General features: G+C 41.4%; 1 protein-coding gene and 1 long non-coding RNA gene across 3 annotated transcripts; one reads left to right on the forward strand and one right to left on the reverse strand.

Moving 5' to 3' along the window:
• Positions 1-12,768: 12,768 nt before the first annotated feature.
• Positions 12,769-90,288, reverse strand: LOC122666187 (separase-like). Of its 2 annotated transcripts, XM_043862328.1 has the most exons (28): positions 89,585-90,288; positions 89,171-89,348; positions 88,969-89,076; positions 77,528-77,695; positions 76,996-77,474; positions 74,967-75,081; positions 74,705-74,830; positions 70,304-70,597; positions 70,110-70,229; positions 69,758-69,979; positions 69,528-69,638; positions 69,275-69,421; positions 68,784-69,149; positions 68,587-68,676; positions 53,296-53,541; positions 53,075-53,198; positions 52,127-52,942; positions 51,709-51,946; positions 50,232-50,236; positions 44,880-44,986; positions 44,143-44,343; positions 31,350-31,399; positions 30,990-31,219; positions 28,303-28,543; positions 27,574-27,973; positions 14,480-14,719; positions 13,798-13,885; positions 12,769-13,619 (listed from the first exon to the last, which is right to left on the reverse strand). In XM_043862328.1, exons 1-28 carry the CDS (start codon positions 90,286-90,288, stop codon positions 13,105-13,107), a joined length of 6,729 nt encoding a protein of 2,242 aa, XP_043718263.1. In that variant the 3' UTR covers positions 12,769-13,104. The 2 variants fall into 2 exon arrangements, with proteins under 2 accessions (XP_043718263.1, XP_043718262.1); XM_043862327.1 differs by lacking the exons at positions 12,769-13,619; positions 13,798-13,885; positions 14,480-14,719 and having other exon boundaries at positions 27,375-27,973; positions 76,996-77,471; positions 77,561-77,695.
• LOC122666188 lies at positions 77,840-89,338 on the forward strand. Its single transcript, XR_006333506.1, has 3 exons — positions 77,840-77,884; positions 81,167-81,168; positions 89,229-89,338. It is a non-coding gene; the product is annotated as an uncharacterized LOC122666188 (long non-coding RNA).
• Positions 90,289-144,179: the final 53,891 nt, after the last annotated feature.

A 144,179-nucleotide genomic window follows, 5' to 3' on the forward strand; every position in this document is an offset into this window, starting at 1 on the left:
GATGTCAACACAGTTTGCAACCATGGTGCATTAACGTGCTAAACCACCACCACCACCCAATTGACCAGTGCTATTTCCACCACTTGTGCCTCAGCATTTAGCAAAAAAATCCTCCGCCAAGGTTATGGAGAGATTCAAGAAACTCCAACCACCTGCATTTTCAAAAATAACCTTTGAAGCAATGCTGCCGGAACGATGGATCAGTGCCCTAGAAAAGGCATTTGAAGTACTTGAATGCATGGACACACAAAAGATTATATGTGTAGGCTACCAGTTGCAAAATGAAGCTGAAGCTTGGTGGAAGGCAAATAGGCCAAGTTTGGAAGCTGCTCACCCAAATCCCACGTGGGCACAATTTAAAGAAATATTCTTTAAGAACTACTTCCCTGAGAGTTTTAAGGACAAGAAAGAAGCAAAATTTATTGCACTAGTGTAAGGAACCAAATCAGTGTTGGACTATCAACAATGATTTGAAGACCTGTTCCATTTTGCTCCAGAGCACCTAAGAGGGGAAGTAAGTAAGGCGAAGAAGTTTGAGAAAGGATTGAAGACCGAGATTGGATCAGTGCTATCAATTATGGACATTCGGGATTATGCTCAAATGGTCGATAAGGCTAAGACAATGGAAGATAGATTTAGGGAAAAGGAGAAAGAGAAAGCTGCAATGTTGTCTGTTGGCAAGCGGCCAAATAACTTTCAAACCTACGAGTGGCCAAATAAAGCTTACCGTGGAGCCAATTCATACTCCAACACAACTCAGTATCGTAGGCCGAATGTGGGTCAGAACCCTTTCCGCCCCACCTCCAGTCGACCTACTCAACCTGGTACGAGTCAGACAACAACAGCAGTCACAACAGCCCTACCAGCTACAAGTACAGCAAGCCAAGCCTCTGCACCTGCCGCTCCACCCTTCAAGTGCTACTTGTGTAATAAGGAGGGGCATATGGCCAGGGAATGCAAATCGCGTGGGTACAACAACAATTTACCCAGCCAGCCCTACGCTAGGCCATTCCAGCCACGTGACTATCGAATGCAAGCAAAAGTGTTCCCAATGACGAATGAAGAAGCTGAGGCAAACCCCGATGTATTGACAGGTAAGACTACTAAACACTACTAAATTGTAGGGAATAACTGGCTTACGTGAAGTAACCAAAATTGCATGCAAACCCTAGGTACCCTGACTGTCTCAACCATACCCGCAGGAGTATTATTTGACTCAGGCGCATCCCACTCCTTCGTTTCCACTAATTTTGCGAGTAGGATGAAAGACAAGTTAAGAGACATCGAGCACGAATTAGTAGTCAGCACGCCGACAGGTAACGACGTGAGCTTGAAAGAAGTATACGACCCCTGTCGCATAGAGATTTGTGGGAAAAATCTAGCTGCACGATTGATAAAGATCGACATAAAAGATTTTGACGTGATATTAGGCATGGATTGGCTATCCGCCTATGGTGCACATGTCTTATGTGCGGAGAAAAAGATAAAGCTTAAACTGAAAGATGGGTCAGACTTCACCTATCAAAGTGAACCAAGGAGGAAATCCAGAAGGATAACATTAACCGCACTCCAGGCGCGGAAGTTACTAGAAGAAGGATGCCAAGGCTTTTTGACCACTGTGATAGGCACGGAGGCGAAGATAAAACCCTGGGAGGAACTCCACGTCGTCAGAGAATTTCCTGATGTATTTTCAGAAGATCTGACTCAGCTGCCGCCGGACCGCGATATATAATTCGTGATTGATCTAATTCCTGGAGCAGCATCAGTAACCAAGGCACCATATTGAATGGCACCTATCGAATTGAAAGAGTTGCAGGCACAACTTCAAGACCTGCTGAAGAAGGGACTCATTCGACCCAGTGTATCACCCTGGGGAGCACCTATGTTATTCGTAAAGAAGAAGGATGGTAGCATGTGGCTATGTATCGACTACCGTGAGCTAAACAAGCTGACCAATAAAAATTGATACCCGTTGCCATGCATTGATGACCTATTCGATCAGCTACAAGGGGAGAGAGTTTTCTCTAAGATTGATCTTAGGTCGGGATACCATCAACTGAAGATCAAAAGTGGCGACATTCATAAAACGGCGTTCTGAACCCGATACGGACATTATGAATTCTTAGTTCTATCGTTCGGGCTAACTAATGCCCTGGCAGCATTCATGGACATGATGAATAGAGTGTTCCATGATGTATTGGTTAAGTTCATCATCGTATTCATTGATGTCATTCTAATGTATTCCAAAGATGAGGAAGAGCACGCTCAACACCTTACTTTCGTGTTGTAGCAGTTTCAGGAAAACCAACTCTATGCCAAGTTTAGCAAGTGTGAATTCTAGTTTCACCAAATTGGGTTCCTGGGGCACATCATCACCAAAGATGGCATCAAAGTAGACCTAGGCAAGGTGAAAGCGGTTCTCAAGTGGGAGACTCTGAAGAGTGCCACTGAGATCGGAAGTTTCTTAGGATTGGCCGGATATTACTGATGGTTTATCGAGAATTTCTCATGTATTTTGGTACCCATGACAAAGCTTACGAAGAAGGGCACCAAGTTTGTATGGAATGAAGCATGCGAGAAAAGCTTTCAAGAATTAAGAAACCGGTTGGTAACAGCTCTAGTTCTGACCATTCTAGATGGAACTGGAGGAATGGTAGTATAAACTGACGCATCCAGGACAGGATTGGGTGGCGTTCTGATGCTGCTCCAGGAATATTTTGGCTACATTACCTATTTTGGCTACATTACCACATCCATTTGGAGTTGGCAGTGGTAGTCTTCGCGTTGAAAATTTGGTTACATTACCTATATGGTGAAAAGAGTGAAGTCTTCAGCGATCACAAAAGTCTGAAGTATTTCTTCACCCAAAAGGAGCTAAACATGAGACAGAGACGGTGGTTGGAATTGGTGAAAGACTATGACTGTGAAATCTAGTACCACCTCGGCAAGGCCAACGTTGTTACAGATGCGTTAAGAAAAAAAGCTCGAGCTGCATCCCTTGCTTCTTTAGTGGTAAGCGAACAATTATATGAAGAAGCTCAAAAATTTGATTTAGAACTCGTGATCGAAGGAACGGCTATACAATTAGCAGCTATGGATCTACAGCCGTCGATATGGGAGGAAATAATTGCAAAACAACCATTGGATCCTGAGCTGGCCAAGATTATTTGGGAAGTACAGCAAGGAGTCCATAGAGACCTAGATTTTTCATTAGCCCAAGATGGTGCATTGAGGTTTTGAGATAGATTGTGCATGCCTAATGATTTTGATTTTCAAGACCGAATTCTTAAAGAGGCGCACAGCTCACCATATTCAATTCATTCAGGAAGTACGAAGATGTACAAGGGCTTAAAAAGGTATTACTGGTCGATGGGAATGAAGGAAACCATAGCAATATATGTGTCCAAGTGCCTCACCTGTCAACAGATAAAGGCGGAGAGACACCGACCGTATGGATTGTTACAACCACTCCCTATACCTGAATGGAAGTGGGAAAGAATAACTATGGATTTCATGATAAATTTAGCCAACACCAGGAAAGGGATGAATGCCATATGGGTAATCATAGACGGACTGACAAAAGCAGCTTACTTCATACCAATCAAGATAAGTTATTCTATGGAGAAGCTTGCCCAAGTGTACATTGAGAATATAGTACGCTTACACGGTGTGCCTGTCAGTATAGTGTCTGATAGAGACCCTCGATTTACTTCAAGATTTTGGAGAAGTTTGCAAAAGGCACTGGCTACTCAGCTGAATCTCAGTATAGCTTTCCATCTGTAGATGGATGGACAATCGGAAAGGACTATCCAGACTCTGGAAGACATGCTCAGAGCCTGTGTCCTAGAAATGAGTGACAGTTGGGATGCCCGCATACCTCTGGTGGAATTTGCATACAATAATAGCTACCAATCCACCATTGGCATGGCACCGTTCGAAGCACTTTATGGCCGGAAGTGCCGAACCCCGCTATTTTGGGATGAAGTTGGCGAACGAAGATATCTTAGACCGGAGATGATATAAGCAACCTGTGACAAAGTGGATGTCATAAGAGAAAAGATCAAAGCAGCCCAGTCGAGACAGCAAAGTTATGCAGATAATCGAAGAAAGAACATCGAGTTTGAGGTCGGGGAAAAAGTATTCCTTCGAGTGTCTCCAACAAAAGGACTACTACGTTTTAATAAGAAAGGCAAGCTGAGCCCAAGATTTATCGATCCTTATGAGATTTTGAATAAAGTGGGATCCATAGCATACCGACTAGCATTACCACCATCCTTGTCGGGCATCCACGATGTTTTTCATGTGTCAATGCTGAGGAAGTACATAAACAATCCGACACATGTATTATCAACTGAACCTGAATAGTTGGATGTGGATATAACCTACGAAGAATGACCTACGGAGATATTGGACAGAAAGGAGCATAACCTCCAAAACTGCACGGTCGCCTTTGTGAAGGTTTGATGGGGAAATAATCCAGTGGAAGAAGCTTCTTGGGAACGTCAGGAAGAAATGAAGGACAATTACCCTGAGCTCTTCGAATTTCAAGGTAAGCAAATTTTGAGGACAAAATTTTTGTAAGGTGGGGAGATATGTCAAACCCTGCTCCTGATCAGCTGGAATTTTGATTGAAGGACAGGAACCCCTGGCCAGGCAACCAAGAACACTGTGGAGTATCACTCCAGTGATTTGGATTGATGAGGAAACCCTATGTGGATCATCCTATATGCCTGCCATAAGATGGATAGTGGACCCCTGCAGTTGCACAACTCACAGTCTGATGTATGATTTGAACCCCAGGTAATCTCTCTCCTCCCCATTACTGTGGGACCCACCTATGTAAAAATGTGCCAAAAACCCCTAATGGGCATGTGGGGATAATACCCTGGCTTAGGGTCAAACCCTGTGCAAGCCCCATTGAATTTCAGCTTGCTGGAATTCTCTAGGAGATGGCACTGGGCGATGCAGCAAGGCCCAATGACATAGCCCAATGACTGATTCTACATATTTTTTATTATTTTAATTATGGGGACCACCCAACATGGACTTGGGAACCCTCCACTAATAGAGGGAAGTCTGAGGGACCACCTCATGACCTCAATTCACTGTGGACCCCACTAGAGAGCCCAGAATCAGTCAGAATCAGGTTAAAAACTTATTTTTACAAAAAGGGCTTAATGGGCAAACAGGCCTTAGTTGGCCTTAGTCTATAAATAGGGGGTGATAGAGCTCATTAGAGCTTTTCTACCTATTGGAGAATCCGAAAAAGAGAAGAGAGGAAAGAAGAGAGAGAAAGGGAGAAGAAGGAGGTGTTGCCACCCCCATCCCTGCTACATCCGAGCCCTCTCTCTGGGTATTTCAGGTATAAAAATACCTATTCTCACCTGCTGTCCCCATTCCCTCTCTATGTTTACTATGTCTTTGCTCCTTGGATAGCCCAGAATAGCTAGGGTTTGCCCAGTACTGGTCTAGATCTGCCATGCAGACCTTGTGCATGGAAGATCTGGAATATTTATGCATTTTAAACATTTAGTTATGTTGTTCCTATGGCCGAAATCTGTGTGTGCCCACCTGCACTGCCAGATGGCTCTAGTGATCTGTGATTTGGAGCCCTGGGTATGAGCCAAGGCTGCAAAAACCAAACCCTAGGTGGTTGCAACCTTGAACCCTTGGTATTCATGCATTTCCAGCCTTGCATGTGGCTGAAACCATCTCCCAAGCCTGGCCAAAACCCTATGATACTATTCATCTGGACTGCTTGGGCAGCCCTTATCAGTCTGATGGTGGATCTGATGAAGGATCCAATTGGACCAATGGGTAGGCCACCTCAAGGGCTACCAGACCCCCCTGACATGCAGAGGATCGGTGCTGATCCCAGCCTTGAGGACCCCACCTTGGAAACTCAGCCTGCATCAAATGTATAGCCACTGGGCGATGCAGCAAGGCCTAGAGTCATCGCCCAGTGAAGTAAAATGAGCTGTTTTGGTGGGCAAACCTGGGGGATCTCACCCAATGACCCCCTGGACACTGTGGGAAGGATGGAAAATTACCAAAATGCCCTTCCCCACATCTGTCCCTTATTGGAAAATATTTTGGAACCCTAGTAGGCCCCGCAGGTAGAAGAAACCCTGCTGTGCATGGACTTACAGCACAGACAAGCTGTGGACAGCACTGTGATCATGTTCTGACTTTGGGTCAGGTGCAGATATGATAAATGACCATTTTGCCCCTATGCCATAACTCTGTACAATGCACCGGAACATGGACCCAAGGCCCAGTGATTCCAAGTGAGAACCAACTAAACACCGGGTCAACCCAGTAAGCCTAGGTTAACCCTAGAACTACTGAAAATCAAATGGAAACTTAATTAAACATTTCTAATTTATATTTAGGTTTTGATCCCGCGCTCGAGGACCATTACCAAACTACTGTGAGAACTGATTGTGCGAATGAATACCTAGAGCCAGACTCAGGTGAGTGAATAATACTATCATATGTCTATATGTAATTATGATTGTGCAAGCAATTAAGAATTGAATCATGAATGCTGTATTACTTATATATCAAGTTACTCAAATCACTGCACACTGATTGTTGTTGATCAACACTGTGAATTCTATATGATGAATGTGATTGTTAGACTAGATGTCGTACTCGGCTTGGAAATGAGGCCTGCGGTAGCCCGTAGTATGGGATATGGTTGACACTGCTTGACTCGTACGATGCCATATAGACATGGGGTTAGAGTTTCATCACCCGTGCTACGCACCCTTATCAGCAGGGGTTAAGGTGCTGGATGCCTGTGGGGGCAACCATCAGAAAAGAGAAAAAGAAATTAAAGAAACACCGGAATGGTGCATATGGGCTATAAGCCAGAAAAAGAAAAAAAAAAAGAGAAAAGAAATGGATTCTCCTACGGGTTAATCACAGAGGGCTGGTCGGGCCGACCTTGGTAAACGAATGCAGGGGCAGACTGGTCCTCTCCGACAACTCAATAGGTGTATCGCAGGAAGAGGTAACCAAGCCTACACCAGGGATACATGTATTGGGGATTGTAGAAGCACTAACCTGACTTAGTTGTATTGTTAGGTGGCTAATAATAAACTGGACTTACATATCATGTAGGATCAATTGGACTGAGATTTGTGATTGCATGTGCATGCATGATGGATGTTATTTTCTCACGAGCTCAGTGGGTCTCACACTCTGTTATACAATGTTTTCTTAGATGATCTTACAGGTCGATGTCGGTGTGGCATGGCGGGCTATCTCGAGGAGGAGAGTCCTGGTTGTTACGATGATGTTGGTGTGGACCCCAACGAAGGTCATACCGATCCTGCGTACTTTCTCGGTGGTCGTGGATGAAGACCATTGAGGAGTGCATCTGATGTTTTATTGTGGGAACTCCTTTTTGTAACCCTAGGAGTTTTCCCCGTTTTGACTGTGGTTCAGTTGTAGTTCTTTTACTTTCTTTTCTTTTGGGGTTAGATATCCTAGCCCTGTACATATTTATGTATGCAGTACTGTACTTATCAGCTTTTGTCTTTAGGTGTGGGTTGTGGGTTGTGTATGTGCTGGGGAGATGTATAGGACAACTTTTGTATGTATATATTATCACCATTTCCCGTATCGCTATGCTTCTGCTTACTATTGAAAATTGTAGATATTCTGCGACACTCTAATCTTGCTTAAAGTGAAGTGATGGTTGTGACTCTATAATTGTAAGCGCTGCTTCTTGATCCGTGGGATTTGGCAGATTGTCGTTATACAATTCGAGTCACCTACCCAATCCTCCTAGGGGGTGGTTTGGGGTGTGACACGACCGAACCAAGTAAAGAGGTATCTAAAACAACCGTTTTGTAGGGAAAATAGCACTTGACCATAAGCAAGAGTACCAAAACCAAGTGGGGAGTACACACTCAACCCAAATATGGAACCCAACACAAGAACCGAATTCCAGCAGGGGAGAAAATAAGTACAACCTCGACAACACTTCACCCTAACACTCTACAAAGAGTAACATCAACTTAAACAAGCTCAAAGACTTCACACAAGCTGTTCATAATCATTTCTCAACCAAGAAAGCAACATATTGCATTCTAAATGCAAGAAAAAAAGAAACTAGGCATTCTCGGTTTTACCTAGACAGGAAATGAGATCCCACGAAAAAGGGTTATGCTCAAACAGGTCCATTAATCAGCAAGAAGGGACATATGAGGCATAATAGGCACCCTTGGGAGATTCTAGTGGCCCATTCCAAGACTTAAACACATGTCGAGAGAGAGAGACAGAGACAGAGACAGAGACAGAGACAGGGCCTGTAACTTGAAGGTGGCGGTAATCCTAACAGCAGCTTGGTGAGTTTCAAATCTTCAAGGGAGCTTCAACACAGCTCAAGTAGCATCTTCAAACCTCTAAATAGGCTATATAGAATATATTTCACACTTCTTCAACAAGTTTTTACATAGGAATCTCCTCCTTGAAATCCTTTGTACCCTAGGATTCCAAAGAGAAGAAAAGAATAAGAGCAAGAGGCTGAATACGACTCTCAAACGTAAAGCTCTGATTCCAAGTTAGATTTTAGGTTAAGAATGCAAGTAAGAGAAGGAGAAGAGGTTGAAGGAGGAAGAGGAAGGAGACAAGCGAGAAGAAGAGCGGATATTTCAGTGGTAATATCTTGTGTGAGAGATTTCTCAACACACTTATATTACTTCATTGATATTAAGAGAAATATTACATCCACCTCCCTAGCAAGGTTAAAAAGGATAAAAAATAGGAAATACATAATAAGGCAACTAGATAAAAAACTAGTTCCTAAACTACCCTTATTACATAACTTCTTACAACTCGAACACAAACACCCGATTAAATCAATCCAATTTAATTTATTATTAAACTATATATCTTGGCAAATGTGCACATACTACTTTATCAAGAATCTCCTCCAGTTGCATTCTTCATTGAAAAGCTAAATATGACTCATAAACAACGGTCAACTTATGATTGAGCTTTATGCCATCATTCAACTCATCCTCTACTATGATCATCAAGCATTGAAGTACATCAACAATTTAGCTCACACCAATCGAACGATGACACTATGAATTGACTTTTCTTGTTGATTCACATTCATCTTGAAGCAGAAGCTTGGCATACAAAACAAAGTAGCAGTTGCTCTTAGTTAATGTGTGATGAGCACATTTATGTGTGAAATTATCCCATTTAATTATGCATTTTATCTACTTAGAATGGAGTTACCTTGCGTATTTTTTGTCTTTTTCAGGGTACAGGGGTATTTTTGGTATATGGGAAGAATTGCAGAAAAAGTGCATTTTCAGAGACTAAATTGAGGAAATTAGGTTGGACGAGTTCAATGCTACATAGACACCAGTCTACCCATGGATCGACTCACATGTGATCAAGGGCGAGATGGGAAGAAGTTTCACTGAAGACCCAAGGGCATAATCATAATTTCATAAAATTGAAAAATTTTCAAAAGATATCTGATATTGGGCTCATACCGTCCAAAATATTAATTGGAGCAACTTTAATTCTCGGGTTAGGACCACCTGAAGACAGGAATGAGAGATTCTCAAAAAGTGAATTTTAATCAAATTGATAATTTACATTGTTCTCCCTCTCCTCCCTAATACCTCTCTCTGATCTACTACGGTTGTATCTTTCTCTCCAACTTCAATTCGCTCTTCGTCTCCCTCCCAAATCCCTCTCGGGTCCCACCTTTTGTAGTTCTATTCAACTTCTCTCTCTCTCTTATATCTCTTCTACTCAAAATCACCCACGGACTCTCTAATCCTACCTCTTTCCTATCTTTACCTCTTTTTTAATTATTAAATCATTTTTTTAAAAAAAAAACTAATAATATAAAAATCCACGGACAGATTTGAGTTGAGATTCCATTCTGATAGTAGCAGCCGTGCCCTCTTGTCTTCTTATTCTCTCTAGTTTTCCACCTTCTTTTGTTATTTTCTTTTTGAATCTTGGGTTCGCCAAGGGGAGGAGGATCACCATTCCAGCAGTTTCATCACCATGGATCAACGTCGTCATTGTTACCCTTTGTCTCTTGGCACCATGATTGGTTAAGTTCACTCTATCTTTAAGTGTAGATGAACTAATGGTGTTTGTTATTTAAAATTCTGGTTGTATTCTTGATTGCTTGATGTTGAGACCCCATCCTTATTTGGATGATTTTAATAGATGTATTTAGTTGAAAATTTCTGTTTCTGTGATTCATTATTTTTCATTCAAGCAATGGTATTTTGTTCTTATGTGGTTGTACTGATGATGGATTATAGCTAAACGAACTAAGCGTGCCAAGCCCTATAAGCGAAGAACGATTGTACTCGTCAAGATAGTCTATACCTAGGAGGAACCCTACATTCTGTGGTATTATTAGGCATGTGGCTATAATAAACCGAAGCATGCAACTGAATTGAATAGCAATCCATTGGGATTCGAACCCTAAAGATAGTCTTCTCCCATATTTGTCCAGCGTTGTTAGTTTAGATTTGTTTCTTTCGTTCGTAGTTTAAAATTAGATTTATTGCATTTGAATTTTCATCACTTTCAGCTAATCATTTTAGTAATTTAACATTTCAGTTCCTCGTAGATCGACTCCTTACTTGCTACTTGCTAGATTAATTTAGGATTTTATTTTTGACCAGTTAACGGCACGATCAATGTCTCTTTGCTGGTCACCCTTCACAATTAAACAATTGGCTTTGAGTCTCGCAAGGAACTTTATGCAACAGATGGATATTTTCAAACAGATTGGGACCAAATCTAATATGGACACATAGCCGTTATATGCTTCATGATGGATATCTATCTATCCATTGGTACGAGGCTGTGTGTTCCCCCAGTGCGTTGCTAGAAATATCGAATACTAGAGACATACACATACACTGATGGATTAACTGACCATTTGGGGCATGAAAAGACCATAGTTTTGGTGGGGAAATACTACTGTTGGCCTCAGCTTCGTCAAGATGACAGGAAAATCATGCAAAAGTGTTATATTTTCCAAGCTTCCAAGGGCCAATCTCAAAATATGGTTTTGTACATGTTGGTTAATGTTCATAGGGTTCCTTGGGAGGACATCACTACGGATTTTGTGTTGGAGTAGTCATGTATTGTATCCCAGGTGGACTTATTGCATGTCATCGTGAATTGGTTTTCAAAAATGCTCATTTCATAGTATGTTGTATGACCTCAGATTCTTATCGAGTGACCAATTTGTTCTTTTGGAAGATTTTTCATCTTTTGTGGAATCCCAAAAACTATTATGTTTGAAGAGACCAAATTTTTGAGTCACTTTTGGAAGATGGTATGGAGGAAATTGATTCTGAGTTGCAGTATATTAGTACAACACATCCAAAGACTTATGGCCGAATGGAAGTGTGACAATGCCTACCTACATGAATCAGGCCAAACAAAGCAAGATATGCACTAGACTAGGAATAGGGGTTCTGCCACCAGTGATTTGCAATCCATAGCTATCACAATTGTCTCTTGGTCTCAGTTCCTACAGCATTTCTCCTAGGAGAGTAGGAGAAGAGCACACGATATCGATTTAATTGGAGGAGCATAACTAGGTGTTTTACTTTTACTAGGAGACTACCACAACCCTCTCTTTTTGATATATATATAAATTTTAAGTGGAACTCTCTTTATTATGTCTCATTTAACCTTAGAATGATATTTTAGTAGTAGTTTATGCCATTGGCTGGTAGGGTTTTTAACATTTGCAACCATTATTCTTCTAGTTTTCTGGTTATTTACCAGATTCTCTTAACCATTTCTTCTCTACATTATAAATTTTGGTCTATCCTATCTAACTGTCCAATGGGATTTTAACTACAGCTACACGAGAGTGGGGAGCGGGGAGAAAAAGGAAGGGAGCACCTTTATGTCTATATTCTACTAACAAGGCACCAACCAACTGAACAAGTAGTTGTCTTCATAAAATCAATGATGGAGGATTCATTGATAACATCAATTCAGTTTTTTACCACCCTTGCTGGGAATCCAAACTATATCACTATGGCATTAGGGTGGTCCATCAAATATGGTATCAACCCACAAGGTCTTTTCTTATTATCTCAAATCAATAGCAGTGGACATTGATCTTCCCCCTGCCAAAGTAGCTAACATGGCAGAATTTATCGATGCATCATTAGGCTTGAAATAAAAGAAGAAATTCAGTGCACTTCACCTTTTTGTTGGAGGGACAACAAATAAATTTTCATTAAGCTATGAAGGAAATATGTACATTGGAAATGGTGTACAAGAGGGTTCACCAGAGAAGAAACGTGTACAAAATGAAGAAAAAATAAAGCACCAAAAGAAATGTAAGATTTTTCTCCAAAATCAGATCTTAAAGCAAAAGCCTGAACTCCTTTAGACATGACAATATTGCTCAATTGTAATACAGTTGTCGCAATTTGTTCTTTTCCCATCAGAAACTCTGGTTTCACTCCAATCAGATCTTCACAGAAGAACCTGGGGAACCATCTTCCAAAGGGTACTTCCTAAATAAATTTTGCACCCCAAAAGAAGAGCATCACTGTATGTCCAGGGAAAAGAGCATGTTCAGATAACCGAAGCAATGTCACAAGAGATTAAGTGACTTCTACCTTATACTCTTGTATCAGTCACAAATCAATTTAACATCGCTTACCACATTTCTAGAGCTAACATATGACCTCAAAACGTCCCAGCTAGAATGAGTCCATCTTTACCAACAAAATGTCCAGGAATGCATCTTGCATCAGGCAATACATACATGTTACCAGGACTGACTAGATTTGCAGGAAAGATGGGATTGTAGAGTTCAGGAAGATTTCTCATGCATGAATGAACAGTTTTAGGGAGTTTCTGTAACATTAAGAAAATACCATAATGTGGAAGGTATATTGTTCCCACTCGTATATAATTGAGGATGTTGCACTGTTGGAGACTTGCAGCTTGCAGGATCCCATTCATTCACGATGCCTGTCTTACTTTGAACTATAAGGGGCAAAGATGCATGACATTTCTGAGTGACTACTGAAAGAGGAGAGTGCAATACAAAGTACTTTTATATTGCTACAAATCCTTCTTTTTCCCTATAACTGTTGGGACACCATAACATACTGGAGATGCCCCAATCAAGAAAGGCAGTGTGCAAGCCTCTCGAGCCTGGCTCATGAAAGATCCAATCTTTGGTCTAGGACCAGAACAGTTTTTGCATGTTTTACTACTGGAGGCCTCCTCTAAATTCTTCCTTCTTGAAACCTTCTTTGCTTTACTCCTACTTTTGCTTATGTCCATGGATCCAAATTCTTTCACCAGTAGATTGCAGTGGGAACAACCAATGGAAGTAGACCTTTCCTGCAACCAAGCATCAAGCATCGCCTTCCCAAATCTGTCAATATCCTTGTCTGTGACTTCCCACAGATTGGCAACTATAACAGGAGAACCAGCTAACAAATACCAGATAGGAGCACCTTCTGGAGCATAACATCCCATGAGAGATATAGATCCACTACTGCACCCCATTAGAAGAGTAGCTGCACAGTTATCCAGTTTCTGAATTTCATTGCCAGGTATATACTGTGTCCCTGCACCACAACATGCACTCCTCCATTAACTAATTCTAGATCAAGGAACTAAAGAAATTGTAGGTTGTGCCATAAACAGTGCAAGGGTCAATAACATTGAAGGGCAAAAGCAGCAGAAACAGTGAATAAAATAGTCGTGACACTGATAAGAACAGATAAATAGTTGAGTCAAGTATACCGCTTCCATGTCCAAAGTATATAAAAAGGTCATGGCATTTTAAAGCCGTGGCCAACTCTTCAGTTGTGGGAGGCATTCCAACTTTTCCCTGCATCGTAAATCATTGAAATATTTTTAAGACCAAATGAAGTGTAAACAGGGGAAATCTTAATTGCATATGATACCTCATAAACATCAGATTGTCTGAATTCTGCCTAAAGGTTGGGTGACCTAACTGTAAGGTTCTTAGATTGGTTGTCCAAATCCATTTCTAGCAACTCTGGGTTGTCTATATGTTATTCTCCTCTTCTTCATACTCACTCCCACTGTGCAATGCATGCCTAGAAGAGTGCTTCTCCCTTGCACGGGGGATGCAGGAGTTATTGGGTTGAACAGAAAGAAAAGCTATGTGATCCCTCTTGGGCCAACATATGGGAAGCCATTTTGAATACTCCCAGCCAATCTGATAATATAAATCTCATCGCTGGCCAGTTCACCTAGCAAACCAGTCAAGCACACACGCACACACACACACACAGGAGATGTTCCAGCACTCCAACCTTGATCAGGTATTTTTTATTACATGCGCACATACATGCTTGCAGTGCTCTACAGACACTTGTCTTACTAATCAAGTTTTTTATTGTCTACCTGATCCACTTCTTTACATTTCCTGATTTTCTGGGAAGCAAGCAAGAATTACCTCAAAATTCTGATTTCTAAACCAGCCCTCAAAATCAGCCTGTGTGTGGATGAGATCACCACTTGGGTTCAGCAAATAGAATGCATCCAGAGGATCTATCAATGGAAAAGGACTTGCAACCTTCTGAACTTGCTCTTCACGGTGGTCACTTGTTTTGAGTATTGCATAGATGCCAGCCACAGAAGGCATGCGATAAACCTCTTGTTGTCTTAATATTGGCATACTCTCCCATGGAAGCATCTGTTTTCAGTCATCAGTCAATGAGCTGTCTTGGAAGAAACTAAACTAGGAAAAAGAAACATATGACACATGCATAGGCACACCAAAAAAAAAAATATCGCTCTTTCCTCAGTAAGCTATATTTGGTTGTAGTGCAAGATTATGTTAACCAGTAGCGCAGCTATTATCTGTTTGGCTTGGTGGGGTTTAGCATTGGCTCAGTACATCCCACTTTGGTCATCATTAGAACTCTCTAGTTTTGTCTTTGCCAGATAAATGCGAAAAAAATTGTATGCTTTCCATACGGGTTAATAACTTACCAGGCAATCAAATGAAAAATCAATGAAATTTACATCCAAAAACTTTCAGAAGATAGAGATATCCTCCAACAACAAGAATTATTAGAATTGACACCTTTAGGGGCCAGTGCTTGGTGCAATGGTAAAAATCTTGAGCAGCCATGTGAAACACAGGATTGAGTCTGAGCCCTGAGGATGGCCCCTTTGGGCAAAAATTACAAAGCTTAAGACCATTTTCAGTCTACTCTTCCCAGGACCCTGTGAAAGCAGGACTTGCATCAGGTTGCACTCTCCTCATCCATCCCAAAAAAAGAAGTTTTTTTTTTGAAAAAAATTCTTTTAATTAGAACCAAGTAGCTGTCAGCAACTTCAGCGATAATTTCACAACAGCAGAAAAAACATATTCTGATAAATTAAGGCACATTCTGCCGCAAAGTCTACTTTTTATTTTTTTTAAATCTTTGGGTGTAGGTACGGTAACATGAAGTGGTAATTCCAGCATTTAGGTCCATCAAATATCAAAGATGATCTTGTCATGAAAAATAGCTCCAGGTTCAAGTTCATGGATGGATAATAGATTAAAGATTCCTAAGCCTTCTATTAAGTTAATGGATACCAATCCTTATGGGATGCAGTCAATGATCAAAATTATACAGTGGATATCCTTTGCATTTGTTGCGAGTGGAAATCTCCGATGCTTGGTTCGCCCACGGATGAGCCTGCAAAGACCAAGTGATGAGCACAAGAGAGCCGGTGTGGCTCCGGCCTAGGACTCTCCGATGGCAAAGTTAGATCACCAGTGCAACAGCGTAACTGCGTAGTGAAAAGCAAGATGAGGAATGGTGCTCCATACCTGGGTATTTATAGAGTGAGGATGAGATGAGGCGGTTGGGAGAGTCCTAGTATGGAAGGAGTCCCTCTTTCGGAAGGTTCTCTCGCGTAGAGCTGAGTGGAGAGCTATTTTCGGGGCCGGGCTCTTATTAAGGTAAGAATCCATGTAGAGTGATTCCGTGTTGCGCTGGGATCGTGGCTCGATCCTTATCCTGTGATTCTCGGGATGCGCTGACGTGGCCCGGAGATCCCCGGTGGGGCGCTATGGCAGCTTCAGTGGAGGAGGGCTCGGCCTCGGAGGTCGGCTTAGAAGGGCGGCATGGTAGGTCGGCCTTGGCCGTCACCTCGGCCTGGAAGGTCGCCCGAGAGGTTGGTCTAGGCAGTAAGCTCGGCCAGGAGTTTATGGCTGACCTGTATGAGCTCGGCCTCAGACATCGGATAGCTTGCGCGAGTCTGGCTCTATCAGGTGACTTATCGGAGACGGGGTCAGCCCGGTTTCCTGCTCGGCTCAATTCGGTTCTCGGACTGAGGTCAGGTCAGCCATGTGGCAGCCTTTGATAGGTGGGGTGTTTTATGCCTCATCACAGGCCCCCCCACTCATCAGGGGTCGGCTCGGCACTGATGAGTGAAATTTCCAGGTCTGCTTGTCTGGAAGATTTTTGCGGTCGAGCCGAGCTTATTTTTTGCGGTGGATTTGACGTTGCACGGCCTGACGGTTGGGCGTCAGTGCCACGTCAGCAGAGTCATTATGGCAGGCTCGGGAATTCAAAACGCCCTTTGATCTGGGCCGCTGAATTATGCTGAGCTCTGCAAGGCCGTTGGATCAGCTCAACCCAAGAGTTATAAATAGGCGACTCCTAACTATTCAATCTTCACTGCTCCAAGTTATTGACTTCTCGGCAAGCTCGGATTCTTCAGCTCTGTAGCGCTCGGTGCTTTCTGGTTCGTGATCAGCTCGGCCTTCGCTTCGTTCGCACTCAGCTCATCCTTAGCTCTTCTTCAACCAGTAAGTCTTCTCCGCCCAGTATGTCAGTTGGTAGTAGTCCCATGGGCGAGCTGTTCGCCGGGGCGGCAAAGGGCGCGAGTCCAAGCCGAGAGCTCCCCACTCATTCTCCCACCATAGACCTGTTGGGCTCGACTTCGGAAGAGCCCGATGTAGTGGAGCCTCGTCAGACCGAGGTGGCCGAGCCTCCGTTGCTCCTGGAGTTCGACCACCCGGCCCAACCAATCGCCGCAGACCGAGCCGAGAACTCTGGGTCGTCCTCATCCGATGAGGAGTCAAGTGAGGGAGATTGGTCCGAAGTGGGGGTTGGCTCGGTCAGCTCATCTGCTGACGCCCCTGAGCTCGAAAAAGGGAGTGTCGGCACCGTTCCGAGCACGATCACGGATGCCGACCTTGACTATCTGAGGACGATCTATGCCATCCCCGAGGACATTCAGTTCCGAGCTCCTAACCCCGGGGAGATGGCCTACTTCATCAGGCCCGGTGAGGTGGCTTTATACGAGACGCCTTTCAAGTACGCGTTCAGGCTCCCCGTCCTCGGCTTGGTGGACCAGATCTTGGACCACTTCCACTTGTCCCCTGGTCAGCTGGTGCCGAACTCTTGGCTGGCCGTGTACGGCTTCTGCGCCCTATTTTGCGAGATGGGCCGAGGTACAAGCGTGGCGCTTTTCTCTCGGCTCTTTTTCTTGAAGAAGTCTCCAGAGAAAGGGTGGTACAATTTCAGCCGCCGATCTGGGAAGAGTGCGGCCCTGGGCAGCCACAAATTTTTGGTCAGCACGCCGACCTTCAATAAGTATTGGAAGCCTCGTTTTTTCTTTACTTCCATTCCAAACAGCCCTCTCCGAACCGAGTGGAAGGAGATGAACTTGAACTATGTCAATAGGGTACTGCCCCTAACCGAGAACGAGCTGACCTCGCTTGATCTAATCCCCCAGCGTCCGCCCTTTGACGTCCTTCGGCTTCAGGATGAGGGGTTTCTTCAAAGGTAGCACATGACCCCTGGTAGGAGCCCGAGCCGAGCCCGTCTCTGTTGTCCGAGCTGACCCCTTTACTTAGTCTTCTTTTCTTTTTCGATTTATTTTTTATGTTTGGTTTCTCTTGCAGTGGTCGGCCACATTCCCCCTATGGATACAACTCGGCTAAGGGCCGAGACCCTTGCGGACCGAAAGAAGAAAAACGCTGAGAAGAAGTCGGGGGGGGGAGTCCTCCAAGGCCCCCAAGGGCAAGGCAGTGATACCGGGCCCGTCAGACGCTGTGGTCGGCCTTGAGGCCGAGAAGAGTACAGGCCCAGCGGGGTCTCCGAGGAAAGGGAAGGGCCGAAAAGGCGAGAGGAGCCCGCCGAAAGATACCAAGCTTCAGAAGCTCTCGGTCAATCTGACAAGTGGTGGCCTTCCGCCCGTGGCTTCACCCCCCAATATCTCCCGATATGTCTTAGGGAGGGCCTCGACCAGCAACGTTCCTGTGAGGCCGACCTGGCGCCTCTTCCCAGGGGACTCGGCATTGACGTTGGCCGCACATGCCAAGGAATGGCTGGACGTAGGTCGGCTGCCGGCTGATAGGGAGAAGCTTGAGGCGTTGTCTGACCCTGAGCTCCTCTCCATACTGTTTCAGGATTTCAACATGGTGAGTTTCCTGGTCGGCTCTTGTGATTAGGTCCGACCTGTGTAGTCTGTCCTGACTTTTATTCTCATGCCTTTTTGCAGGGCTTCGCCAAGGCAGTGGAGACCATGCTTCGCTTTGAGCGGCTCTTGACCGAGAACCACTCCTTGGGCGTCCAGTGCAAGAAGGCCTACCAGGATGCCATTCAGAGGCGTCAGGAGACCCAAGAGAAGCTTACTGCCGCCGAGGCCGAAGTGGAGAGCTCTTAGGCCGAGGTGATCAGGCAGAAAGAGAAGGTCCGGGCTCTGCAGGCTCAGCTTACCGAGGCGAGGGAGAAGGCCAAGGAGGACCTAGCCATAGCTCGGGACGAGGAGATCAACGACTATCTCCAATCGAAGGAGTACGCTGATGTGTGCCATGAGATCAGGAAGCCTCCCTACGCCGAAGGTTTTGAGGCAGGCCGGGCTGATCTCTTGGCCGAGATCAAGGCGGTCTAACCCTATCTCAATCTTTCACGTTTTGACGATGACGCGACTACCTTTGCCAGGGAGTTGGGAGATGAGGAGGGAGCCGAGGTCACCCAGGCTCTGCCCCTCGAGGAACCTACGCAGACCGACCTCTTAGCCCTTGACGCTGAACCCCAAGACCCCCTTACCGAGCCGGATGTCGCCGAGGTCGCCTCCTAGTCAATCGCCGAGGAGATTGAGATGTAAAAATGTTTTTTTTTTTTTTTTTTGGGTCGGACGGCCCTCATTGTAACCACGCCGAGCGGTCGGCCTGTACTGAATAAAAGATCTATTTTTGCCAAAATTTGTCCAAGTGTTTTAGCTCGATTTTCTTAGCCTTCTTTTCCTTGTGTATATTGTTCCATTTGAGGCTGTGGTCGAACTGCCGACTCGTTCCGCCAGCCGAGCTTAGGGACTTGTCTATTTTTTACCAATGCTTCACGTGGTCGGCGGCTCGACCATGCCATACCCGAGGTCAAGGTGATTTTCGCTTTGGTTAGTTAATTCGCCATTCTCATCGGTCCGATTGGACAGGCTATCATATAAGCGGACACGTGGCCGAGTAGCCTTTCTGGCCGAGCGTAATGCCGTAGCTTAGTTTCAAACTTTGTTAGGCTCGGCCAAGGGGGGAGTTTGCTCTTGAGAGGTCGGCCAGGTCTATGAGGACCGGTCTTACGACTTGGTTGCCTACCTATGAGGGCTGGTCTTTGAGGTCGGCCAGGTCTATGAGGACCGGTCTTACGACTTGGTTGCCGACCAATAAGGGCCGGTCTTTGAGGTCGGCCAGGTCTATGAGGACCGGTCTTACGACTTGGTTGCCGACCTATGACGGTCGGTCTTCGAGATCGGCCAGGTCTATGAGGACCGGTCTTACGACTCTGCTGCCAACCTATGAGGGCCAGTCTTTGAGGTTGGCCAGGTCTATGAGGACCGATCTTACGACTTGGTTGCCGACCTATGAGGGTCGGTCTACGAGGTCGGCCAGGTCTATGAGGACCGGTCTTACGACTTTGATTTAGCAGCTTGCAAATACATTAAGTGGTGGAGAAAGACTTCATTTAATTGAATCAAACGTCGGGGCTGAAGCCGAATACAAGCATGCTCAGTTATTGAAAAAATTTCTTCAAATTTTCAGAGTTCCAAGGTCTCGGTACCTTCTTGCCCCCCGGAGTCTGCAAGCGATATGTCCGGGGCAAATTTGCTTGAAGACTATGTACGGGCCTTTCCAGTTTGGTGCTAACTTTCCTTCTTGCCTTGGCCGGGATGCGCTAAGCTTTCGAGGACAAGGTCCCCGCGGAAGTGCCGCTCTTTTACTCTTGAGTCATAGTACTTTGCCGTCCTCTGTTGGGATGCCGTGTTCCGGAGTAGGGCATTTTTTCGAACTTCGTCGAGGAAGTTAAGGTTGGCTCTCAGTCCATCTTCATAGGTCTTCTCATCGAAGTTGAGCACTCAGTACGACGATGCCATAATTTCGACCGGGGCGAGGGCTTCGGTCCCATAAGCGAGGCGAAAAGGACTCTCCCCGGTTGGTGTTCTTACTGTCGTCCTATATGCCCATAGGACACTTGGGAGCTCTTCCACCCATCTTCCTTTGGCCTCATCTAACCTTCTCTTAATGCCGGCGAGTAATGTTCGGTTGGACACTTCTACTTGTCCATTTGCTTGTGGATGAGCTACTGAGACGGGTCGGAAGTCAATGTAGAAGTGTTCGCAGAACTCTCAGAAGGCCGGGTTGTTGAATTGCGTGCCATTATCTGTGATGAGCACTTTCGATAGCCCGAACCGGTAGATGACCTTATCTCGGAAGAATTTCTCCATGTTCTTCTCGGTGATGGTTGCAAGGGGCTCGGCCTCGACCCACTTGGTGAAGTAATCGATCGCCACTACCACGTACTTCCTGTTTCCCGATGCCGGGGTGAAATCCCAGAGAATATCCATTCCCCACATAGCGAAAGGGATTGGGCTCGATGTGAGGTCGGCTTTGTTCTTTGGTCGGCTCGGGATTGGTGCAAGCATGACACTTCTCGCACGTCTTCACATACCTCATGGCCTCTTCTTGCATTCTTGCGATAGAATCCTTATCGAAATATCTTGATGCAAGAGCTCGGCCACCCATGTGACTCCGCGATATTCCCTCACGCACCTCGGCTAAGGCATACTCGGCTCCCTTCGGTCCGAGGCATCGGAGAAGAGGGGCCGAGATTGCTCTTTTGTAGAGCACTCCGTCGATCATGGTGTACTTGGCAGCTCGGATCTTGACCTTTCTTGCTTCGTCTCGGTTCTTCGGGAGCAAGTCATTCTCCAAGTAGTTGACAATGGGGTCCAACCAGGTCGGCCCGTCCTCTTCAATGTGCTATACGCTTTCTTCTTGTAAGGAGGGCTTCTCCAAGATTTCAATGTACACTGATCGGCTCAGAAATTGGAGGTCGGCCTCGGCCAACTTTGACAAGGAGTCAACCGCGGCATTCTCTTTTCTCGGTATTCGAGTCATCTCAAAGTGCTCGAGTTCGGAAATCAGATCTCGTGCTCGGCTCAAGTAAGCTATCATCCTTTCGTCTTTCGCCTCATAGTCTCCATTGACCTGGTTGACCACGAGTTGGGAGTCTCCTCGCACCTTCAACTGCTTTACGCCCATTGCCTTGCTGACTTGAAGTCCGGCTAGGAGGGCTTCATACTCGGCCTCGTTGTTCGAGGTGGGAAACTTGAACCTCAGGGCATATTGGATCAGAAACCCTTCGGGGCTCACCAGGATCAGGCCGGCCCCGCTTCCTCTGGAGTTGCTTGAGCCGTCGACATTCACGGGTCCAAGTTGGGTCAGCCGTAGCCCCGACCTCTTCTACTGTCTTTTCTTCCCCGACTTCAAGGTCGGGCCCTGTGCACTCGGCGATGAAGTCGGCAAGGGCTTGTCCTTTTATCGCCGTCCTCGGACGATAGCTTATATCGTATTCACTCAGCTCAACAGCCCAGGTGATCAGCCGTCCCGAAACGTCGGGTTTGTGCAATATCTTCTTGAGTGGCTGGTCGGTCAATACCGCGATCAGATGAGCTTGGAAGTACGGCCTTAGTTTCCTTGCGGCCGTAACAAGAGCGAATGCTACTTTCTCGAACCCGGAGTATCTTGTCTCGGCATCGACAGGAACGTGGCTGATGTAGTATATGGGTCTTTGAGTTCGACTTTCTTCCCTAATCAACACCGCGCTGACCGCTACAGGGGTAGCGGCTAAGTAAACTTGAAGCTCCTCTTTTGGCTCGGGTCGACTGAGAAGAGGCGGGTTCTCCAAATATTTCTTCAGCTCTTCAAAAGCTTCCTGGCATTCGTCTGACCAGATAAAGTCCTTCGGGTTTCGGATATTCTTGAGGGCCTTAAAGAACGGTAGGCACTTGTCGCCCGATCTCGACATGAATCGTGCCAACGCCGCCACTAGTCCGTTTAGCCTCTGTACTTCTCGGATCGTTCTTGGAGGGCTCATCTCTTGGATGGCCCTGATTTTTGCCGGATTGGCTTCGATGCCTCTAACAGAGACCATGAAGCCGAGGAACTTTCCCGAGGTTACGCCGAATGCACACTTGGCGGGGTTCAGCTTCATGTGGTTCTTCCTCAATACGCCAGAGGCTTCTTCCAGGTCGGCCAAGTGGTGTTCGGCCTTCAAACTCTTTACTAACATGTCGTCCAAGTAGACTTCCATGTTTCTTCCGATCTGCTCGCGGAATATATAGTTCACGAGCCGCTGGTATGTTGCTCCGGCGTTTTTCAATCCGAACGGTATGACCTTGTAGCAAAAATTTTCTTGGTCAATTCGGAATGCCGTGTATGACTCGTCCTCCTCATGCATCATGATTTAGTTGTAGCCGGAATACGCGTCCATGAAACTCAGCATCTCGTGACCTGCCGTGGCGTCGATCAAGAGGTCGATTCGAGGTAGCGGGTACTCATCTTTTGGATCGACCTTGTTGAGGTTGGTGTAGTCGACACACATTCTCCACTTCCCGTTCGATTTGGGGACCATGACGACGTTAGCCAACCAGGTCGGGAATTTTTCTTCTCGGATGAACCCTGATCGGCGAAGCTTCTCCACCTCTTCTTTGATCGCGGTTTTGTCGATCAAGTGCGTAGTTCCTTCTCTTCTACCGAATTGGTTTTCGACCAGAATCTACGTGGAGCCGGTGTTCAGCTATATGCCTGGGTATGCCCGTCATGTCGGCAGCCGACCAGGCAAAGACATCGGCCTTCGCCCTTAAGAAAGCTCCGAGCTGATTCCTTTGATCTTCATTCAATAATGATCCGAGCTGGACCACCTTTGCTGGGTCATCTTCGCTATGATGAAATGGGGTCAGATCTTCCACGAGTCGTCCTCTCCTCTCGATAAGCTCATCCCGCTGATCCTCGGGGAGGTGTTCGACGCACATTGCCATTCCTCGGACATTGCCTTTGTTTTGCTTGACAAAAGTAGCATAGCACTCCCGCGCCTTCTTCTGGTCGCCTTGGACCTTGCCGACACCGTTCTCGGTGGGGAACTTCATCTTCAAGTGCGTCGGGGAGATGATGGCTTGGAGAGCGGTCAGTGAAGGATGGCCGAGTATGGCGTTGAAAGCCACTACCGACCGTACTACCATGAATTTGACTTGGATCGTCGCCTGGCATGGAGCTTGCCCAATCGTGACCAACAGGTCGATTGAGCCCTTGATGGTCGCGGCAGCTCCCGAGAACCCGTGAAGTGAGGTGCCTTCCGGCTTGAGCGCTTCGTCGCCGAAGCCAAATTGTCGGTACGCGTCTAGTGACATACGGTCCACGGATGCGCCGGTATCGACCAATACACGGTGGACGGGTCTCTTCGCAATTTCTACCTGCACCACTAAAGCATCATCATGAGGTAAACTTATACCTTCGAGGTCGGCCTCGGTGAAGGAGATCGTTGCTGCTGGCTTGAGCTTCTTGGTGGGCATCTCGGCAACTCCGATGAACCGTGCGTTTGCCTTAGCCTTTCGAGTAGTCTCTTACTCGGGCCCTCCGAGGATAGTGTATATGGGAGCTCCCTTGTCACTGCTCGGCTCGGACCCGCCCTCTTTCTTCTCAGCTCGGACTTTATCTTCATCTCCGTTCGACTCGCCTATTTTCGGGCCTCGGCTCGGCTCTTCTTTGATCCCGCTCTTCAGGCCGCCGACCCCCACGCTCTTCACGGCCTCCTTTAACATATCGCTTCAAATGGCCCGCTTTTATCAGCTCTTCGATTTCTCTTTTCAACTGATAACAATCCTTGGTGTCGTGACCGGTGTCCTTGTTGAACTGACAATATTTGTTGGGATTCCGAGATGACCCCGCTTGCATCGTTCGGGGTCGGCGGATGTACCCACCGTCCTATATTTGCATCAAAATCTCCTTGCGCGAAGTATTCAGTGGGGTGTAATCGGGGCTCTGAGCTCGATCCGACCTGTCGGCTCTGCGATCCGTCCTGGGCCGTTTGTCTTCCCTACGGTCGTCTGTTGTCGGCCTTTTCTTATCGGGTCGGCTTTCGTTTCCCTTCCGGGCCTGGAGGACCTCGGCCATATTTGCAAATTCATTGCATCTCTCCAAGAGCTCGGCCGGGTTTCTGGTCGGCTTCCGGGCCAAGTCCTTGATGAGGTCCATGTCGGCAAGCCCGTTGCTCATAGCCGTATGGGCCGTGGCCTCATCCAAATCCTTGATGTCTAATGATTCCTTGTTGAAGCGGGAGACGAAAGCTCAGATCGACTCGTCGGGCCTTTGCTTCACGCTTAGGAGGTTGACCGTTGTCTTCTTGTGTTTCATACTACTCTGGAAGCGCGTGACGAAGGCTCGACAGAGTTGAGCGAAGCTTGTTATGGAGTTCGGCGGCAACCAGGAGAACCATGAGGTCGCCGCGCCCTTGAGGGATGCAGGGAAGGCTCGACAAGAAACGATCTCGGTTCCTCTGTACATGGTCATCATCGCATTAAAGTAGTTGATGTGATCCGTCGGGTCGGTCGTCCCGTCATATCGGTCGAACGGGGGAGGTTTAAACCCGGTCGGTAGCGGCGCGGTCATGATCTCAGGAGGATATGGGTGACGCCCGACCAACGAATAGATGTCCGGGGTCGCTTGTTTCTCCAACCCCTCCACTTGCTCCGCCAAGTCTCGTAGCCGCCTCTCCAGCTCGGTTTCAGGTGCTCGGCCAACCGGCTCCTCAGCCCGAGGTCGGTAGGCTCGGTCGTCCTGTTGTGGTCGGCCATTCTGGTCAGCTCGGTCCGCACGATCCTTCCTTGTTCTTCTTTCCTCCTGGAAGTTGGACCCACGGGGGCTCCCCTGTTCTTCTCGGGGAGGCGAGCTTTGACGCCGGGGGGTACGACGAGATCCTTCTCCTTGTCTCGCAGCGCGCCTTTCATTCGGCTCGTTCCCTTGTTCTCGGACTCTCCTCGGCTGTCCGTCCTGTCCGAGCCGTCCAGAAAATACCAACCTCCTCGCTACCGAGCCTGCTGGTTCGATTTCCTGCCCTGTTCCCAGGCTTCGGCGATGCTCTTGCTCATCCCGCCGAGCGCCTCTACTAGGGCGCGAAGGTGGAGTCTTCTGACGAGACGGGTGTGAGGACGCGGCTCGGCCCTACGCCGGCCACCATTTTGCTGTAAGTTTCTCTCTGCGCGGACCGGGGCTGGAGGGGGCGCGACCAGTGGTTGGCCCATCAGCCCGCCTCGGGCCATCTGGTTCATGAAAGTACGCAGTATCTCGTTGGTGTGGAGCATTTGCAACTGCAAGTCCATAACTTGTCGATTATTTGTCGGGGCTTCGGGGTCCAAACTCTCCGGTAAGGGCGGCGGCGCAGGTAGGCCTAGCCCGCCCAAGTTTGGCTCGGCCTGTACCCGGTCAGTCGCAGCTGTGGCTAGCACACCTCCCCCATTCCCACCCTCTGGTAGGGGAATGGGACTGATCATGGTGCCTGTGATGGGCTGCGCACCCCCTGTCCGAGGGGGTCTTCTGTTTATCCTCTGCCGCCAGGCTTCGGGGGGCGGTGATCGCCTCGTCTACCCAACGGGCTGTGGCTCGTCTGTACGGGAAGTCGAGCCATGCTGCCCTGATCTCGTGTGCACCATTATTGTTGCTCTTGAAGTTGGTAGAAACGACGATGGCTCTGATGTCGTTCCCACGACGGCGCCAAATCATTGCGTGTGGAAATCTCCGATGCTTGGTTCGCCCACGGATGAGCCTCGCAAAGACCAAGTGATGAGCACAAGAGAGCCAGTGTGGCTCCGGCCTAGGACTCTCTGATGGCAAAGTTAGATCACCAGTGCAACAACGTAACTGCGTAGTGAAAAGCAAGATGAGGAATGGTGCTCCATACCTGAGTATTTATAGAGTGAGGATGAGATGAGGCAGTTGGGAGAGTCCTAGTATGGAAGAAGTCCTTCTTTCGGAAGGTTCTCTCGCGTAGAGCGGAATGGAGAGCTATTTTCGGGGTCGGGCTCTTATTAAGGTAAGAGTCCATGTAGAGTGTGATTCCGTGTTGCGCTAGGATTGTGGCTCGATCCTTATCCCGTGATTGTCGGGATGCGCTAACGTGGCCCGGAGATCCCCGGTGGGGCGCTATGGCAGCTTCAGTGGAGTAGGGCTCGGCCTCGGAGGTCGGCTTAGGAGGGCAGCATGGTAGGTCGGCCTGGGCCGTCACCTCGGCCTGGGAGGTCGGCCCGAGAGGTTGGTCTCGACAGTAAGCTCGGCCAGGAGTTTATGGCTGACCTGTATGAGCTCGGCCTCAGACACCGGATACCTTGGGCGAGTCTGGCTCTGTCAGGTGACTTATCGGAGACGGGGTCGGCCTGGTTTCTTGCTCGGCTCAATTCGGTTCTCGGACTGAGGTCAGGTCCGCCATGTGGCAGCCTTTGATAGGTGGGGTGTTTTATGCCTCATCAGCATTAATATAAGAGTTTATTATGTAAACCTCTAAAATTTTGTAAGTTCATCACTAGAGCTACTAGACTACAGTATAAATTACAATCCAGAAGAAACCTAATAGAGAAGATTTAGCAAGAAATCCTAGACAACTCAATATACCAAAAATCATTGCAAATTCTTTCCTAGGATTAAGAAAAATCATTTAGACTAAGATTCCAATATTTGCAACTCATTTCCTAAAATAAATGTAACTCGTCTTTTGTCCGTCTTTCTTGCAAAAATTTCTTTTAGGCTCCCTATTCTTGTAAATGCATACCAACAACAACAAACACAGCCTTATCCCAACTTAATGGGGTCGGCTACACTAATGAATACATAATATTATTTTATTTGGTATAAGAGAGCATACATGACATTTTAACAGTTTACATTGCCATTTGATTTCTAGGAGTCCATATAAAGTATAGAAGTTCAATATTTCACACCTGTACCAGGGTTTGGCCCTGCCTCTTTCTATTACAAAGAGGGTTGCCAAGTATTCAAATAAAAACATATAAGCACCAACTACTAAAAACTTGCAGTCAATAACATGTTTTAACTTGGAATCAGAAGCATTCCTAAGTGAGTACTCACCACTCCTATTCTGCACTGAAAATATTTCAACATCCAGCACAGTAATCGTTCCAAAAAAGCAATAATATTGGAATTAAAGGTGAGGGTGAATCAATAAAATATAAGAGGATGGAAAATCAAAGACCCACCTGCACCTCAGAATCTAGCACTAAAATTATTGGTTCTCTACCGCTACATTCTTCCTCAACCTCGATTGCTGCCTCAAGTATTAGCTGGCGAGTTAACCCAGGCATATTTTTAAATTCAGCAGTGGTAACAGACAAGGAACCAGGTATTTCCTCTCCACAACATCCACCCCTACCAAAGTAGCCATTGTATAGGAGTAACTGAGAAACACATGCTTCTGTTCCAGAGACACACCCAGCACCCCCAAGAATAACTCTTAGAAGATTCTCATATAAATCAAATTCAAATTTATGTTTCAGATCATCCATCAGCTTATTAAGCACTGAATCCAACTGTTTGCTGTCTACGCGTTCCCCCAAAAGCAAGCATTTCCAGGGGCCTAGCCACATATCTTCTATATCCCTGAATGTATTAATCCCATGACATTTAATCAGAAGCAAAATAACTCAAATCTACCAAAAAGGTCTAATCAAATTCAGGCCCCATAACTGGTAGTATTGCCTGATGTGAATATGTGGATCATTTAAATAAACAGTAATTAAACAATCAAAGAGCTATTGCAGGTTAATTACCACTGCTGAAGTACGTATACAGACTAAGAGATATATCTATTAATATATCATGGACTTGCCATGATAACTTGAAGATTCATCCATGTGTGCTTTGCCAAATGACAAGGCACGCGCACGCACATGCACACGCACAAAGGGAGAGCGAAAAGAAGAATTTACCTCAAGAATTGACCAAGGTAAGAATCAAGCTTCCTTCTACGTGTCCACCAGAGCAACCTGTTTTCTTGCGTATCTTTGGGAGGAGAAATGGTTGACAGGTAATTCTCCTCCAGTATCACTTTGAACGCAGGGGCTACATCATCCAACACAGTGTAGTCCCACGGACAGTGCCACGTTTTACTTGAGTTATTGCACTCAGGCATGGACCGAATGTTAGAAAGTGCATCATCATCCAGAGTTGCTGATGGAATTAGAAAGATATATTAGAACACCTCATATGCGTTTACTTACAAACACGTATATAGAAATGCAGGACTGTGTGTGTGTGTGTGTGTGTGTATGTGAAAACACGAGTGACAAAGAGGCAACAACTAAAAGTTGGTTATGCCTTGCAAAAGGAAATTACTTTCAATGCATGGGAGTAGACTCTTTTTTACAACGCTGCTAGATGTAATTTTATCCTACCATCCTAGCAACTAAAGAAATGAAGTTTCACTATTTTCTAGAAGGTTACTTGATGTAATTCTATGATGGCAGTCTGTTAACTAAAGAAATGTTTTCTAGCAACTACTCAAATACAGCAATCAGATATCACAAGGAGTAGATTGTATCATAGGTTATACTGAAATTTTAGAAATATTGCATAATAGTAAAATTCCTTTGTATTAGTTCAAACTGAGATTTCCTATAGGGAAGAAGAGAAACACGGAAAAATGTATGAGAAGAAAAGGTGAATACGAAGTGAGAAGAGAAATAGGAATGTCCATCATAGACTCCCTATCCTCTATATGCTATTGTTAAGAGATGTATACCACAAGGGTATTCTTGAAATATCTTTGCTTATTAGGTATAATGTGTACTACATTAGTTATAGGGCAGTATTATAGTTATAGTTCTGTAGTTTACTTTCATTATAATGTAAGGCATAGCTACCAATTAGGGTTTATCGACAATCTCTCCAATCAATAGTTATAAAGAGGTCTACCAGTGGTTACTGTACGTTTATTGGTGGTAACATACAGTAACTGATTAGGTTGATTGACATTCTCTCCAATCAATATCACCGTGATGCTGTGATGACAAAGTTGACCTCCACTCCGTTTGTTAGCTCTGGTCAACAGCTTGGTGAACTATTTACTAAAGCCTTATTTAAAAATCTGATTCTTTAGGAGTGTTCCAAGCTAGGCATAATGTAGAAGTCAGTTCAACTAAGGACCATTCTACAGTAGGATCGATGATAGGCCAACAGTAGGTTCCAGCAACAACGATCTCTAGTTGAATGATGAACAAATCAATAGTATTTTCCAGTTTATAGATCTTCTAACTAGCAACAATAATGAAGCTTCGATTGTGTCTTAGATGAAGATTACTTCACAGCACAGTATAATAGAAAGTTAGAACAAAACAGAAAAATAGCGAAGGGTAAGAAGAAGAGACAAGGATAGAAGGAGTGGGTTTGGGATAGATGGCTATCTCAGCCTTGGGCCTCTCTCCCACAGCTATCTCAGCTGTTGAAACAATGCTCCCTCTCTCAGATCTCAAGCAAGCACACTGCAACTTCATTGATTTAGACTGTAGAATAATACAACTGATGGCCCCATTATATAGATTGGCCAGGCTTCTCAAAAATAAAAAGTTGAAAATTAGAAACTTACAACCAAAAAGGAAAGAACACAGAATTAGAAAGTGTTCCAAATAGGAAACTACTTGCCTAACAAGGACTTACTAAAACAAAGACTTGCTAAAACTAACTTGGTTGCTTACTGAGCAATCAACATAGGAAAAGCAAATCAGTCTTCTAGAAGTTTCCCACACAAGGCAGTATGGCTGTGACACTGTTCACGTGAACAGAACCATGTGGACAGTAACTCTTGAATAGTACCTTTTACTGGTTTCTATTTTGGTTCCTCTCTTCTTCATGCTTTGATCTACATCAAGGCATGGGTGATATTTATGCCCCAGATTGAAAGGGAGTGTTAAGAGATGTGTACCGAGGGGTATTCTTCTAATACCCTCGCTTATTAGTTATAATGTGTAGTACATTAGTTATAAGGTTTGTATTGTAATAAAGGTCGGTTGGGCCAAGCGGAGGGCACAAGGGCCTGGCGGAGGTCAGCCGGGTCCGGCAAAGGTCAGCAAGGGTAAACATAGTGCAACAAGCCTTGAAGGCATGTTTAGTCGACCATGGTTGGCCGAGCGAGGGAGGCCGAAGTCTCGGTTGCATGTGGGGTCGTCTAACCTTCTGGCAGTGAATTTGAAAAAAAATACCCAAAAGTATTGGGTGCTGATACCAAGTTGAGAAGCGAAGATTAGAGAATGATTTTGGCTTGTCTATGTATGACAGAGGCCTTTCTTGTTTATAGAAAGGATTAGGATAACAACGGTATAAATATGGAATGTAGTACAACTCCATACCAAGGCTAGGTTGTAAATAGATCAATTAGATTAACCCCTTAAAAAATTAAACAGTTCGATTTGCTGGAAATTCCTACTCAAAATTCTCCAAAGGGTTATTTAGTCATTTAAACTTTTTGTTGTTGCTTCCTTCTCAAGGCAGTTACAAACTCATACTAACACTTTTGAATCCATTTATCCCAATTACACACAAAAACTTTAGGGCTCTATCAAATAAATATGTTTATATTGTAGGATAGTCATGCTTACATTAAGGACGTAAAGTATAGTACCTTCAGAAACCAAATTCACAGGTAGAAGCATGACAATAGGCTGACAATTTGAATTTAAGCGTGACAGTTGCATCCATGCTGGAAAAGTGGAAGGAAAATGCAGCATTTCCCTCAGCAGACTAGCGTAACCACCTCCAAGCAAGCTTATACAGATGATTGTAGTGCTAGGAAGGCATTGGAAGAAGTCCGTCACATATTCTTCGAGATACTCAACTTTTTCTGGTGCATGCCTCCTGAAGCAACAGCAGCAGCAAGAAGAAAACAGAACATAAAGTAAATGAAATATATAATAGTCAAACCTGTAAATTTGGAGCACTGTATCTCTCAATGTGTAAGTTCAAGGATGTAACAATTAAATACCTGAAGTAGTTTTCGGGAAATGTGGAATCTGAAGCAGAAGCATGTGGACTCTGAGAGATGCAACAATAAACATTAAATGATGAATTAATGCAGGCAATTTTATACACCTTTCACCAAATGCAATTTAGCAGAACAGGACCAAGATGCATATTAGCAAACAATGGCTTAATCAGTTATTATTTACATGTTAAAAATTGTGAAACTACCTAAACTATCAACCGAATGTTCTTGGATATCTAAAACGAAGGATTACGAAAAGTATGTATGAGAGCAGAAAAAAATAATAGTCTTAAGCTGCAACAACAATTATGCAAACTCTTTATAAAAATGTAAACTTTAAAGACACTACCATATACCATTGATTCATTCATAGAAAAACCACAAGTATGGATTGGGATTTCCTTCATGGTACATTAAGAGAAGCTTATCTTCATGGTCCTTCTGAGCACCATTGATTGGTACCTAAAATATCATGGGCTGCCCAGAATTTTAGCAACCAAAACCAACAACAGGTTGTTGACTACAGATAAAATAGGGAGCAGGTGGAGAAGACAAATATAGAAGCTCCAATCTTCGGTGACAGGTTGCAACAAATGATTCCCAGAACCATCCAACTAAGCCAGGTAGTTAGTTATTTCTTAGATGATTACAGCTGAGTTTGGACTCCCCTCACAATTAAAACTTCCTATGGTAAGTGTTGGGCAATTGGAGCATTTTGGAGTTGTGTTGTCATTGTTGGCAACGTTTCTAGACATTTTGATGATGCGGCAATGGTTTTTGGTGAGTTGGAAGAGTTGAAATGGTCAAACAGGCTTCTACACAGTGTCAAGGGAAATTTGGTCATTTGGCAAGGTTATAGTGGCATTCAAGCATGGAGGATGTATATTGGCAGTATTTTGGGTCCCGCAAAAGTGTTTGGAAAAGGCTCGAAGCAGTAGGCAAAGGTTTCGTACATCAAAAGCTGCGATTTCATAGGATCGCGCAGTGGGGTCCACTTTGAAGCTATTTTTGGAAGCCTTAATGGCTGAACTGGGCGAAGAAGTCGCCACAAGAATTTCAGTCGTCGAGTCTTGGGTCCAACGCAATTTGTTTCACTTATTTTTTATGTTAGATGAAGAAGTTATGGAGTTTTCGTGTCGTTGTGCGAAAACGGAGCGAATCTGGAGAAAGACGTTTTCTCCATACTTAGCCAAATTTTTTGGCTTAAATTTAACGATCATTCTGTAGACAGTCATTTCCCTTTAATTTGATAAAGCTACAAAATCTCCACGAGCGTCGGATCAACATCTAGTGCAAGATTCCTCTTGGACATCGCTGATTGATGCAAGATTCTTTTAAAAAAAGAAGCGAGAAAGGAAATAAGGGATTTGGTAGTGGAGTATGACATCAGCATGATATCACCTTCTCTTTCTAACGAAGATGGCTTTGTGAATTTCTCTGACATGTGTCCTCGTTACACATGGTTTTGTCACGAAGAATCTAGTTATTTACGATTCTTCCACTGGTTACCAGTTCTGGAGCATCCAACTTTGGAAGGCCATATCTTGGCCATCCTAAGTCTAAATGGGACGAAATTTTTTTTTGAAATTGTGTAATTTGTCAAGAGGAAGCCATTGGAAGGAGTTGCAGCATCGTTTGAGCACAGAAAGTAGACAATATCACTGTTTATGCTCGATGACTCCGTATTGAAAATGGTTTGAGTAGTGGGGCGTACACAGACACAATTTCTATGCGTCAGAGACTTCATGATTGTTGGATTACTCTACAAGAGGTAATCCTTGATTGTAAATCCCCATTGTGAGTTTCTTGGTTGCATGTGTAGTTGAAAAAAACCTAGTTTGATTGTAAGCCAATATTGGCCATTGTATTGGGTGATTTGGTTATGTTATTTGCAATTAATTATTGTAACTCTGTCAAGTGGGAGCTTGTACAGAGATTAGGGTAGTTGCCCTCGTTTGTGTGGTTGTACAAACTGAAGCAGGGATTGGGAGTTCCTGGGTGGTTGGAGCCATCAAAATTTGAGTAATGTATTGAGGGAATACAAAACCCTATATGGGTATTCCTCCATGGACGTAGGCACTCTGGCCGAACCACGTATATTTGGTGTTCTGTCTCGCACTTATTTTCAACATATATTTGAAGTGTGTGTTGTGCAGAGTGGAGGGACACTGTCTAGTAGACCCAGCCACGTTGTGGTGTGTGGTGGACGTGTCTGTGTGTAATTGGTAATTACGGGACTGCCCCGGCCAATCTTGAATTGTAATTGAGAAAACATCACCAGTGCGGCATCTGTTAGAGATTCGAAGAAAGTTTTTGGTGACCCTGATTCACCCTCCCTCTCAGTGTCAACCTGAGTTTATCAGTAAGGTTTTGTTCTTAGGCATGGATGAAAAGGAACACCAAGACAATCATACAATGACATACACTTACAGTGTTACACTGTTACCCACAGTGATGTCACCACCAAATCACCCAGCCTATCCATCAAACAATAAAAAAGAAAAGGAACTAGCAGTTGTATGCTCTTGAAATTTGTTGATAATCCACTCTACTATTCACTCTGAGATCAATAATATTTCTTTTTATAAGAATGATGTGTTTTGCACCATATATTGTTGTTCTCCCAGTCTGCAAATTGAGAAGCTCAACTCAGCCAAGAGGGATGACGGGGGCTACACTCACTCTAATGGATCAAACAATTCAAAATTTCCTTTTTTATTTTTTGGTATTCAAAGTTCAAACAATTTAGACATGGATTTAAAAAAAGGCCAGCAATGGACAGAAAACTGTCCATTCTGGTCCGTGTAAACAAATTTTCTCCCAAAGTACACTAAAATTGATCTCATCCATATTTAAGACAAATATTGGAACATCAAAATATTATGTTCATGATCTGCCTATGTATCAAGAGACTTGTAAAATTGCAAAAGAAACTAAATACTAACAAGAGTTAACATAACTGAATTTGAATCGGCTTGCCAAAAAATTAAAAAATCCCGCGAATTGTAGGAATAAGCAGGACTACGGATATGATGCATCAAAAGCATTGAGATAAAACTCAAAAACATTAGGCACAGAAATGATCACTGAATCTGACTGATAATTGCAATCCAAGTAAAGACAATTTTTAGGACATTATGATTAACAACATAGTTCAAAAAATGTAAGGTGCAATTGGGCTGGACTGGGCCCTGGTCCAGGCCCACACCCAATCCAGGGGTATCTTAGCCTAGGTCTGGGATGAGGCCTGGCCCAGCCCAGCCCAGCCCACCAGGTATTAGACTGAGCAAGGCTAGGCCCAAGCTTTGAGCTAATGCTAGAATTTGTATATAACTAAAAAATTTCATGCTTGAAATTGAGGCGTTTAGTTACCTTGATGGTTTGTCGTTTACCAATCATTATAGATGCCATGGTTTCAAGTCTTCAATCTTCCCATTGTCAATGTCAACCATAGTTGTTAACGTGACTAGGGAACCCGAGGCATTGGAGAGACACCAGGCGACAAGGTGCCCACCTAGACGTGCAGTTTGTATAATATAGCAATGATAATTTTATATAATTATGCTTATATGCAACATGGAAGCCATATCAATGCAATATGATATAATTATGCTAGTAATAACCTAAATGAGAAAACCAAAATATGATAAACAAAACATAGGAAATTAATATATGCATATTCATCAAAAAACAAAGCAATAAACATAAATCAATGTGTTAAAATAATGTGTCTCTACCTGATAGGGGTATTTTTGTCTTTTTCTTTCCTTTTCCCTCCCTTAGACGATTCCTAGTTAGGATTCCTAGTTAGATTCAGCAAGGGGAGCTTTCCTATTTCAAGTCTGAATATGTGTAACTCTTTTGATTATAAATAAAAGGCTTAGTGATCCCTATTGATCACTCAAGCATTCAATTCCAAGGGTTGTTAACATGGTATCAGAGCCAACTCTGATCTAAATAGCAGCCTCAGTTTTTTCTGTTTGTTTTTACTTTCCCCCCTCCACGATTTCTGTTTTTGTTCTTCTCCACCACTCTCAACTCCAGCCAGTTCTTCCACCACTTCAGGTTCAAATTTTGCCCATACAGGTATTTCATTTGCTGGTCATTGTGCATTGGTAGTCTCTCTCCCTGGAGCATAGACTCCGGGTGCCACTGATCACATGACTGGATCCTCCAACTTATTTCATCATTATTTTCCTACTGGGAAAAACAAAGTTCGAGTGGCTAATGATTCTCTCTCTTCTATCTGTGGGAAAGGATCTAGCAATTGCTCTCCTTCTCTAACTTTATCCTCTGTCTTACATATACCTAATTTTACCACTAATCTTCTACCAATTAGTAGTCTAACCCATGACTTAAATTGCGAAGTAACTTTTTTTCCTTCACATTGTGTTTTTCAGGATCTGGCAATGGGAGCGACGATTGGATGTAGTATGATGCATGGTAGATTGTATGAGCTTGATGATGAGAGTCATTCCTCACCACAACTTCCCTCTTCCATTCCTCAAAATTCACAGTGGCATAACCGATTAGGTCATCCCCCTTTAGGAACTTTATCAATTTTTTTTTCCAGCATTAGTTAAACAATGTAATAAGGACGAATTCTTTTGTGAGGCCTATGTTTTGGCTAAACAACATTTTTCAACTTATTCTATTTCTAATAAAAGAAGTTCTTCTCCTTTTAATCTTCTTCATACTGATGTATAGGGACCTAGTCGAAAGCCTTTGCTTTCTGGCCATCGTTTGTTTATTTCCTTCACTGACTGTCAATCTAGGGGTATATGGGTATATTTAATGCATAACAAAAGTGATGTTTTTTCTTGTTTTCCAAATTTTCACAAAATGATTCAGACCCAATACACTACCACCCTCAAAATATTGAGGAGCGACAATGGCAAAGAGTAAATGGATGGTCAGTTCCAAAACTACCTTGCTGCCCATGGGATACTCCATCAGACAAGTTGTGTCGATACCCCAGCCCAAAATGGTGTGGCTGAAAGGCAAAACCGCCACCTCCTAGAGGTGGCTCGGGGCTCTTATGTTTTCCCATTCTGTTCCTCCCCAATATTGGGGAGATGTTATCCTTACTGCAGCCTGTCTTATTAATAGGATGCCTACCCGAGTCTTTGACTGTCAAACCCCTGCTACCCTTTTACAGGGCTCTTCATCCTTTGTGGTTCCCCTTAAAATTACTGGGCATTTTTGTTAAGAGTGCATATAGTGAGGGTATGATTGAAAATAAGCATGTATTAAAACATTTTAGGTATTTAAATGTCAGTGTAGGGGTATTTATGTTATATTGCATTTAATTACTTCAAATCAGTTATTTATGAAATATGTGTTTAACTATTTCAAATCAGTAAATACAAGGGAGAGGAATCAATCTCTCCCCCAACCTTCTCCCTGTTTTCTCTCCTATTCTCCTTTCTTCTCTTCTTCCTTTCTTGCTTTCTTTCAATTCTTCAAAATACTTCAAATTAGAACTACCCACAACCCTTCCTTTTTACTTTATATATATGTGAAGAATTTTAGTACCCTACACCTTCATATTAGTATAGGTACTACATTAAATATGCTAAATCAATGGTGCACTTCACATGTAATAGCTTTGGGTTGTGTCGGGCTTAAAACCGAGGTCTCAACCCAAAGCCCAGCCCAGCGCAGCTGGGCCAGACCTTGGGCTGGGATTCTTGGCCCAAGCCCGGAATTTTTCTGGCAGGCTCAGGTTGTTTGGGCCCAAGTTGCAGCCCAAAACTGGTTGTTAACCTACCAAAGCCAAAGGGGAATCCAGAAAATGTTCTAGCTGAGAACCATGTATGCACCCTCTATTTCCTCTTCTCCCTTTGATAAGCTCACTGATCCTAGTCCATTCACTTTAAAACCTTAGTGTGAAAGTTCAAAAGACCGAACAAAGGTCAATGTCTTCATGATCTATCCAAAGGTTTACTAACATTTTGGCAGTCTTTGTTTCGGATGAAGCAAGTCGGGTGTATTTCCCATAGTTCTAAAACTCGTCTGGACTTGGCGAGATCTCGACTCTCGTCTCAGTTTACATAAAAGTGCAATATCTCGCCGGATCTCGGTGAGATCTCGGATCTCGGGTTGACCCATGGAAATGACCCTTCTACTATGTATTTACTTACCTAACTCAACATATCTCGGTGAGATCTCGGGTTGACCCATGGAAATAACCCATCTACTATGTATGTACTTACCTAACTCGACAGAACTCTTATATGCTTGCTATGGAGCACTATATGCAATATTACAGCAACACTATGTCATGGAAAGACTATGTGACACGAGCGGGGACTGAATACTTGATTCAAAGTCATTTTATGTGATGATAGTTGTAACACTGTTTGATGCAGATTTATCACCAAATTGGGCTTCTTTTATTAGGAATAAGTCTAGGGTAGGGTTACATACATGTTGGGCCTTTGATAGCATGGGTTTTCTATGTGATAGGCCACTTTTATGGGCTTAAAATATGGGTAATTAGGTTGCATACGGGATTATATGTTTTAATCCTATACTTAGTTTTATTTTCATGTTTTTAATGTTTTAAATTAAACCGGTCCAAAGCTGGTTTGAACCAGTGGTTCAATTTCAGTGATTTTATTAGTTTTTGTTTTAGTTGATAGTTGGGCTGGATTAGGACTCTATTTTGAGTCTATTTCAGTTTCCTAGTCAGTTTAAGTTAGCTAATAAGTTAGGGATTGGGATAGGCCTTTCCTTTTTAGTTTAGGACTCTAATTTTGAGTCTTTTATATAAGGTTGTAAGGGGGCCAAGTATGGTACACGAATTGGATTAATAAAAATTAGCTTTATGCTTGCTACCGTTGCTCTCAGAGTATTCGTCCATGTGGATCTCAAGGTGGATAGGGTGGGTGGACTCCTACAACTCCTTGCATCATGAAGATCGGGAGGTTTTCTCACAATTGCTCAAGTTGCTATTGTTGGGGATCTCTTCAAACCAGTAAGCTATTTTAATTTCAGTTATTCCCTTCTACTTCTCTAACCTACCTTCCCCATCGATCCAAGTCAGATCATCAAACCAGCATCCTCATTCCCTCCATCAATCATCATTAAACTTTATCCAACGCCTTCATACTTTACTTGACAACAACCCTAATTTCAATTCTCCATTGCAGCCTTATAATCCCTTAAAACCCTAATTAAGCCCTACAGCCCTAACTTCAACCTAGACCTAACCACCCATTAAAATCTGATTTTTTTATTTTCATCTCACTCCCCATACTGCCATTAACACCCGACCAGCTCACTTTCCCCAGATTCCATCTCTAAACCCTAGATTCTAAAAACACCCAATTTTTACAAAGCCGAAACCCTATATTTCTAACTTCATCCAAATCAAACCAAACTTACATTAATAGACTCCTAAAAACCTGCACATCATTACCAAATAAAACCCTAGCTCAAAACCCTAACCCTAACCCTAACCCTAATTCTGCCCTAGTTATCTATTCTGTCCCATTCGGCCAACATAGTTAAAAACTCTGATTTACCTGGCTCCTAATGGGTCTCCTACCTATCTAGGACTACATTAAGTGGTACTAGAGCCATGGATGAACATGGCACCCCAGTGCTGCCACCCCAACCCGATCCCATGGCCGTCATAATGGAGATACTCCTAAAGTTATCTGCTCGTCAGAAGGCTATGTAGGCTGGCCAAAATCTTATTACTGATAAAGTGTTACGATTTGAAGAACAGAGGAATACCCCTCTTAGGGACAGCAACAGTCCCTTAGAAGAGGACAGGTATCAAGTAAATTTGGTGGTGTAAAGAGGCCTGGACAGTGATGGGAATCATAGAGACAGATCCAGGGATTACAGAGATCATAGGGAAAGGCGCAGGTATGACAGAGAATATAGAGACTACAAAGAACGACCTAGACCTCCAAAGGCGTTCGAATTGAGGGACTATGACGGCAGACCGGATCCACAGGTATTTTGTGATTGGTTAGCTGTTTTAGATTATTATTTTAATTGGTATGATCTGCCTGAGCATAGGAAAATGAGACTAGCACATACCAAGCTAGTGGGACCAGCACGTAAATGGTGGAGAACCCAGATGGATTACCCTAACTACCGTGGTAGAGAACTTGTTACATGGACAGAGATGAAAGAAGATCTGAGTAAGAAATATTTCCTATGGACGTTTAGAGCTCTACAACAAGGTAACTTAAATTCCCATCGACTACATCACCGCCAAAAGGCCTTCAAATCTGAAGACAACTTGAAGCCTCCATCAATGAGATTCAGTTTGCAAGTTGAAGAGTGTTGGAAATCTAACATCACCAGTGTTAAATCAGCGGCTGAATACAAATTTACATTGCCAAAGGAAATTGAGAGAGGACAAGTTGAAGATAAAGCTGAAGTGCTCACAGTGAGTTGTGATGATAAGGAAGAGATAGTGCTTGAAGATTCAAAGATGGAAGGTCAACATGTGGAAAATTCTACTAAAGAGGTCTACGTTGAAGAAATCAAAGTAGACAAAGCTAAAACAGAAGAAGTTGAAGAGGTGGAGCTTGTGTCTCACGTATTAGATGAGAAGGTTGCTAACACTGAAGATTATGAATAGGGCATTCACAGTTTGTGTTGATTTAGAGATAGAGCACATAGAGTTTGTTATGCCACCATGGTTCTTCATAGAGAAAGCTCTACGCCTTGAAGACTATATTCCTAATATTCCTGCCCCACTAGAGTTTTGTTTGGGAATGGTCAAAACTGCTACTCACATGTTTTTTTTTGGTGAATAAAAATTTCATTACTAAAGAGAAAGAAAAAGAACAGCCCTCAAATTGGAGGGAGAAAAACCAAAGACCAACAGCGGAAGCTCAAAGAAGGGAGCCCGCAGCTAAAAGAGAGATAGAGGAAAGACCCCAGGAGACAACAATGAGCCTGTTCCTTGGGGTGTCATTATAAGAAGAGGGAGCAACCGAATTAAGTTTGGTTTTAATTTCAAAAGAGAGATGGAATCCCAAATATGATTGATAGATCTAGATTTGGAGGTCCATTTCCGAAGATTACGCTCCATCCAAATATAATTGATGATAGCAGAGAAGGCCAACTTGCCAACCACATCACAAAGAGTAGAGCCTCCAAAACTCATATCAACCCAAATCCATTCTCTGTCAAAAGGAAGAATCCTCCGATTTCTTGGCCAGCATTTAGCAAGGAAGCCTTTCCAGATAGAGCAGGAGAAAGGGCAATCAAAGAATAGATGATTGGAACCCTCAATACCATTCCAACAAAGACCATATTAGGGGAAACAAAGAAGTGTCGATGCCGAAGAAAAGCTTGTGTTGGGAGGCTATTAGAGAAGACTCTCCAGACCGTAAAGCAATGCCTGGGGATATGATGTTTGAACCAAACAAGTTTCCTCCAAGGAACAAGAGGGTGGCGAGACCGAACAAGATCCCAAGCAGATTTGGAGCTGAAAATACCCAAAGAATTTGGCAGCCAAGTGACACAGTCATCCTTAAGGGGTCTGCTAGGAATAGAGGGCAATAAGTTCCAGATAGATGTAAGCATAGGGTTTGAGGTACTTGGGGGATCCCATCCATTAGCATTTAAAATATCAGCCACCAGAGCAATTCTAGGCAGCACTGAGCCATAGATAGTTCTAGGACTGACTTGATGAAGGAGAATTCCCATAGGGTGCCAATGATCCAACCACAGGGAGGTGGAATTCCCATTACCAATGTGGGATTGGATAGATCCAAGAACCAAGGAGCGAGAATCAAGAATTTTGCGCCAAACCTAAGAAGCATTCGAAGTTATGTGAACTGTCCGAATAGAATCCGAACGAAGAAGACCAGAATAGATCCAGTCCACCCAGATACTTTTCTTCCTAGACACAATCTTCCAAATCAACTTGATGATGCCAGCCAAAATCACATCCTTGATCCTTCTGATACCCGAACCTCCTTCCACTAAAGGAAGGAAAACTGAATCTCAACTAGTAGGCCGAAGAAACCATGAGGCATCAGTCCCTTTCCATAGGAAAGAAGACATAAGGGATTCCAAAGATTTGATAGTGGACTAAGGCAACCCATAAATTCCAGACCCGTAGATGTAGGAAGCTTACTAGTCGCCTGCTACTCACATGTTGTTTCCCCCTTATCACTACAAAATTTGAGGACGAATATTTTCAAGCTGGGGAGAGTTTATGCAGATTTATCACCAAATTAGGCTTCCTTTATTAGGAATAAGTCCAGGGTTGGGTTATATACATGTTGGGCCTTTGATCCCATAGGTTTTCTATGTAACAAGCCACCTTTACGGGCCTAAAATATGGGTAATTAGATTGCATACGGGATTAGATGTTTTAGTCCTATACTTAATTTTATTTTCATGTTTTAATGTTTTAAATTGAACCGGTCCAAAGCTGGTTTGAACCAGTGGTTCAATTTAAGTAATTTTATTAGTTTTTGTTTTAGTTGATAGTTGGGCTGGATTAGGACTATATTTTGAGTCTATTTCAGTTTCCTAGTAAGTTTAAGTTAACTAATACGTTAGGGATTGGGTTGGGCCTTTCCTTTTTAGATTAGGAGTCTAATTTTGAGTCTTTTATATAAGGTTGTAAGGGGGCCAAGTATGGTACACGAATTTGATTAATAAAAATTAGCTTTATGCTTGTTGCCATTACTCTCAAAGTATTACATCCTTGTGGATCTCAAGGTGGATAGGGTGGGTGGACTCCTGCGACTCCTTGCATCGTGAAGATCGAGAGGTTTTCTCACAATTGCTCAAGCTGTTGTTGTTGAGGATCTCTTCAAACCAGTAAGTTATTTTAATTTCAGTTATTCGCTTCTACTTCTCATCCTCTAACCTAAACCTACCTTCCCCATCGATCCAAGTCAGATCATCAAACCAACATCCTTATTCCCTCCAAATCTCACGAGACCGAGATTTCGAATATTTCGAAAATCTCGACCAGGGCGAAACGAAATGGTACCTCGAATCAAAAAAATACCAAATCTTGATCGAGATTTCGATTATCTCGTGATATCTCGAGATATTGGTACATCTCGCGAGATATCGAGATTCTCTTTTCAAAACACCTAGTTCAAAAGGCAGAAACTCGTTAGTCTCGATCGAAATTTCGACCGAGACTAACAAGGCTGCTCTTTTGTGGTTTGTTTCTTCTGTTTTCTTCATTCTTCAAACTCTCTTTGCTGATTTGTGTACCGACCTTCGAATCTACGCCGGAATCACTTGGAGAACACAAGATTCAAACTTCTTAAGTTGTTAACTTGTTATTGACTTAATGTACTTAATATTATGACTTAAGTTATGACTTATGAGTCATTCACTTTATGTTTCCAACTTTTAAGTCAATTTACTTGTTTAAATTGCTTATTAATCATTAATTTATTATGTCCTCTAGAACTTAAAGTCTTAAACAATGTGTATGTGTAATTAACTAAGTTATACATTAGGGTTTGACCATACATTGCCAATCAATGGTCCAAAACACCACTTTGGGTGACTATTTTTGCAATTTGAACATTTAAATGCGTTTATATAGCCTAAAATAGGGTTTCCATGAAGTTTAAGGCCTTAACTTGGCCTAAAACCCACCAAAATGACCTACCGAAACATACCAGAAAAAATGCAAAATTTCGACCGAAATATCCGAAATTTCAGATATTTCGGTCAGCCCGAAACACCGAAACGAAACGAGTTTTCGAACTATGCATTAAACTTCATCCACAGCCTTCACACTTCACTCGACAACAACCCTAATTTGAATTCTCCATTGCAGCCTTATAATCCCTTAAAACCCTAATTAAGCCCTACAGCCCTAACTTCAACCTAGACCTAACCACCCATCAAAATCTGATCTTTTTATTTTCATCTTACTCCCCATACTGCCATTAACATTCGACCAGCTCACTTTCCCCAGATTCCATCTCTAAACCCTAGATTCTAAAAACACCAATTTTTACAAGGCCGAAACCCTAGATTTCCAACTTCATCCAAATCAAACCAAACTTACATTAATAGACTCCTAAAAACCTGCACATCATTACCAAATAAAACCTTAGCTCAAAACCCTAACCCAAACCCTAATTCTGCCCTAGTTTATCTATTCTGTCCCATTCGGCCAGCATAGTTAAAAACTCTGCTTTACCTGGCTCCTAGTACGTCTCCTACCTATCTAGGACTACATTACTGTTAAACAGTTTGATGTATCACTTTAACATTTCTAATTCTTATTTAAGTTGGTTAATTATTAATTGAATGTTTTGCTTGCTTTCTATTACTAAATTATGTGTAGAGTAGGGTATTTTAGTATGTCATCGCCTACCAACCTATGGTCCGAATTGAAATTCAGATTTGGACTTTGTTTTTGCAAAATCTGATAGTGCCATTATGTTTAAATGGCCTGAAATAGGCTAAACACCAAATTTCAGACCCAAACTAAGTCTAAAACCCACTGAGTCGAGGCTTCGAGTCGACAAAAAAAATGCACCAACTCGGCGAGATCTCGACTCGACTCGGTTTTTCCAAGGGCCGAGTTGGTACCGAGACCCGATTTTTAGTACCTTGGTATTTCCCACATGCACAGGATTGATAGCATAGGCAATTCAACAAGGAATAATAGCCACTTGAAATACCTTATATAATAACATATTGGCCTCATAATAAACATAGAATGTAACCATCATGTTGCTAAATGCAACCAATAAAAGAACTAGTTCCAGCAGTAAGCAGTTCCCTGGAAAAGAACAAACGCATCTGAAGAGTACAGATAACATACCTCAAAATGTGTGGAGTCTTGAGCTTTGGATTTTCCACTCTTAGTTGAAAAGAACTGATGGTTGAGATGTGTACCAAGAGAAGCTTGATGAAAATATGCAGCCCAATGACTCACAGAGAGGGTGTCGCCAATACAAACAGGCAAAGAACAGAACCCAGAAGAGGTGGAAAGCAAAAATATGGCAGCAAGTAATCTAGAAACCTGTTGTACAATCAGTAGATGTTGAAACTGAATCAATTATTTATTTGTCAATCTTGTTTAGAAAAGAAAGTCTTCAAAAGAAGAGGAAAGAGCAACAATAGGCAAAAGGATGATTACAAAAGAAGTAGAAAGCAAGAGGACGATATAGACAGTAGAATGAGCAAAGAGAAATACTAGACTGGCATCTCGAATATAACACTTGACACGCTAGCTATGAAATCTGCCTTTTCAATGGAACACCTCAGTACAGAAAATTATCCCATCAACATCCAGAAGCAATCCCCCATAGAAGAACTTACAACATGAACACAATATGAAGAAAAGCATGATTCGGACTCTCCATTTGGCTCAATTGCTTCACTCAATGTGAAATTATGTAGGCCAAGTGCAATATCCAAGAAAATAAGGCTCTTCCCTAGCAGATATCTCTTAGTATTACCATATTTGATATTATGAGGTATGTTTGAGCGATGATGTAATAAAGTTATTTAATAATCATGACAATGATTAAACACAAATCAAGACTTAAGTGTGACCTTCTGAAAAAGTGACGGGAGCTCACGGCAGAGTATAAATGCCTGCAACAACCAGGAGACCACTCTAGAAACTGGAATACGAGACAAATCACAACAGCCAGCCCTGTTAATCAGAATAAACCAAGAAGAAAGTGCGAAAGATATTAGTCGAACAAAAACATATGAAATGTGTTTGAGATTAGAGACTTGGGAAATCTGATACATGCATCAACCCAACAGATATCTCCTTGATAAAACAAAAGAATAGCTTAGTATTACTCCTAGAAACACATCAACTTAAACTCAAGATCCCCATTCTTTACAAATAAAAGTGTAAAGTATCAGACATCGGTCAGCATATAGGGAAGGAGAATTGAAGAGACGTTTCCTATCGTATAGGAGAGACGTAAGTTACACTAAAGATGGAAATGTTTAGGATGCATACAAATACAGTTTCAAATCATAAAACACCTTATTATGCAATATGACAAGATAGAACACGTATAAAAAAGAGAACAAAGTACTGAGTCAAATGCATTGCATGATTATGTATAAAGGAGGAGGTTTCTTACAAACTCTAATACTTTAGGGAGTACAAATTTACACCATGGTTCGAGAACTTGATTTCGGTCAGGCTAAAAACTGAGGTGGACCGAGATCTCAAGATTTCGGTGAGTTGGTGCACTTATTTTGAACTTGTTTGATGGTTTCAGTGGGTTTTTTACCTAGTTTGGTCATGAAACTTGATACACAGCCTATTTTGGACTATTTAAACACAATGGCACTATCAGATTTTCCAAAATCAAAGTAAATGTTTTTATATTTGTTATTTCATTACTTAGGATATTATTCATAAATAAGGAAATACACCCCATATTTGAATCCACTAAAATTGGTTAGAAAATCAAATTCCATAAGGATAAAAAGTCAACCCCCAGTTCAAGAACAAAAACTGGATTTTCGGCAGTAGATGCAATTTTCAACTTTTAAATACTAAGGGTTTTCTCAAATCTAAGAATTCCATAAAACTTAATATGATAAAACATTGCTATAAACCAAAAGTGCAGTAAAATATTCATTTGTTTCGATGTCCAAAAAACTATTTTCATTCAGAGCGATTTTGACAGCATTCACACACCCCACATTAAGTTTGACCGAAACATAACTCCTTCCAGAGTTGTCATGGCGTCGCCATGGCGTCCTGGAGCTGGGGGAAAGGGCATATCGAGGTCCACCATGATATATGTATAAATATTGAGCGATATGGCTTCCATGGCGTCGCCATGGACGCCATACCACGATATATGGGTATGTCGACCGATATTTGAACATTTAATGTATAAAAGTCAGGCTTATATTTTTTTTTTTTAAAAAACCATTTAATAACTTAGATGCTTTTTCGTTAATGTGTATTGGAGGTGTAACTAAAAGTTACACCTGCAATACACATTATCATAAAAATTAAAAATATTAAACATAAAAACATTAGTCATATACCTTAATGGGGGGAAATAGAAATCGCAAAAGGGAAAATCGAGAGGAGTTCGTGAGACACTGAGACAGGAATAGTTCGTGAGAGTTGAGAGGGATCGTGACTCCGGCAACGGTAACTTGTGTTCCTCGCTTCCTGCAACTCTCGGCAGCCTTCGAAGTTCGAACTTCTTCGGCAACCTCCAGGACTCCAAGTAAGTAAATTTTTATTTTTTTTTTAATTTGGTTCTTCTTCCTCCTCCCAGTCCTCTGGCAACTCGATTTTTCAGTTCAGTACTTTAGTTCTCCTCTCAAGCAGACCTCTTCTTCTTCTTAACTTCTTCTTCTTCAGTTCTTCTCCTCCCAGCCTCCGGTAGTGATTACAGCCAGTAGTATTGTTTTTTTTTTCTCTTACCTTCCACAACCACAGTTACACACAGAGACAGGGAGAGAGTCGAGAGACAGAGGGGGGGGATTTATTTCAGTAAGTAGTCCTCGACTCCTCTCGGTTTTTTTTTTTTTCTTTTTTCTTTTTTCTTCTTTGCTTGTACAGTCACAGAGACAGGGACATAGTCGAGAGAGAGGGGGAGGGATTTATTCCAGTCAGCAGTTATAGCCATAGTCCTCTCGGTTTTTTTTTGTTTTTTGTTTTTTCTTCTTGCCTTGCAACTAGCTTGCTTACAGTCGCAAACCTTGGAACTTCTTGCCTTGCAGTTGCAGGCTTCCACATAGACAGAGAATTAATTTTTTTTTCTTCTTCTTGCCCTGCACAGTGCACACATACACATAGTGTCACACACAGAGACAGGGAGAGAGTCAAGAGACAGAAGGGGGGAGGTTAGCCACTTAGCCTATCATTTGATTTTTACTATTGCTTTCAATTATTTGATAGGCTAATCTATATTTTCATACTTTCATATACACTAATGGATATTACACTTTCATGCATTAAACCATAGTATATTAGTAGTACACTTTCATGTTGATTTTTTATGTTATAGGACATATATTATAGCATACTAAATGACATTAAAAATAGAGAAAATAAAAAATAAAACATGGTCGACATGCTCGCCATGGCGGGCGACATGTCGATATATCAACGTGACACCCCTCCACCGACTTGGATCGCTGTGACAACTATGACTCCTTCAATATAAATCAAATTTCAGCAATCTTGGATTTAGGCATAAATAACTGCCCATCCTGACTTCTGGCATAAATAACTATTTGTATACCAAGGTTGGCATAAATAAGTCTCTGTATACCAAGGTTTCCCACCAAGATGACTGAGACCACCAAGATCTCAGCGAGACAATGCATTCCCCTCTTATTTCGCCTCTAATCTCATCTCGCCTTTCCAAAAAAGCAAGATATTACCGAGATCTAGAAGAGATCTCAGCAAGTTCTTGTTCAATGATTTACACTCATTTGTAGTATATTTTACAATATTTTTTATTTTTTATTTACCATAAATAAACAAATTTATAAAATTCAGAAAACAACTACAATCAAAGATGATCGTAAACTTCGTCCTCTATAGAAAATTTTCCAACAAATTAACACCCACTAGCATCTTCTATTCAATAATTATTTCTTTTATATTTCTTATTTACCCAAAAATAGAAAAATTACAGAAATTAAGTAGGATGATAGATCTCATCTTCTCCATCATATACAATTTTACCAAATTATTAACATTCATTTTTTAGAAGAAAATTAACAAATTTCCCGAAAGAGATGGCATTTTCGGTTTTGGGGGAAATTTAGTGTTTATATGCGTTACAAAATAAATAGTTTAGTCCATCCATTATGGTCATTTTACAAGTAATCTTGAGATCCATTGCAAGAAAAAAAAGACATTACAAAGAAGATAGTTGCAAAAAATGAACTTAAAAAGGAGGTACTAATTTTTAAGTAATCTTGGGAAATGTAGGGTTTATACGCACAAATCGTTGCAAAAAACTGGTTGAAATGGTGAAGATTAGGGTCGATTTTATGCTAGATGAGTTCCCTCGACTCAGATCAAAGAGAAAAATAAGTGTCTAGGTTTCTCTCTGTTTCGTATCTCTCACAGTTTTTGTATTGCAAGTTTAAAGGAGGCATATGAAGGTGGATCGAACCTATATCGACCGATACAGTTCGATGTAGGTAGGACACAATATTTTTTTATGGGAGAGGGATAGGTGCACCACCCGTGGGCAGTAAGCTAGCGGGCGGCACCAATGGAGGCACGGGATGGAACATCATACAGGAGGGATAGGGGGGAAGAGAGAGATAAACATAGAGGGTACTAGTTTATGGTACACTGCCGGAGTGCCCAGCCTTTTCTCATTTTTAATTTTACATACCGTATATGGTCAGTTTCGTATCAATGCCTTCTAATACCGATATGTATAGGCCGATACGGACCGATATAATACTTGATTCCTTGTTTACTATAGTCCTGAACCCTAATGATCCATCATTATTTATAGTATTGAGATCCCATGGTACATTTCAGCTGCACGTTTCATTTGATCATTGAAGTATTGAGATCCCATGGTACATTTCAGCTGCACGTTTCATTTGATCATTTCAATGATCAAATGGCTATATTTTTGCCTGAAACTTTAAGGAAACCCTGATCAAGCATTTCTAAACATGCTAGAACCGAATCTTAAGAAGCTTCAGCTCTGGAAAGGCAAGCTTCTCTCTTATGCGGGTTGCTTGGTTCTGATCAGTTCTGTCCTCCTGTCATCATACATCTATTGATCTGGCAATTTTGGCTTGCCTATCAAGGAGCTGGAGGCCTTCCTTTGGAAAGGAGCAAAACCCTCTCAATTCCTGCACCCTACCTTTGTCTTCTCAGGGATGAAGGAGGTCTTGGCTTGCGTAGAAGCAAAGAAGTTAATTCAAACGGTATTCTCATGCTAATCTGAAAGATTGCGGCCAAGAAGAAAAGCATTTGGGTTGATTGTCTTCTCAAGTCTTCTTCACAATGATACTATCTAGACTGCTCCTTCCATCTCTGATGCTTCTTGGGTTTGGTGTAAGATTCTGAAGCATGCATATTGCTCTTGGGGCCATTTCCAACCACATTGACGATGGTGCCTCTACCTTCCCCTACCTTGACCATTGGCACCTGTTCTCCTCCACTTTGTCAATACCAGAGCCATCCACAATTCGGACCTTCCTAGGCTGGTCACCGTTGCAAACATCATTAGTCAAGATGATTCCCACCCCCCCCGCGGCTACCCATTGTCTAGTATGCCTTGTCTTCCATTTCCAGAAGGCCTAAAGGTAGGGGTGATAATGTTATCTAGACTACATCTTCTTCCGATATTTTCAGCTCTAAAGCGGCTTGGGACTTCATCTGTTCTCAAGGCCCCTTATCCCCTTGGCATAAGCTAAAGTGGGGAGTCATATCCCTCGTCATAACTTCACTGTTTGGAGGGCCCTCTCCAACTGCCTCCCAATGCAGTCTTTCCTCATTCATCATCATATTTCAGTATCTTTCTCAAGTTGCGTATGATGGAATGCTTCATAAGATGTGGACCACCTCTTTTTTTGCTTGCCCCTTTTCCTGTTCAATTTGGAAAGGAATCCTAAGAAAATGCTGGCCAGGGAGTCAGACAAAGGATTCTTCCATTCAAAAGGGAACGGATTTGGGTGGTATGATTTTTGTTAGTAAATCAACCTGTAATGTAGTGGATAAGCTTGCTTTTGGCGCTGCCATTAACCGCATTTGGATGGAGCGTAATCTCAAGAAATGGTCTCCTAGTTCTAGATCCTTCCAGCAGATCTTAGATTCCATCTCCTGTTGACATCAAAAGCAAGTTGTTTTTGGTCTCCTCTAGTTGTAATGACTCCCTAAGGAATAGGCATATTGTTGTATCTTGGGGATTGTCTCTCTCCATTTTGCAGCCCTCCTCCTCTTCCTGGGAATTGGGCTTTTGTTTTGTTGTTTCCTATTGTTTTGTTTCTCCTTCCCCCATTTTAGGGGTTCCCTGTTCTTTTCCCTCCTTTGATAATGAATTATTTATTCATCCAAAAAAACATGCTAGAACCTTTAGATTGTAAAAGAAAACCCCAAAATGGAAGTTTGGTTTCGAACCCTAGGTTGCTAGTATACGCGTACCCTATTGTATATTTTCTCTTATATAGCCTATTATACACATTATTTAGTACTAGAACACACAAGATTCAATTAAAACAACAACAATATACATTAGTAATGAAGAAAATCATTTAAGAGAACATTTACAAGTAGTCAAGTATAATTGTTGATACAACAACTCAGCCTTATCCCAACTAAATGGGGTCGACTACATGGTTCCTTGCCCTCCAGTCAACTCTATTTAAGGTCATACTTGATAGAAGACCTAAGCTATGCATGTCTTTCCTCACCACTTCTCCTAAGGGTCATTTTAGGTCTGCCCCTAGGTCTTTTAGTTCCTTCAATCTAAATCAAATTACTCCTTTGTACTGGGGCATCGAAAGGCCTCCGTTGCACACGGCCATGCCACCTCAAACAACTTTCTTGTAGCTTATCATGTTTCGGAACTACTCCCAAATCAGCTCTAATATGATAATTCCTTACTTTATCCTTCCTAGTTTATCCACTCATCCATCTCAACATCCTCATCATTCGTTACTTTGACAATACATGAGCCATTTCAGGCTGCCAACTAAGTACCCACATGGAAACTTGTGACCCAAATTGTCATGCATCCTCATCATTCCTTACTTTGGCAATACAGGAGCCACTTCAGGCTGCCAACTAAGCACCCATATGGAAACTTGTGACCCAAATTGTCATGGCACCAAGGCACTGGCCCGGTGCTTTGGAGACTAGGTGAGGCTTTATTGGTAAAAGTATGCATGAAACAGCATTTAGTCCAGGGCCTTCAGTTATGCTAAAGCTTACCATTTACTAATATAATGGGCAAGTTATTTTAATATTTAGTTTATTTAGTAGTAATATTAAGCGTAAACTAAATAAGAAAAATGAACCATCCGCCAATCAATAAATGATCATTCTTCAGCATTCATCAAAACAAGCAATAAACAATAATGTTTTAACCCACTAGTATTTTTCCAACTTTAACCCCCCCTAAAGATATGATAAATTGCAACAAGTTCCACCACACTAGAGTTCAAAAAAATAAATAAATAAAACCCAAAATGAAGCCCAGCAAGAATAAAAGCTGGCCAAGGCAAGGGCAATGTTGTAAAAGACTAGACGAGTGCAGGCCTTGCCTTGCCCATTCTGAAGCACCTTGGCACCTAGGCGAGACCTTGAAAACAACGTTTGTGACACCTGGATGTACTTGCATAGACATAAGATTTGTACACAACATTTTTGTGTGATTCTTTGTGTTCGAGAGGTTGAGAATACCTAGTATGCTCTGAATTGTAGTTCTTCACAGAAATCCAACAGATGTTGTACAATACAGCTGCACGTTCAATGGCAAAGCAATCGCCTGGAATTTCCTTCCCAATAAAGCCAAGCAACAGGGAGTGTGAAGTACCAGAATAAGTTTGACAAAAAGGCTTTCTAGCGAATAGAAAAGAAATGCTTTTCCAAAATACTTTATGTGCATCATGAATTTCACCATCAGCTTCTATGCATTTTCCTAACAATGAAAAATGCCAAGTCAAAAGTATTATAAGGATAAAGAAAGGCAAGTGAAAGAAAAGATTTTTTTCTATGAAATAAAAATTTCATAAAAGAATAAAAAGCATAAAAAATGTATGAATCTTAATCCAAATTTCTCAAAATAGTACAATGTCTCCTCTATGCAGTACCAACATACCTATTCCGGTAAGTAGCCTTACTGAAAGACGCCTGTGGTGAAACTCCCATTTAATAATAATGAGATCCTTTACTGATCCAGCTGCCGCAACCTCTACAAGAAAAGAACTCCAACAATTGGTTCTCTTGCAAAAGCATGTATGTTCACATCCAATTTCCGCCTTGAGTGATCCTTTCTGTCTAAGAGCCTCAGAAGAAGCAAACCCATGATTGCCACTTGAATGTTTAGTAATTCTGGATTCTGCCGCACCCTGAACTTGACTACTCTTGTTACAATTAGATTGGTCTCTGGAGCGCGTGACCCTCATATTATGGTCAGTTTTCAAAGTTTGATCCTGATGTAAATTTTTTGATGCATTCCTAGGCTTTCTACCCTTTTTAGCTTTCATTCCTAGCGACTCCTCATCTTCAACCATCAGAGAACAAGATTTCCTGGTATCTGACAGATTTGTTACACAGCACGCATTTATACCGGTAACATCATAGTCAGCATCAACAAGAGTATTTCTGTTTCTTGTACTCTCAATGTTTGGTCCTCTAGAAATACTAAAAGAATTTTCCTGTTTCAAAAAATCCAGTTTTTTCAGTGCTGATTTGTACACGTCTAGAGCAATGGATAAGCTATTAATTGGACCCCCTTTAGTGCTAATAAATCGGCTTCTATTTAAATCTCCAATCTGCTGATCAATTGTAGCTTCCATGATCAGCTTACATCTCTTGCATGATATAGTTGTCCAGCCATCTGCCAAAGTTTGCCTAGCAACATTAAGTTCATTTTCTGCCAAATCCCAAAGTTTCCTTTTACGATATATTTGCCCTAGAGAGATCAGAACAAAATCATAAAGGGCCCAGTCACTAGATGTCTTCTGGTCAAGCAGGAAAAAATATATAGATTGTCACCAAGAAGGAAAGAGAGAGGGGAAAGAAAAGGACACATTAATTTCCATACCCAAGATAGATGCAAAAGCAACCATAAAAAGCTCCAAGCCTTCGGTAGAAGAGATTTGCTTCCCCCCAAGTAAAACAGCTTCAGCCTCAGTTCCATTCCCAATTGCTTCATGGATAATCCCAACCTAAATATAACATGAGCAAATACAGCACATTATGTTAACAAAAAGAAGTCCATGTTCACTCCCTCAACTACAGCTCGGGGGATAGAGATAACGAAACCTGTAATGTGCTTTCGAGATAGCACTGAAGAACACTCCATGGACTAAGAGGACCACCTTCCAAGTCCCATGAGTTCACAGCATATGGCCATACTTCAGTAGCCACTGATCCATATATCTTGAGATTCCTTTGAGTGGTGTCAACATTTTCACTAAAGTTCCTGGGATGATGTTCAATGGAGAAATAGAACTTCTCCCGCAAGAGCTTCAAACGTAAGCGACGGGCCTCTTTTGCATATCTAAGAGCCTAATGAGTACAAGAAACTCATGAGGAATGAATAAAAGTAACAGGTAGAAAAGTACAAGTAGTGGCAGAGGTCAGATATGGAATGCCTTTAACACTAAAGTAAACTCAAAGTATGGTACAGAATCTTAAATCACTAAAAACAGAAAATAACTTTTACGAGTTCAATAATTTATAAATATGTTGTGGTTTATGTCAATTAAAGTACTTGTAACTGTAGAAATGTGTTCTATTCATAAACTTTCCAAATTATTTCATGAAGTGTATAATCATCTAACCTTGCTCACAAAAGAAAGATACAAAGCTGCTAAGAATAAGGTGAAAAGTGACCTAGGGTCAGGATATTGACTAATGATGCTAAGAATAGTAGTGGTTTCAGTTATCACAAACTTTTTTGAAACAATATAAAGAGATACTAAACTTAGAATATTCTGTCATACAAGAAGCACTGATTCATGCTTCGGAAACCATGATTTTCCAAATCTCATTCTTCTCAAGGCTTAGTCAAAACAAGAATTTTCATCTTTTATGCTCCATAAAAGAGGGAGTACCTAGTGCACAAGGCTCCCACAACTGCATGGTCTCGGGAGGGGCATATGTACGCAGCCTTACCCCAACTTTTTAAGGAGAGGCTGTTTCTCTGAATGAAAATATTTTTTGGACATCAAAACAAATGAATATCTTACCGCAATTTTGGGGTTTAACAATGTTTTACCATATTAAGATTTAATGAATTTTTAGATATGAGAAAAAAACCCAGCATTAGAATGTTCAAAATTGCACCTACTGCCGAAAATCCAGTTTTTGTTCTTAAACTAGGGGGTTGACTTTTTTTTCCTTTTGGAATTTGATTCTTTAACTATTTTTATGGGATTCAAATAGGGGGTATTTGCTTATTTATGAATAACTAGTAAAGTTGCACGTGCAAATGCATGTGTTTGCTTTTTTTCATGTATAAATCACCGAAATGAACACCCAACATTTTAGATGTTTTACTTAAATAATAAAATTGTTTATATAAACAAACATTATCTCTTATTTCTAATTTCTAATTAATAATTAATAATAATTATCTCTTATTGAATTTATCTGAAAAAACATGAGAAAACTAAATAGGGAAACGATTGGTCCCTTAATTTTTATGAAAGAATAATTAATGTAACATTGCGGGGGGTTTATTAATGGAGGAAGAATTTAATTTAGCTGAAAATTATAACAATTAATAATTAATAAGTAATTAATGAAGGGTATTTTTTTGGGCTTATTGATATTGTTGAAGGGTATTTTTGGTACGAAAAGATTTGCCATGACTTTTGAGTTTCTACATTTAATTAATATAGTATGATATCTTAAGTCAATGAAAAATTTACTTAACTGATATTAAGCATAAATAAGTATATGTCATGTGTCTGTCCTAGTTTTTGGCATAAGTGTCTGTCTTGGTTTCCCACTTAGTGAAACTCCTATTTGGACTTTGTTTTTGCAAAATCTGATAGTGTCATTGTGTTTAAATGGCCTAATGTAGGCTGAATACCAAGTTTCAGACCCAAACTAGGTCTAAAACCCACCAAAACCAGCCTTCGAGTTGAAAAAAAAAATTACACCAACTCGACCGAGATCTCGAGTCAACTCGGTTTTTTCCAAGGTCGAAACCAGGTCGAGTTCCAAGTTTTAGTTCCTTGGTTTTGATGGTACCCTACTGTTTTCTGTGCCATGATTTTTCACATGGATGTTGGTTCTAGATCACATTCTGTTGGGCAAATGCGTCCAAAGACATCGCTTTCAGCTTCGCTGCTCCTTCAAATCTCTGTTCAGTCTCTTCTCATTTTCTAACATCCGAAATATAGGGTTCTGTTTCTCACCAATGAATTTCCACAGCTACCAGTTTAACCCCTCAAGGGTTTCCAAGGTCTCCACCATTGCAGTCCAAGGTCACTTTGTCATCATAGTAGTATAGTACAGCTTTCAGAATTTGCTTCTATCAAGTTTCTGATTTTATAGGAATTCTGTCTATGGGTTGAGTGTGCATCTCGATTTCGACGACCTACTGCACTTGTGCCTCATTGGAGGTTCGCATGCTGATCGCTAATGAGATTTCCTTCTCCTAACTTTTACTTTTCTTCATGCTGTTAAGTGTCAGTTGGATTCAGAATTCATAGCTGTTGCAGATTCCTTCCCATTGTCCTGTGTTTCGAAGGTTGAAGACAACTATCGCGGTTGTCTCTTTGACCGCTTCTTGTTGTCACATCCCATACTCTAGGCAGCGATTGGTCTTGGAGTTCTCTCCTTTGGCTCCATCGTTCCACACCGTCACCTTGGTTACCCCACCCCCCAAACACCTTGCTGATGTTTGTGCAGGATGAAGACAACCCTCATACGGGTTGCCTATTAAAGTCCCTTACTTCTCAAGTTAATTACCTTTTGCCCTTATTTCTTTATCATACCAACTTTACCCCTCCTTTGTAATGCAAAAGTCGAACTCGAACCAGGGAAGCCAGGATCAACACAATAAGAATGAAGAAATTGAATAACTGAAACTTTTATTTTTCATGTTTACATATGAAAGAAGAACATAGAAGCATAAGAAGAAGGGGGGTAGGGGATGGCTTTCTCAGCCTGGGTCTCTCACCCGCAGCTATTCCAGCTGTTGAAACAGGGATATTCTCCCATAAACGTTGGCAACATGGCCTGAAAATTCTATTCTCCAAAATCTGTTTCTATTACAAGAGGGGCAGCCTAGTTAATGGAATATGTCAGCTTACAAAATTAGAAACTTAAGAAATAGTAACTTTAAAAATAGAAACTAGGTTTTATAGTTCAGCTAACATGCAAGGAACAAAATTAGAAACTAGTAACCACAGTACCTACTAGAAAGAAAGAAACAAAATTAGAAACTACTAGATACCTAGACTTAATAACTAAGAATCTAAGTTAATAGCAGCTTCTAATAGAATATTCCACCAACATCCAGCAGCTAATCTTCACACCAGCTGTCCATAGCAGCCCCCAAATCACACTGTTCCCGTGAACAGTAACTTCTTTTTTCAAAAAAAAATTCTGCATTGGTCTCTTATCTTTTTTTGGGTGAATAAAGAATTATATTACCAAAGAGAAAGAAACAACAGAGGCCCCAAAAGGAGGGGGCGGGGGGGGAGAGAAACAAAAGACAAGCTAACACATCCTCAAACAGAGGAGGAGGTCAGCTGGAGGGAAGAGAGGGGCCATCTGCCAGGAGACAACAATATGCTTGTTCCTTGGGGAATCAATACAAAGGGAAGTTACATTTGCAAGCTTTCCTTTGATGCCGAAGGAGATGGAGTCCCAAACCTAGCCAACGTCCTGGAGTTGGAAGTTCATTTCCTAATGTTACGCTCCATCCAAATCTGGTTGATGGTAGCACAAAAAGCAAATTTACCAACAATGTCAAATAACGAAGAGCCCAAGAAAGTCATATCAATCCACAACCATTCCCTACAAAAGGAGATATTCTTCGACTGCGAGGCCAGCATTTGCCTAGGATTCCATCCAAATAACCGAGGAAAGTGGGCAATCAAAGAAGAGGTGGGCTGCATCTTCCGTTGCGTTCTAGCAAAGACTACACGACGGGGAAACTGGGATCTGACGGTGGCAAAGGAAGGACTGCATTGGGAGTCAGTTGGTGAAGACACGCCAAACAATGAAGCTATGCCGAGGAATGTGGCCCTTGAACCAGACAAGCTTTCTCCATGGAGCTAGATCACTTCTAATCTGAACCAGGTTCCAAGCATCTTTTGATTTAAACACACCCGAGGGAGGAGTCCAAGAAACACAATCACACCTCCCTGTAGGCCTTTTAGGGATAGAGGGCAAAACATCCCAGGCTTCAAGAAGACCCGAGGGAGGAGTCCAAGAAACACAATCACACCTCCCTGTGATCTCTTATCTTCTTCATGCTTCTCTCTAAGCTGTGGCTGTCTTAGGTGACAAGGTTCAAAAACTCGTCTCAAACAGCCGTCTCGACCAGGTCAAGTTTTTCGAAATCTCGAGTTCTCAGCAAGACAGTGCATTTTTTTTTTTCAAAACTATGTTTCAATGGGCAAATGGCCATAGTTGGTTCCGAAACTTTAAGGGAAGCTTGTTTTAGGCTTACTAAATATATTTAAAGCTTCAAATTGGGTAGGGGTGGGACACCCAATTAGGTGTTTTGGATTTGTACCCTTGGTTGGCAATAAAGGCCGAGCCCTTAATGTAATATTGCCTATTCTACACATTGTTTGAAAGTAAAACAAGTAAATTATGCAACAATGGATGAAGACACATAATCTTGAAAAGAAATAGTTAAAGACTTAAAGTTTCTATTACAAACTACATTACTTACTATAGTGAACAATAAGTCAATAATACATAACATAAGTCATACACTCATACTGTCATAGACACCTTACTACCAAGTACCAACTACAAACTACCATGTACCAAGTTTACTGAACAATAATACATAAGCCTCCCAAGTCCCAATAAGTGACTGCCTAATGATCCCAGTAGCAAGGAGTGATGATGTGGCCAAAAAGTGAAGAAACCAAGTTTTTTCCCTTCTCCAAACCAAAACAGCACCATCTCTAGCAAGAAAGTTCGAAATCTCGAAATAAGAATCGAGTTAGTGCACTTTTATAAAGTGCTTTGTTGCAGTTTGCCGATATTTAGGCGAGATATTCGAAAGTACCGAAATCTCGGTCGAGATTTTCGAAATTGTGCATTTTTTTATTTCATATGGTTGTCTAGACTAGCTCAAGTTTGTCGAGTTTTTCGAGATCTCGCTGAGATCTTAGAGAGATTTTGAAATATGTTAGGTGATGCTCTATCGAACCAATAGAAACTTGCCACATCATCAGACCAGGCTGCCTCTCACAACAGTCGGATCCCACAATCTTGCTGGGACTTGTCCCTGCGGTTACATATGGACTTGTGATCTGCAACACTTTGACTTTGGCTTATATTGAATTTTAAATAAATTGCGGTACTACCACCTTATTGGATCCCACAATCTTGCTGGGACTTGTTCCTGGGGGTACATATGGACTTGTGATCTACAACACTTTGACTTTGGCTTATATTGAATTTCCAATAAATTGTTGTACTACCACCTTATTGTGAATTGCAGTTTAGTAACAATTTTGTCATTATTCTCATGAACTTCCACCATAGTTCAAAAACTCGGTGAGATCTCGGCGAGATCTCAAATATCTCGAGAATCTCGAGCTTCTCGAGACGAGATGACATACGAGACACAAAATATGCACAATTTCGAATAACTTGACCGAAATTTTAAATATTTTCGAGAATCTCGAAGAAATCTCAAATATTTTGAGAATCTCGACCTCCTTAGTACTCAAAGTAGTGTATTGTTGGGACTTGGGAGTTGAGATGTGGAAGACTACGGTAGTAAGGTGTCTATGACTTATGTATTATTCATTGTACTTGGGTTGGATGTCAATGTAATATGCACTGTGAACACTTCATTGCATCTTGTGGTTTGTAGTAGAAACTATAAGTCTTCTAACTATTTCTTGAATAATTATTCAATATTATGTGTTTTCATATATTATTGCATAATTTACTTGTTTACTTGCCAATTATGTCTCATAACATTCAAACAATGTGTAGAATAGGCAATATTACATTAAGGGTTCGGCCTTTACTGCCAACCAAGGGTGCAAATCAAAATACCAAATTAGGTGTTTTTTTTTTTCATTTGAAGATTTAAATATGTTTATTAAGCCTAAAACAAGCTTCCCTTAAAGTTTTGGAGCCAACTATGCCCACCGAAACATCATTCCAAACACGCACAAAAAAATGCATTATCTCACCGAGATCTTGAGAATCTCGACCTGGTCAAGACGAGTTTTCAAACCATGACGTCCTCATATTTACTATTTGCATCTAAGCACTTGATTCGAGTCTTTTCTTGCTTGGGTGAGCCCATTAGTGTGGCCAGAATTTACAGAATTGCCATTGCTCTAGTATATTTGCACTTTCTTGTTTTAGTGGGCCTCAGATCACATCAGTTTGGGATTACAATTTTTTGAAGATTGGTACTTGCATGGAGTGATGTTTCTACTCTTAAGTGGATTTTGCACATTGTTTATTTTACATTAGATGTCGGTTCTTTCGTTGCGAAACCACCATTTTGCTGTTGTTATTATTGGAGATTATTTGCTCAAATTTGTTTGAATTCGGACTATCCGGGATTTTATTTGCTATCTTTCGTGATGCTGGTAATTGCTGCCATGTTACACTTTGGTATTCTCCCCTACATTATTTGTCCACGTGCAGTTATGCAGTCTGAAAATCCAGATTTGGATCTCAGATGCAAGCAAGTCCAATAATCAAATCTGTGATCAGATCTGAGACAAATGAAGCAACTACATTATTAAGGGAAGAAAGATGAGATCGATTTTCTTGGGAGGAAGGAGAGAAGAAGAGAACAGAAGAGAAGGAAAGAAATCAGGTTTGGGATACCGATCCTGTATGCACTGCCCAACAGGACCAAAACTCTTATAAAAAAAACTCAAATTCTTTACTCAAATCATTTCTAATTGATGGGGGATGTATTACATATATATAAACCTTCTAAAATTTCTAATTTGACTCATAAAAGGACTCCTAATCACTCTAATACACTCAATAAAGTAAATAAACTCAAAACAAAACTTTATCTAGGGATTAAGTATCCTAATCTAACTCAAACACTAAACTTAACTACTAATCCTGTGTACTAACATCATCTCCACTTCATGGGCTTATACAATAGGCTCATTACATCAATAAAGCCAAAAATAAAAAACCCAACGTCCATAGAACTCAACAATGGGCGAAAATAAAGTCTTGTGAACCCCGATTGACCCAATTGGGCAATCTTAACCACATCAGTAGTGCTACACATAAGGGGATATTGGAGTTATCATCTGATATTTAAAAACAATTATGTACTTGTGTCATCAGGCACAGTATCAGCTGTGCTCATCTGTTCATTGGAGTTATCATCTGGTATTTGAAAAGATTATTATAGTTATTGTTATCAACTAAAGGTTATTATTGTTTGCTTGTTTGTGTCATCTACTCCATATTTTCTTATGAAGATGGTTACTTGTTTGTAGCAACCTTATACTGTTACTTGTGGTTCCCAGCAACCTTATGCTGTGTTATGTGGTTCTCAACAACCTTATGTTGTTATCAATGATTTTCAACAACCTTATGTTGTTATCAGTGGTCCACAGTAACCTATATTATACTTTTATCAGTGGTTCACAATGGCCTATGCTGCACATTTATCAATGATCCGTAGTAACCTATAATGCACTTTTATCCATGGATCAAGAACTCAATCGAAACCTGTCAAAACCACCGAGATATCTCAGTTTCGCAGGTTTCCGAGACAAGTTGGAGGTGGATTTTTAAAAGTGCATGGTTTTGACCATGTTCGGTGGTTTCGACCAGTTTCGACCATGTTTCGACCGTTGAACCACCTTGAACCAGGCCTATATAATACCTCATCTCGACCGAGAAAGGCATATCTCGACTTGGTTTCGACAAAAACCCCGCAAACCAAGGTTTCCCCATGTATGGGAGAAAGTACCAGGTTTCGACCTGGTTTCGGTTGGTTTCGACCAAAACTCGATTTCAGCCAGGTCGAAACCTGAGTTCTTGATCCTTGGTTTTATCAATGGTTCACAGTAACCTAAATTGCATTTTTACCAGCAGCTCACAGCGACCTATGCTGCATTTTATGTCTTCCTTGTGAGGATTACTACTTGCCTTGTTAGAGAAGGGCCTATGATTAGGGCTGTAAACGGATCGGCTTCGGCTTGGATAGTGCTATATCCGCATCCGCATCCGATTAGCTTTCAGACGGATTCGGATAGTGCTAAACAGATATGAACACAGATACGGAATGGATATTTTATCCGTTTACATGTAAATATAGCTTTGCGGATAGCTATAGCCTATCCGTATTCGCATCCGTTTAGTTTTCAGACAGATTCGGCTAGTGCTAAACAGATACGAATACGGATACGGAAACAGATTTCGGCTATTCATTTACACCCCTACCTATGATGTTGATGTTGATGTTGCTGTTATAATATTTTGGATGCGGTTGGTATTCTTTTCCACTTATTTTGTTCATTGCTGTCTAGATTTATTAGACACGAAGAGTTTTCTCAACCATGCTAATGATTGGTGTGCTTGAGTTGGTATTGCTATCAGAATGAAGTTCTCTCTATGCTCACTGGCGTCTACAAATGCTATATATGTTCAAGACTGGTTCTAATGTTAATATCTATTCTTGTTCCAAGCTGGACCCTTTTGATATATATACTCCAGCTTGAAGGAGAGGGTTGAATATTGTACCTTAAGGAGGAGAGCTAGTGTTAAGTCAAGAGTGGGACTGTGGGAGAAGTCTAAGTTAAGTCTAAGTTAAGTCTAAGTTGAGTCATAGTCTAAGTTAGTCATTGATATTTACTTTATTTAGTCTTTGGTTGTCATTAGACTCTTAGTAGGTTTCCTACTATGAGTTGATTGCTTCATTAATATAAGGGAGAGGCTGTCCACAATAGAGGTTGTCCATTCTATTCCTATCGTGTTCACCCTCTCTGTTAGATATGGGCCAGAATACCGTGGGGGGTATTCTGGACTTTTTTCCTCTGTATTTATTTAGTTGTTTGTATGTGGTTTAGTCCCACATTGCTCATGTACATATGTTTATTCTTTTATTACTCTTATAAATAAAGAGGTGCTTGGGGTGACTCAAATCATCCAAGCCTTTCTCTAATTTTAAATCTCTCTACATGGTATCAAAGCTGATTTCGAATTAGGGACCAACCCCATCGATTTTTTTTCTCCTTCTCTCCTCCATTGTTTTTCCCTTCTTCTCCCTCCTTGTTTCTCCTTTGTTCTCCCTTTTTTTCTTAAGGGCAGCACTACAAGAGGTGGTCGTATGACTTAGGTGCTGCCCCTCCCAACCTCTTTTTTATGTTTTCTCCATGATCAATTCCTGCTCGATAGCTGCTGGACTATACCTGCGATTTTGAAGTCTTCAAGTTTTTTTAGAAGATCAGTCCCTACCATTATTGCAGGCTGTTCTTCCCTTATTGGAGCTTCTTCAGCACCCTTTCCAGCATCTATTCAGCATATATATCCTCCTTCAATGAAGACCTCCACTCCCAATCGATCTCCATCTTCAGGGTTTTTTCCAAAACCCTGACAATTGTCGACTTTGGGTGTGGGGCTGCTTATTGCTGCTACACTTTGGCTCTACTTCTGCAGGGTTGCTTCTACACTAACAAAGACACACTCGATTGCAATTTGGGCCTTCACAGTTCAGTTTTGAAGACCTCTCTAAGATCGATATACCATCACAGGTGTTTTTTCAAAACCCTGACATCCATCGATCTTGGGGGCTGCTGCTGCCTATTGGACCTATATTTCTGCAGGTTATTTTCTCCATTATACAAGGTCAATCGACTTCAGTTGCTGCTATTTACCTGCAGTTTTATCCCTCTCTTGTCCCTTCATCGATTTCCATAATTCAGGGTTTTTTTCCAGAACCTTGCAAATATCGATATAGGGTTCTTCTTGTGCTGCTGGTTCTGATTTTTTGGAGAGGTGATTCAGCCTTTAATTTGAGGATAGTTTTGGATTAATTTGCTTCTAGTATGAGTGATTCGATCACTTCTTCAGCCACTTCAGACCAATCACTTCATGATGGTCACAGCAAGATAGAGTACCACAGCTTCCCACCAAATCCTATTAAACTGGATGGCTCGAATTATCTTCTATGGTCTAGATTTGCCTCTTTTGCTATTGCAGGCTGTGGTCTCACCAGTCATATTAATGGCACTTGTGTTATGCCTATTGAACAAGGGCCTGCTCAGGAAAAGTGGCTTGCCAATACTGGTGTTCTGATGTCTTATCTGATAGGCTCTATGACTTCAGATTTACAACATAACTTTCTTCTTCTGGACACTGCCTCTCAAATTTGGGCTGCATGCAAGGAAACATATGGGCAGCTTGGCAATGATGCCCAAGTATATGAAATCCGGAAGAAGGTCCTTCACACCACTCAGGGAGAACTTTCAGTGTTAAAATACTATGCTACTCTCCGCAGTCTGTGGCAACAGTTGGACCATTTCTCAGGCTTTCACCCTACTACAGTGGCTGATATTGCTTCCTATAAGAAGCACGTGGATAAGATCAGAGTCTATGACTTTTTGACTAGTTTGAATGTGGAGTATGATCAGATCCGTGTTCAGGTGTTGGGCCGTAAGCCTTTTCCCACACTTGAACAATCATATGCATTGGTGTCTTCTGAGGAGAACCGGAGGGCTGCTATGTTGCACCCTCCTATTACAGACTGATCAGCTCTCAAGGCTGCTGCCCCTGCCACTCCTGCTCCTTGTGGCACTGCTCTCTTGGTGATTCTGCTACAGGGAATGTTGTTTGTGAGCACTGTCACAAACCCTATCACACCAAAGAGAAGTGCTGGAAACTTCATGGGAAACAAGCTGATTTTGAAGCAAAACAGGCTGCCAAGACCAAGAATAAGACAAAGACCAAGGCCCATCAGACTGAGAGTATTACTGCAGCCCCTGCTACTAACCCTGGTCTATCCCAAGAGGATCTACAGGCACTCCTACGTATGCTAAAGTCTTCCGCTGCCGCTGCCTCTACTACATCAGCTACTGCCAATTCTTCTGCTCCTTTAGGTTCACACTTTACCCGGTCAAGTATTCCATTTGGAGGTCATTGTGCCTCTGTAGCTTCCCATCCTTGGATCATAGATTCTGGAGCTACAGATCATATGACTGGTTCCTCTAGCTTGTTTCATAAATACTCTCCCACTTCTGGGAAAGATAAGGTCAAAGTGGCTGATGGTTCTCTTTCTTCCATATCGGGAAAGGGAATCATCAACTGCACTTCCTCTCTTCCCTTGACTTCTGTTTTGCACATTCCTAATTTTACTACTAACCTTCTTTCCATTAGTAGTATTACTCGTGATCTTAACTGCAAAGTCACTTTTTTTCCTTCTCATTGTGTGTTTCAGGATCTGGAGTCTGGGAAGACGATTGGAGTGGGTAAAGTGCACGGTGGGCTGTATCTGCTTGATGACGGTCGCTTCTCTCCACCACCATTACATTCTCCACTACACCAAAACTCCATGGTCTCTTCTGAACTCTACCAATGGCACTCTAGGTTAGGTCACCCCCCTTTAGGAATCTTAGCTCATTTATTTCCTAGTCTGGTCACCCTTCGTACTAAGGATGACTTTTTTTGTGAGGCTTGTGTTCTGGCCAAACAAACACGTTCAAATTATCCAGTTTCTAATAAAAGGAATTCTTTTTGTTTTAATTTGGCGCATTCTGATGTTTGGGGCCCTAGTCGTAAACCTTCTATTTCTGGCCACCGATGGTTTGTTTCTTTAATTGATTGTCATTCTAGGCATACATGGGTATATCTTTTGCATACCAAAAATCAAGTTTTTTCTTGTTTTCAGCATTTTCATAAGATGATTCAAACTCAGTTCCAGGCTACTCTCAAAGTATTGAGAAGTGATAATGGAACAGAGTATACTGAGTCACAATTTCAAAAATATTTGGCTGACCATGGCATCCTTCATCAAACTAGTTGTGTTGATACCCCTGCCCAGAATGGTGTGGCAAAAAGGAAAAATCGCCACTTGCTAGAGATGGCCAGGGCTTTGATGTTTGCGAGGAATGTCCCATCTCAATATTGGGGGGATGCGGTACTCACTGCCGCCTATCTCATCAATAGGCTGCCCTCTAGGGTTATTAACTCTCGTAGCCCCTCTAATGTTTTAATGGGAAATTCCTCCTTTATTGTGCCACCCAAGGTCTTTGGTTGTGTATGTTATGCTAGGGATACTAGATCTCCTGGCAAACTGGAACCTCGGGGACTTCGTTGTATTTTCTTGGGTTATCCTCCGACCCAGAAAGGTTACAAGTGTTACCATCCCCCTTCCCGCCGAACCATGGTTAGTATGGATGTTATTTTCCATGAGTCCCTTTCTTACTATTCTTCGCCACCTCTTCAGGGGGAGAGCTCTAGTGAAGATGTGCCTTTTGAGATTCCTCTACCAGAGGTTCCTCAGGCTGCTGTCCAGCCTACTTTACCACCACCCACGGCTGCTGCCCAGCCTACTTTGGATGTCCAACTTCCTTCAATTGTTCCTCCCTCACCTGATGGGAATCCTTTATAGGGGGAGACCATAGAAAATAGTGTTGTTAATGTTCCTATCCAGGGGGAGCTGACTCCAATCCAGAGGACTATTGGTGAATTTCAGAAGAGAATCGACGATAACTCCAACATCATCACCTATACAAGGGGCAGATCCAACAGAGGGCAGTCGCAAACCACTGTAGCACCAGTACCCATCCAATTGCCGGCTCCAGACCCGGATCCTTCATCTCCTGGTAATCCCTCTCCTTCCGACCTACCTATTGCTCATCGCAAAGGTACTAGGACTTGCAATTTACATCCCATATCTCGCTTTGTTTCATATAGTTCTCTTTCTCCTTCTTTCCGTGCTTTTGTATCCTCTCTTTCTTCTGTCTCTATTCCTAAAAATTGGCAGGAAGCATATACAGATGGAAAGTGGAAGGCTGCAATGTTGGAAGAAATGAGAGCACTACACAAAAATAACACGTGGGATCTTGTGGCACTTCCTCCAGGGAAAAAACCAGTGGGATGTAAATGGGTCTTTGTGGTAAAACAGAAGGCTGATGGGTCAGTGGATCGGTATAAGGCACGTCTGGTTGCAAAGGGGTTTACTCAAACTTATGGAGTGGACTACTAGGAGACCTTTGCACCAATGGCAAAGCTCAACACTATCAGGGTGTTATTATCTTGTGCTGCAAATCTTGGGTGGGATCTTTCAGCAGTTAGATGTAAAGAATGCCTTTCTCCATGGGGAGCTTGAGGAGGAGGTATATATGGACATTCCACCAGGCTTCTCTGATGACAGGACTAGGGGCAAAGTCTGTAAGTTGAAACGTGCTCTATATGGGTTGAAGCAATCACCTAGGGCCTGGTTCGGCAGATTTCATAAGGCTATGATTTCAGTAGGTTATAAGCAGAGCAATGCTGATCACACTTTGTTCATCAGACGAGTTGGTGACAAGGTTACTCTACTCATAGTCTATGTGGATGATATCGTGGTGACTGGCAATGATAATGCTGCTATCAGGGATTTGAAGCCTCTCCTTGGCCGTGAGTTTGAGGTCAAAGATCTAGGTTCTCTCAAATATTTTCTAGGGATAGAAGTTGCTCGCTCTTCAAAGGGAATCTTTCTTTCTCAAAGAAAATATGTCCTGGATCTATTGACTGAGACAGGGCTGCTAGGTTGTCATCCTTCAGATACTCCTATAGAGACCACTACAAAACTTAGGGAGAAAGAGGGTGAACCTGTTGACAAAGGTGGTTATTAGCGGTTAGTGGGCAAACTAATCTATCTTTCTCACACCAAACCTGACATAGCAGTTACTGTAAGTATGGTGAGCCAATTCATGCATGATCCCTATTCCTTTCATATGGATGCAGTCCGTCGTATTTTGAGGTATTTGAAGTCTGCTCCAGGAAAGGGAATTCTCTTGTCTTCCAATGGTCACCTCAAGGTTGAAGCTTATACTGATGCTGATTGGGCGGGGTCTCCTGACAGAAAATCTATCTCTGGCTATTGCTCCTTTGTGGGTGGGAACCTTGTCACCTGGCGTAGCAAAAATCAGAATGTTGTGGCAAGGTCCAGTGTTGAAGCCGAGTTTCGTGCGATGGCCCAAGGCATTTGTGAACTTCTATGGCTTAGAGGATTATTACAAGATATTGGTGGTGTTGTCCATCTTCCAATGATGGTCACAATAAAGCTGCCATTAACATTGCTTATAACCCTGTCCAACATGATCGCACTAAGCATGTGGAGGTTGACAGACATTTCATCAAGGAGAAGCTTGAAGCTGGCCTCATTTGTGTTCCCTTTGTGAAGTCTACTGATCAACTTGCTGATGTGTTCACTAAGGGGCTGAATAGCAAGCTGTTTCATCCTATCTTAGTCAAGTTGGGCATGCATGATATATATGCTCCAACTTGAGGGGGAGTGTTAGATATGGACCAGAATACCGTGGGGGGTATTCTGGACTTTTTTTCTCTTTATTTATTTAGTTGTTTGTATGTGGTTTAGTCCCACATTGCTCATGTACATATGTTTATTCTTTTATTACTCTTATAAATAAAGAGGTGCTTGGGGTGACTCAAATCATCCAAGCCTTTCCCTAATTTTAAATCTCTCTACACTCTCTCTTCTCCATCTCCATCATGCTCTTCTCTTTCGTCTTCTCTTCTGTTTTTTTTTTCTTCACAGGTTTTGGTTTTTGAGATCAAGCTTTGTTAGAATCATCTTATTCATAAGAGGATCCAACACAATTAAAGTTGGTCATCCAATGGTTTGTTAAAGAAGCTCATTTCACAAATCAGCTTAACACCATTAGTTATTATTGGTAAAGAACACCTGATATTTTTGTTTAGAGTATTGGAAATGGAGACTTCAACATTATTCGTGACTGGTTGGACTTGGACATACCCATGAACGGGCATATGCTCCAGCACAGAGAGAATCACCAACATTTTTTGTGGTTAGGAGTTTGTCCTGTCTCATTTGAATTATATCATTTAGTGATAACAACACTGAGCATAAGCTGGTTTTCCTTTCCTTTGCAAAGGATGCCAGTAGAAAACAGACAATATGATACACTTCAAACAGTTCTCTGAAGTAAAATCTTTAATTAGTTCAACAATATGTTGTATTTTTGTTAGTTTAGAATCAATTTATGGTGGATTTTACTCAGACATTAACAAACATACAATTAGTCATGGTAAAGGGTTTATCTGAAGCTCTCTAGAAAAGAAAAAAGGACACGCAAAAACCCAAACAACTTGATCAGGAAACTCTGGTCCAAAGGTAAAGAATGATAATAATAGAAAGACATACATAGCACAAATTACCTCAAGTAGTTGCCCATTTGAAATGAATTTTTCACATAAATCATAGTAAAGATGCCCAGCAAGAAAACTGGAACGACTGCACACTGGAATCTATCAGAAAGAGGGAGGGAAACAAAACAGGGTTAACACTATGATTGCCATGGTTTAGCATAAACGAAAAACGATTATCAGGAATGTGATATTTCAAGAGATCTTACACTTGACAAGAGATCCATTGCAGCCTTTTTTACTTCATTAATGTTGATATCAGAACCCAAAGAATTTTCAGGATGATTTTCTTGAGGGAAAATGGAATGAGAAAGTGAGAACTTCTGCCGAAATCCAACCAGTAGTGGCTCTGAATCCTTTAAACAATTAACCCAGAAACCAACAGAGTAGGAATTAACACCAAAATGTTCTGAGAATTTCAATATGAAGTCTTCATCAACTGGTGAAACACAAAGGGCGTGGGTCAGTCTTCTATCTGCCCATAGCATTGCTACACTCTTTTCAAGAGGAACATTTTTTCGCTTTAGTAGTATGATGATGAGCTTGTAAATTTCATAATGGAAATGCATGTGACCCTGGCATTGCACAATGAGGGAAGATAAACCATGATCAGATTTCAAAATTGACAATATTAAAAATTATCCTTGAGCCATATACTGCACGGAATCTACTACTTCTAGTTGTCAATAATGAAACTAACCTTCAGTGATAACAAATCAGAAACTTGATATATTAATGGCATTGCATTTTTAGTCACCAACTCACAGAGCTCATCTGCAGAACAATGCCTTGGAATGACTATATTCGACCATAGCTCTAGTGCATGATGAATATCATGCAAGATTACCTATAGAAATACAACAGGCAAGTGTCATCAATGACGGTAAGAAAGCACAGAGAACATTTAAATGCATGTAATTTATTTCTAACTACAGGCCCTAGAGCAATATCACCTCTGAGTTTGGCTCAGCCTCCTGGGTACAAAGTGCCCGCAAACAATGTGCAAGTGCTAATTGATGGCATGTCAAAGCACTGTTGACAGAAGAATTAGAAAATACTTCGTCCTGTTTCAATGAACTTCATAATAAATGCAAAATCATCTCCAAATAGGTCAAGGATCAAGTAGCATTCTTTTGAACTACCATAAAATAAAGTAAATCGAAGTGATGAGGAAATGGCTCACAAGTATATAAATAGCCTCCGAAAAACACTGAATACAAATTTGAAGGTCTTCACTCTCACAAGCCCTTAATACTCTTCCTTTCCAAATAAGGACCCTTGATTTCTCTAAGAAATCGTCCTTTGTTATATAAACATCAAAGAGAAGAATATCCATAATTTTCAGTTGCATTTTCTGGCATAGTTTCGGATAACTGGAATTCATTTCTTCATACATAAAAAGCTCCTTCATACAATTCAAAATTTAAAAGTTAAACACAATGCAGTTATTATAACAGGGAAACCCCACAGAAAGAAGGAAGGAAGCACCAGAATAATCACTAGATATAGAAATTAACAGCACAAAAGACACAGACCTGCTCTAAAATGATGCCAGTTGTCTTTTTTGACCATGTTGGACAAGTCTTTAACAGCAAAGAATATAAAGTAGGAGCATTATCTTCCACATCGGCTCCCCTAAATTCTTTGCACTTAATCTGGAGCAACGAAATAAAATTAGTAGTGGATAAAAAAAAATATCTAACAAAATCGAGCACATTTCAGATGATACCTTAACCCATTGTTTCACCAAAGGTGTGGGACCACTCAACCTTTCAAGATAGTTTCCAACAGTGCACCAATTCAAAAGGCTATTTACAATGCTTGTGTCTACATCAGGGCTTCCACATTGATGGAGAACATCCAGAAGAAATGCGTTTTTTCTACATGTCTCAGCAACAAACTCTATAATAGAATCTTCAGATGGTTCCTCTTGAATCCCCTCTGACTTGTCCCTAAATGTCTTGCAGAGGAGAGAAACACAAATCCATGATGCTCTACAGCATAATTCTAAAGCCACTGAAGCCTGTAAAGAAACAAAAACAGAAGAAAAAACCAAGTGAAGCCTTAAAATTAAGAAACTTGAACCATGAAAGAACTACAAACTTCAACAGTTAATTATGAAGTATGAACAAATGAAATGACAATAAACATGAGAATAGTAGCAGTGAACAGTAAATTTCTAACGTGAAAGTAGAGACTTCTGCAGCTCAACCTTAGCTCTAAGGTGTTAATAGTCCGGGTAGGGAGATCGGTACAAGTTTTGGTGTCTGACAAAGATAGAGGGAATCTGGCACCCACAAAATGGAGATGGTAAGAGCAAGTGCACAAGGCTCCCACTACTGCAGGGTCTGGGAGGGGCAAATGTACGCAGCCTTAGCCCCTGCTCGCCCACTAAATACTCTTTCTTTCCTTAATTATCCCCACTAACCGAGAAATCCCATTCAAAGTACAGTACTTACACTTTACAGGAAGGTGAAAACTTCATATAAAAAAAGAGCATAACAAAAAAAATGTAAAATGCAGATATAGAATTAGAAGAACTTGTACAGTTTCCTAAATGATCAAGATTCTCCACTATCAAACATTTTTACAATATGAATATAATAAATAAATAAATAAAGTAAAGCGTGTTTATTTTTTGATAGGTTAACTAAAGCAAGTTTATTATGGTCAAGAATACTTTTAAGCTTGTCACAATTTTAAAATTGTGTAGTAAACAGCTATATAGTAGCAATTACCTTTACTCCCCCACCCCCCAAAAAAAAAATACCAAGAAACAGAAAACATTTCATACAATTGTATTACATTGTTTTTTTTAAATGAATAAATAATTCAATTACCAAAGGGAGAAAAAGGGGAAGGGGAGGATACAAGCAAAAGCTGACACTAAGCCCTACCAAAAAGCAGGGTCAATATTAGGAACTAATTAGATAATTTCATGATTAAATTGAAAAGGGTAATTTGACTTCATCTGACCGTAGTCCACCCTTTCTGAATCACACAGAAGATTCTTGTGGTCCAACCAACCTATTCTATTACAAGCTTCCCTCTTAGATTTACCATGTTTTAAGTTTCAGATCCAATCTCCATTTTATGGTCAAACAATGGAAAAGAAGTCGCTAGAAAAATTGAATTTTGAACAAATTTTCAAAGCTCTGTATCTCTATTCAGTGGAATTGGATCAAGATGAAACTTATCAATCTGATATGGAAAGAAGTCACTCGAAAAGTAGTGCTCACCTCTACTAATTGTGGAAGGTTTTCCACTTATGCTGCCGGTATTTGCCATGTGGCAATTCTTAACTATTGGATAAATATGGAGTTTATTGGATACAGCACATTCCGAATTTGGTAGCCTATCTCAACTGTATGTCCCATCACATATATATAGCTTTTCTCCGTTTTCTTTTTCAATCCTCTATTCTTCAAACATAGTGGATTTATTAAAATAGTTTAACATCATTCTACCATGTAGCAGTATTACATCGGACTGGAAAACACGATATGGTTAAAAGATGAGAAGACAACATGTCTAGAAAGCTTGAGCTTCAATGGACACTACATGTAGCAAAAAAAAAAAGATGCAAAACAGCTCGCACTAGGGGTATCAAAATGGAGGCCGAACCAAAAGGACAGACCAAACAAAGTCCTTATCGGTTTGGTCTCGGTTTTGATTTTTAAAAAAACTTCCAATTCCATTCGATTTTGGTCCGAACCAACTGAATCGATAAGATCGACCGAATGAACCAAAACCGGAAAAGGAATAAAAAAAAAAGTGGAAAAACCTGATAAAATTTTTAATATAATTTTATAAAATGAAAAACTGAGACCGGGCCGATAAGAGACCATTAAGAGAAACCAATACGGGACCAAAACCAACCTAACTGATGGCTATCGGTTTCAGTTTGAATTTTGTAAACCAATTGGTAATCAGTCTGGTCGGTTCCCCGTCTGGCCCGATATATGCTAAAAAGTAAAAAACCAATAAGACCAGACTGAACCGAACCAAAAAGATGCATGTAGCCAACCTCATTTAGTTGGGATAAGGATGAGTTGTTGTTTTATTATAACATGAGGATACCAAGGGAGGTTAAGTACATGCTTATTTACCAAAGTACCCATTCTACCCTCACAAATGTACTCTAACAGGTGGGTCATATGGTTGAGTTTGGTTAAGAAATTTGACATGTAGGTGAGGCAGTTCAGAAGGCCAGTAACAAACCAGGCCATTAGATTGGACCAAGAATGGAACAATATGTCTAATTTTGAATATCTAATGGGCTATATGGGCCATGGGCTTAGTATTTTTGAGTTTTCTATTGTAATGAGCCAATTCTATAAGCCTATTTAAGGTCTATTTGGGAATAAATAGTTAGTTCTATTTTGTTAAAACTCTGGAATTGTTTTTATTTTGAAGTTGTTAGGGATTCTCCCTACCATACATAAGGGTTTCCTATTTTGCTTATTTTATTGAAATCGTAAATAAAGAGTAGGGGATCACCTACCCCAATGATTTGAACAATTTGTTAAGCTTATGCTTACTGATTTCTGTGAGATCAGAACGCTTTGCTGTGAGATGCTAGTCAAGTTCTAGATGGGAAGCCTAGTTCATATCCTCCTATCTTCTCCTGCTTTATTCAATCAAGTTTTTAGATCAGGTTCTAGTGCTGATATTGCTATCTTCTTCTGTCCTAGATCACAAGTTGTATTGGTAGTACATTTATTATCCCTTAATGTTGTTACAGCAGTACTTCTACCATTACTTTCCATTTTTTTATTAGTTTCTAATTCTGATTGACTTGTTATTTTCTGCCCTCATAAATTACTAAATCTATTCTACGTTTCTATTTTGGATGGATTCTAATTGCAATTTCCCAATAGTAATTACATCTGAACTTGCTAATGCAGCTAGCTTCTAATTTTGTCCCTTGTTTCTAATTTCAATTTCGGTTTCTATTTTCTACCTTCTAAAACCTTTAGAAAGTCTAAATCAAGGATGCTATTTGGGAAGTTGCTAAATTCTGGTTTCTATTTTGAGTGCCTAACCTCTACAATCCTGGATTTACATGTGGGTTTCTAACCCTAATCCATAAAATGATTGGAGTACCACATTAGCAGGCAATCCCATGTATCCCGTATATCCAACAGACGGAATGGCCAAATAAGCCTCCAAATGTCTCAAAATAGCAGGTTTCTTAGAGAACACTCTCCACAACCCACTTAGAAAACTTAGTACCCGTTTGATAACCTTACGAGAAACAACTTCTGGTGTTTTCCGGTTCTGAGAAACGGGAAAACACCCTAAAAAGCGGTTGGTAAATGTGTTTCGTAGAACGCGTTCTTGGGAGCATACATCAAAAATTTATGTGGCATGGAAGACTTTTGACAAAACATGCATGTTCTGTCATTTCTGGGCTGAAAATTACAAAACTGTGCCCAATGAAAACTCCTAATCGTTGGACGCACTTCACGATACACACACCTCTCACTTCTCATTCGACGGTTTGGGAGAATTCTCCTTCAACCTGCAACTCTACTTCGACTGGGAGATTTTTATCAACCATCGAAGGTAAGCTCGAACTCTCTCTCCATCCCTCTCTTTCTCCCACTCTGTCTCTCTCTCTCTGTCACTCTCGCTCGCTCTCTGTGCGAGACCTGGTTCACAGAAACCCTAAGAACCATGGCTTTTGTGTGCATCCATTGGAATGAACTGAAACCCGTGGTTCTTAGGCCTTCCCACTTGATTGTTGATTCCTCCATCTTTCCCCTCTATTTGGGAACTCAATTAGCGACTTCTCTTTGTTTCAGATCTGTTTAAAAAAATGTATATGGAATAAACTGATTAGTGGTTATGTTAAGCAATTATTTTTATCAAATGTTTTCCCCATCTTATTGTCTTTCCTAATGGTTGATAAAAATCTCTTCTTTTTTTTTTTGGCATTGTAGATCTGCTGCTCCAGAACAGGTTTACCAAGCGCGTCAAAAGCGGTTTCTCAGCACAGAAATGGAAAAAACGGAAAAAACTGGATTCTGCTGTTTCTCAGCACAGAAACAGCAGTAAGGTTATCAAGCGGGCTCTTATTTTCATATATCATAATCCCAGATAAAGTCCATAGGTGCTGAATAAATACCTGTTTTACTTGGTTGGATCTGTATAAAATCACACCAATGTTATAGAGAGAGGTAAGGAGATATTTTAGCTCATGAAACTGAATCCACTTCATTGAAGTAATTTGATCAATGCAATCTGCACTCCTCTGAAATAAGAAAACCAAATTATTTAGCTGATAAAGAAACTAAAATGTCACTGCTCCTACAATCCTGCAATAATTTCAATGCAAGAATCAAAAAATTCTCAATGCATATCACTATGACAAAACAACAATGACTAGCCTGAATGTCTTTTCTTGTCCTGATAGAGACTGTGAAATCTGCTACTGCAACACAAAGCAATGTTTTCTGGCTCTCATGAAACCTCTCTCTCCCAGTTTCAGATGTACACCTGCACCTACACATTTCAACAGTAAAATCTCTTCTTGAATTACTTTTTTTCCTTGGGCACTCGAATTGCAATGTTGTGAAGTTCTAGCATCGCATAGTGAGAGTGTGAGAGTGTGAGACTGTACAGACCTTGAAAGAAGTTTATGTGAGATCGGCAATCTGTGTAAAATTTTTTTTAGATCATCTCACAAGAATGTTGACCATACTCTAAAGGCTTTAAATTGAACACAGGAACATGATAACATAGTCCAGAGCAATAAAACGAATTAATAACAAGTTACATAAACATTTTTTATCAATGAGCAAATTACATGCACCCCCCCCCCCCTTGTACTTTCAAACAATAACAAAATACCCCCTCCAGTTTCACTTTTACAAAAAAACTCGTAATGGCTCATGGTGTTAGTAAACTGTTAGTTTTGTACGTGAAAAGACCATTTTACCCTTTTAATTCAGTGACCTATTTTAAATCCCCATTTTACCCTTATTTTTATTCTTCTCCTCAAAACCCCCCAAAAACGAGTTAGGGTTTGCAGCGGCTGAGTTAGGAGAATCCCTCTCCTTTACCACCGGAGGACTTGCAGCAGCGGAGCTTGGGGAAGGAGGAGGAAGGTTTGTTACGGTGATTACCAACACCACTGTCAGCGGCAGCAACAGCAGTAGCGGAAGACCCCCTGAAAATGGCTTTGAGGGCGGAGCCGACGGGGGAGTTGGAGGAAGAAGCGGATGGATTGTTCTTCCATCAGCAGGTCACCGGGTCCAAACCTTTGAGGTGTTCGCGGAAGCATGAGGGGCAGAAGCTATTGAAGTTCTCTTCCAGGTGACAATCACAGGTGGTGAAGCGCTGAAGTTGGGGCTCCAGATTCATAACAGAAAGCATACAATGCACACCCTACAGGTGGTGCTTCTGTTCTGTTACTTACAGACAAAGATGAGCATAGAGAAAAGAACCCACACCATTACACACACACACAGCAGCTTCGGTTGTAATCCATTACTTCCACTATTCCCTTCTCCCCACACCTCTTATTCCCTCTCCCTTCCTCACAAACCTCATATCCTAACTTCTCCCATTCCTCTAAGTTAATTCCTGCTTCTTCTTCTTCAGCTCCTGCTTCTGTTACCAGTCCTGATTCCCCTTTTCACTTCGATGATGCAACCAGAGCTACAGATTCCGGCAATCTCAATCTCGCCGATAAACCTGTAAATGTAATTTCATTTTGAAAATACCGAGCAATGAAGACCAAAGATGTAGCTATAAAAGGAACGTGATCAGATTAATAAAAATACAACGAACACAGCTTCCCCGCTCCCCCAATTTTTCATATAACTTTTCCCTTTTATCACAAACTCACAACCAGAAAGAGAAAACTGTTTTAAGATTGACGGGGGAAATGGGTTTCCATAGGCTGATGATGGAATACTCTGATTTAAATTCGCCGGCATGCAGAGTGAAGCTCCTCCTTCGCAGATCCCCGATGATGATAAGAGGTTCGCAGATCACCGGAGAAGAAAGAGCTGAGATAGGTGGAGGAAGATGACAATGGAACGTTGGTTGGGGGAGATGGGTTTTTGGATTATGTCACATAAGGGTAAAAGGGTCAAATCAAATTATTGAAGGATAATATGGCCATTTTTGAATGTTTAACTACAACTAACATTTACCACTTAACGGAAATAGCTTATTTGTAAGTCCCACAATAATCTAGGGGGGTGCACGTAAAAGATGAAATTAGGGGGGGGAGGGGGGGGTTTGTTATTGTTTGAAACTACGAGGGGGGTGCATGTAATTTGCTCTTTTTCAATTCTTTGAGGACATGCCCAGGGTCATGAATGTTCTGGGTTGGAAAAAAATGAAAAAGACGTAGAATACAACATATTGAAACGGAGAAAATTTGAAAAGAACTCTCCCCTGAATTACCTGGAACACATGAGAAACACTTTCCAAAATCTATGGAATGCATCCTGAATATAATGTAGCTTATCAGAACATAGATCAACTGCAGATTCAGCAAGGATATGTTTCTTTGCTGTATTTACTAGTTCAGAAAATGGCTTGCACAAGCACTCCAAAGCATTTAAGTAGGAGAACAGGGAAACTTCTCCATGCCTATGGCAACAAGTTTTTGAGTGTTGAACATTAGATTCCATGACTGGACGAAGTGTACCCATGGAATTCTGTTCTGTACTGCAGTGGGTTACACCATTCTCATTCCCATCAATATGAAAGTAACTTTCTAATGAAGCAAGCAAGGCAGCTATGTGTTGCAGATTAGCTCCACTGTCAAGCAAACTTTTAACTGCGCATTCATCCTTTGAACCACTGGATTCAACATCATTATCAACATACAATGCAGCAGCATAAAGACTAAGAATCAAATCGACCGGTGTCAAACCCTGCTGAACAATTTTCAAATGTAAATTACCATACAGCTTGGCAGTTGAACATATACCTGAAGAAAATATGCCGAATGCAAACCATATACCTGAAGGAAATCACTTGCAGCTTCATTTAGATGTTTTGCGACATCTCTACACATATCCATCTTTACAGTTCGGCATTTATTAGCACAATAAAATATAAGATCAAGAATGTCATTTATGGAGTACCACGTAGCAACCTGCCAAACATAAGGTATATGTTATCTTCAGAGTGATGAATGCATTTCATGGAAGATAAATAGAATACAAGGTCTTCAGTTACAGTCTAAATAGTAGCCATATAGTCATGCTTGAAAAACTGTCTAAATAACATTCATCCAAGGCAACCACAAACAAGCTTTGGTATATGGATTTAAAAACAATGATGCGTGAACTCCCAAAAAAAATGTCCATTATCATGTAGATATTTCTATAAGGCCAGGAAAAGGCCAATGATATTTTAATATACGCTATCAACTATTACAGTAAAGAATGACATTTTAATAAAATACAACCTGTCAAAAAGAAAGTATTATTTCAAACAACAGCAGAGGTAAGTTTAGTTAGAGTTCTTAGTTTCCTAATTATCAGTATATTACAAGGTTCTAATTTCTAAACTTTGAGCGAAATTAGCACGAAAATTTTCAGTTCTCCCAAGAGTTGAAATTGATCAAATTTGGGGAAATATTAGAGTTTTTCACCAGGGACTGGCATAACCCCAACCTTGGCAAAACTTCAAACCTTCAGGAATACATATTTACTGAAGACTGATATCATGAATCACATTTTTATGGATGAAGCTACAAAAGGGAGTGCTAGCCACAACAACAACAACTCAGCCTTATCCCAACTAAATGGGGTCGGGTACATGGATCCCATAAGAAACAGAAATTAATAATAAAAATAAAGGGAAGGAGAACACAACAATGGCACAAACTAAAAGGTTTTAACTTTTAAGATAAGCTGAACCCAGAAAGTATTAAAGTGTAGCCCTATAGGAGTCGTGGACCCCTATTGGACCATCAAGTGTTAGCGGTAGTTTGGTAGTGTGTCACTATAAGGGGCAGTGTCCCTATCGTGAGAGAGTCTTGTTTTTGTTAGCTTTGATGGTAGCTACTGATTATGTTGCTTTCCTTTCTATTACTTCCTTATTTAGCTTTCCCATTTCAGTTGTAACATTGTACTACATAATATAAATTGAATACATGAGGAGTTAACATTCCGTGCATTAGCTCTGGAGGCGCATGTTAGCACAAATTTGCTCTAAAGGCGCAGGTTAGCTTTTTTTCCGTAAGGTTTGGTTATGGTGATTCCTCCTCCTCGGGAGGATCGCCCACCTGATCCAAGGCTGGGGATTGTTGTGGCTGTGGCTTTGCCAGCTTCGTTTGTGGCTGTGGTTTCTCGTTCGCTGGCCACTCCTCCTGTAGAGGTTGAGGTGAAGAAGGCTTCGTCATTTTTCAGGGAGCCTGCAGTGTTTTTTTCCAAAGCCAAGGTGGAGTTGTCGGAGCGTGCTTTCTCTACTGCTTTGATCGCCAAGTGCAGCTATGGAAGGCCTTCCTTGTTCTCGATCAAAGAATTTTTGCAGAAGTCATTATTCCTTCAAGGTGATGTTATCGTTTCTCTCTTGGACCCTAGACATGTGCTTTTGAGATTCTCGGTTCAGGCAGATTTTGTTAAGGTTTGGATGAAGGGACAAATTCACGTCCAAGGCTTTCTTCTTCGTTTCACGAAGAGGACATCGGATTTTGTCTCTGGGTGGGAATCGCCCTTTGCACCTATTTGGATCTCTTTGCTAGGGCTACTGGTAAATTTCTACTAAGGAAACATTTTGGTTTCTATTACTGGTGCGGTTGGAAGGGTTCTGAAAGTCGATAGTGCAGCAGCCTGTTGTACGCGCACGGTGGCTGCCCGTGTGCATGTTGAAGTGGATTTGTGAGCCTCTCTCCCTTCGAAGGTTTGGATTGGGTGTGGGGTGGATGGATTCCACCAGAAGGTAATTTATGAAGGTTTGCCTTTGTACTACGACGTCTGTTCGAAGATAGGGCATTCGAAGGACAACTGTAGAAAGACGCTAAAGGGGAAGGAAGGTGCGAATCGAGCTAAGGCAGGTGAAGCGGTTACTGCTCGAGGGGTTGAGAAAGAAGGTGCTGCGGTGGTGGGCGAGGGTGATGGTTTTCGGAACAAGGAGGGAGTTTTCATCCCAACGGGAGAGGGTTCTTCTCACTATGTCTCTGCTGCTACACGTGGTGTGGAGGTTAGTCGTGGCTCGTAAGAGAGGGGTGGTCGCTGGAGGCCTGCTGGCCAGAGGGCTAGCAAGCCTTTACTGGAGGGGCCTGGTGTGGCTGTTTCTATTGGGGGTCTTACTGCCGCTGCTAGCAAGCCTTTACCGGAGGGGCCTGGTGTGGCTGTTTCTATTGGGGGTCTTACTGCCGCTGCTAGCAGGCCTTTACCGAAGGAGCCTGGTGTGGCTGTTTCTCTTTGGGGTGATGATGCGATTATTGATGGTGGTCCTGCTCAGGTGGTTAGCATAGAGGCTGGTTCGGCTTTGGCCATTGATGTCTTGGAGGAGGGTGAGCTTCCTTGTGTTGAGGGGGGTGATGTGGCGACTCAGGTGTTAATGGAGTCTAGTGATGCTGGGAAAGCAGGGGAGACAGCACTTGTTGAGCCTTTGCAATTGCGTCTGGACTCTGGAGGTGATCAGTGAGGAGGAAGTTGGAGGTGTTAGCAGTTGCGCAGGGATGGCGTCTGGCACTCAGTCTGTGGATGGCTCGTCATCGCCATTTTTTGGGACTAAAACTGGGAGTCTCTATGTTAGGGATGACATGCAGGTAGCAGATGGGAAAGATGTCCTATTGGACCGTAAGGAATTAATTGAAAGCTTTAAGGCTTTTAATGCTACCCTGGGGGAGAGGCTTCGTAGAACATTCGCAAGGATGGGTGATGAGGGCAGAAGGTTAGATCCGGCGGATTTTCCCAGATTAAAACGTAAGTCTCCCCACACCACAGCTCTTAGGGCTGCTCAGGTGTATAAGAGGAAGAAATTAAAGCGAGCACGGCCAGTAAAGGGGGGATCCAGAGGCGAATAACGAGGTCAATGGGACCAGTGGGCACTTCCGATATAAGTTCTAAATGAATTGTTTATTCAGGAATGCTTGGGGAATTGGAAACAAGCCTACTTCTAGGCGGCTGAAAGCGATGGTTAAATTGCATAAAGTTGATATTGTGGCCATTGCAGAGCCAAAAACGCAGTCTTCTAAGGTGCAAGTTGTGATGAGAAGGATTGGTTTGGATTCGGTGTATGTTACGGATAGGATTTGGTTGTTTTAGAGGAGCTCGATTCGAGTAAATGTGTTGGAGGAGCATCGCCAGTTTGTCACTCTGGAATGCCAGGCGGCCAATGTGGTTAACTTCCATATCACTTTTGTTCATGGGCTTTGCTCGGCAATTGAGCAGAGGGAAATATGGGAGGCTTTAGATCGGTTTTCTAGGTCTACCACTCTTCCCTGGTCGGTAGGAGGAGATTTTAATGTTGTGTTGTCGCCCTTAGAAAAGATAGGTGGTATGCTTGCGTGCTCGTTGTCATTGGATAATTTTGGAAACTTTGTGGGTGGAGCTGGCCTACTAGATGCGGGGTATGTTGGCAACATTTGTTCTTGGTCGAATAATCAAAGTGGTGTGGGAAGGGTGTTGGCCAGATTGGATCGGTTTCTAGTGAACTAGGCGTGGTTATCTGCTTTTCCCAGGTGTGAGGTAACCCATCTTAACAGAGCTTGTTTTGATCATGCACCTTTTGGCTCTCTGTGTCAGATCCTACCACATGTTCGGTTTCAGCTTTTAAATTCCAGCAAATGTGGTTAATGCATCCAAACTTTCAAGATTTTATTAAGAGACAATGGGAGACACCTGTTGTCGGTTCGCCTCTCTTTGTGTTGTTCTTAAAGCTTAAAAGCCTGCGCAGCTCGCTTCGAACATGGAATAGGGAGGTCTTTGGCAATATACACTAGAAGGTCCGAGATACAGAGGACTTGGTGAGTAGGGCGGAGGCGGCCAATAACCTGCAGGCTAGTGGAGGCCAGGAATGTTTTACAGGGGGTGCTTCTGCAAGAGGAAATTTTCTGGAAACAAAAGTCCAGAGTTACCTGGTTAAAGGAGGGGGATCGAAATACTAGGTTTTTCCACGCCATGGTTAATGTCAGAAGGAAGCAAAGTGATATCCACAGAATAAGGGTGGGGGATGGATTGTTGATCTCTGACCAAGAAAAGGTGCAGGCAGCGGCGGTGAGTCATTTTTCGGACATTTTTGCTTCTCAAGGATGTTTGGCTGATGAGGAGCTTCTTTCTCATATTCCAAAGGTGGTGACTGAGGAAGATAACATCTCCCTGTTGACTCCACCCACTTTGGAAGAGGTGAGGGTGGTTGTTTTCTCCTTGTCGTGTGACAGTACTCCGGGTCCTTATGGGTTTTCTGGATATTTTTTCACAGCTTACTGGGATATAGTTGGTAAAGACGTCTGGGCAGCATTTCAAGATTTTTTTGAAGGGGGTTTTCTTGCTAGAAGCTTCACTTCTGCTAATCTGGTGCTTATTCCCAAAAAGGACAGCCCAAAGGTAATGTCTGATTTTCGGCCTATTAGTCTCTATAATTTTTCCTATAAAATTATTGCCAAAATTGTTGTCTCTAGATTGGCAGTGCTTCTCCCTCTTTGGTAGCGGAAGAGCAGGGTGCTTTTGTGCAGATGATTGATAACATTTCCATTGTTCAAGAGGTAGCCCGGGACTTGAATAGGAAAGCTCGGGGTGGAAATGTGATCCTTAAGCTGGATATGGCTAAGGAGTATGATCGCCTGGAGTGGAAGTTCCTCTACTTGGTTCTCGCCAAATTTGGTTTCCCCGATGCTTGGATTAATTTAATCAGAAAGACTAGACAATTGTTGGTTCTCTATTGTAATGGGGGTAAAGCTTCGGGTTTTTTCAAGTCCTCCAGGGGTTTGAGACACGGGGATTCTTTATCGCCTGCTTTGTTTATTTTGGTAGAAGAAATTCTTAGGAGGGGACTAGAAAATCTGTTCTCAGAGGGGCGTGCCTTGTATTTCCTGCTTCCCAGAGGGTGTCCCGGAATATCACATTGCTTGTTTGCGGATGATACCATCATCTTTACTAGGGGCTTGAAGAGCTCTTTGAAACAAGTTTTGGGTTTTATTAGCAAGTATGAAGGCTTTTCGGGGTAGTCGGTGAATAAACAAAAAAGTTGTTTTGTGCTCAGCAATAAGGTTTCAACGGCTAGGGCTCGAATGGTGGGGGCCGTTACAAGGTTTGCAAGGAAGGCGCTGCCGATTACTTATTTGGGGCCCCACTCCATGCTGGAAGGCTTATAATATGTTTCTTTGATGATTTGGTTTGATAAATAAGAAACAAGTGGCAGGTTGGAAAGGGAAGCTTTTACCTGCTAGGGGGCGTGTGATGCTGTTGAAGCACGTTCTTACCTCTATCCGCATTCACGTCTTAGCCACTTTGGAGCCACCTAAGACTCAAGGTTCGAAAACTCGGGTCTCGGTGCCAACTCAGACCCTTGAAAAATCGAGTCAAGTCGAGATCTCGGCAGCCGAGTTGGTGCACTTTTTTTTTTCTCGACTCGAAGCCTCATCTCAGTAGGTTTTAGACCTAGTTTGGGTCTGAAACTTGGTATTCAGCCTATTTAGATCATTTAAACACAATGGCACTATCAAATTTTGCAAAAACAAAGTCCAAATAGGAGTTTCACTTAGTGGGAAAGCAAGACAGAAAGTTACTTATGCTAGAAACCAGGACAGACACAAGACAAACACACTTATTTATGCCTAATATCATTTATGTAAATGCTTTTGTCATTTACTTAAGATATTATCCATAAATAAGCAAATACTCCCCTATTTGAATCCAATAAAAATAGTTAAAAAACTCAACCCCCTAGTTCAAGAACAAAAACTGGATTTTCAGCAGTAGGTGCAATTTTCAACTTTCTAATGCTGGGGTTTTTCTTAAATCTAAAAATTCCATAAATCTTAATATGGTAAAACATTGCTAAAAAACAAAAGTGCAGTAAAATATTCATTTGTTTTGATGTCCAAAAAACTATTTTCATTCAGAGCGATTTTGACAGCATTCGCACACACCGAATTAAGTTTGACCGGTACATAACTCTTTCAATATAAATCAGATTTTATATTGAAAACAAGTCCAACAAAACAAGTCCAAGATTGCTAAAATCTGATTTATATTGAAAGAGTTATGTACCGGTCAAACTTAATTCGGTGTGCGCGAATGCTGTCAAAATCGCTCTGAATGAAAATAGTTTTTTGGATATCAAAACAAATGAATATTTTACCGCACTTTTGGTTTTTAGCAATGTTTTACCATATTAAGATTTATGGAATTTTTAGATTTGAGAAAAACCCCAGCCTTAGAAAGTTGAAAATTGCACGTACCGTCGAAAGTCCAGTTTTTGTTCTTGAACTGGGGGGTTGACTTTTTTTCCTTTTGGAATTTGATTTTTAACTATTTTTATCGGATTCAAATAGGGGGATATTTGCTTATTTATGAATAATATCTTAAGTAAATCAAATACAAAAACATTTACTTAAATGATATTAGGCATAGATAAGTGTCTGTCTTGTCTGTCTTGGTTCCTGGCATAGATAGGTGTCTGTATACCAAGATTTTCCAACAAGATCTCGAGATCTGGCACTCATATAAAGGACCTAGATGGGCATTTTCTTATGTCAAACTAAGATCTCGGCGAGATATTGACATTTTGAGACTCATTGGCAGTCTCGTCTCAGGATTTCGAAAAATCGAGAAACTCGGCGAGATCTCACGAGTTCTTGAACTATGTTAAGACTGTCCTAAGGAGGATATATGGCATTTTTGCAGATTTCCTATGGGAGAGTTCAGAGTGAGTAAAACGCCGGCATTGGGTGAGTTAGCAGAAGGTTTGCAGGCCTCTAGAAGAAGGGAGGTTGGGGATTAGGCTATTGGAGGATTTTGGCCTCGCTCTTAGGCTTAAAGGGCTATGGAGGATCATATCTAACCAATCTCTGTGGAGTGCGTTCTTCAGAGCTAAGTTTTTTAAAAATAATCATGTTACATTGGCAGGGTCGTGTGGTTCAGGTTCGAAGTCTAGGAGAAATGCTCTGGTGCATAAGGAAATCTTGCTGGAGAAGTCGAGATGGTTAATTGGCTCAAGTGATATTTTTTTCTAGTTAGATAACTGGGTGGGGGACGGCCCGTTGATTAATTATGTGGATAATGCTCTTCTTGTTGATACTGGCTTACTTGTTAAGGATGCGATAGATGAGGAGGGGGTGTGGAAGCGGGACTTGTTGAACCAGATTGACCCTGCAGGGGTAAGGCAAAGCATTTTAAATGGTAATATTGCTACTTCTGATAAGCAAGATGTTTTGTTATGGTCGACTTACAGCGACGGCCGTTTCAGAGCCAAATCGGCCTGGAATGAGGTGCGGTGCAGGTCGACTAAGGTAAATATGCTAGATGGATTTGGAACCATACACTGCCCACGAAGATAGCCTTTTTTACTTGGCAGCTCCTTAATGGGAAAATCCCTACAGATGAGTCGTTAATGTCTGTAGGTATTCCCCCGGCTTCTAGATGCAATTGTTGTGGGAGTCCAAGGAGGGAGACCCCAAATCATTGCCTGGTTTCAGGAGGCACTGCGGCAAAGATTTGGGGGGTTTTTTCACGTGTCTTTGAAGTTGAGGTGCTACCTTCTTAGGATGTTAGAAGCCGTATCTTTCTTTGGCATGAATCAGCTAGTTGTAGCAGCCTCAGTGCCTATGTTGCAAGGCTTTTACCTTCCCTAATTTTTTGGGAGCTTTGGAAGGAAAGGAATAACAAGAGGCATAGGGAGCGAAGGCGCTCTGCTGGTTCTATTATTGAATGCATTAAAATCTGGGTGAATGGCCTTCCGTACCCGCCCAAGATTAAGTGCTCGACTTCCACTAGAGATGGTTTGATTTGCAGTGTTTTGGTTGATCGGCTCCTCCTCTCAGGCGGAATCGTCCTCTCCCGGTTTATTGGTGTCTGCCTTTTGCCTTAGTAAAGCTTAATGTGGATGGAGCTTATAGAGGTAATCCTGGAGTTGGCAGGGGTGGAGGGGTAATCAAGGATAAGGAGGATGTTGTCGTAGCTGCCTTCTCGAATTTCTATGGTGTTTGCACAAATTCGATTGTTGAGCTAAGAGCTCTGAGAGATAGTTTGAAATTGTGCCAAGAATTAGGCTTAGGAGTTTGTGGTTAATTCAGATTCAGCTTCCACGGTTAGAATCATAGTTGTCATGGTGGCGCCATGGCGTCATATCGCTGGAGAAGTGGGCATATCAACCACCGATATGGATGATGTAAGAATATCGACTGATATGGCCTCCATGTCGTCGCCATGGCGCCGCAATGGACGCCATACCACGACATATGGCCATATCAGGCGACATGGTTGTTTCAAATTATAAAACTTAATTTTTTAACAATAATTTTTTTTAACCATTTTTATTTTAATGTTTTTTCCTTAACATAAAAAAAATTATAAAAACATCAAACAGAAAACACTAATACAGACTAATACACAATCACATATTCACATCAGCTCTTTTTTTTTTTTGTATTTATATGGGTTGTTTATTAGCTTTATTCACTCAATATAAATTACGTTCTTGTAATTGTTTTTTTGTTTTGTTACTTTTGTAGTCACTTTCATATGAATCATATCTCAACTCTCATGATTTTTCAACTTTATTATCAGCAAGACAATTGCTATCAATAATTTGATAATCCATGATTTCATATACACTAATGGATATTACACTTTCATGAATTAAACCATAGTAGATTAGTAGTACACTTTCATGTTAATTTTTTATGTTATAGGGTATATATTATAGCATACTAAATGACATTAAAAATAGAGAAAATAAAAAATAAAACATGGTCGATATGAACGCCATGGCGGGTGACATGTCGATATATCGACATGACACCCCTCCACCGACTTGGATCGCCCTGACGACGTGACAACTATGGTTAGAATGGTTAATCTAAAAAAGTGTAACCTTTGGAGAGGTTGGTACTGGTTCCAAGAAATCATGGCCCTAATTGGTTCTACTCGGCCTCCGATTTCATTTGCTTATAGGGAAAGTAACAAGGCGGCTGACTGGATGGCAAATCTAGCACGTGACTCAGGTTCTTCCATCGTGTACCAGTTTGGAAGCCAGCCACTAGGGGAGCTGCAGCGTATTCTTTGGGAAGACAGAGTTGGCTTGCCAATCTTAAGAAAGTAGTGTATAGGATTTTTCCTACATGAGTGTTTGGGGTTGGGTCCAGTTTTGAATTGAGAGGTTTGCTCTGTTGGGTCGGGGTAAGGTGGTACGTTCCCCCCTTGTATTCTTTATTCATTTTTTTATTATTAATAAAAGCTCAGGGGCTGGCCCGGGTCCCAGGTAATATTCGGGTTCAAAAAAACAACATTGTACTACATAATATAAATAAAGGCCCCTGACCAGCGACCGAATATACACTCTGAATCTATCGCTGGTTCTGATTCTTCTCTCTCCATCATCTTCTCTTCTCTATCCTCTCTTTGTGCTTCTCTTCTTCTTCCTTTGATCAGATGATTCTTAGTTCTTTACCAAGTTACAGAAAATATATAGAGTGCTAATTTAGCAAAAGCCCAATTCTTGAGTGTGAACATGGGAATAGTTAAATTGATAGCCAAGAAACACCTTCAAGGAACAACATATGTTATCTTAGACTTCTTAGTTCAATCATCCATACAGGAGGAGATTTCACAAGAGAATTAGACCAAGGCGTAAGTGAGAAGGTGCTACAGGAGGCTAGGAGCGTTGTGATACCATCCAAAAAATTGAAAGAGGGAATTTATAAAAGAGCTACCACACCATTCATGATTCATGGAACAAAGTGCTAGGCAATCAAGAAAGAACACATTCACTAAATAAGTTATCTGAGATAAACAACTTAACAAAAAGTATGTCTTAATATAGAGTAGAATGATGAAATAGAATTTTAAAACTGAAAATGATAGGTATGGATTAACCTTGATGGAGTTGAGTTAAAAGAGCAAAGTATCAAATGATGATGAATTACATTATAGAAGGATCAAACACATCTGGCTTCCTCCAGCTTTAATTAAAAAAAAAAAAAAGTCAGGTGCTTGTCAAACAGAAAGTTTGAAAGATATCAAAATCATAAGCATAAGTCACTCAATATATGTCAAGGATCAAGAACTCAGTGCTGACACTGGTTTCGACAGGCCAGAAACCGAGATTTCCCAGGTTTTGACCATATCTCAGTCAAAATCTGCTACTTTCTCCAAGCCAACTCGAAACCTTGGTTTCGACGCCCAAAAGATGTTTTTTTCCCTGATTCTTGTTTTGCTGCCTATTTTTGACATTTTGAACCCAATCCATGCATTAGTTTCACATAATACTACTCATGGTTTTGACCCAAGTTTGATAGTGTATATTGTTTTGGACATGGTATCGAATAAGGTTTGACCGGAACATAACTCCTTCAATATAAATTAGATTTAACCAATCTTGGATTTGTTTGAAAGCTTCACAAGATTGTTTAAATCTGATTTATATCAACGGAGTTATGATCCAGACAAACCTAATTTGGCATGCGTGAATGTTGCTCTGAATGGAAATAAATTTTGACATCAAAACAAATGAATATTTTACCACTCTTTTGGTTTTTAACAATGTTTTATTATATCATGATTTATGGAATTTTTAGATTTGAGAAAAACACCAGCATTTGAAAGTTGAAAATTGCACATACTGCCGAAAATCCAATTTTTATTCTTGAATTGAGGGTTGACTTTTTATCCTTTTGGAATTTTATTTTTTAACTATTTTTATTGGATTCAAATAGGGGGTATATGCTTATTTATGAATAATATCTTAAGTAAATGTTATATTTGGCATAAATAAGTGTTTGTCATGGTTTCAAGCCAAGTTTCCTCAAGTTTCGATTGGGGGTAAGTGAATTCATATAGGTGTCCACGTTGAAACTTGCAAAATTACCAAAATATGGTTGAAACAGGGTTGAAACCTATCGAAACCAGGTCGAATTTAAAGTCAACCCACATCTCATCTCGGTAGGCTACGAAACCGAGTTCTTCTTCCATGATATATGTTAGATGTGCCATATAATTTAGGGGACACATTCTCTGTCCGAGAGGGTGCCCCCTACGCCTGGGTAGGATTTTCGCCTTTCATGGGGTGTGGGGCATGGGGTGGTCATTTTGCCCCATGTTGTGTCTGGGCTCAAGAGCCACGCTCCGGACAGAGTCCTACTTCCCTATAATTTATAACAACAATTGGATTGAGTTTTTAATTGTTCCCCCTTTTTTATAAATGTTTTCATATCATACAAGACATCATCAGTTTAGAGTGGAAGGATGTTACCTTGCACTCACAGGCAATAGAGCTTAGTGCACATCTTAATATGTCAACAATAAGTGAGTATCCATCATCTCCTTGCAAGAAGAGGGTAGAAAATATCCTGCGTGCAATCTGCATTACATAAATTCTAACTCCATAAGATCATTAGCTAATTAAGAAAAAAAGTAGGCCCTCAGTATGTGGGCAAGGGTTAGCGGCATTGCACCTTAGGAAATTGATCCTTTGCCGATGACTTTAAACACTCAGTAAATACTGCCATGCAGAAAACGTATACTAGATCTCCAACAAAACAGGTATACTCCCCAACCATGAACAATGCACATCTGTTCAGGTTGGCCACAAGCAGGCCTTGCAACTTCTCAAATTCCTTGTCATCTAGTACCCTAAAATACCCATTGAACATGGAAATTCATTAATAATTCTCATTTTCTTAGGGTGAAAACAATATTATTGGTGTATGAGCAAAGGTTTCAATCTTAGAATACAACAAACAGAATGTTGGACAGAATTCTAGCAATTGAAGGAACTATTTAGAATCAAATCAGCTAAGTATAACCTGAATAAATAAATAACAAAAAATGCAGAAATTGGTAGATACAACTGTAGGCTCAGCTCATACCTTAACCATGGTCCGACTTGATCCACCAATTTGAGTACCCTTCGATATGCATCACCATCCTTAGTCTTACTCCCTAAAACACACCTCACAATAGTCACAACCAACTCAACAACCAACATAGCTAATTGAGGGTCTGAGTTATCCTTCATCAAAAGTGGCAACATCCGCTCCTCAACTTTCTTTCCTTTTACTGATTTAGATGCATATGCCAGAGAATAAATACCCTTCACCCTATCCAGAACCAAAAACGCCTCACGCTCAGCTTCCCCATACAGCTTCCAAGCCTCAAAACAATGGACCAAATTAAGCCTCTGCAACTCTATCGCATATGGTTTCCCCGCCAATTGTGAAACCATACACGATAAACAATCCAAACAAAGCTTGTAAGTATCGAACAACTCAATGACCCTATCTTCCTCTTCTCCGCCTAGTTTTGGTGATTCAAGTAGCCGGTTTGGCAGTAAAGACACAGATCTATTGAGAAATGGGAGGAACTTCTTCGCAAGAGAACGAATTACAATCAATTCAGCCTCGTTGTCCTTCTTACTCTTCTGGTTCTTCTTTGGCTTCTTTGAATCGATCTCATCGTCGATTGGGACTACATCTGCGAAAGGTTTGAGAATATCTGAGTAGTGTCTGTAGAGACCTTTGTATTCCGAGTTTTCGAGCTTTGCAAGGAGAGAGGATTCCGTAGTGGGATCCATGGAAGTGGTAAGAGTAGAGCTAGTGACGTGGTAGAAAAGAGAAAATGGACGAAGGCTGAGACCGTCTTTTATTGCAGCCAAAAAAAACTGAGTGTTGCCCTTGAGAGATTGGAGAATGGATCATCTGCACATATGTGCAGGTGAACGTACACCTCTGAGCCAATTACATGTTTATTGACCTTGACCTCCTCTTTCAATTACAGAGCTTTAACAACTTCAAAAGTTTACAATTTCCTCGCTTGGAAGCTGCACAAGGAATTGGAAAGTCAGATTACTGAAGATGCTACCAAGTGTCATATACAAGTTTACAAATCCATGAAAAGGATGATGTTATCGGTTTATGGCCCTACTAAGTTTTAGGGATAATATTCATCCTGGTTATAAGCAATCAAGGAAATTTTGAGTTTTGTACTCTTATTACAGTAGGTTTCCACAGGCAAATCCAAGAAGCATGACAAGTGAATCTACCCCAAGGGAAGCGATTCAATTTGAACAGAATGACTAATCTACTTTGGAAAGGAGTCTACTAACTCAATTCACAAACAAGTTCATTATCAAGGAGTTGAGAGAGAGAGAGAGAGGTCCTCACCTTCGGTTCTTTCAGGAACTCTATGGCAGTCTGCAGGGGAAGGGGGAAAAAAAGCGAGTTCAGGTACAGAATCTACCGACTACAAAGCAGAATCTTTAAGCAATAGTACATCTTCTCAAACAAAGCTTAGCCATTTACAAAAATTTCATAGACATATTTAATGACAAGAAACGTCCCAAGGATCTCCAAAATGACCCAGCAAAGATATTACGCATTTGGAACCAAAATGCTCGAAATCTAAATCATAAAGGGATACAGAGAAGCGGGAATTAGAGAGGGGGTTTTAAACCCTAGGTCACTAAACGTATGAATGCATTATTTCAAAAAAATAATAATAAGAAGAAGAAGAAGAAGAAAACAAACATTACCTGAGTTGAAGGAGATGCAGACCTCTAAAATGTAGAAAATGAGTTTAAGGAGATTACGCCTTTGAAATCAAGATGCTCGAAATCTAAATCAGAAAATGGATACAGAGAAGCGGGAATCAGAGAGGGGGGTTTTAAACCCTAGGTCACTAAGGCTGTATGAATGCATTATTTCAGAATAATAAGAAGGAGATGAAGGAGATGCAGACCTCTAAAATGTAGAAGATGAGTTGAAGGAGATGCAGATGGTAATGTTAGGCTTGGAAGACGATGGAGATGCAGATCGTTTTTCCGTTTGTTCTAACAAAGGTAGCAGGCGGTAGAGCTTCTAGTGGTAGAAGACAATTGAGAGTGGAGCCTTGCTTCTCTTCTTCGTTCTTTGCCTTGAGAGATTTTTAGCAGGAACATGTGTTTTAACTAGAGCCCAATTTTTCCCAAAAAAAATGTTTTGGTGATTTGCAAAACAAGGGGCCCTCTGGATAACCTCTCTGCTGTTTCCGTGCTGAGAAACAGCAGAAACAGTTTTTTCTCTTTCGATGCTAAGAAACAGCTTTTATAGTGTGTGGTAAATCTGTTGTGGAAATGCTTCAGAATACAATTGGAACAGTAATGGTGTTTGATAAAATCTAGTAAAGTTTGAATATAGAATTTGTAAATGAAAGTTGTTGGGAAGGGTATATCTATTCTTAAGGAAAGATACTGCTACAACCTCCAATATGGAACCTCTACCTACAGTGCAATTTGAGGAAAGACAATTCCTCTTTAAGAGCACGACACTGCTACAACCTCCAATGTGGAGCACACAGCCCTCAAATATCAATGCTCAAACACCACTTGCAACAACACAACCCAGAAAATTTGGCAACTTCCCACTTAACTTTAAGAAAGTGATAGACCTCACCTAAGGTAGGATGCCTTCACAATTCAAGCCAGACTATTAGCCTAGGCAGATTTTGATATTATAACTCAGACCTCAATAACCCAGGATAACAGCAACTGGGGGCTTCAAGGGGAGCTTCAGTAGATGAAAACAACAAGTTTAATGAAGCTCGGATGATCTCAGATGTGCCCAGAAAATAAAAATCAGAAAGGGGAGTAATCACAAAAGAAGAGAGAGACCCATTATTCAAGTGATGTTGACTCTACAGCCATTAAACGGAGCATCCATGGAAGTTGGCTCTACAGCCATAAAACAAACAAACAAAAATTGCTAAACCCAAAAAAATTACAAATCTTAAAACCACATATTTGGGTTGCAGAACCAGCATTCACAAAAGAAGAGAAAAGAGAGATAGAGAGAGAGAGAGAGAGAGAGAGACCGATTATTCAACGGAACCTATTTTAGGGTTCGATCATTCCTGCAACCCAAAACAAAGAAACTCTAAAATCAGTTAGATTAATCAATAAGAACTCCAGCAATCGCAGCAGGTAATCTATTTAATTTTATTTTTAAAGAGTTGTTGATGTTTTCCCTCTTCTCAATAGCAGTAACCTATCGTTACGGCCACTCCTACTTCGTCATTCCAGCTACTCAAACCAAAGAAATTCTAAAATATAAACCCTAAAATCAAAACCTTAAGAAATAAATAATTCTAGCAATTCATTTTCGTACTGCCATTATTCTAGGGGTTTCTGAATCAGTGACCATGAACGAGAGAGAAAGATAGAGATAGAGAGGTTTTTTTATGGGGGGAGTGTTGCAGAGATTACAGAGTACCTGGACGGTGGAGGGACAGCAGCGGTTGGCTCCAGTTGGGAGAGAAGAGGTGAGCTCCGGTTGGGATAGCAGCGGTGAGAACGATGTTCAAGCAGTAGAAGACGATGAGAATGGAGTGAGAGCTTGCTGGTTTTTCCCCTCCAGGCTCGTGAGGACGAGAAGAGAGTATAGGTCGAATGAAGGAAAACCCTTTTTTCACCAAAAAATTATCGAGCACACTTTTCTTAGGCCACGAAGGCTGTATGAATAATAAGCAGGAGATGCAGACCTCTGAAATGTAGAAGATGAGTTGAAGGAGATGCAGATGGTAACGTTAGGCTTGGAAGATGATGGAGATGCAGATCGTTTTCCCTTCGTTCCAACAACGGTAGCAGGCGCTAGAGCTTCTGGCGGTAGAAGACGATTGAGAGTGGAGCCTTGCTTCTCTTCTTCGTTCTTTGCCTTGAGAGATTTTAAGCGGGAACATGTGTTTTAACTAGAGCCCAATTTTTCCCAAACCAAAAAAAAAACGTTTTGGTGATTTGCAAAACAATGGGCCCTCTTGATAACCTTTCTGCTGCTTCTGTGCTGAGAAATTGCAGAAATAGTTTTTTCTCCTTCGATGCTTAGAAACAGCTTTAATAGCATTTGGTAAATCTGTTTTGAAAATGTTTGCAGGATACAATTGGAACAGTAATGGTGTTTGATAAAATCTAGTAAAATTTGAATATAAAATTTGTAATTGAAAGTTATTGGAAAGGGTATATATATTCTTAAGGAAAGATACTACTACAACCTCCAATACGGAACCTCTACCTACAGTGTAATTTGAGGAAAGAAAATTCCTCTTTAAGAGTATGACACTGCTGATTGGGCTGTAATCTTAGATAAAAATCACTATTTACTTACTATTGTTATTTGAATATTTATGAAGGATTTGATACTGCTATGTGATTTCTATGATTGCAGGCCTGGAAAGAGAAAAGCATGAATCAATGATAAAATTAGTGCCTTAGCCAATTTTGGATGTTCAATATTAGCTAGGCCAAGGGTCCGCATGTGTGCAAATCGTCATCTCAAGGGCATTATCATAATTTGATAAAGAAAAAATTTCTCAAGAAAAATTGATATTGGACTCATTGCATTAGCAAAATTAAATGGTTACCATTTAATTCTTGGGTCGAGCCAATTTGGTTCAAGCAAGGAAGGATTATGGCCCAAAAATAGATTATGGCAAAATAGTGGGTATGGCTGTAATTTGAATACATATGAGAGGATCCAAGTCGTATATTTCTCTCCCTATTCATCTCCAATCATGTTCTCACTCCCTCTCTAACTCAATCTTGACCACTCATCTCACACCTCTCCAACTCCTTTCTCATTAAACGTTTTTGGCTGGATTTGTTTCTTAAGAAGGCAAGTTGAGAGAGGATTCTCACAAGAAAGGAATCGTGATATGTTAAGGATACAATCAGAGATCCCCTTCTCAACTCCCTCATACGATTTTCCTATTCTACCCCTTTTGCTTCCATAAATGGAGGAATACAGATAAGGGAAAGAGGGCAATAAGAGAATAAAAATAAATACAGCAAAGGAACGGATAGAGAGAGGAGACGATTTTGGCTAGCATTGGTGAAGTTGCTAGAGATGTTTTTGGGAAGGGTTCTATTAAAAAAAAGAGGAAAAGAAAATAAAAGGGATCGTTCTTGGCTGTGTTGGTTTTTTTAGTTCTCGATTTTGGGGAGAAGAAGGCTTGAAGAAGAAGAAGAAGAAGAAGAAGAAGAAGAAGAGGAAGAGCATCTACCATCGCCACCATCCAGCACCTTCACACATCTGAATCGCCATTGCTGCCATTGCTTTTACTCTCTTCTTCCCTCTAATTCTTTGGCTTGTATCCCTAACTTCTCTTTATTTCATTTATGTTAAATGAGTAACTAAACTTGCTGCTGTTTTTAGGAAGATGATACTTTAAGGATGATTTAATTAGTCATTCTCTTTTCTTATTGATTGCTTGGAAAAGACTTAGGCATCTCATTGCGATTTTTGTGTAATCATGTTTATATCTTGTTAAGGTAATTTGTTTCTGTGATTCAATTTAACCTACCAAGCAATAGTATTGAATTGATTCATGTGGTCGTATCGATGATACGGTATACTTGAGTGGATTGTGCGTACCCGAGTTCTTTGAACTTTCGATTCAGTGTAGCGATCGGACGACAATTTTGCCAAGATACTTTATACCTAGAAGGGACTCTATTTTCTGTGGTTGTCATGGAGCTTGTAGTCGCCATGAGCCGAATATGAGAGAGATTGAATGAAGAATCTGAATTAAAGTTGATTCAACCTAAAAGCAGTATTTTCTCACCATCTTCTATTCGCTTTAATCAATTGCTAGTGTTAGCTTTAAATTAATTAATTTATGTTTTTAGTTTCATCTTAGACTTGATTTAATTTCATGCAACTTAGCCTCTGTTCCCCATAGTTCAATACCCGTACTTTCCACTGTATTAGTGTTTAGTTAGGTTTATTTTTTATTGGTTCAACGACTCGATCAAATTTTGGCGCCATTGCCCAGGAGCTAGAGCACGATTGCTAGAGTTTTATCGAGTCTTTTAATGTTCTTTCAATAGCTTGCTTTAATCTTTATTTCTGATTTTCGTTTTAGGTATTTTAGATTTTTGCATCTCTTAGTTTAACAGCCTACAGTAGCATTAATTTTGATTTTTTTTTTTGTGTTAACATAGCTTAATTTACTATTCATTCTAAATTTGTCATTAGTATTAGTGATAGACTCACGTTTTATTTTTTGTTGTAGGTATTGAATTGTTGGAGGTTGTTTAAGAGGGGATGCGGTTCAGCTAGATTTGATTCTTTAAAAAAGACACCGATGCAGTCCGGATAGCCTCTGTGATATTCTCTAACTTTTCTTTTTATTTTTCTTTTAGTAGCTAATTTCAGCCTTGTATGATTCGGTCCCACGCTGGCCTAGTTACCCTTGTATGCTTCGGTCCCAAACCACTTCAGGATTGACCTTGGTACGCTTGGATCTGCGCTAGTTTAGGATTTCATTTTATTTAGGGTAGTTTAAACTTTTAATTTTTTTTTAGGATAGTTTTAATTTTAGTTTTAATTTACATGTGTAATTTTCATTTTAATTGAATTCTGTAATTTTTCTTTACCACTTTTGTAATTTTCTTTTTCTTTTAGTATAGGTTACCCTTGTATGTGCGGTCCTGCGAGCTTAGTTGCCCTATTTTGATCGGTCCCACATTAGGACATTCGACCCTACACTTACTACGTTTGGACCCCAATAGCTAGGTTGATACACTTGTATGCTCAGTCCCAGCCTAGTGTAGTTTGGTCGTTGTATGCTTGGTACGCGCTCAACCCGACCTGACGTATTAGATTTTAACCCCAAAATTGAACATACTTATAGGAGGATTAGACACCATATCAGGATGGGTGACGAGGCAAACCCACAGGCCAGGCCACTGAGTGATCATTTCACTCCAACTGCATACCAACCCCAAACCGGGATTAGGCTTCCTACAATTGCGGCTGCTCATTATGAGATCAAATCAAGCATTATCCAGATGCTGCCATCGTTCTATGGATATCAGAATGAAGAGCCCTATAAGCACCTGGATGAGTTTTTGGAAATTTACTCTACAATAAAAATCCAAAACCTCTCAGAGGACGCCCTAAAATTGTTGCTATTTCCATTTTCCCTCAAGGATAAAGCCAAGCATTGGCTGCATTCCTTGGATTCTGCACAAGTAACCACATAGGCGGAAATGCAACAACAGTTTCTGAAGAAGTTTTTCCCAATAGGCCGAGCCAATACCATTAGAAGGTGGTGAAGAATTTCATGAGTATTGGGAAAGACTGAAGGAATACTTCGGAAATGCCCCCACCATGTTGTACCAAAATGGCAATTGGTACAGTGCTTCTATTATGGTCTTAGTGACCAATATCGTCAGATGGTGGATGCCTCTTGCGAAGGAACGTTTATGCATAAGAGCGAGAATGAAGCATGGGATCTTTTTGAGATCCTGAGTGAAAACTCCCAACACAGAGCTTCAGCCTCATGGACTGACGTCCCCACACTTGGGCAACCGAAAAAAGGTGGACTCTATGAGATCAACCAGAGTGTTGGCATAAAAGCACAGGTTGACTTGCTGTCAAAAAAAATGGACTACCTTCTGTCCAGAGGACCTGCCCAACCCCCATCAATCTCAAGGGGATTTTCTCCACCTGAGCAAACTGAAGCTTGTGCCCTCTGTGCTGACCCGAATCACTATGTGACCGATTGTTATTTAGCAGCACAATATCCTGAATTTATCCAGGAAAAGGTACAAGCTGCTCAGGGTTTTGCCAACCCGGGTAACGACCCATTTTCCAACACCTATAACCCGGGATGGTGAAATCACCCCAATTTTTCTTGGAAAACCCCTCCTAATCCACCCTTTAGGCCACCATTCAATGCCCAACCTAATGCCTATAGGGGTGGACAACAGCAACCTTACTCTCAACCTCAACATACCCCATCCTTTGAGGGTGAGGTAATGAAGGTGCTGAAAGGTATTGAGCAGAAAGTGGGAATCAATGACCAATTATTGCACTCCCACACTCACTCTATCAGCAAGCTGGAGACCCAGATTGGTCAACTTGCTGAAGCCTTCAATAAGAGAGAGACTGGCCAACTACCAAGCCAACCTATTGGAAACCCCAATAGTGCTCAAATAGGGAGGGGTAAGGAACAAGTCCAGTCAGTTAGAGTGTTGAGGAATGGTAAGAGGGTGGAAATATATGACACACCACCTACCTATAAGGACTTCCCCTCTAATACCCCTCAATAGACCACACCAGCAGAGTCAACCCCAACCTAGGCAGAAGTTGAATCAGAGGCATTGAGGCCTCTCATTGATGGGAATAGAACCATTACACCTTCTTTGGTCCATTCCCAGGAAAATACTGAGAAGGAGAATGAGCAACCAGTTGGGGAGGGACCTCAACCGGATAAGTATACACCCCAAGTCCCTTTCCCTGATGCTCTCAAAACTCCATCCTCTCCCCCATTTGGGAAGCAAGGAGAGAAGATGAAGGAGATGTTGGAATTATTTCAACAAGTCCACATCAACCTTCCATTATTGGATGTAATCAAGCAGGTTCTAGCTTACACTAAGTTTCTGAAAGACCTATGCACTCAAAAGCGTAAGCTGAGGAACCAAACTCCCAAAACAATACACCTCACAGAACAGGTAAGTATCGTTATCATTGACCTACCCCCCAAGCTGAAGGATCCTGGTGCACCCCTCATCTCTTGTGTCATTGGAGACCTCTCCATTGACAAAGCATTATTGGATCTGGGGGCTAGTGTGAATATCTTATCGGGTTCGGTTTTTGAGAAGTTTGGATTAGGAGAGTTAAAGTCCACTGAAGTCATACTTTAGTTAGCTGATCATTCTGTGAAAAGACCTCGTGGACTTCTTGAGGATGTTCTTGTGAAGGTAGATGATTTATACTTCCCAGTGGACTTCCTAGTCCTTGATATGGAATCTACCTCAGCCAAGCCTCCTATCATACTAGGGCATCCATTCTTGGCGACCACCAATGCTTGCATTAACTGTAGGTCAGGCACCATGGACATATCGTTTGGGAACAAGAAGTTTCAGCTAAACATCTTCAATGCATCCCTAGGACCCTACAAAGAAGACGAGTACTTTGCTCTAGATATGATTGATAAAGCTGTATCTCAGTACACTTCCCAGATCCTTACTAATGATCTTCTGCAGCTTGTGATGTCCTATGGAGCAGAAGGCTTTGATGAAGAGGCCTATACTGAAGAGGTGAATGCCATGTTAGATCTTAAACCCTCTTTCGGGCAGCCTCCCTGGACCTATAGATATGAGCCTCTGCCACCCTTGGCTACATCCCCTAAGCCCTCTTCTCTGGAGTCCCCTCCACAACTGGAACTCAAGCCTCTGCCCCATACCTTAAAATATGCATTCTTGGGCAAGGAAGAGACTCTGCCAGTTATCATATCCTCTGATCTTACTGAAAGGCAAGAGTCCCTCTTGTTGGAGGTTTTATCAGCTCACAAAGCCGCAATTGGCTGGTCTTTAGCTGATCTGAAGGGTATTAACCCTTCTGTTTGTATGCACTGTATCTATTGTGAAGACGGAGCCAAATCTGTGCGAGATCCACAGAGGTGCCTTAACCCTAATATGAGGGAAGTGGTGAAAAATGAAGTAGTAAAGTGGCTTGATGCGGGTATTATATACCCTATTTTGGATAGTCAGTGGGTCAGTCCAACTCAAGTTGTCCCCAAGAAATCTGGAATCACAGTCGTCCCTAACGACCAAGGTGACCTTGTGCCAACTCGTACCACTACGTGTTGGCGTGTTGTATCGACTACAGAAAGTTGAATAAGGTCACGTGTAAAGACCACTTCCCGCTGCCCTTTATTGATCAGATTCTAGAAAAATTGGCTGGGCAGAGCTACTACTGTTTTCTTGACGGTTATTCGGGATACAACCAAGTCCCCATCTTTCCTGGTGATCAAAAGAAAACCACCTTCACCTGCCCATTTGGTACATTTGCCTTTAGGAGGATGCCGTTCGGGTTGTGTAATGCTTCGGCCACCTTTCAAAGGTGCATGATGGCCACATATTCTGACATGGTCGGCCGTTCGCTTGAGGTTTTGATGGATGACTTCTCCATCTTTGGGTTATCTTTTGATGAATGTCTCCACCATTTATCTCTTGTTCTTCAGCGATTTGTGGAGCATAATCTTGTTCTGAGTTGGGAGAAGAGCCACTTTATGGTTCGTAAGGGTAATGTACTTGGTCACGTAGTGTCTTCTCAGGGCATTGAGGTAGACAAGGCTAAAGTGGATCTAATTGCCAAACTACCTCCCACGACTATTAAGCAGGTCCGTTCCTTTTTAGGCCATGCCGGGTTTTACAGGCGTTTCATCAAGGACTTTAGTCTTATCTCCAGGCCCTTGTGCAATCTCCTCACCAAGGATGCCCCATTTATCTTTGATGAAAAGTGCATAATTGCTTTTTACACCCTTCGGACTACATTGTCTGAAGCACCTATTATCTGGTCACCAGACTGGTCTCTACCATTTGAGATCATGTGTGACGCCTCTGACTATGCCATGGGTGTTGTACTTGGTCAAATGGTGGATGGGAAGTCATCTGTTTACTATGCTAGTAGATCCTTGTCTGATGCTCAGTTGAACTACACCACTACTAAGAAGGAGCTCCTAGCGGTGGTCTTTACCCTGGATAAATTCGCTCCTATCTTTTGGGCTCGAAGGTGATAGTCTTCTCGGATCATGCAGCCCTTAGGCACCTTCTTCCAAAGCATGACACCAAGCCAAGGTTGATCCGGTGGATTCTTCTCCTTCAGGAGTTCGACTTTGAGATCAGGGATAAGAAGGGGTCAGAAAACGTTGTAGCAGACCATTTATCCCGGATTCTTCTGAATTCCTCTCCCACATCGGAGTTGGTTCTGGAAACTTTCCCTGATGAGCAGTTGTTTTCCATTTCGTCGAAACTGACTCCATGGTACGCAACCATAGTGAACTATCTCGTTGTTGGCCAATTACCTCCTGATTGGAATAAAGCAGCTCGAGATAAGTTTCTCTCTACTGTGCAATACTACTACTAGGAGGATCCAGAGCTGTTCCGATACTGTTCGAACCAGGTCGTTCGTCGTTGTGTCCCTGAGAGTGAGTTTCAGATTATATTATTGTTTTACCATACTCTCGCCTGTGGGGGACACTATAGTGGTAAGAAAACTGCAGCCAAGGTATTGCAGTCTGGTTTCTACTGGCCCACATTATTTCAGGATGCACACACCTTTTGCAAGGCATGTGTGAGATGCCAACAAGTTGGCAATCTATCCCGACGTGATGAGATGCCCCTAAGTCCTATCATAGTGGTTGAGATTTTCGATGTTTAGGGTATTGATTTTATGGGCCCTTTTTCTGCCTCATTCGGTAATGAGTATATTCTTGTGGCAGTTGACTATGTTTCGAAATGGGTAGAAGCCAAGGCTATAAAGACTAATGACCACAAGGTGGTTATCTCTTTCATCCAGGAGTACATTTTTAGCCATTTTGGATTTCCCAGGGCCATCATTAGTGATGGTGGCTCTCATTTTCGACATTAGAGGGTAGGGGCTTTACTGAAGAAGTACTCTATTAACCACAAAGTGGCCACCCCTTATCATCTCTAGACATCTGGTCAGGTGGAGGTATCGAACAGAGAGATAAAATGGATATTGGAGAAGACAGTTAGACCAGACCGTAAGGACTGGTCTACTCGGTTGACTGATGCGTTGTGGGCTTACCGAACTGCATATGAAACTCCTATAGGTATGTCTCCATACCGATTAGTTTTCGGTAAGGCCTGTCATCTTCCGGTCGAGTTGGAACACCGAGCATATTGGGCCATAAAGACATTTAATTTTGATATGACTCAGGCTGGTTTCACTCGCCGTCTCCAACTATCTGAATTGGAGGAGTTGCGCAATGATGCCTATGAGAGCTCACACATCTATAAGGACCGAACTAAGGCGTTTCATGATAAACACATAGTTCAGAAGTCCTTTGAGCCTAATCAGCGTGTTTGGCTCTTTAATTCTAAATTGTGTTTATTCCCAGGGAAATTGAGATCTCTGTGGGATGGGCCTTTTGTGGTTGTTTCTGTTGCCCCACATGGTGCTATTGAGATCAAGAATCCACAGAACGGGAAAACTTTCAAGGTTAATAGTCAAAGACTAAAATCCTATGTTGATGGCCTTGCTAATGGTCAATTAATTGAGTCTTTAGACCTAGTGGATGTGGATTATGATCATGCTTCTGATGGACTACCCTGACCTTTATTGTCGTCTGGCTGAAGACGTAAAACTTAGCTCTCTTGGGAGGCAGCCCACGTTTCCTTTATTTACAGCATTTTTTGTTTTCCTTTTTAAGTTGTTTGGTTTTTTTTTTTTTTCCACTTATTTTGTAGAGCCATCTCCCGTAGCAGAGTTAAATTCTCCTTGTGCTGTTATCTCCAGTGATGTCACTCGTTGTCGTACAACCACACCCCAGGTGGTTTCGTTCCTCATCCTTTGTTTCCCATATTTTTCTCTTTCTGTTATTTCTAGTCGTCATTGGGGACAATGCAGTTTAAGTTGGGGAGGGAGGATTTTGAAAATTTTCTGCATATGACTCTCTGATTCATCTACATTCTTGAAAAAATTTCATGCACTCATTTTTATAATGATACTTTTACTTTACAGTGCATTTGACTCTAGGTTGTGAGAAAATTAATTCAACACAGTGTTAAGTATTGAACATTTATTTCTCCGACTGTCATTTATGAGCTTGCTTAATGCTTCTAAACACATAAGTCTACCCGGTTTGTGATATTTAGGCAGACCACCGCTTAATTGATTGTGTTTGCATCCTCTTTTCTTAAAAACAAAAAAATAAAAATAAAAAAAATAAAATAAAATTTCATGTGAGTTTAGTTCTGTTGCTTCAACTTAGTAACCGAGGCATCTAGGCCACAAGCCCAGAGTCTCGCGTAAAATGGTTGGAGTGACCAGTTAGGTTATTATTACTAGTATTCTTGAATCCAGTTCGGGCTTGTAGTCTTTTTGGTTCGAGTGAGTAAGCCCGAGGAGTGTTTCACACTCAATCCCCTAAAGTCATCTGGCTTGGGAGTGGTTGGCTTAAAGCTCGTTACATGAGCCTTCTAGAAAGCTTAAAAAGCCAGAACATTGCACGGATCTGAGAATCACGTAATTTATAAAAATAAAAATAAAAAAAAGAGAGAAAAATAAGTGAGCCACATTGATTATGAGGTGTTACACAAGCTAGCGTGTGCATTTGTAAAAGGTTTAGATGTCACAATTCATGTTGAACCAGTGGGTTGAAAAAGCAAAAAGTGAGCGCTTGATGGCTTAGGAGAAGTCCTCCTTCATTGCTTAGCTCTTGTGTTTCCATGAGCCAAGCATCCTATGAGTTGATGTGCAATAGTAAACTGTCATTATTTCTTTGAATGTATCATCTGTAGATAGACTGTTTATGAACCAGAGAGTTGAGTCAGTTATTTTCTTAATTTTCTTTCAGTCGAGGGCGAGCAAACGGCTAAGTTGGGGAGTGTGATTGGGCTGCAACCTTAGATAGAAATCACTATTTACTTACTATTGTTATTTGAATATTTATGAAGGATTTGATACTGCTATGTGATTTCTATGATTGCAGGCCTGGAAGGAGAAAAGCATGAATCAGTGATAAAATTAGCCCCTTAGCCGATTTTGGATGTTCAATACCAGCTAGCCCAAGGATCCGCATGTGTGCAAATCGTCATCTCAAGGGCATTATCATAATTTGACAAAGAGAAAATTTATCAAGAAAAATCGATATTGGACTCATTGCATCAGCAAAATTAAATTGTTAACATTTAATTCTTGGGTCGAGTCAATTTGGTTCAAGGAAGGAGGGATTATGGCCCAAAAATGGATTATGGCAAAGTAGGGGGTATGGCTGTAATTTGAATACATATGAGAGGATCCAAATCGTATATTTCTCTCCTTATTCATCTCCAATCATGTTCTCACTCCCTCTCCAACTCAATCTTGACCACTCATCTCACACCTCGCCAACTCCTTTCTCATTAAACGTTCTTGGCTGGATTTATTTCTTAAGAAGGCAAGTTGAGAGAGGATTCTCACAAGAAAGGAATCGTGATTTGTTAAGGATACAATCAGAGATCCCCTTCTCAACTCCCTCACACGGTTTTCCTATTCTACCCCTTTTGCTTCCATAAATGGAGGAATGAAGATAAGGGAAAGAGGGCAATAAGGGAATAAAAATAAATACAGCAAACGAATGGATAGAGAGAGGAGACGATTTTGACTGGGATTGGTGAAGTTGCTAGAGATGTTTTTGGGAAGGGTTCTATTAAAAAAAAGAGGAAAAGAAAATAAAAGGGATCGTTCTTGGCTGTGTGGGTTTTTTTAGTTCTCGATTTTGGGGAGAAAAAGGCTTGAGGAAGAAGAAGAAGAAGAGCATCTACCATCGCCACCATCCAGCACCTTCACACACCTGAATTGCCATTGCTGCCATTGCTTCTACTCTCTTCTTCCCTCTAATTCTTTGGCTTGTATCCCTAACTTCTCTTTATTTCATTTATGTTAAATTAGTAACTAAACTTGCTGCTATTTTTGGGAAGATGATACTTTAAGGATGATTTAATTAGTCATTCTCTTTTCTTATTGATTGCTTGGAAAAGACTTAGGCATCTCATTGTGATTTTTGTGTAATCATGTTTACATCTTGTTAAGGTAATTTGTTTCTGTGATTCAATTTAACCTACCAAGCAATAGTATTGAATTGATTCATGTGGTTGTATCGATGATACGGTATACCTAAGTGGATTGTGCGTACCCGAGTTCTTTGAACTTTCGATTCATTGTAGCGATCGGACGACAATTTCGCCAAGATACTTTATACCTAAAAGGGACCCTATTTTCTGTGGTTGTCATGGGGCTTGTAGTCGCCATGAGCCGAATATGAGAGAGATTGAATGAAGAATCTGAATTAAAGTTGATTCAACCTAAAAGTAGTATTTTCTCACCATCTTCTATTCGCTTTAATCAGTTGCTAGTGTTAGCTTTAAATTAATTAATTTGCATTTTTAGTTTCATCTTAGACTTGATTTAATTTCATGCAACTTCGCCTCTGTTCCCCGTAGTTCGATACCCCTACTTTCCACTGTGGTAGTGTTTAGTTAGGTTTATTTTTTATTGGTTCAATGACTCGATCAACTGCTACAACCACCAATGTGGAGCACACATCCCTCAAATATCAATGCTCAAACACCACTTACAACAACACAACCTGTTGTGTCAGAAAATCGTTCAAGGGTCCTTTCGAGTGCCGTAACTTGCAAAAGAACCTGGGTGACAAAGGAGAACCGGTGTGGTTCTGGCCTAAGACTCTCCGATGCCTAAGTTAGATCTCTCTAAGTAAACAGATGAATAATAGAATTCAAGATGGGTCGATGGGGTAGAGTACCTTCCCTTTTATAGTGGAGTATGGAGGTGTGGAGAGTCCCAGTTGATGATGAGTGGCCTTCGTAATTGATAGAGTCCCTGGGTAGCAGGGTTCCTCCTTGATTGGTTGTCTTCCTGTGGGATATAATGTCCCCGTTGGGTTGTCGTTCTTAACGAATAGATGTTGATACGTTGTCAGATATGGTGCTTAGTGTTTATGTCCATCTGGGACTGTACAGTTGATAGGCGGTGTTCTAGAGTCCTTGAGGCAGCGTACGTCCAGTTGACGATGATAGTGATGATGGTGTTGGTCTTTTATCAGATTCTATGTCCGCACCTGTATCCACGTGTGTTCGAGGCCCACGTCTACGTAAGTCCCCCCAAAGGGGGTTGGCATCCAAGGGTGATCGTACCCCAAGGGGTTGGCGCCTAAGGGTGTGGGTGGTCCGTATTGGATTGTGTAGTTGATAGGCGGTACCATGTACCCATAAAAGTCCATCTGGGACTATGTTCCTGGTAGACGGTACCCTGTACCCATGAGATGATGTATATCTTGTTATTGGCGGTAGTTGCCTACGTGTAGTACCTGGACTTGGTCCTTGATGGTAGTAGCCTGTAGTTCCTGGACTTAGTCCTTGATGGTCTTCCTACTTGGGCCGGGACATGTGGCGCCCTCTGATTGATTGGTGTGATTTTGGGGTTGTCATTTGCCCCCCACTCTCTTGGATCAGAATATCCAAGAGAGTAGACTTTGCCTTTTTTGCTTTGAAACTTTGTGCCTTGGTGGTCTACGGACCTTGGTGGCCTTATGCCTTGGTAGTCTATGGACCTTGGTGGTATTACACCTTGGTGGACCTTGGTGGCATTACGTGTGGGTGGTCAATGAACCTTGGTGGCCTACGGACCTTGGTAGCATCATGCCTTGGTGGTCTACGGACCTTAGTGGCATTGCGCCTTGGTGGTCTTTGGACCTTGGTGGCATTGTGCCTTGGACGTCTACCGACCTTGGTGGCATTGTGCCTTTGTGGTCTACAGACCTTGGTGGCATTGCGCCTTGGTGGTCTTCGGACCTTGGTGGCATTGCACCTTGGTGGTCTACAGATCTTAGTGGCATTATGCCTTGGTGGTCTACGGACCTTGGTATTTGAACCATCTCAAACTCCACGAACTTCTCGAACTCTGCCTCTAAACCTCGAACTCTCGACAAATATGACGTCTCATACTTCCCTTTTTTTTTTTTGTTGATATTGACTCGAATTGATCTCTGGCCATAGACATATCTTTGCTCGAACCTTGACCTCAAACCTATACGAACTCTAACCGCGGACCTCGGACCTCGGACCTCGGACCTCGATCCTCGATCCTCGAACCTCGAACCTCGAACATGCCCAGCTTATGGGTCTGCTGGACTCGAACCTTTTTTGAACTTGGTCTTTGCTTTTTGGTGCCCCCAAGTGTTTGCTTTTGGGAGGCAATGGTCCCGTGGTGCCTTCTGCATGCTTGCTTGATCTCTCTTAGCCATTGGCCTTGCTTTGATGGCTTGCCCAGCCTTATGCCTAGCTCCGCACTTCTTAGCTCCTGTCTTGTCCGCGCTCTTATGACAGCACCTGTGCACTCAATCCGTGCCTGGTGACGCTGATTCGAATCGCGTCCTCATTCGATCGGCGCCTGTTTAGGTCCACGCCCGTCGATCGGTGTTCGATCCTTGGCTGTGGCCCAAAACCCCCTTTTTTCTCTTTCCTCCTTTTTCTTCTTCTCTCTCTCCTACTTTTTCTATCTTCTCTCTCTTACTTTTTCCATTCCCTCTTCTTGTCTTTCTCCTCTCTGTTTGTTTTCTCGCCTAAGTGTCCACACCCGTTCATAGATTTGTTTTTTTTTCTCACTCTCATTCTTCCCTCCTTTCTCTCTCCGAGAGTCGACGCCCATGGCTTCTTAGGCGTGGTGGACCCTTGGTCCTTTTTTTTTTTCTTTTCACTTTCTTCTCTCTCTTCTCTCTCCTACCTTTGCTCTCACTCAAGAGTCCGCGCCCATGGCCTTTTGGGCATGGACCCTTGGCTATTTTTTTTTTTTTTTGGGTATGTTTGCCCATGGCCCTTTGGTCGTGGCTCCTTGATCGCCGCCCATGGCCAATCGTCCGCTGTCCGCGGCTATTGGCGGTTGTCGCACCCATTCGGGTTCCGCGTTCATCATCTCTGGTCCGCGCCTGTGACGCTCGTTTCATTTGATCTGCGCCCATCTCCTTTGGTCCATGCCAGTCTTCTCTGGTATATAAAATATTTGTTGTCCCTTGGTCTTTGGCCATAGACACACCTTTACTCGAACCTTGACCTCGACTCCTCGCGAACTTTGTCCTTGGACCTTGGGCCTCGAACCTTGAACCTCATCCTTGGACCTCGACCTCGAACCTTGCCCATGTCCATGGCCTGTCGTCTACGGCCCTTGGCCGTGGCAGATTTTTTTGTCAGACCTCTGGATTAAGTACTTTGGATTGTCCATATTGTGACTTCTTTCCCTTGCTATTTAAGGTTAAATTCACATCTTCTTCGCATACTACTCCTCGTTGTTGATGCATATGGTCTATTGACCTTAGTAGTCATTTGATCTTGGTGACCTAGGGCTTCGATGGTTCTCTGGGACCTTCCTCTCCTGAGAGACAGGGTCATTGGCTCTGCGACACTAGCTCTCTGGAGGAGTTGATCCGTTCCCCTCCCTGGCAACATTGTTGGTGGAGGGAGCGGCCTTCTTATCCCGTGGTGCCATTGAGTAGTTATGAAATCAAGCTAGTAGGTACGGTGGCTAGCAGCGTTCCCACAGACGGTGCCAATCTGTTGTGTCAAAAAATTGTTCAAGGGTCCTTTCGAGTGCCATAACCTGCAAAAGAACCTGGGTGACAAAGGAGAACCGGTGTGATTTCGGCCTAAGACTCTCCGATGCCTAAGTTAGATCTCTCTAAGCAAACAGATGAATAATAGAATTCAAGATGGGTTGATGGGGTAGAGTACCTTCCCTTTTATAGTGGAGTATGGCGGTGTGGAGAGTCCCAGTTGATGATGAGTGGCCTTCGTAGTTGACAGAGTCCCTGGGTAGCAGGGTTCCTCCTTGATTGGTTGTCTTCCCATGGGATGTAGTGTCCCAGTTGGGTTATCGTTCTTAGCGGATAGATGTTGATACGTTGTCAGCTATGGTGTTTAGTGTTTATGTCCATCTGGGACTGTACTGCTGATAGGCGGTGTTCTAGAGTCCTTGAGGCGGCGTACGTCCAGTTGACGACGATAGTGACGATGGTGTTGGTCTCCTATCAGAGTCTACGTCCACGCCTGTATCCACGTGGGTTCGAGGTCCACGTTTGCGTAAGTCCCCCCAAAGGTGGTTGGCGTCCAAGAATAATCGTACCCCAAGGGGTTGGAGCCTAAGGGAAGCCTACCCCAGGGGTTGGCTCCCGAGGGAAGCCTACCCCAAGGGGTTGGCGCCCAAGGGTGTAGTTGGTCCGTCTTGGATTGTGTAGTTGATAGGCGGTACCCTGTACCCATGAGAGTCCATCTGGGACTATGTTCCTGGTAGACGGTACCCTGTACCCATGAGATGATGTATATCTTGTTGTTGGCGGTAGTAGCCTGCGTGTAGTACCTGGACTTGGTCCTTGATGGTAGTAGCTTATAGTTCCTTGACTTAGTCCTTGATGGTCTTCCTACTTGGGCCGGGACACATGGCGGCCTCTGATTGGTTGGTGTGATTTTGGGTTTATCACAACCCAGAAAATTTGCCAACTTCCCAATTAACTTTAAGAAAGTGATAGACCTCACCTAAGGCAGGATGCCTTCAATATTCAAGCCAAACTATCAGTCTAAGCAGATTTTGATATTATAACCCAGACCTCGATAACCCAGGATAACAGCCATTGGGGGTTTCAAGGGGAGCTTCAATAGATGAAAACAACAAGTTTAATGAAGCTTGGATGTGTTAGTGGGGAAGCGATGGGATTCTCATGTAATCACAAAAATTTTGTGAGCATGCAAGGACTTCAATAAACACATTAATGTACTAACTTCAAGGGGAGAGCAATGTCACCTAGAACACTCAAATTGTGTGTTCCTCCGAAGGAATGCAACACATGGAGAAGATCTTCCAAGCTTGCTTCACCTCCAATGGCCAATAGTGCTTGAGGAAGAAGAAGACTCTCTTTTTCTCTCTCTAAGCTATCTCATAATTTTGTGCAAATTGTTCTAATGATATTTCTCTATCATCACCAATCATGCTTAGCCTTAGGTCTCTTTATATATATAGAGACCTAATTAAGGAAGTGCCAAACCTACGGTCCAGATCTAACCAAGTGGTGTGATCCTAAAGGGTAGCCCATAAAATTATCTTAAATTACATATAAGGACAAAACTTATCCAAAATCATAATAAAGGACGATCCTACCAAGGCATAACCTGAAAAACCCCTTGTGGTAGGTAATTTTCTTACATTTTCTCCCCACACTACTAACACCTATAATGGGCCATTGCAACCATGGAGTAAATGTCACCGCCACAATTCCGGTCCATTATAATTTATCACGAGAGTATGAAGGACTTTGATTGGCCATAAAACTCTTTGAAAACTCTTTTCCAAAATACATTTAATTTAATATTAATAAAATAAAATATTCTTTGTAATGACTTTACAAAATACCAAGGCCTTGGATTTGACGCAATCAAATTCGTTCACTCTCCTTTTGGTGTTCTCCCTTTACAGGCAATGGAAACTTTATTGAGCATTATATCCATAACTATTTACATTGTGCACATCGAATGGTCGATATAGTCAGTCCTTCCGGTATACATCAACCATTGACACATCACAAATGTACAGAACATAAATAAAATGGCAAGTGTCTCTCAAGAACGGAGAAAATAACTACCAGAGATTCCCATTGCAACTACAACTTGACGGTGAATAATTCGGGAATCCCCATGGATCATGTTCAACACGAAATGTGTTTATTTTTACATTTTGGTTCAATCACTATTGTACGAATGTAAAATATAGCAACCATAGAACAAATTGCCCAAATCTTGTCGGACAAGTGTGTGTCCATCAAACCCGGTTCGATCCTGTTCAACCCGATTCACCTTTGTATTGAACATTTATACATTTTAGTTTGATATTGTTACATGCGATATAAACTTTTTTTGCATTATGTGTCCCTAAGTTTTACTTAAAATGGTAGTCATGACTAGGGTTTGGGCTGGGCAGCCTTATCATATGGTCGTCGCATTGGGTATGCCTAGACATATGATGTCAGGGTACGAATGTGAGTGCTCACATGTTTGATGTGTGCATTGGCGAAGAATCTATTTTGTCGAATCCCTCATGTATCACTGCCAGATGTAGGAAGAGATAGACATGAGTCATCGACACCTTATACCTGAGGGAACCCTGTCACTGCAAAGTGTGATCACATTCTGTGGTTCATCAATGACTAAGACTCAAGCGAGTCAAAGTCGGTGTTCTGGGAATACGTGAACACTTTGTGAGTGAAGGAGTTATCCAACAAGGTCACCACTGCCCGATTGGGGAACACCAAGATAGAGACTGTCTCCGGATCAGAATCTGGATCCAGTGCCGCTTTGGAAATGGTTTTGCAAAAATCTATTTTACATAAAATGATACATTATTTATAATTATTTGAACAAAGTATTTTATCGAGTTTTGCGGGACCCGATCAGATGCACAAACACTCTTATATGGATATATACTATGGATTGGGGTTTGGCAATACATGTGTACATGCCCTAGATTCCATAATGATGGTGTTGATTAGTGAGGGGGGTTGTATATGACAATTGTTATCATATAGGGAGTTATTTGGAATTTGCTAATTTAATTGGCTCTTTATTTAATTAATGGATATGGTGCTAATTGTAATTATCCATTAATAATTAAATAAAGAATTTAATTAAAACTTTTCCTATTAGATTCTACTTCTTCACCTTTGGAGCACTTTGAGTTTAAACAGAACTGCCAAACAGAGAGAGAGAGAGAGAGAGTATGACTCTCACTAGGATTAATTAATCCGTCTGGGTTTTTTAATTAAAACCTAGACCTATATATAGGGGACTAAAAACGCAGAGGGGGTACACTGCTCCACGTTTTTGGCAAACCCCCTCTCCTACGTTTTGGTCTCTCTCTCTCTCCCTCTTCTTCTTCTTCTTGCTTCTCTCATCTGTGTTTGAGAGTTAGGGTTTGTAAAACCTTAGATCTGTGTTGAAGAATTCGAGAGCATCTAGGATTGGCTTGAAGAACCTTGGTAGCACCATTGGAGGTTCAGATCTGTTTACTTGGAGTGCTCACTGGAGGAAAAACCACTATCTATAGGAGGAGCAACACTTGAGGCTTACCAGGTTAGCAATTCTTGATTAATTCCTTCAGTTATTTAATTATTAATATTTATGGGATGCGAAAGAAACTCGAATCGATTAATTTCCGCTGCGCATTCGAGTATGGGATGAATCCCTCTTGCCATGTGATGGACTAGAGATGAATTTCTTCGTCCCTATTATAATGATAAATTTTATGGGACACAATAGAGAAGGAGAAACCGTAATAGGGATGCACCACGGTTCCCATGGGCGACCATGGGAAACCCTAAAAATTAATTGGGGCACCCATGGGATACCATGGGATAACCCAGGACGTGCAATACCCTAATTGGTTTATAATTGGTTTCCTTAGGGAGCCATGATTTGATCCCTGGACCGTAGTTATGCCTACAGTGTGGTATCAGAGCTACCTTTCCCACCCATGAATATTGAATAATTAATGGTTAATATGATTATCATGAGTGGGATGCAAGTTGGCACATGGGTGGTTAAAATTATGGTCGTTGTAACAACCTTCTCATATGCACATGGGTAGTTACAAGGTTATTAGTGTAACAATCTACCCATGTGATGATGGATTTGAATGCTATATGTTAATTTCAATTATTGAAACATGTATCCAAGGAGGATGTGATCATTAATTTTTTATTTAAAATTTTTTATCATGATTTTATGTGGGAGGGGGGGGGGGGAGAACGCACGCTGCCAAGCCTCTGCGCACGCCCTTCCCCTTTGTTTTTTTTTTCCTGCCCGCTGCCCATGTGCAGCCCTGGCAGTAGCCAGCGCACGGGCTGCGCACTTGCGGCCTATGTGCTGGGGGCTGCAAGCCCGCGGATGGTGGCCTATGGCTGCTACCCGTGGGTGTGTTGCCTGCAGGTTGCGCGCATGGGTGCACGACCTGCCCTAGCAGGTTGCATGCACCCTGCCATGATTCCCCTACGATTTTAATAAAAAAAAAAAGGTTATTTTTCAAAACAGAATTTTTTGATTTGTTTTGTTTTTTGGAGGAAGAAGATGGGTGAAGGGATCCTTCCCTCCACCCATTTGTAATTAAAATAATGATTTTAATTTTATGGGCTTGGATACATGTTATCATATGTGATGTGGTGGTTCAATGATTAAAAAAATCAATGTTGTTCTTAGTTTATTTGTTTTAATGCCTATGCATGAAATTATATTATGATGTGATTATGGGAATGACATTCTACTAAAATGGATGGATTGTTTATGTATGTGATACATGGGGTTATGGGTGGATGTGATGCTTCTCTCTCGTTTTCTCTCTCCCCCTATATTTTTTTATAAACAAATATACTCCATCCCATGGGCAGCCCAAATGGTGGGTTTGTTTCTCCATGCGGGGTTTCTTTATTATTATGGAAAGGAAAGTGTATAGAATTTTTCCTAGGTTTTTACTGTAATTTTAGAGGAGTTAGGACTCCTAAGGCATGTTGATGGTGATCCACATGTGGCGGTCAAAGCTTATAAAGATGTAAATCACCTACTTTGAAGACATGATCGGGCGGAGGAGATGATCGAGGTGTGGCATCCATGGCATAGTTGATGCACCCAAGTTATTAGTTTATTTTTATTGGGAGGGTTATTGAATTGCTTCTAATAGAAATGCCGTCATCCCATAATCACATTTAATTAATGTTGATTAATTATGAATGTTTAAATCTATCTATGATATGTGAGAGTTGATTAATCCCTCTTTATTCATATTACATATATGATATGGACTAGTCCTAATCAGTAGACATGTCCATGGCCTCCTATTGAAGATAAATCATACTATATTATAAGTGTAGAAACTCAAAAGTCATGGCAAATATTTTCATATCAAAAATACCCTTCAACAATATCAATAACTCCAAAAAAATATCCTTCATTAATTATTAATTATTATTATTTTTAACTAAATTAAATTATTCCTCCATTAATAAACCCCCCTTTAATGTTACATTAATTATTCTTTTATAAGAGATAAATTCAATAAGAGATAATTATTATTAATTAGAAATTAGAAACTAGAGAGAGTAAAATAATCTTATCTTCAAAAAAAATAGGAATTAACGACTCTATTATCCACTCACTCATTCTCTCCTAAAAAAATAGGCTTCATTAATTATCCACTTGGGAAATTTATTTATTTTTTGTTATTTTCAACAATAAAGATTAAAGAATCTTAAAACCCTTCATTAATTATCCACTCCCTCATTCTCCCAAAAAAATAGACTTCATTAATTTAAGTAGAAATTAGAGATAATTAGAGAGAGTAAAATAATCTTATCTTCAAAAAAAAAATAGGAACGAGGAAAATAACAAAATTTTCCCTTGTTTTTAGGTAAGTATAATTAAACTATTTAATTTAATAAGTTAAAAAAAAAAAGACTTTCTAACTTTCTAACGTTGTATTTTTTTTTCTATTCTTAGAAAAAAAAAAAACAAAGGACTCTATGTACATTCACTGTACATCTCGCTCTCCCAAAAAAATAGGGTTCATAAATAGAGAAAATAAATACTTTCCCCTTATTTTTAGGTAAGTAATCTTCATTTACCAAAAATGCCTCGGTCTCCCAAAAAAATAGTGTTCATTAATTATTCTTTTATAAGAGATAAATTTAATAAGAGATAATTATTATTAATTAGAAATTAGAGAGAGTAAAATAATCTTATCTTCAAGAAAAAATAGGAACGATTCTATATACATTCACTATACATCTCGGTCTCCCAAAAAATTAGTGTTCATAAATTGAGAAAATAACAAACTTTTCCCTTGTTTTTAGGTAAGTATAATTAAATTATTTAATTTAATAAGTTAAAAAAAAAAGACTTTTTAACTTTCTAAAATTGTTTTTTTTTTCATTCTTCAAAAAAAAAAAAAAAAAAGTCTATGTACATTCACTGTACATCTCGCTCTCCCAAAAAAATAGGGTTTATAATTGAAAAAATAAATGCTTTTCCCTTGTTTTTAGGTAAGTAATCTTCATTTACCAAAAATGCTTTTCAACAATCTTATCTTAAAAAAAAAATAGGAATAATTCTATATACATTCACTCTACATCTCGGTCTCCCAAAAAAAATAGTGTTCATAAATTGATAGAATAACAAACTTTTCCCTTGTTTTTAGGTAAGTACTTTTTTTTCCCGTTATTCAACAAAAAAAAAAAAAAAAAAATGAGTCTATGTACATTCATTGTACATCTCGCTCTCTCAAAAAATAGGGTTCATAAATTGAGAAAATAAATATTTTTCCGTTGTTTTTAGGTAATAAATACTTTCCCCTTGTTTTTACCAAAAATGCCTTTCAATAATCTTATCTTAAAAAAAAAAATTGGAACAAGTCTATATACAGTCACTGAACATCTCAGTCTCCCAAAAAAATTAGTGTTCATAAATTTAGAAAATAACAGACTTGTCCCTTGTTTTTAGGTAAGTATATTTAAATTATTTAATAAGTTAAAAAAAAAAAAGACTTTCTAACTTTCTGACATTGGTTTTTTTTTTTCACCATTCTTAAAAAAAAAAAAAAAAACCCACAAACGAGTCTATGTACATTCATTGTACATCTCGCTCTCCCAAAAAAATAGGATTCATAAATTGAGAAAATAAATACTTTTCCCTTATTTTTAGGTAAGGAATCTTCATTTCCTAAGACTTTTCCATTCTTACAAAAAAAATATAAACGACTTTGTTATCCACTCTCTCATCTCTCGCTCTCCCAAAAAAATAGGATTCATAAATTGAGAAAATAAATACTTTCCCCTTATTTTTAGGTAAGGAATCTTCATTTCCTAAGACTTTTCCATTCTTATGAAAAAAATATAAACGACTCTATTATCCACTCTCTCATTCTCTACCAAAAAAACACCCTTCAGCACTACACTTGTTACAGCCAAGTGTAGTGCTGATTTGGTCAATACATAGAACTTGAGAGTTACTGTAATGTTTTTTTATATAAACAATTTTATTATTTAAGTAAAACATTTAAAATGTTAGGTGTTCATTTAGGTGATTCATACGTGAAAAAAGCAAACACGTGCATTTGCACGTGTAACTTTACTAGTGTAGAAAGTGTGTGACATGATCCCACATAAGCCGACAGGACATTGCCAAGACCTCTGTCACACATTTATCTAAATTTACCTCTATCTAGATACGTTAGGGTATGGATAGTGAGAGGGTACTACGATAGTGGGCCATCTTTCATGATTCTATGATTCTAATGCAATAGGTAAGTACATGACTTGGGTATATGTCAGCCGGTAGGATCTGGATATGATACCCAGGTGGCCGAAAATATTGGAAGCCCATTAAGCGGACAGATTAGTCCACACTACCATGGTGTGTATGATGACTCCCGACAGGGTAAGTTATGCATGCAAGGGTTGTAGGTATCCAATTCATCTTTTGGGATATGAGAGAAACACAAATCATGAAAGACCATTGATGTGTGTGTGCTCAATTATTTTTCAATGGTTGTTAACTAGCATGTGGTTTTTACTTGTACATGTGTAGATTATTATATGATAACTGCCGTTAATTCCAACCTGTTAACACTCATTAGCGAATACAAACTTAACGGTACAAACTATGTCGATTGGTACCGGAGCATTAAGTTGCTCCTGACTGCTGAAGGGTTGTACATAGTTCTGATTAACAAGTTCCTCCTCAACTCGACCAAAACAATTTTGAGGCAAATGAAGAGATGCAAGATCTCCTCATGAGGGATTCCAAGGCATCGCTTTATATCCTAGGATCGTTGAAAAAGCCAGTTCTGGACTCGATCAAGGATATACGCACTGCTGGGGGTAAGATGGATAAGCTTGCTGAATTGTTCAACAGACAATTGACACACGCCCATTCAGATGTGGTGAGTCAGATCCACAACACCAAGATATCCCAGGGGACTCCAGTGATGGATCATACAATGAATTTGATCAATCTGTTTGAAAAATTGGAATCCATGGGGACTGATTTCAGCCTGTGATACAAGACTGATGTGATCTTAGCATCACTCACCCCTGCCTATGCAACCTTTAAGATGTCCTACAAGTTGTCTGACAAGGAGATGGAGCTCACCGAGCTTGCTAACGCACAGGAAGAGGCTGAAGTGTCCCTGAAAAAGGACAATGCTGAGGTCAATGCAACTGAGGCAAAGCCTTCTTCAAGTGAGAAAAAGAAGAAAAAGGGAAGTAAGGGTAAGACCCTGAAATTCAAGGGTGGGAAGTCTGGCAATAAAGGCAAAGGGAAGTGCTTCTATTGCAAGAAGGAGGGTCACTGGAAAAGAAACTATCGTGCTTACCTGGCTACTATGAAAGACAAGAAGCCGGATGAAACAGAGGCTGCTAAAGAAGGTACATGTGATGTTTACGTTCTTTATGAGTCTAATTTATCTTTTGAACCGACCAATTCTTAGTTGGTGGATAATGGATCCTATCACGCCCCTATCCCGATGTAAGATATTTTACCACGTAGGGGTATGACTGGGACAATCACACATCATCCCAATACCTACCAAGATCGTAGATACAGTGTCTGGAGCCACAGTCCACTCTGTCATCACGTCTTGACAACAGAAAGGAACGTACAAAAAGAATATACCATTCCAGATATAGAGTTAGCAGAAGCAAAATTAAATTAAATCGTGTGAAATTATAGAGCATCAGTTCTCTAATGATAACACATATTACAATTCTAACATAAATAACCAATCATTACTCTCCCTATAAATAAACATATAGTTTATACATAAATGTAGGGATGAAGACAGAAAATTAAATAATAAACAACTGCCCCAAGGGCACCAATCTTGGGTGTACATCTACATCCAAGTCACAGCCATCGGCTCCACTTGATGCGCATCCAATGGTGTTCATCCAAGTAGTACCTCCTATATAACAACTAAAAAGGGGTTGCGCAACGGAATTAGCTACACTAGCTAGTGAGGGAGCAAAGGGGAATGCACACACATCACACAATCAATATCAAACAGAATGATGCATGCTAATGTTAGATTTATTTTTCACCTAAAACACAATTCTATCGGTCAAGTTTATGCTACTGTGATAACTCGGGAAACACTGAGGGTCACTTATCCTATCGCCTCAGTGAGACCTCAATTATCACGAAGGGACCTGTGCCTGTAGAAGCCATTATGACCACCTAGTGGCAAACCCCGATAGCCATCACTACCCTGCCCTGACCTCTCCCACCTCCACAGACCGTAGGTGTTCAGACTATCCAACATATAAACCCCTGTTGGCAAGGGTCGTAGCATAAGGGAACAAGCATCCTAGCCGCAGATATACTATATGTAGGGTCCTATCGTCCCGAGAGGTATTTCGGGTGCATCAATATCCCATTCCATCTAGTACCCGGGTACCAGCACGGCCCGACACATACAGTTCAGGATGGCATACAACAGTTTTCATAATTTAAATAAATTGGGAATCCGATACCGGCACACCCGACACCGTAACCCGATACAGTGGTGAGCATTATACTATCATATTCACAACAGATCACATTTGAATAAAATACAATGCGCACCATGCTTATAAATATACATAGCATGCTTATTATTAACAATTATATAATATTCAAACCCCATAAAGTCACCCAGAACCCACTCACCTAACACAGGCGTTGCCATGTGTGGTTGACATGAATCTCACTTGGGCTTCCCGCTCTCCATTGAGTTGGGTAGCCTAGGAATACAAAAACAATCATTAAAGTATGTATAGAAGGGTCCCATGATAGGCCCATGAGGTTAAAATCAAGTTTCAACCAAGACAGCACGAGCGGACTCACGGGCAGTCTCAACAGAGGTGAATCCACCCCTAACTCCGTTCAGGCCAAAAGGTAAAACCAGAGCGAGCGGACCCACGAGCGAAACTTCTTACTTGAGTCTGGTGGTTGATCCGTTTGACATCTGAGACAATCATAAAAGGGAGAGGATCCACAGGTGGATGTGCTTCTTGTGTCCGCCCCTACATCCGTTCGATTTCCTGAGACAGACCCGAGAGCAATAGGCTTCGGGCGGAGGCAAATAGAGTGAATCCATGCCTTCGTCTGCTCAGGCTAACATACAGGGTTTATACTGGGCGGACTGACGGGCGGTACCATGATAGTTGGATCCGATCGTTCGTCTGCCGACAGTCTCTTCCGAGATTATAGAGGGCTTCAGCTCCAGCTTGAAGCTTGGAGCTCCTTAGCACCTTAGGGTCATGGAGAGGTTGTCTAAGCCTTCCTAGGGTCACTAGATCCTAGGTTCACCTCAAGGATCCAAGATCCTACAAGGATTGGGTCTCACATTGGTCCAGGGGTTGGGATTAAGGTTCAAACCAAGGGTTCATTACACATGGCTGCAATTGCAGCACTTAGAGGCCTAGGTCAACATCTATTAGAGCTCCCAACTAGGGCCGAGCTTCACCTTGAGTCCCAATGGAACCCTAGGTTAGCCCTAGCTCAAGAAATCAACAAAATAAAAAGGGAAATGAGAGAGAGCTAGGTTGAGGGAGGTTACCTTGGTGAATTTCCTTCTTCCAGCCACTATCTCCATCTCTTCTCCTCCTCTTTCTCTTCTCCCTTGGGTCCGGCCAACTGGGCAGGAGGCGTGGGGCAGCCGGGCTCCTTGCCATGGCTTCCATCCTCTTCTACTTCTCCTTCTTCTTCCTTCCTCTTCCTCCTTCTCTTTTCTCTTGTCTCTTCTCCTCCACGGTTTATGGGGGAGGGGAAGAGATAAGTGAATGAGAGGGGTTTCTTAGTTTTAAGGGGGTAGAGGGTCCTTAGGGTGTGTTTAGATTTGGTATCCCCAATCACTTAGTGGCCCTAGGTCTTTAAATGGGTTTTGGTTTAGGTCTTAGGGCTTATTTGGTCTCAGCCATACCCATTAGGTCCATTAGGTCTTGTTTGGGGTGCACCCTAAGTCCATAGGACTCAATTGTCCACTAGGGTTTGTTTGGTCGGGTTAGGGTGTTAAAACTCATTATTCACCTAAGTTAAGCCTTCTGGTACCACTTTCATGGCCCACTCAACCAATCAATGGTGAAGGCAGGGGTCCATATGGTTCAAAGGTTCAATTAGGGTGTCCAGGACACGAGGGTGTGGGTCCCATAGGAAAAATAACCCAAAAGACTGATGATAGCATGGGCGGATTATCGATCGGATTCACCAGTAGTGGATCCGATTGTGACTTCGATGCTGCTGTCATGGCCCAAACTTCAAGGAAAGTTGTGGGGCTTTGGCCCACACTTCCAGGTCTTCAAGGGGATCCTTTTTATGGTAATCTAAGTCTGAGGTCACAGGTGTTGTCCAATGCCACCATGGCATTGCCTCTAAGGTAAGGTCCAAATTGCTCTGGGTATAAGGGAATATCTGGGGTACAGGTATAACATCCCCCCAACCTTATTAAAAATTTCATCCTCGAAATTTGAGGCAACCCAGGTCTCAAGGTATAAGGGTTCATTGGAATATCAACACTTGGATTATCCATTCTAGACTAAGTTAAGGGTTAGGTCAATGTAAGGAAGTTCCTACATGACATAGTAGGTCAGGTTCAATAATTCTCTTTCCCCCTAGGGTCTCATCACTACAAGGGTGAAGTTCATTGCAACCCTAAGCTTCATTGGGTCAAGACTCAGTAGTTACCACATTTCAGCGGCGACCACATTGTCTTCTACACTAAACTGTGTCATAATGAAGAGGGAGTTCTCTAGATCCCCCAAATCAAGTAATGCCACGTAGGCCTTCACTACTCTGGTTACCATTGGGTTGCAGGACTTAACTTGCCTAGTTCCCAGTGCAGGGTTTACATTTTGAATGCTTCCACTTTAGGTTATTTCATTACGTGACCCAACTTCAGGATGATTGGGAATATTGATGGGACCTCCATATGTGTCACTCCCAACTCGGAGGGAACACATTGGCGACCCATTACTCCCTTCATATCTGTTGTTGGAAAAGGTCTTGGCACATCCTTCAGTTTCAACTTTCACAACTTTAACCCTATCGCATAGTTATCCCACAGGGGCGACGCAATCCTCTCCTAGTCTGAGTCAACTCCCTTAAGCAGGTTCCATTACTAACCTACCCGGTCATTACTAAACTAATTCTCTCTTAACATTGAGGTCTGGTTGACCAGAGTTAGGGCATAAACTAGTTAGCATACTAAGGTCAATCCAAGGTCACACTGGTGGCTCAAGAGAACTAATCTACCACACACGAGGGTAAAAAGATACATTATTTTATATTTATTTTCACACCAATCATAGGTATAAGATTAATAATTATATTCATATCCCTATGGACATATTTATAACCTGAGTCAATCCATAGGAACAAGGGTAGCTCTAGGTATGGTATTCTACGTCTCTTTTGAAAAACCAAGTCACGGTATAGGACTACCTCTATAAGTCTATATAAGGTTTGAATGAACCAGGTAAAGTACAAATAGAGTCGTCACTAGCTTGAGGTGTCATGAATGGTCTCTGAGTACACGTGGTCTCATGGCTTGTTCAACTAAGCCTATCCAAACCAGCCTAGTGCTGCCTTCATCAGGCCTGGCTATGGGTTGGATCCTATATACCTTTATAAGGGTTTCTACACCACGTAGGTTCAGGTTTACTCATAAACGGGATCTAAGGATTTGCATCCGCAAAGGTGACTCACCTTCTTTCACATAGGAGGTGAGGCACAACGTACACTGATGCCTGCCAGTTCTCATTCGCTAGCCGAGTCGGGTATGAGTCTTAATCCCTTTAAACTTTAGGGCTTGACTAGACTTAGGTGGTTCCCACAAATGGGTCTCACCATAGGGTATCCAAGCTAGGGTATAGGCATAAAATCATCATACATAGGTGGGGTCAAAAGGTCTCCAAAATTTGGGCTCAAAATCCTAAAAGAAATCGAGTTGATTCACGAGCGGTGTCAGTACTCTGGATCCGTTTGTGGCTCCCTCGCAAAACAAGGAGAGCGGACTAACAGGCGGATGCGAAACGTGAATCCGTTCATTCGTCCATTCTTAGAAGGTTAAAAGGCCGAGAGGAACTGTATCTATCGGATCTATGGGCGGACTCATAACTGTGGATTCGCTCATTGATCCGCTCTGGATAAGTTTCTAAAATTTCATGTTTTAAGCGAGACGGAACGACGGGCGAAGTCACGATAAGTGGTTCTGTTCGTTCGTCCATTTGCGGAATTTTAACAAAATAGAGCCGGGAGTTTTAAAACTCATTTTGGCTCCAAAGAGAGGAAATGAGACCGAAAGGGGAGAGGGCTCTATAAGGGTTTTCGGTTGGGCTTCCTAGCACTCCTTTGGGTGGATTTCTTGCAATCACAAGCCTCGAGGTTCCTTCTCTCACTCTCAAGGTAAGGTTTCTCTTCCCATTCCTCTTCTTCTCTTCCATGGTAGGATTTGCTTGTCTCTATGCATTCCTTTTTCCCATTGTAGAACTTTTGGCTTGTGTCTCTTTATCTTCTTTTCCTTTTTTTTTTTTTTTCCCTGTTGGATTGGAGATGTATAGCCTAGCTTGTGATTGAATTTGATTTTTTTTACACTTTCATGGCCATGTATGCCAAGATCATGCCCAAAATCTATTTTAGGTTAGGGTTTTGGGTGTGAATTAAGCCCTAATTGATCAATGACACTATATAATTGGATTCCTTGCTTGTGCATTGCATTTCTTATAAATTTTAAAGCCTTTGCAAGGCTTTTGTAGATTGTATGCTATGGTTGTCAAGTGTAGTTGAATCAACTTGGATAATCTTAGGTTTACATTAGGGTAAAACCTCAATACTTCAATGCTTTGGGAAAACTTTCAAGTTTATATTAATCCTTAATATGCCTTAGAATCTCATAGGAATTTATCCCATTGTCTTATCTCCAAACATCTCCTCTTGTTTGTAGGATCATTCGTAGAAGTCTTGAAATCTATTCTTTATTTTCCAATTAATTGATTCACTTGGTGTATCCTCAATGCATTACTTATCCTTGTGATTGTTTGCATAATTCTCAATGCTTATCCCCTTTTCCTCTATTTACAATCTTTGTCTCTTGTTGGGGTTTCTCATTCAACATCTTGTTTGCTTGACATTGGTTGAAACACATAATAGTCAAAAGCACATACATTGTTCATGTTGACCTCATTGTCCACACCTAAGCACACTAGGGATCCCATGTAGACTTCATGTATGAATTAATCTTATTTCTTTTCTTCGCACATATCTCAAATGGTATCCATATTCCACATCCTATATCCTCATCATTCACATATGTATATTTGATTTCCTTGTCATGCATAACCCCTTTTTCCAATTCATCTCCATATCATTTAAGCATTCCATACCTATAATTTTAATTGCCAATTGTATATCATTAATTCAATTGGGCTCACCTTTGTTGTCCTCCTTTGGTTGGTGCCTTGTGTGTAGGAAGTTAGATTATGGCCCCAAAGAGAAGAAGAGACCTATCCATTGTAGGTTCTGCCCCTACAGCTTACAATGTGCACTGCTTCACCTCTGAGAAGACCGAAGGGATTTACAGAGAGCATCTCTTCAACAGGAAGATTCTCGTGGAGAGAGACGTCACTATAGAGGAGCTTCTAGCCTATAAGGTGGGGGCTAGATTTGAGAGACTGAAATGGACCAACATGCTTATCCAGCCGGACTTCTACTGTCCCACATTGGTCCAGGGGTTTTATGCAAATTTGGTTCTGACCAAGGAGGAAGATGATGAGTACAAGCTAACTTCCTATGTGAAGGGAGTTATCATTGGTTTCACTGCAATAGAGTTAGGGATTCTTCTCAGTGTCTCTTTAGAGGGTGAGCAAATATACTATCCTCCAGGCAGTCATCCAGACTAGTGTCTTCCTCTGGATGAGAGGCGACAGTTGTTTAAGGTTCTCTCCAATGACAGGTTCGAGGAGAATGAAGATCTTTCCAAGTTCCCTCCTTCACAGCGTATCTTGATCTTTATATCCAAGACCAATTTGGCTCCTTCCAAAGCTCATAGTACATTACCTCCTCTGATGTCTGCAGTTCTAGCCCATTCTCTGTATACTGGTCGGCCGATCTGCTTACCTCACATGGTCATGCAGCACATGGCCCGTGCGGTGATGAATCCTGCTTGCGACAACACCTTACCCTATGGTCGCTTGCTTACTAGAATCTTCTTATCCCTTGGGGTTGATCTAGACCATGAACCCAATGGAACATACATTGAGGGACCCATTGGATTCAATGCACTGCAGAAAATGAACTTGTATTATGATTATGACAGTGCAAGGGAGCAGGTGCATTACGGGGGTGGCAGAGGTGGTAGGGAGGAGGATGAGGATGACAGTGATGACCTGGAGTTTATCGGCTCAGGGCCTTCTGTAGTAGGTACTTCTAGTGCACACGGGGGAGGCAACAACTGACCTTATGGATGGCTGATGGCTTCGATGATGTCAAGAAGTAATTCTCTGATCAGGCTCAGCGTCTAGATGGCATCGAGAGAGAGATGAAGGATCTCAATGCCCTCCTGGGTCATGGTGGTAGAGGTGGTGCACATGCCTAGCTCAGTTCTCCTCCAGCAGTCCTTTGGAGTTATATCATTTTAGCTCTTGTTGATCCGGTCCTTGATGGATCTTGTGAAACTCTTTATTTTGCTCTTTTCCTTTAGTTTTCCTTTTTTCTCCTTTTTTTCTGATCAGATGGTTGGGTGGACTATTTAAACTTTAGGAACTTCCTAATTTGTAATGGATGAATGTACTCTTAATTTTGGATGGAACAAATTAGATGGTTTGAGTTGGCATAGGTGAAATCTTGTGGTTTTGGGTCGAAAGGGCAAAATCATGCCCAAGCAGGAATGCAGAACCGCTGGAATATTATATATATTTATATTCATATCTATATATGATGCTTAATTCCTCTTGTTTAGATGACTGTGGATTATTGTGGGTTGATTATACTTAATTCATTATAGGTTATGAATGATAGCATATATTTACCCAGCATTATCTACTTAGGACCTAACCAAATAAGTACACAATTATTACTTAACAGCCTATGTTCCAAATCCTAAGTTTCATGTTGCCTATTATTCTTCTAGGTTCCAGTTTTCACTCCAATCAGTCTTCTCCCTAAGTCTGCATACAACAGTTTAGGTTCTTGAGATTTTTACTTTAGAACCTATTTGTGGAGAGTAAATCAAGCGGTTACGTTCAGATTGTGGTCAGCGCAGAGCATCACGCTCTGATACCACTCTGTCACGCCCCTATCCCAATGTAAGATATTTTGCCACATAAGGTTATGACTAGGACAATCACACATCATCCCAACACCTACCAGGATCACAGATACAGTGTCCCGAGCCATAATCCACTCTGTCATCACTTATTGACAATAGAAAGGAATGTACAAAAAGAATATATCATTCCAAATACAGAGTTAGAGGAAGCAAAATTAAATTAAACCATGTGAAATTATAGAGCATCGGTTCTCTAATGATAACACATATTACAATTCTAACATAAGTAACCAATCATTACTCTCCCTATAAATAAACATACAATTTATACATAAATGTAGGGATGAAGATAAAAAATTAAATAATAAATAATTGCCCCAAGGACACCAATCTTGGGTGTACATCTACATCCAAGTCACAGCCATCAGCTCCACTTGATGCTCATCCAATGGTGCTCATCCAAGTAGTACCTCCTGCATAACAACTAAAAAGGGGTTGTGCAATGGGGTTAGCTACACTAGCTAGTGAGAGAGCAAAGGGGAATGCGCACACATCACACCATCAATATCAAACAGAATGATGCATGCTAATGTTAGATTTATTTTTCACCTAACACACAATTCTATTGGTCAAGTTTATGCTACTGTGATAACTCGGGAAACACTGAGGATCACTTATCCTATCACCCTAGTGAGACCTCAATTATCACGAAGGGACCTGCGCTGGTAGAAGCCATCATGACCACCCAGTGGCAAACCCCGATAGCCATCACTACCCCTGCCCTAGCCTCTCCCACCTCTATAGACCGCAGGTGCTCAGACTATCCAACACATAGATCCCTGTTGGCAATGGTCGTAGCATAAAGGAACAAGCATCCTAGCCGTAGATATACTATATGCAGGGTCCTATCATCCCGAGAGGTATTCCGGGTGCATAAATGTCTCATTCCATCTAGTACCCGGGTATCAGCATGGCACGGCACATACAGTTCAGGATGGCATATAATAGTTTTCATAATTTAAATAAATAGGGGATCCAGTACAAGCACATCCGACACCGTAACCCTATACAGTGGTGAGCATTATACTATCATAATCACAACAGATCACATTTGAATAAAATGCAATGCGTACCATGCTTATAAATATACATAGCATGCTTATTATTAACAATTATATAATATTCAAACCCAACAAAGTCACCCAGAACCCACTCACCTAACACAGGCATCGCCATGTGTGGTTAACATGAATCTCACCTGGGCTCCCTGCTCTCCATCGAGTTGGGTAGCCTAGGAATACAAAAACAATCATTAAAGTATGTATAGAAGGGTCCCATGATAGGCCCATGAGGTTAAAATCAAGTTTCAACCAAGACAGCATGAGTGGACTTACCGACGGTCTCAGCAGAGGTGAATCCGCCCCTGACTCCATTCAGGTCAAAAGGTAAAATTAGAGCGAGCGGACCCACGAGCAAAACTTCTTACTTGAGTCTTGATCCATTTGACACCTGAGACAATCATAAAAGGGAGCGGATCCACGAGCGGATGTGCTTCTTGGGTCCGTCCCTGCATTCGTTCGATTTCCTGAGATAGACCCGAGAGCAATAGGCTTCACGCGGAGGCAAACAGAGTGAATCCGTGCCTTCGTCCGCTTAGGCTAACGTACAGGGTTTATACTGGGGGGACTGACGGGCTGTACCACGGTAGATGGATGCGGTCGTTCGTCCGTCGGTAGTCTCTTTCGAGATTGTAAAGGGCTTCAGCTCCAGCTTGAAGCTTGAAGCTCCTTAGCACCTCAGGGTCATGGAGAGGGTGTCTAAGCCTTCCTAGGGTCACTAGATCCTAGGTTCACCTCAAGGATCTAAGATCCTACAAGGATTGGGTCTCATGTTGGTCCAAGGGTTGGGATTAAGGTTCAAACGAAGGGTTCATTGGCCATGGCTGCAATTGCAGCACTTAGAGGCCTAGGTCAACATCCATTATAGCTCCCAACTAGGGCCGAGCTTCACCTTGAGTCCCAATGGAACCCTAGGTTGGTTTGCCCTTGCTCAAGAAACCATTAAAATAAAAAGGGAAATGAGGGAGAGCTAGGTTGAGGGAGCTTACCTTGGTGAGCTTCCTTCTTCCAACCACTATCTCCATCTCTTCTTTTGCTCTTTCTCTTCTCCCTTGGGTCCAGCCAGCTGGGGAGGAGGTGTGGGGCAGCCGGGCTCCTTGCCATGGCTTCCATCCTCTTCTACTTCTCCTTCTTCTTCCTTCCTCTTCCTCCTTCTCTTTTCTCTTATCTCTTCTCCTCCACGGTTTATGGGGGAGGGGAAGAGATAAGTGAATGAGAGGGGTTTCTTAGTTTTAAGGGGGTAGAGGGTCCTTAGGGTGTGTTTGGATTAGGTATCCCCAATCACTTAGTGGCCCTAGGTATTTAAATGGATTTTGGTTTAGGTCTTAGGGCATGTTTGGCCTCAGCCATATCCATTAGGTCCATTAGGTCTTGTTTGGGGTGCACCCTAAGTCCATAGGACTCAATTGTCCATTAGGGTCTGTTTGGTCTAGGTTAGGGTGTTAAAACTCATTATTCACCTAAGTTAAGCCTTGTGGGCCCATTTTCATGGCCCACTCAACCAATCAATGTTGAGGGTAGGGGTCCATATGGTCCAAAGGTTCAATTAGGGTGTTAAGGACACGGGGGTGTGGATCCCATAGGAAAAATAACCCAAAAGACTGATGACAGCATGGGCAGATTATCAATCGAATTCACCAGCAGTGGATCCGATTATGACTCCGGTGCTGCTGTCATGGCCCAAACTTCAAGGAAAGTTACGAGGCTTTGGCCCACACTTTCAGGTCTTCAAGGGGATCCTTTTTATAGTATTCTAAGTCTGAGGTCACAGGTGTTGACCAGTGCCACCATGGCATTGCCTCTAAGGTAAAGGTCCAAACTGCCCCGGGTATAAGGGAATATCTGGGGTACGGGTGTAACAGATCCACTGTTCACATTTGCAATGATTTGCAGGGGTTCAAGGAGACAAGGAACCTGGAAAGAAATGAGGTGCAACTTTGGATGGGCACTGGAGCTGAGACCATGGCAATGGCTGTGGGGGCTTTTATTTTAAATTTTAGTTCTGCTTGTTTAGTTTTAAAGGATTGCTATTATGTAGCCTCTTTTAAGAGGAAGATTATTTCAATTTCAAAACTTATTTTGGACGGATATAATTTCTCTTTTAATTCTAAATTAATTATTTGTTTTAATAATTCCTTTATGGCATCTGGATATATGCAAAGTGGTTTGTATTTTCTAGATTGCCCTATTAGAATTAATGTTGTTTTAAATGTTAATTTGAAATGGAAAGCAGCTCTAGTAAACTCAATATACCTGTGGCATCTAAGATTAGGTCACATTAATTTAGACCAAATCAGTAGATTGGTGAGGGATGGGCCCTTAGAGAGTCTAAGGGTGGAACCATTCTCCACCTGTGAGTCATGCATTCAAGGCAAAATGACCAAGAAACCCTTTAGCAATACAGGTGCTAGAGCCACAAATCTGTTGGAGTTGATACACACTGACGTGTGTGGACCCATAAACATACAAGCAAGGTATGGGTATGAGTACTTTATCACATTCACCAATGATTACTCTAGATATTACATATACTTGATGCGTAAGAAATCGAAAGCCTTTGATAAATTCAAAGAATTCTAAGTCGAGGTCAAAAGACAGCTCGATAAACTCGTCAAGTCTTTACGATCAGATCGTGGATGGGAGTATCTATCGGATGAATTAAAGGAATATCTCATATCACAGGGGATAGTTAGTCAACTAACTAATCCAGGCACACCACAATAAAATGGTGTATCCGAACGACGCAATCTAACCCTATTGGATATGGTCCGGACGATGCTCACTTATAGTGAGTTGCCTCTCTCTTTCTAGGGGTACACTTTAGAGATGGTGATTTATATCTTGAATAGGGTTCCATTTTAGTCTGTAGCCCAGACACCCTTTGAGTTATGGAAAGGGCGAAAGCCTAGTATTCAACACCTTAGGGTATGGGGTTGCATAACACATGTGCGAAAGCAACAGACAGACAAGTTGGAATCCAGGACTTCAAGATGCTATTTCTTAGGCTACCCCAAAGGCACGATAGGCTATTATTTCTATGACCCGGTTGACCAAAAGGTTATTGTAAGTAAACATGTCACATTTTTGGAGGAAGAAATGATGACCCAGAGGTCCGATCCAGTAGTCATTAAGGAGTTATCAGATAGCTCAGAAACGTCACTTCCAGAAGTGAGACCAATTGACATACCCGCTGAAATACCAACACCTGAAAAACCTCGACGCAGTGGGAGGACTATTAGACCACCTATCAAGCTCACTCTTCTAAACGAAGAGGAAACAATGGAAGAGTTCCACATGGTATCGGTTGAATTGGAGGATGATCCGATGACATACTCTGAGGCTCTAAAGGATGTTGATGCCACTAAGTGGCTGGAGGCAATGCGCTCTGAAATTGATTCGATGCATTCCAACAAGGTCTGGACTCTAGTCAATCCACCACTTGGCGTCAAGCCAATTGGATGCAAATGGATCTTCAAGAGGAAGAAGGGCGCAGATGGAAAGGTCAAAAGATTCAAAGCGAGACTGGTGGCAAAGGGCTATACCCAGAAAGAGGGTATAGACTATGAGGAAACCTTTTCACCTGTGGTGATGATGAAATCCATCAAAATTTTATTGGCTATCGCTGCACACTTTGATTATGAGATCTGGCAGATGGATGTGCAGACTGCATTTCTAAATGGGTTCCTGTAAGAGCAAATCTACATGGAACAGCCAGAGGGGTTCTCTTCCTTGGAGGAAGAAAGAAAGGTGTGCAAGTTGCAGAGGTCCATTTATGGATTGAAGCAGGCTTCCAAGAGCTAGAACATCAGGTATGATCAATCAATCAAATTATTTGGTTTTGATCAAAACATGGATGAACCATGCATTTACAGTAAGACCAGTGGGAGTGCAGTATATTTTCTTGTTTTATACGTAGATGATAAATTACTAATTGGTAACGATGTAGGATTTCTTTCATCAGTAAAATAGTGGTTGTCCACAACGTTTTCGATGAAAGACCTTGGTGAAGCTAGCTATATCCTTGGGATCAAACTCGTAAGAGATCACCAGAGAAGGATGCTAGGCTTGTCACAGGCTAGCTATATAGACAAAGTCCTTGCCAGATTTAGCATGGAGAACTCCAAGAGGGGAAGTGTTCCCTTCAGACATGGAGTTAGTCTTTCCAGATCTCAATGTCCTTAGTCTCAGATAGACATTGAAGAGATGAAGAGAATTCTCTATGCCTCAGCAGTAGGGAGTCTTATGTACGCTATGTTGTGTACAAGGCCAGGCATTTGCTATGCAGTAGGTATGGTAAGTCATTATCAATCTAACCCTGGATGCAAGCATTGGAGTGCTGTCAAGAATATCCTTAAGTACCTGAGAAGGACTAAGGAACATTTCTTGGTTTTTGGATCTGATCAGTTGTCAGTATTGGGATACACAGATTCAGATTTTCAAATTGACAAGGATGACAGAAAATCCACGTTTGGAATGGTATATCTAATGGGTGGAGGTGTCATTATGTGGCGGTGCGAAACAAAAGTCTACAGCCGATTCTACTATCAAAGCAGAATACCTTGTAGCTTGTGATGCAGTAAAAGAAGGTGTTTGACTGAGAAAATTCTTATCAGATTTGGAGGTAGTCCCTGACCTTGTCAAGGGCCCCCTTTTCCTGTTATGTGACAATAGAGGGGCCATTGCACAAGCTAAGGAGCCTAGGGCTCATCAGAGGAACAAGCACGTGCAGCGGAAGTATCACCTCATCAAAGAGATTATCTAGCAGGGCAACGTGAGTATCTCCAAATTGGACACAACTGAAAATGTGTCTGATGCCATGACAAAGGGTTTGTCTCCAGGAGTGTTTGAGAAACACATGGAGGGCATGGGTTTAAAATGTATGGGGAATTGGCTTTGATGTACAAGTGGGCGATTGTTGGACAAGTGTGTGTCCATCAAACCCGGTTCGGTCCGATTCAACCCAGTTCACCTTTGTATTGAAGATTTATAAATTTTAGTTTGATATTGTCACATGCGACATAAACTTTTTGAGCATTATGTGTCCCTAAGTTTTACTTAAAATGGTAGTCACGACTAGGGTTTGGGCGGGGCACCCTTATCATATGGTCGTCGCATTGGGTATGCCTAGACATGTGATGTCAGGGTACGAATGCGAGTGCTCACATGTTTGATGTGTGAATTGGCAAAAAATCTATTTTGTCGATTCCCTCATGTATTACTGCCAGATGTAGGAAGGGATAGACATGTGTCACCGACACCCTATACATGAGGGAATCCTGTCACTGCAAAGTGTGATCGCATTCTTTAGTTCATCATTGACTGAGACTCAAGCGAGTCAAAGACGGTGTTCTGGGAATGCGTGAACACTTTGTGAGTGAAGGAGTTATCCAACAAGGTCACCACTACCCGATTGGGGAACACCAAGATAGAGACTGTCTGTGCATGGTCGGATCAGAATCTGGATCTAGTGCCGTTTTGGAAATGGTTTTGTAAAAATCTATTTTATATAAAATAATACATTATTTATAATTATTTGAACAAATTATTTTATCGAGTTTTGCGGGACCCGATCAGATGCACAAACGCTCTTATATGGACATGTACTATGGATTGGGGTTTGGTAGTACAAGTGTACATGCCCTAGATTCCATAATGATGATGTTGATTAGTGGGGGGGTTGTATATGGTAATTGTTATCATATAGGGAGCTATTTAGAATTTGCTAATTTAATTGGCTCTTTATTTAATTAATGGATATGGTGCTAATTGTAATTATCCATTAATAATTAAATAAAGAATCTAATTAAAACTTTCCCTATTAGATTCTGCTTCTTCACCTTTGGAGCACTCTGAGTTTAAACAGAACTGCCAAACTGAGAGAGAGAGAGAGAGAGAGAGAGAGAGAGAGAGAGAGAGAGAGAGAGAGAGTATGACTCTCACTAGGATTAATTAATCCATCTGGGTTTTTTAATTAAAACCTAAGCCTATATATAGGGGACCAAAAATGCAGAAGGGGTAAACTACTCAACGTTTTTGGCAGACCCCCTCTCTCCTGCGTTTTGGTCTCTCTCTCTCTCCCTCTTGTGATCTCTCTTCTTCTTCTTCTTGCTTCTCTCATCTGTGTTTGACAGTTAGGGTTTGTGAAACCCTAAATCTGTGCTGAAGAATTCGAGGGCATCTGGGATTGGCTTAAAGAACCTTGGTAGCACCATTGGAGGTTCAGATCTGCTTACTGAAGCGCTCACTGGAGGAAGAATCACTTTCTATTGGAGGAGCAATACTTGAGGCTCACCAGGTTAGTAGTTCTTTATTAATTCCTTCAGTTATTTAATTATTAATGTTTATGGGATGTGAAAGAAACTCGAATCGATTAATTTTCGCTGCGCATTCGAGTATGGGATGGATCCCTCTTGCCATGTGATGGACTAGAGATAAATTTCTTCGTCCCTATTGTGATGATAAATTTTATGGGACACAATAGGGAAGGAGAAACCCTAATAGGGATGCACCGCCCATGGGAAACCCTAAAAATTAAATGGGGCACCCATGGGACACCATGGGATAACCCAGGGCGTGCAATACCCTAATTGGTTTATAATTGGTTTTCTTAGGGAGCCATGATTTGATCCCTGGATTGTAGTTATGCCTTCAAATCTATCCATAGTTGTGAACAAAACGGTTTGAATTGGGCAGATGTAATATGTAATTATGATAAGCACATAATTAAATAAAACTAAATTAATTAATTTAATCAAATTAAATTGGGTTTGATGGATACATAAATGTTACAAAATGGCGCGACACCACATCCAGTGATTGTATGCACTCTGGTTTTGAAAATGCAAAAATGAATGAGACATTTCCTATTTGTATTATTTAAAACTTTTGTATGTCTAATCGGTCCATAAACTTTTGTAATTTATAGTATTAATGGCATTTTTGTAATTTACGTTATATGGATTTTTAATAATTTTTAATGTCCTAACATCATTGACTTTATATGGATTATAGTATTAATGGCATTTCTATAATTTATAGTAATCATTCCAAATTGTTGCAGAAACAGGTTTTATCAAACACCTTTATAGTACTAAAACTGTTATAAATATGTTCCTAAAATAGGTTTATCAAACACCATTTTGCAATCCAAAAACGTTATTCTGCAAACAAAAACACCAAAATACGTGTTTGATGAGAAACGAAACAGAAACACGTGTAACGTTATCAAATGGTGCCTTTACTTTATTCTGAGAAACGTAAAAACATATCGGACATGTTCTATTAAACCTGTTCCATGACCCATAAATTTTAATATATGTTTCTATAAACACTAAAAACGAAATAGGTTTATCAAGCGGTTTTTAGAGTGTTTTTCCGTTTCTCATAATAGAAAAACACCAAAAACAGTTTCTAGGGTAAAGTGGGCTCAAGGTAACTGGTGTTTTGAAAAATCTATTTCAGACACAAAAAAGTGGCCGACTTGTTTCATTGGCACATAAAAACAGACCGGTGACTCCAAACTGTAGATTCCATTTTTTTGTGCCAATAGCATAGAAAAACACCAAAAACATAAAACAAAAGTGTTACAAAATGCGCTCTCAGTGTTGCCCCTGAGAGATTGTTACGATTACAACTAATGAAGGACCCACAGAGACATCAGCAGGTGGCGTGGCCGGGATCATAGAGGATGAGGAGGAGGTCCCATGACGTACAACCAAGAGTAGAAGGCCCGCATATTTAGATAATTACGTGTAAGGTTCATAAGTTATAACGGACAAATCTGTTAGCGGTCAGGATAGTTGTTAGGGAGTGATAGGGTGAGAATCATTGAGTTTTTCAAAGAATCATTACCGTTATTTATAGCCTTTTTTTCTAGTAATAATTATTTACAGCCTATAAGTATGTAATAGAGCTAAGGAAGAAGACAGAATGAAATGACCTTTTCTTATCTTATTCTCTTTCTCATTCTCTTCTGGAGGTCACTACCCTCGAAGTTAGCATTCGTGCCCTAAACGTAACAGAGATGCAACACTTTTTGGTTACAGTTTTGTTCGAAATCTCTTGGACCCTATGGGCTGTAAGACCTTCATTGCAAGAACTCAAGCAAGGAACGGAGACGGCATAGAGCTTTGAGGTTCCATTCTCTTCTCACTCACTACTTTTCTCTTCGGAATTATCACCTCTCACCATACTCCAACCTGCAACCTGTTACGAAACCCTCCCTTCTTGCACTCATTTTCTACTGAAAAGATTCTATAAAAAAGAAAAAATTTGCTGAAAGATAATCATTCTAAAAGGCGCCAATGTTGCCCGCTAGGTGATTCAAAGGAGCTTGCTTTGGGAATGTTTACGACATTTTGAAACCCTAGTTGGAGTTTGAACCGACCACGGGTCGGCTAGACTCAGCTGTTATTTTGCTGCTTTCGTCTTTTAGTCAATCTTGGCAACAAGTGCAAGTTTGGCCCTGACGGCCTGAGCCCCCTAGCCCAAACAAGGCTTGGGTTGAGATATATTCACCCTAAGAGTAGGTCATGGTAAAGAATTTCTGGCCTTGAGTCAAGATTGGCCTAGGCGAGGGTTGAGACCTTAGACTAAGCCCAACCCAACCCATCTTCTTCTTCCTGATCTGGCTCAGCTTCTTCATCTCCTTCCCCCTCCCCATGGTCAAGGTCAATCAAGACCAGCCCGCCCTTGACCTTGAGGGCGGGTCAAGGTTGAATTTTTCAGGCCCTGAGTCAAGGTCGGGCCAAAATTGGGCCCAGCTAAGGGGACTCAAGGTTAGGTATTCTAGCATGACCTCAAGGACGATGAAATTTCATCCTTCCTAGATCCAAAATTGACATATGGTAGGCAAGATATTAAAAAGTTGGAAACAAAAATTCCCCCATCAATATTGTAGGATGCAAAAGATATTATGGTCGATGGAATCAACCAATTAATACCGATACCGCCCGATATTGGTTTGATGATACAAAAGACAAGGAGAGTAAAATAGTTAAAAAGAATATCATATTTGAATCTTGAGGGGCAAACTCGTCCAATCAAATCTTAAACGGTTGATCTTTATCCGTATCAACTATCACACTCTAAACCACCCCCTGGGAGGATTTAGGCAAGTGACCGGATATCCTATGACATCCACCAATCCCCAAGGATCTAGAAGCAGTATTTATACGTCACAAACCACACATTGAGGTTAAAAGATAATAAAAGAATATCAGAGTGCAACAGAAGATCGAACTACCCACAGATGATTTATATCATTGATAATAAAATCTCAAATACCTATGTTATACCATATACCTATCCTTTTATGTTCAATAAGTACATTATCTTAGTAATTATACTTCTTGAAATAAAGAAACTTAAATAATAACAATCATCGCTAAACAACGAAATGAGGAAGATCTATAATTCCATCAACAGCTTCCTCGCCCATTAGCAAACCCGTACCTACAAAATCAGCTAAAAGAGAATATACAAGAGTGTGAGCTCCACCGAGCCCGTGAATGAAACATAAACCATGTATGCACATGCAAACACAACCAAATGAGTCCTACATGAGGTGCATATCATTTTATTTATTAGCCACCTAACATCACAACTAAGTCAGGTCAGTGCTACTACAATCCTCAATACATGTATCCCTGGTGCGGGCTTGGTTACCCCTTCCCGCGATACACCCATTGAGTTGTCGGAGAGGACCAGTCAGCTCCCGCATTCATTCCTAGGTCAGCCCGCCAGCCCTCTGTGATTAACCTGTGAGGTAACCGTTGGCATTTAACTCAATAATTACATTTCTTTTCTTTTGGATTATATTGTGGCATAAAGCCTGGCATATAGCTCATAATCACATTCATTTTCTTTTGGATTATATTGTGGCATAAAACCCAGCATATAGCTCATAATCACATTCATTTTCTTTTGGATTATATTGTGGCATAAAGCCCGGCTTTAGCTCATAATCACATTCATTTTCTTTTGGATTATATTGTGGCATAAAGCCCGGCATAAAGCTCATAATCACATTTCTTTTCCTTATTATGGTTTTAAGCTTGACATATAGCTCATAATTGAATTGTGGCTTAAAACCCGACATATAGCTCAAGGATTATATTCCTTTTCCTTATTATGGTTTTAAGCCCGACATATAGCTCATAATTGAATTGTGGGTTAAAATCCGGCATATAGCTTAAGGATTATACGGTCACTCCCACAGGCATCCAACACCTTACCCCTGTTGGCAAGGGTGCATAGCACGGGTGATGAAACTCTAGCCCCATGTCTATATGGCATCGTATGAGTCAGGCGGTGTCAACCGTATCCTATAATATGGGCTACCACAGGCCTCATTTCCAAGCCGACTACGGCATCTAATCTAGCAATTCCACATACAAGCATTATCATCCATTTCCAATGTTCATCAGATAAGATTCAAAATTCAAATGAGAATATAAAACAATTTAAAGTAATTAAAGATAGTAAATATTGTTGTTGTTGTCATGACCCATCAGTCATGTTACACCTACACTAATGGCGTAATTACACTCACCTTGTAGTACTCCTGCTCGCTCTTCTATCGGCTCGATCCCCGTCGGTAACTAACACTACGCCATGTGTTCAGGGTTATAACCTATGTTAACTGGGCTATTAAAATATATCAATCATGGTTTAGAAAAGGTTAATGTCCTAGGGTTGGTCTAGGTTTGATTGGATTCAGATTTGAGAACTTAAACATTAAGTTATAATTCTCTGGGACTTGCACTGGGCCTTTGGGTCAAACTCCCAGTGCATTACCCAGAGATACAGAACCCATGTTCTAATGAATTTTAGGGAAATATTAACTTAATCACAGCCCCACCAAGCATGCAAAATAGGGCCAAAGGTTTCAGCTCATGTTTGGCTCAGTCTGGGTGCGTGTACCTAGCTCTGTGGGGCCCACTTGCGCACCCAAAGTGTGGATGACAACAAGGGCAGTTGGGGTAGGATATTTAGGTCATTTATGGGTTGTACACACTGTTCTAGGCTTAAGAGTGATGGTCCCAAAAGGCTGATTTCAATTCTGGCCCAAACAGAATCACTGGGCCTTGTACTGGGCTTTAGGCCCATGTCCCGGTGCCTGATCCGGAGAATGTGGCTTAGGGTCAATATCGTATTTTATCACTGTAATACATGTTCTAGGTCACAATATCCTTACAACACAGTCCCTAGGTCAGCAGTGCTGCAGGACCAACACAGACAGGGTTTCCAAACCTTACGGGGTCCACTTAGGTACCCAAGGTATACATAATTATGGACAGATATGAGGAGGGGTATTTTGGTCATTTTCCACCTCCTTACACTGTTTATAGTCCATATGTGGAGGTCTCCTAAGTCAAATCAGAAAAACAGTGAAGTTTTCATTCACTGGGTGATGTCTCTGGGTGATGTCTGCATCGCCCAGTGCCATTACCCAGAGATTGCAAAACCGGAATCAGGCTGAGATTCTGAGGTTTTGAACCACGGGCAGTGCATGGATCCTCTCCTCATGCATGTTAGGTCATCTTGGACCCCCACGGGTATACTTTGCACTGGTCCTTGTGGATTTTCACCTGGGCCCACCACTTGGTTGCCAGAAGCTGCCCAGACAGCCTAGTGAATAGTAACCCAGCATAGCTTTAGCTGCAAGCCACGGTTTTGGCTGCATGCAAAGCTGGTTTTAGGTATAAAATAGTAATCCAAAGCTGCTACCACCTAGGGTTAGGTTCCATGCACTCAGGACTCCAAACAATCAAATAACAGTGCATTTGGCAGTGCAGCCATGCACAACCAGATTTCGGCTTCAAGACCAGCAAAACAGATCTATATTTTTACTCAAATATCTCAAATCTTCCATGCAACAGGCTTGTATGTTAGATCTGAGGCAGCTCATGGCAGCCCCCAGATGTTCTGGGCTGCCAATGGCCAGAAATGCAACCAAAACTCAGAGATCTAAGCAGATGAGTGGAGAATAGCAGCATAGCAGCAGGTATAGGTGTAGTTTTATACCTGAGAACAGCCAAGAATGGCTGCCAGAGCTGGGCTTTGGAGGTAGGGACAGCTTCCCCTCCTCTCTTCTTCTTTCCCTTCCTTCCTTCTTCCTCTCCTTCTCTTTTCTCTCTTTTCTCTCTTCCTTTCTCTCCCATGTTTTCAGCAGTAGAAATAGGTTCTAAAATGAGGCTGAGTCCTCTATTTATAGACCAGCCCTTGACTAGGGCCTGTTTGGCTGCTTAGGCCCATTTCAAGAATGCATTTTTAGGCTAATTCTCCCTCATTTTAGCCACATAGGTGGGGTCCACATGGATCCAAGGGTATGAGGTGGTCCCCCAGACTCCCTTCAACCTATGGAGGGTGTTTATGGCCAACATGGGTGGTCCCCACACATCTGCAGATCAAAATACAGCAATTTCCCACTCTGGGTGATGTCTCTGGGTGATGTGTGCATCGCCCAGTGACATCATCCAGAGAATTCATTTGCAGAATGTTTTAGATTGAAATGAAATTTCAGTCCATTTAAAGACATAACTGGATCATGGTTCCTTCTAAGAAAATAAAGCTCTATGAATCTAGTTTCTAGAAAAACTAGAATCATATGAAATGAAGATTGGGTTATGAAGTTATGCTCTTTTTATTACACAAAGGTCAACCTGTCAAAACAGCAGGATCCCATTTTGACAGCAACTTGAGCTAAACTTTTATCTAACTTAGAGACATATCTAGGTAATGGTATCTTCTAACAAAATTCAGCCCTATGAGTCTAGTTTCCAAAAAAATTGGAACCAACACAAATGAAATTCGGGTGGTGGAGTTATATCCTTTTAACTAAGAGAAGGTCAATCTGTAAATTATCAGAATTTGTCATTTATGTTGGGATTTAAAATGTATGTATGGAATTGGGTTCTCATCATCAGATCAATCATGCAAATTGATGTTTGGGTTTAAAATGTTTTGTCTAAAACATTCAAGTTGATGAGGGTCACCATTGGTTTAGCCTAGAACTAGGATTTAATCATAAGGGTCCTAAAATCAAGGGATGGTACCTTCCTTGGGCTGTACATTTGGTGGTGAGCTGTACAGTCACAAGGAGTTGGTGTTTGCCTTCTTAATTGTATGTAGGTCCTCACCAATGGGACTACCTCATTATGTTCAACCTCGGGTTCAATGCACCACAGTATACTGGTAGCCTTGACCTCGGATTCTGGGCTTTCAACAAAAATTCCAATTAGCCCCTATTTTTGGGCAGGGGTTTTACAAAAACAATGATTGATATCAGTCCCAATACCCTTAAACTAAGTCTCCACTCATGCCCTCTCTCTCATCTCTGGCCATGTGACCCACTACTATACAAAACTGTTCCCAAAGCTACTATCTTGCAAACAGGTAAGAGAATGCTAACCGGCCATGTAGACCCTACACTATCGCAACAGCCAATTAAAGTGCACACAAAGGCATTGGTTTGGATGCAATTTTTGATTTTATTTGGGGCTAAACGGTCCTTTTGCACACAAAGGCAATGGTTTGTGTCTAGGCACAGGAACCACGCTTACCACGCGACCAGTTAGTGTTCTTTTCCCCTTGTAAATATACATAGAAGACTAATACAAATTCAATTTGATTTCTTTAACCTTCTTCTATGTCCACAATATAGCCCAAGTATGAATTTCATTCTCTCAAATACAAATATAAATTGTACTTAAGAAATATGGTTGTATTGAAATTCTAGAGAATTGTAAAAGGGAAATTGTTGCTAGAGATTATACTCCTTAAAACACACCTCACAATTGTCACAACCACTCAACAACCAACATATCTAGTTAAGGGTTAGAGTTCTCCTTCATCAATAACATCATCAAACCCCTTTCCTTTCACTGATTAGACGCACATGCCACAGAATAAATACCCTTCTTCAACCTATCCCCTATTCCATACATAAACCTATCCCCTATTCCATACAGAAATTAAATGCCTCACGCTAAGCTTCTCCATACAACTTTCAAACCTCAAAACAATGGACCAAATAAGCCTCAGAACTATACCGCATAAGGTTTTTCTGTCAATTGTGAAGCCAACACGATAAACAATCTAAACAAAGCTTTTAAGTATCGAACAACTCAATTGTTAAACCCGCGCCCAAAATACACCCTAATTCTTCGGACCAAGTTGGACTTTTATTGGTATATGTTGCGACGCTGCCAACGGTCAGTTGAAGTTATGGTGAATAGGTAAATTGGGGTGCTAAGATTACTTTAACGCAACCTTTACTACACGAGATTACATGAGCATAGTTAGCAAAAAAGGAAATGACAAAAAATAGGGAAACGGAAAATATGGATTTTAGACGGCGCAAAACTTCAAATGGTATAGTAAAAAAAGAAAAACTTGAGAACAATATAAAATTAAATTAGACAGTATATGTTACACCCACACCCCAAATATCCCCTTGTACCCCGGGGCAATCCAGACCTTACCCAATGGGTAATGCCTTATGGCCATGGTCAACACTAATGACCTTGAACTGAAAATAGTATAATAAGAACCCCCCTCGAAGACCTGGAAGTGTGGGCCAAAGCCCAGTAATTTTCCTTGAAGTTTGGGCCATGACAGCAGCACCGGAGTCACGAATGGACTCACTCTTACTGAATCCGCTCGAGGATCTGCCCGTGCTGTCATTAGTCTTTTTGGCTAATTTTCCTGTGGGACCCACATGCTTGTGCCCCGGACACCTTAATTGAACCATTGGACCATGTGGACCCCTACCCCTACCAGTTATTGGTCAGGTGGGGCCCACAAAGCCTAACTTAGGGAAAATAATGGGTTTTTATAATCCAACTTAAACCAAACAAGACCTAAGGGCTAATAAGTCTAATGAGGCTTGGACCCAACCCAAACAGACCCCAACTAGCCAAATGGACCTAAGGGCCATGACTTGGATCAAACATGGCATAAGACTCACACCTAAACCCATTTAAGGCCTAAGAACTAAAATGCATCCTATGGACCCCTAAGCAAACACTCTCTAAAGCCCCTTCTACCCCTTAAAGCTAAGAGAATCCCTTTATTCCCTTATCTCTCCCCCTCCCCAAAACCGTGGAGGAGAAGAGATAAGAAAAGGAGAAGAAGGAGGAAGAAAGAGGGAAGAAGTAGAAGTGGAAGAGGAAGGAGAGGGAAGGGAAGAAGATGGGAGCTATGCCAAAATGGCTGATTGCCCCACATCTCCTTCTCTTGCTGATCGGACCAAGAAGGAAGAAGAAAGTGAAGGAGAAGAAATAGAAAGGAAGGGAAGAGGCCAAGGGGGCTCACCTAGCCTTGGACTCCACTCCTCCATTGGAGGATTTCACCAAGGTAAGCTCCCCAAACATAGCTCTCCCCCATTTCTCTTCGATTTTGGTAATTCCTTGAGCTTGGACTGACCTAGGGTTCCATTTGGGACTCAAGGTGAAGTTTGGTCCCTAGTTGGAGCTCTAATGGAGCTGACCTAGGTTTAGTTTTAACCCCTTTGTGTTGCAATTTGCAGCCATTGTTGGAGAACCTGGATTTTGAACTTTGAAACCCAATCTTGGGACCAAATTGAGACCCAACCTTGTAGGATCTTAGATCCATGGGGTTAAGCCTAAGATCTAGTGAACCTAGGAAGGCTTAGATACCACTCCCCTGTTCCTGAGGTGCTAAGGAGCTCCAAGCTCCAAGCTCCAAGCTGAAGCTGAAACTCTTTGAAATCTCGGAAGAGACTGCTGACGGACGAACAATCGGATCCATCTATCGTGGTACCGCCCGTCAGTCCGCCCAGTACAAACCTTGCGTAATAGCCTGAGCAGATAAAGGCACGAATTCACTCTGTTTGCCTCCGCCCGGGGCCTGTTGCTCTCGGGTCTGTCTCAGGAATCGAATGGATGCAGGGCTAGACCCAAGAAGCACATCCGCCCATGGATCCGCTCCCTTTTATGATTGTCTCAGGTGTCGAACGGATGCACCACTAGATCCAAGTAAGAAGTTCCGCTTGTGGGTCTGCTCACTCTGATTCTACCTTTTGGCCTAAATGGAGTCAGGGGCGGATTCACCTCTTCTGAGACCGCCCGTGAGTCCGCTCGTGTTGTTTGGGTTGAAATTTGATTTTAACCTTAAGGGCCCAGCATGGGACCCTTCTATATCTATTTTAATGCTTTCCTTTATATGACTAGGTTGGTACACCAGTGAGATTTATGTGAACCACGCCGGATGACACCCGATGTTCGGTGAGATTCATGCCAATCACGTCGGGTGACACCTGTGTTAGGTGAGTGGGTTCTGGGTGAGTTGGTTGGGTTTGAATATTATATAATTGTCAATATTAAGCATGTTATGGTATATTTATAAGCATGGTGTGAATTACATTTTTATTCAATTGTGAACTATTGAGAATGTGATAAACTGCTCACCATTGTATCGGGCTACGGTGTCGGGTGTGCCGGTACTGGAACCCCAACTTATTTAAATTATGAAGACTGCTATATGTCATCCGGATCTGTATGTGCCATGCCGTGCTGGTACTCGGGTACAAGATGAAATGGGATGTTGATGCACCCGGAATACCTCTCGGGACAATAGGACCTGTATATAGTATATCTGCGGCTAGGATGCTTGTTCCCTTATGCTACGACGCTTGCCAACAGGGGTGTATGTGTTGGATAGTCTGAGCACCTGTGATTTGTGGAAGTGGGAGAGGCCAGGACAGGGGTAGCGATGGCTATCGGGGTTTGCCACTGGGTGGTCATGATGGCTTCTATCGGCGCAGGTCCCTTCATGATAATTGAGGTTTCACTGGGGCGATAGGATAAGTGACCCTCAGTGTCTCCCGAGTTATAACAGTAGCATATACTTGACCGATAGAATTATGTGCTAGGTGAAAAATGAATCTAACATTTAGCATGCATCATTCTGCTTGATATTGTTTGTGTGATGTATGCGCATTCCCCTTTGCTCCCTCACTAGCTAGTGTAGCTAACCCTGTTGTACAACCACTTTTTAATTTTTATGCAGATAACCTCTTGACGAGCACCATTGGATGTGAATCAAGTGGGGTTGATGACCGTGGTTTGGATGTAGATGTACACCCAAGATCAGTGCCCTTGTGATAATTATTTATTATTTCATTCCTGTATTTCTTCCACAACCATGTATAAACTGTATGTTTAATTATTAGGAGAGTTTGAATGGTTACGAACACTGTTATGGTACTATGTGTTATCATTAGAGAACCGATGCTCTATAATTTCACATATTTGAATTTAATTTTGCTTCCGCTAACTCTGTGATTGGAACGCTTTATTCCTTTCGGTACGTTCCTTTCTATCGTCATAATGTGATGAGAGGGTGGACTGTGGCTTGGGACATTGTATCTGCGATCCTGGTAGGTGTTGGAATAATGTGTGATTGTCCCAGTCATACCCCTATGTGAAAAATATAATACATCGGGATTAAGGCGTGACAGTATGGGTTTTAATTGAAGGACCAAAAAACCAGCAATATACTTATATATATATATTCCACAACCCATTATAAGTTTAAATAATAATAATACGAAGAAGCATAATACTAAGGGATAAGAATGAAATGAGAGGGGATGTAGTTTTTGTATTGGAAACTATTTCACCATAAGGAATTGATTCGATATGGTTATATTTTAATTAGGATACGTGCTAGAAGAAAGTAGGAGTCTTATGCTCCTTTATCGATATATAATCTATACAAATGAATTGCTTTAGGAATTTTTTTCTTCTTCTTATTATCTTAAATGAAAAAGACTATTACTTGAATTGGGAAACTCACTTAGGATTCTGAAGAACTGAAGTTGACGTGGAATTCATTTTGAATTCACAACCTAACTTCTTCATGAAGGAATTTTTGTTGAGCCCTTACGTAGGATGCATGTGGCGGAGGTTTATTTTTAGTTTAAAATAAACGTGAATGTGTTTAATATGTGTTTAAAACACAGAAAGTGAAGTATGCATTTTTTTCCATTCATTTGAGAGACATACAACAAAACATGTTTAAAATGCCAAAAAAAGGAAATAGGGTTTTGAACGCATTTTTGCTAACAATGGTCATGAGTAAGGTTTTAAGTATCCTCTCTTATATGCTAACATTAACTTCATATTTTTAAGGAATCGATACGATACCTATATAAAATTGGTAATAATAAATATAATTAAGGAACTTCATCCTATATATAATCAATTGTATGTACTTGTCCCTCGTCATACTTATTCTCTTTTTTATACATGATACATTTTACATATCATTTATTGAGTTCCCTGTCTAGTTGTGTAGCCTACGCTAGGGCCTCCCTATTCTATCTTTCTCCTCCCACAATAGGGGTAGATATGTCATTCCATAGGAGGGAGGAGAGAGATAGATACAAGAGACACTAGCGTACACTACGCAGTCTGGCAATATTCTTTTTCCTA

This window comes from Telopea speciosissima, chromosome 6 (assembly GCF_018873765.1).
Source record: "Telopea speciosissima isolate NSW1024214 ecotype Mountain lineage chromosome 6, Tspe_v1, whole genome shotgun sequence".
Taxonomy (NCBI): Eukaryota; Viridiplantae; Streptophyta; class Magnoliopsida; order Proteales; family Proteaceae; genus Telopea; species Telopea speciosissima.

Excerpts from the sequence above, each read along its gene's own strand:
- LOC122666187 (XM_043862328.1), bottom strand. The coding sequence starts at position 90,288 with ATGGATCCCACTACGGAATCCTCTCTCCTTGCAAAGCTCGAAAACTCG. Across the intron at positions 70,230-70,303 it reads TGGTGAAACAATGGGTTAAG|ATTAAGTGCAAAGAATTTAG; the intron begins GTATCATCTGAA and ends TCGTTGCTCCAG. Across the intron at positions 69,422-69,527 it reads AGGCTGAGCCAAACTCAGAG|GTAATCTTGCATGATATTCA; the intron begins GTGATATTGCTC and ends GTATTTCTATAG.